General features: G+C 32.5%; 6 protein-coding genes and 1 long non-coding RNA gene across 10 annotated transcripts; 1 reads left to right on the top strand and 6 right to left on the bottom strand.

The window, feature by feature from the left end:
• Nucleotides 1-1,968: 1,968 nt before the first annotated feature.
• LOC144554486 (putative disease resistance RPP8-like protein 4) lies at nucleotides 1,969-25,707 on the bottom strand. Its single transcript, XM_078302802.1, has 4 exons — nucleotides 25,688-25,707; nucleotides 25,122-25,424; nucleotides 23,656-24,444; nucleotides 1,969-3,292 (listed from the first exon to the last, which is right to left on the bottom strand). Exons 1-4 carry the CDS (start codon nucleotides 25,705-25,707, stop codon nucleotides 1,969-1,971), a joined length of 2,436 nt encoding a protein of 811 aa, XP_078158928.1.
• On the bottom strand, nucleotides 13,865-16,629 carry LOC144554348 (uncharacterized). The gene is made up of 3 exons (XM_078302673.1): nucleotides 15,262-16,629; nucleotides 14,013-15,003; nucleotides 13,865-13,870 (listed from the first exon to the last, which is right to left on the bottom strand). Exons 1-3 carry the CDS (start codon nucleotides 16,581-16,583, stop codon nucleotides 13,865-13,867), a joined length of 2,319 nt encoding a protein of 772 aa, XP_078158799.1. The 5' UTR covers nucleotides 16,584-16,629.
• A 10,364-nt stretch (nucleotides 25,708-36,071) lies between the features above and the next one.
• On the bottom strand, nucleotides 36,072-45,467 carry LOC144554855 (putative disease resistance RPP13-like protein 3). 2 transcript variants are annotated; one of them, XM_078303213.1, is made up of 5 exons: nucleotides 45,335-45,467; nucleotides 44,585-45,195; nucleotides 43,181-43,972; nucleotides 36,379-37,695; nucleotides 36,072-36,207 (listed from the first exon to the last, which is right to left on the bottom strand). In XM_078303213.1, exons 2-5 carry the CDS (start codon nucleotides 45,187-45,189, stop codon nucleotides 36,192-36,194), a joined length of 2,730 nt encoding a protein of 909 aa, XP_078159339.1. In that variant the 5' UTR covers nucleotides 45,190-45,195; nucleotides 45,335-45,467; the 3' UTR covers nucleotides 36,072-36,191. The 2 variants fall into 2 exon arrangements, with proteins under 2 accessions (XP_078159339.1, XP_078159337.1); XM_078303211.1 differs by lacking the exon at nucleotides 45,335-45,467 and having other exon boundaries at nucleotides 44,585-45,227.
• On the top strand, nucleotides 39,414-102,702 carry LOC144554858 (uncharacterized). The gene is made up of 2 exons (XR_013511782.1): nucleotides 39,414-40,175; nucleotides 101,472-102,702. It is a non-coding gene; the product is annotated as an uncharacterized LOC144554858 (long non-coding RNA).
• LOC144554854 (putative disease resistance RPP13-like protein 3) lies at nucleotides 49,822-83,386 on the bottom strand. 2 transcript variants are annotated; one of them, XM_078303210.1, is made up of 4 exons: nucleotides 82,696-83,386; nucleotides 81,309-82,097; nucleotides 75,382-76,692; nucleotides 49,822-50,185 (listed from the first exon to the last, which is right to left on the bottom strand). In XM_078303210.1, exons 1-4 carry the CDS (start codon nucleotides 83,298-83,300, stop codon nucleotides 50,167-50,169), a joined length of 2,724 nt encoding a protein of 907 aa, XP_078159336.1. In that variant the 5' UTR covers nucleotides 83,301-83,386; the 3' UTR covers nucleotides 49,822-50,166. The 2 variants fall into 2 exon arrangements, with proteins under 2 accessions (XP_078159336.1, XP_078159335.1); XM_078303209.1 differs by lacking the exon at nucleotides 49,822-50,185 and adding an exon at nucleotides 74,943-75,192.
• LOC144554857 (putative disease resistance RPP13-like protein 3) lies at nucleotides 50,192-61,651 on the bottom strand. The gene is made up of 3 exons (XM_078303215.1): nucleotides 61,026-61,651; nucleotides 59,630-60,412; nucleotides 50,192-51,694 (listed from the first exon to the last, which is right to left on the bottom strand). The coding sequence occupies exons 1-3, from the start codon at nucleotides 61,631-61,633 to the stop codon at nucleotides 50,383-50,385; spliced, it is 2,703 nt and encodes a 900-aa protein (XP_078159341.1). The 5' UTR covers nucleotides 61,634-61,651; the 3' UTR covers nucleotides 50,192-50,382.
• Nucleotides 92,202-104,940, bottom strand: LOC144554851 (putative disease resistance RPP13-like protein 3). 2 transcript variants are annotated; one of them, XM_078303208.1, is made up of 4 exons: nucleotides 104,237-104,935; nucleotides 102,770-103,558; nucleotides 98,619-99,393; nucleotides 92,202-92,919 (listed from the first exon to the last, which is right to left on the bottom strand). In XM_078303208.1, the coding sequence occupies exons 1-4, from the start codon at nucleotides 104,839-104,841 to the stop codon at nucleotides 92,380-92,382; spliced, it is 2,709 nt and encodes a 902-aa protein (XP_078159334.1). In that variant the 5' UTR covers nucleotides 104,842-104,935; the 3' UTR covers nucleotides 92,202-92,379. The 2 variants fall into 2 exon arrangements, with proteins under 2 accessions (XP_078159334.1, XP_078159333.1); XM_078303207.1 differs by lacking the exon at nucleotides 92,202-92,919 and adding an exon at nucleotides 97,684-97,887 and having other exon boundaries at nucleotides 98,080-99,393; nucleotides 104,237-104,940.
• Between the last annotated feature and the right edge of the window lie 12,998 nt (nucleotides 104,941-117,938).

Genomic DNA, 117,938 nt, shown 5'->3' with positions numbered 1-117,938 from the left:
ACCTACTTTCAGCGACCGGAATTCCGGTCGCTGAAAGTATTTTCTGCTGTAGTGAATTGCTTTGAGATTTGTAAATCCGAAAACTGAAATAGAATGCACGTATCTTAAAACAGATCGAACGGTGATCGAACCCATAAAACAAAAATAAATCCAATAAACATATATCGATCGGACCTACGTACTCTTGTTCAATCATCAGACCAAATTCCGATATAAATATAATAAGACACTAAATAATATCAACCGACATCGTAAGCATCCAAAGCATCAGAATTTCAAATAAAAATATTGTTTAGCGTCTCAAAAATTCAATTTAAGTTTTCATTCGACAATAGGCAAACAACAATCGGTATTTTCAAAGTTTTCAAATTCCAAATAGTCGATCTAAATCGTTCAAATTTTACATTTTTTGAAATATTTTTACTATTTGTTAAATATTTAACAAAATCGCTATATTCAGACCATTGAATTTTTGTACCCATCTTAATAAATAGTAAAAAAATTCAAAAAAATGTAAAATTTGATTTGCAAGCACATTTTAACATATCTATCGTGTTAAACTATTTGGATCGACTGTTTGGACTTTGAAAACATAGGGTGTAATTCGATCTGGGGGAAAAGCAAATGTGGAGACCAAATGACCATTTCGGTCTTTGTGGTTTTTGAAAAAAAAAAAGCTAATCATGATGCTTTGCTAAATTTTATTTAATTAATTATTGTTTATAAAAAAATTCTCCTTCTAGTACATTTAATTTTTAAAAGGTTATACCTATTTTGTAATTTTTTTAATATCAATAATTAAATTACATGAAGTATTTGTTTTTTTCAAAAATAGATACAACTTTTTATAAATTAAATGTACTAGAAGGATGATAATATTTTCTGTATTTACCAAGAAGTGACTTTTGAACCAGAATCAATAACTCAGAATCTAAGCATTTTTATTTTTTCTTACAGCCGGGATTAAATGTACTAGAAGGATGATAATATATTAATTTTTTTACAGCCGCGAAAAATCCGGCTTGAAAAATGTTGATACAGATTATTTCTTGCAGTCTTTCTAATAAATCAAATTATATTGTATTTCATTTATTTTAAAAGAAATATATTCAATATTTCTAATATTTCAATACAAAAAAAAAAAAATTCCAAAAATTTATATTTTGTAAAAAAAAAAAAAAAAAACTAAACTTTCCGGTTACTTGGTAACCGAACCTATCCTATTTTTCCGGTTACCAAGTAACCAGTTCAGTTTGCATGAATCCCGGAATTAGGCAACCGGAAAGTTGTTCTAAATCCGGTTATTTAGTAACCGGATTGGACAAAAATCGAATTTCATTCAAAAATTGAGTAGATTTCATAATTTTTTTTTGGGTATTTATAAAAATTTCGGGAACAATTCACTTATTTATTCGTTTAATTTTATTTAATCATCTTCTAAAGTCTGCGATTGCTTTTCATTTTGTCGATCGAGCAGCTTTTCTTCATCTATTTGTTTTTTAATAATTTATTATGCTTTTGTCTAAACTAACAGTAATCATTATGTTTTTTCTAAAATTATAAACTTTTAATTTTTTTTTAAAACAGAGTATTTAATATTACAACCAAAAATATACTCACAACAATGAGAAAAGAAATCATTCATCATGTTACATAAATAAAATAAATAACATCCACCCATGCAAAATAAAAGAGTACAATTAAAATTAAATAAAAATGAAAAAGTACGGACTATAGAAAATTAAACATAACAAACAAGAAAGTAGGAAAATTTGAACCACCTCGGAACAACAAACTGAAAAGGGGAACTTACAATCACGCATGTAGTCTCCTTTTATTGTTTTGCGTCCCAACGCCTGCAATAATTACGAGTAGAACAATTAATTACAATGGAAATAATAGCAAAGTATATGTGAGCAGCAATCAAGTAAAGAAATGTTAATTACAACCAAAGAAGAGCATGAGGTCTCACCTTTCTCTACGCACAAATGGGATATGATTAATTTTGTGTAGATCTTTATCTCCTTGCATAGATTCGCGTAGCTTACGTGAGGGTCTATTTACTACTAACTCTTGAAGAGTCGGCACCTTTTGTAGTTCGGGAAGTGCGTTCAGCAACTGACATCGATCAATTTTGAGGCGACGAAGGATGGGCATAGCTCCCTCTTTTATGTCCCAATGACATAGATCCTGCAGACAAATGAGAGACAGTTTTTCGAGGTTAAGAAACCCTCCGGTTGAACAGATCAACTCTGTTCCCACATATGAGTTATAGGATAAAATAAGTATCCTGAGGCTCGGCAGCTTCTCCAATATGGGCATCGGATCTTCCTTAAGGTAAGACCGTATGAGCTCCAATTTGGTTAGGTTTGGTGGGAACATCTCAACACTTGGAACATCTCTTATATTCCAAAATCCACGAAGACATAGTTTTTGTATCTTCCCATGACAAGGTAAGTCCGTTGTACCATCAAAATATAGCCACATGTCAATATTGAGTTGTAGAATACCGAAGTAGACCAACTGTTCGGTCCCTCTCAGCACAGCCTTGAAGTTTTGCCACATTTGTGGATCCCTTATTTCTCTTTTTAAAAGTTGTGAAACACTTCCTTGATAATCTTTATCCTCTTTAAAGAGAATCATTAATGTATGTAGGTTGATACAACATGCTAATTCCACTATTTGATCTATCTGTATACGCACATGGTCGAGTGTTTGTAGATTTGTATGTTCATTCCATTTTAAACGGAAATCGAAATCCCAGTTACCATATACATGTTTTAGGGTTGGAATTAGGAAATCCAAAACAATAGTGCCTTCCGGAGAATTTGACCCCTTTAAATCAATGGTTTCTAGATTATAGAAGGAAAACTTCTTAAAGAAATCCTTTGGAATCATGCAATCTCTTAAACCCAAATACCTCAAATGTACCAAGCCCTTCGTCCACTGTGTCTCGGTGAATCTGGTCATAGTGATGAATCCGGTCATAGATACACTCTGCAAGGTTAACACTCTGAGTTGACTAATTAAGCCACTATAATTTAATGTGCTAACCCCAAAACAGAGTAAAGAAATAGTGTTTTCTGAATAAACACCATCCCGGTTATATTGCAGTGCCGCACGACGCGGTTTTATAGCAGGCAGCTGGTTAACATCTTCGCCATCTTTTGAGAATACGGTGAAGAAGTCCTCCTCTTTGGCTTTGGTGATAGCCAAATCTCGTAGAAGATCGTGCATATTGCAGTATTTACAGTTACCGTTCCATGATTTTTTAATTACTTGAATCAAGCACCTACAACAATTTTTTTCATACGAATTGACATCAAAGAAGTACGGAAATATTTGTTTATAAATAATTTGGTATTTCTTTAAGTCAAATTAAAATGAAAAATGATGAACGCTTGGCTATATCTTTCGTCCAAAGAAAGTTTTTATAATGATGAATACTCAGAAATATATATATATATCTCCATCTATTATTATGCACGTTGGGTGTCCGATCCGTTAACGGCTACGATTGAGAGATGAAACTTCGGATTTGATCTCAGCTCTCCAATTACATAATTTGTCTTCTTTTGATTAAATGCATCTCTTTTATGTATAGAAGTCTAAATTTAGTTAAAAACATACCCACCACATGTACTGCCACACGATACGTTACAATTTAAAATGAACAAATTATGAAATATAGCTATATATTTATTTGTTTCCTTATTCCTTTATTTCCATATTTTTTTCCTCTTCAATTGAGAAAACTCCACCTTCCATTTATTATTTATTGTTTCCTTACTTCTTCGTTTCTATACAAATCACAATGGAAATCATTTTTTTTAATTTCCTTATTTTTCTTTTTTTGTTTCTATACATATTGGTGTGAGCAATTTAGAATATATTTCCAATATATAATATATCAATGTGTGTATGTGCGTATTCTAAATTGGAAACAAAGAAGAATATAAACTGAAACATGTGTGTGAATATATATTTTTCTTATAATATGTGTGTGTGTGTGTGTATACATCATATATATACAAACGATAACACTTTTTATTTATGTTTTTTGATATCATATTATATGTTGATATTGAATTGTTGTATGATATTTGATATTATATTTGAATCGAGCTATTATTTGATATCATATTATGTTTTGATATTGAATTGTTGTATGATATTTGATATTAGATTCGAATCGAGTTATTATTTGATATCATTGGTACTTAAAAATAAAGAATCATCACATCATCAAATTGTTATCAGAGATCACGATTAAAGTTAATTAAAGATACATAATCATATAAATTTTCTATTAAGATGTGTTTTAATTTTTAGATAATTATTATTTTTATTGATATATTTGTTTCTTATAATATGTTCCCGTTCCAACGCACGGGTATGATACTAGTATATATATATATATATAGAGTTAGGCTGGGGTGCTATGGATAGCATAGTGGCCTCCCGTGCTACGGCTCAATATTCAAGTTTTCAAAATCCAAACGGTCGATCCGAACCGTTCATTGTTTAATCCATATTGAAATGTGCTTGGAGACCAAATTTTTCATTTTTTGGAATTTTTTTACTATTTATTAAGCATTTTTGAAACCGTTGTTTTCCAGTGGTGCAGAATTTTAATAAAAACAGCGATTTTGAAACCATCTTAATAAATAGCAAAAAAATTCCAAAAAATGTAAAATTTGGTCTCCAAGCACATTTCAATATGGATTAAACAATGAACGGTTCGGATCGACCGTTTGGATTTTGAAAACTTGAATATTGAGCCGTAGCATGGGAGGTCACTATGCTATCCATAGCACCCCAGCCTAACTCTATATATATATATATATATATAGAGAGAGAGAGAGAGAGAGAGAGAGAGAGAGAGAGTAAGGCTACGCTACTTCGCGAATTAAACGGGTAGTTTAATTTGTGCTCATATCTTTAGTTTTGAAGTCCAAATAGCCGATCCAAACCGTTAGATGTTTAATCTATATTAAAATGTGCTTGGAGACCAAATTTTATATTTTTTGAAATTTGTTTACTATTTATGAAGATGGTTTGAAAGTCGCTGTTTTTTAATGGTGCAGAATTTTAATAAAAACAGTGATTTTCAAACCATCTTAATAAATAGTAAAAAAATTTCAAAAAAATGTAAAATTTGGTCTCCAAGTACATTTTAATATAGATTAAACATCTAACGGTTTAGATCGGCTATTTGGACTTCGAAACTAGAGATATGAGCGCGAATTAAAACAACATGTTTAATTCTCGAAGTAGCGTTGTCTTACTCTCTCTCTATATATATATATATATATATATATATATATAAGTAGGTATTCCTTACAGAGGTCCCACTAGGATTACCGATATGCAGTGATAGAAATATAAAATATATTTAGGCAACCGCAAATGCTGAAATTATTATTATAAAAATTCTTTCTCAGTTAATATATAAGTTACATATAAATTTGGTTTGAGTTAGATATATTATATTACATTATAAATTTGGTTTCAGTTAGATATGTGTATCACACGTGTGCCGAGGGTTGCAGATATCTACAGCAATATTCTGAACCGTTCAAACTTTTATGCACGAAACTCAAAGCACAATATTCTGAACAGACATCAATAAGAATTTGATCCGGCTTTATATTAACCGAAAGTTTGAGGTATTAAAAAATAAAAATAAAAGTTTGAGGTATGTCAGGTGATATGGACTACGTTGAGAAGAGAAAAAGGTTCAAATACATGAATTCCATATTTTTGGAAACTGATTTATTTTCTAAAAATCAGGCTCCTAGAGAGAGAAAGGTTTAGCTTGTATTCCTTTGTTCTAGCTGGATTCATCTTTTGTATTGTGGTGTATTATATAACTCTTTATTTTCAATATATCTACATGGCAGCTTCTGCCAAGTTATATGAAAATAAAAAATAAATAATAAATAATAAATAAAAAAGTAAAAAATTCTAGTCTCTTAGAATATTTCATTTTTGGGAAAATATTAAAAACATAACAGTTCTGGATTCAAGTTAGCAGGAGGACAAACTCCTGTGCAAATTATCTTGTGGTTATTTTTATTTTTTATTTTTTAAAAAGCAATTGAACATGAAGATTTTTTTTTTTCTAAATTGCATGTTGGTTATTTGATTTATTTATTTATTTTTCAATGGTAAGAAAGAAAATTCGGTTGAATGAGAACTTCACACATGGCTGACTTGCAGAATATTTTTAATCTGATTATATATCTTTTTTCTGGTTTGTTTATCAAGTGTACAAGTATAACTTGCAATAACTTTAGTAAAGTTTGAGGCTTTTGTCAGTAAAGAAGTTTAAAGATGTTTAAGTAAAGCGTTGTTCAAAGCTTGGATTTGGCACCTATATATTAGAAAGACAATCACTACTACAGAATAAGTGATTATACACGGACATAAACAAGCGAGCTACACGGATTTCCCGCCGCGTGGGCTGTCACGGTTTAGAAATCCTTGTATATACACACACGGTTATTTACCGCGTACAATTACTGAATATCTACACGGATTATTACAAACACAGCCGTTTACAAATACTTGACACTGGCGCTCTCCATAACCGAGCTTCACGGATTATTACATAAAAAACCGTGTACAATTATATTTCTACACGGTTATTTATCTAAATATCCGTGTAGCTCTCTTATTTATTAATATTTTTTTAATATTGAATGATCTTTCTACACGGATATAAAATTAAATATCCGTGTAGCTCTCTTATTTTTTAATATTTTTTTAATATTGAATGATCTTTCTACACGGATATAAAATTAAATATCCGTGTAGCTCTCTTATTTTTTAATATTTTTTTAATATTGAATGATCTTTATACACGGATATAAAATTAAATATCCGTGTAGCTCTCTTATTTTTTAATATTTTTTTAATATTGAATGATCTTTCTACACGGATATAAAATTAAATATCCGTGTAGCTCTCTTATTTTTTAATATTTTTTTAATATTGAATGATCTTTCTACACGGATATAAAATTAAATATCCGTGTAGCTCTCTTATTTTTTAATATTTTTTTAATATTGAATGATCTTTCTACACGGATATATAATTAAATATCCGTGTAGCTCTCTTATTTTTTAATATTTTTTTAATATTGAATGATCTTTCTACACGGATATATAATTAAATATCCGTGTAGCTCTCTTATTTTTTAATATTTTTTTAATATTGAATGATCTTTCTACACGGATATATAATTAAATATCCGTGTAGCTCTCTTATTTTTTAATATTTTTTTAATATTGAATGATCTTTCTACACGGATATATAATTAAATATCCGTGTAGCTCTCATATTTTTTAATTTTTTTTTAATATTGAATGATATTTCTACACGGATATAAAATTAAATATCCGTGTAGCTCTCTTATTTTTTAATATTTTTTTAATATATTATTTTATGTATTAATTTTGTTCTTCTTTTTTTAATTGGAAAAACCCTTTCTACACGGATAAATTTTAAAATGTCCGTGTATAATTGAACTACTGTTTTTTTAAAAAAAATTTCTTTTTTTTGGCTAGCCTCCAGTTTTGCCAGCCATTTAAAATCAGATCAATTCCAGAACAGAGAATTTCCAAAATAAAATACCAAAACCCCTAAATTTTCGAAATTTTCAAATTATATAAAAAATTAATACAAAATTCATGTACACTAAATTATACAAAGATCATACAAGTCCATATTCTGGTTTACAAAATTGTTTTATAAAAAAATCTGCCCACATACATCTAAACTGATCTAACTGCTCCTTGGTGTAACTCTTTGACTTTGCTGAATACTACAAAAAAATTCAAAACATGCAAGTTACAAAAATATGGCAACTACATCTCTGTTTTGCTTTATAGAAATAAATTATTGCAATTATAACAATGCAACTAATAAAACAAGTTTAGAGGAAATCAATATTAATTGTATGGACAAGTCAAGGCAAAACATATGAATTACATACCGGATATGTTGGCCATTTGAATTGTATGCTCTCAACAAAGAGAAACATAAAAATCATCGTGTAATAACCGCATTCCCAACCGGCAATCTGTTGCGGGCACTGAAATTTATATTCAGCAACCTATGTCAGAAAATTTTTGAACCCAAAAATATGAAATTATAAAATTATAGTGTGCTCACCTCCATCCACTTCCCATTCATTTTATTTCTGCTCTTACCCGTGCTTTGCACACCACCCTCTTTAACATATTGCAGAAAAGCCCTTACAAAATTGAGTGACTGTAATCAGCAATTCCACAATTATAAAAAAAAAAATCAAACCAAGTGATATTTAGATAACTTACTTAATTATAACAGGCATGACTCTTTTGGACTGCTGAGTGGTGATGGATTTGTCGGGCCGCCTTGAATCCATGACATAAATCGTATTTTCAAGTGGCACAATCACCAACAAACACCAGTGGGAGCTGTGGGCAGAGAAGAATTGTAGTACTTTAGCATAAAATTAGTGACATATATATTTCAGCATGTAATGTTGACACAAGTGTTTGCTACGGTTCAGTGTGTAATTGTTTAACTGACAATATAAACAATTAAGGGTTACAAGTAACCTACCTTTGGTGGTATGGCAGGAGAAGAAATTTCTTTTGATCCCCACGAGCATGATGCATCGCTTTACACAAGTAGTCGACACAATCATCCTGATACCATTCCAACATGTTTCCATTAATTCTGCCGGGGTCCAAAAGTGCACACAAGTTCACCTTACCTTTCGTTGCGGTCTCACGGCATTTATGGGATAGGAACCTGAAAAATCATCATTTTACTTTAGAGTATATATTTGAGTGCTATACACATGATATAAATAATTGATTGGTCACTAACATGAGAAAAACGGTGATGACTCCCACATCGAGCCATTTATCGCTTGACGAGGCGCCCTGTAGAAAGTCGTTGAATTCTGTGAAAGGCAGCACGACCTCCCTGCCATCGTGTACAAACATACCGGGGGGGACAGTGAAGGTAACAGCCGACATGTCCTTGGGTGCCTTGTTTAAGTGGGCGTGGAGGGTCTGCAACTCACCAGGCAAACGGCTAACCTCTTCTGCTGTGAGGCCCGTACGGTCTAGTGGCGCATCCACTGGCGCAGCCACTGGCGCAGCCACTGGCGCAGCCACTTGCGCATCAGGCACTTCTGGCGGAACAGAGACCAAGTATAATTCCATGTCCCGTACCGGTGACAACGCTTCATCCTCATTGATTGTTTGACCTCTTCGTGTCTGTATCAAATTTTGTACATGTCTTTCTCAAGTATTCGAAAAGAATGATTTGAATAAGATATCCTATTGTATTTTGAGTTTACGTACATTGTCCAAAATAATTTGATTTTTTGGCCATTGGACTGTCGAAAAGCGGGCATCATCAAGCACCGCCATTTCATCGGCAGGGACAGGAAGAGGTATTCTCAGAGCCCAATCCTGCGTGATCTTCTCAATCGATACGCGGAGATAGTTGGGCCTCAACTGATCACCGGCTGCAGGAGGATATACAATGCCCTTAGCAATGGTCAGAGGACTAGTACCGAAATATATGACGAGGTCGCATGCTGTGGCCTCCTGCAAGAATTATCAGCAATTAGTTGTCTTTAGAATGAAATAATATTGTCTAGCGAATTAACCGCGAGAATCAACAATACCTTTCGATTATGAACAAGTAGTGGTTACCTTTAGATTGTCCAAGCCGCCTATCACTTCGGTCCCGGATGCCTGACTGCTTCGCCGAATTCCCGGTGAAACGGGAGGTCGGTCCTCGGATGGCTGCCTAATTTGGTACATTTGGTTCACCATCCTTGATTCCAGCTCAGCCAGCTTCTGGTTGTACTCCATTGAAAGCTCCTCGCGTACCTCCTGGCGCACCTGCGCCAACCTTGATTCCATCTCGTCTTTGTTGACCTTGGCACGAGGTCTTCTCTGGTGTTTGGCTCCATTGAATTCCTCCTTCCAGCCCGTGTAGACCCCTCTGCCCCTAACTCGACCGGTGTGTTCTGGATTCGGGAGCGCCAAGGACAAGGAATCTTCTTGTCTTGCGACAGTCCGGGCACCAGAAGTGATCTCCTCCTCCACCTCCAACTGTTAATTAAAAAATTGGTTATAACAAAACTCTAAGTAATGTACACAGAGTTATGATTTTGTTTGAATGACACAGTTATAACAAAAGGCTCTTACCATTTTATGAGCAACGGGCTCCACGTCTTTTGGGAGTACTATCCGCCCCTCAACGGTTACCTCAGATCTTCCCATGAGCCAATCTTGGCCCCTAGGATTTTTGATCTTAACCACGGGTGAGTCAGAATGTTGGTTTTGCAAAAGAACTTTTGCCCATTCTTTCGACTTACCCTCGTAACCACCCGACCCTAATTTGTGCGGGTACTTGTTCATTTTGGCGATATTCCTGCCCTGCTCACTTTTTTTCTTTGAACATCAAAGTAAATCCATTACTTAAGGAAGATGAGTACAGAATGAGAAAGAACAAAAACTAAGAGCATCTCCAATCCAGCAATTGGAATTAATTAATTGCTAAATTAGCAATTAAGAAATTAATTCGAACAATTGCTAAATAATCAATAGCAGTACAACCCAGCAATTACAGAAAATTTACATACCTAATGAGTTACCTAAGAGCATCTCTAATGAGTTACCTAAATTTACATACCTTGAATTCTTCTGTTTTCTTCAAAGCTTGGAACTCCTCCCACACCTCTTGTGTCAGCCAAGGATACACTGGCAACGGATCTTTCCCTTGATCCATGTAATCTCTTTTCAGCCTGCTCTTGAATTGCTTCCAAGCTTCATTCATTATCTTCAAAGACACTCCCTTTATCTTGTCTTTTGGGTCGTCCACGATGTTCCACTGGGCCTGATTGACAACGAAACTACTGCATGTAAGTTCATCCACTCCAAAAAAAAAACAAAGAATTGTTAGGTGCTTTACCTTCACAATGTTCCACCATTGGTCTTTGTCCTTCTTTTGATCAAACTGATCCCAGCGGTCAACCAGGATAGATGCATTTTTCTTCACCGTGGAGGCACAAAAATTTGAGAACTTTGCCCGATTGTCACCCTTCGCACAGCCGTTCTTGTGGAATTCGATTGGCAATATTTCCTTCTTCTCAGTGATCTTCTTGCACATTGTCGGACCTCTTTTCCTTTTTCCAGGCCGAGCCTGCGAGACCTCTTCTTCCATGACAGCTACATTCTCTCCTTCTACATTATCATCACCTGAATGTGTCATCGTTCTTTCTACAGCGAGCGAGAGGAGCTTAGAGGTTCACCAACTAGAGCGAAACACCAACAGTGGCAGCACCAAGAGAGAGGAACCACGGAAAGAGAGAGGAGGAGACGCGTGGGGTTAGGGTTTAGAGGAGACGAAGGGATTTTGAAAAGAAGCCGACCCAGCGCGCATTTTATTTCGCGCAAACCATTTATACACGGATAATTAATTAAACATCCGTGAAGGAAGACATTTCTAAACGGTTATTTCATTAATAATCCGTGTATTATAAATTCTATTTGTTCGCGGAAACAAATTCGCGCCTTGGGAAGTTCGAAATGTAAAGACATATTTTTATGTTTTTTTATATTTTTAAACTGAATTTGCATCTGAACTCAAATATTTATAAATAATTAAATTTCAGAGTTTGAAGCGACGCCGTTCAGACTTCCATTAGATAATTAATTAGAAAGCACATTTTTAGTTTTAATAGCAAAATCTTTTAACTTTCTACACGGATGTTCAAGTAAAAAACCATTTAGAAATGATAGAGAATGTCTCCACTGCTCTGTTAACTTTCTACACGGATCTTTTAACTTTCTACACGGATATTTCATTAAAACATCCGTGTGTAAATATTTCTACACGGATCTTTTAACTTTCTACACGGATATTTCATTAAAACGTCCGTGTGCAAATATTTATTAATTTACAATTCTTAGAAGACGAAACGCTTTTTTTATATTTTTAAACTGAATTTGCATCTGAACTCAAATATTTATAAATAATTAAATTTCAGAGTTTGAAGCGACGCCGTTCCGACTTCCATTAGATAATTAATTAGAAAGCACATTATTTAACTTTCTACACGGATGTTCAAGTAAAAAACCGTTTAGAAATGATAGAGAATGTCTCCCGTCTCCACTGATCTGTTAACTTTCTACACGGATCTTTTAACTTTCTACACGGATATTTCATTAAAACGTCCGTGTGCAAATATTTATTAATTTAAAATTATTAGAAGACGAAACGGCTCTTCCGACTTCTATATAAAACTAGTTCGATCAAGAGAATTTTCTTTGCAAGTAGAAATGGCCGAAGACTCTCCGGCCAGCAGTGCTCATACATCAAATGTGCCGTGGCCATGGCCCTCCGGCTACGTCCCGCCCGAAGAGGTTGATGTTAAGTTCGAACTCCCCCCTGGTTTCGAAGTCCCTCCTGGCTATCTCAGGCCTCCTCCCAACTACAGGAGGACATGGCCGTGGCCGCCTTCAAGGGTGCCACGCCGAAGTCCAAGGGGGCACCCACCACCAAAGCCGTACATAAGGAGGGGCGATCGCTGGATCAGGCCAAAGAGCCCCTGGATTTTGAGGAGGCCGGGGTCGCGCCAGGGCCTTTATGAAGGCTTGTTTTATTAATTTAGCTAGCTTTTTTTGTTTTCTTCTTCTGTATTTTGTTTAATCAGTTTTTTGGTGTTATATGATGTATTAGCCAGGATCCTTTTTGATGTAATATATTTTGTTTAATTTAATGAACACTTTGTTTTCTATAAATTTTTCTTTTTTGTTAAATAAATGATGCTATCTAAATAATTAATAATGTTAATATGTTATAGATATACATTAACGTGTTAAATTAAAGTGAAGATAATAACAAATATTATTTACCAATGCATTTACACAATATGGACTTGTCTGATCTTTGTATAATTTAGTGTACATGAATTTTGTATTAATTTTTTATATAATTTGGAGATTTCGAAAATTTAGGGGTTTTGGTATGCTTATTTTGGAAATTCTCTGTTCTGGAATTGATCTGATGTTAAATGGCTGGCAAAACTGGAGGCTAGACAAAAAAAGAAAAATTTTGACAAAAAACAGTAGTTCAATTATACACGGATAGTTAATTATACATCCGTGTATAAAGGTGTTTCCACAATTTAAAAATAAAAGAAGAAAATTAAAGAAGAAAATTATACCTTTAAAAAAATATTAAAAAATAAGAGAGCTACACGGATATTTCATTATACATCCGTGTAGAAAGATCATTCAATATTAAAAAAATATTACAAGATAAGAGAGCTACACGGATATTTCATTATACATCCGTGTAGAAAGGTGTTTCTACAATAAAAAAATATTACAAAATAACAGAGCTACACGGATATTTAGATAAATAACCGTGTAGAAATATAATTGTACACGGTTTTTTATGTAATAATCCGTGAAGCTCTGTTGTGAAGCTCGTTTATAAAAAAATCTGCCATTTACACAATATTGGTAAATATGTAAACTGAAAAAAAAACACTACATATAAACAATGATACGAAATCATAATATTGAACAACAGATCATACAAAACAATATTAAATAAAAAATAATAACAGAGCTAAACGGGAATAAATAAACAAATTATAAAAGGAATAAATATTATCGGGTTACAGTCATCCAAAGATCTCATCAGTAATGCAAATATGCTTATCTATTCGAGTCATTAATACATATTATACAAATTAATGAGAAACGAAATAATATCCAGCGATAGATTATAGAACTAACCTTAAGTGATCTTATGGTTTGACTCTTCGTTCGGCTATTCATTTCTGAAAAATTATAAAAGAAATAAAATTATAAATTGTTTTTTTTTTTCTGGAATATAAATATGAAATTGTTCACGGTTAAACGAAATAAATATTATACCTTGGTTTTTTTTTTCCTTTTTCTCTTTTTTTCCATTGTTTGAACATTTTCCCATAGTCCTTCACTGTGGTCACATCTCATGTAATTTGCTTCGTCTTGTTCTTCAGTAGTTGTTGCTATCTCAGCTTGCACATCGGCACAAAATGGAGGTATCTCATCGAACTGGTCGTACTCTTCTTCGTCGATTACGTTTTCTATCCCAACAATCCTTCTTTTTCCGGGTAAGACGATGCTCCACCTAGCATCACTCGGGTCAGTGACATAAAAGACTTGGGTTGCTTGCTTGGCGAGTATGAACGGATCATCAACGTACCCAACTTTGTTGAAATCTACCACTGTGAACCCGTCGTTATCAACTTTAACACCACGGTCTTCGACCCATTGACACCGAAACAAGGGAATGCTGAGGTGAGCATTGTAAACGAGCTCCCAAATTTCTTGAATAACACCGTAATATGACTTTGATGCCATTACAGGCCGGGCATCCCCTGATCTACTGAATTCTTGAGTCGTCGCCACCAACGTCACCCCACTATTTTGCATGGTGCTCTTATCACTTTGTAATTTAGTGTAAAATGTATATCCGTTAATCTCGTACCCTTGGAATGTTCTAACAACCATTCGGGGTCCTTGGCCCAGTAATCTAACCGTTTCACTTACGGGCGACATTTCAGAGTGTGACTTCATTCTTTCTTTGAGCCATCCTATGAAACAACGGTTATGCTCGTCAATAATCCACTTCTGACTTCTCGTGTAGTTCTGTTGTCGAAGGATTGCCATGTGCTCATCTATATAGGGAGTGACATCTGCCATGTGCTGTAGTACAATAAAATGTGCCTTTAACAGTTCATCTCTATCAGCAACTATGGCTTTCAACCCAATAGTCCCTACTCCTTGGAGCCTTCCCTCGTATCGAGATTTTGGAACGCCAATAGGACCAACACCGGTCATGTAGTTGGTGCAAAACTCAATCACCTCTTCCGTGGAATATCCTTCTACGATGCTACCTTCGGGCCGATGTCGGTTCCGTACGTAACTTTTCAAAATACCCATGAATCTCTCGAATGGATACATATACCGCAGGAACACGGGGCCACAAATCTTAATTTCCCTCACAATGTGAACAACAAGGTGAACCATAACATCGAAAAAAGATGGCGGAAAATACATCTCAAGATGGCAAAGAGTAACTACAACCTCCTTTTGCAGAGCGTCCAATTTTAGCGGGTCTATCACTTTGGAGTTAATTGCATTGAAGAAAAAACAAAGCTTCGTGATGGCTTGTCGAACGGGCTTTGGTAAAATTCCCCGGATTGCAACAGGAATCATATGTGTCATTAAAACATGACAGTCGTGGGATTTCGGACCAATCAATTTCAGGTCCTTCATCGACACAAGTTTCTTAATATTCGAAGAATACCCTGATGGGACTTTAATACTATGAAGGCATTTACAGAAGCTTGTTTTCTCGGTCTTCGACATTGTGCACATTGCGGGAGGTAGGTATGCCTTTTGCTTCCCTTTATCCTGCGGTGCAAGCTTGGGTCGTATTTTCAGTTCCACCATGTCTTTTCGAGCATTGATACCGTCTTTAGTCTTCCCCGGAATATTCAACAATGTGCCGATCAGACTGTCGCAGACATTTTTCTCAATATGCATGACATCTAGGCAGTGTCTCACTTCTAAATATTCCCAGTACGGTAGCTCCCAAAATATGGACTTCTTTTTCCAAATATTTTTCGGTGGTGCTTTGGCACATTTTCCGAAAACAACTTTAAGATTTTTAACCAGCAGGAAGACACCCTTCCCGTCTAACGGACGACGTGCCACTCCAAGCTCAGTGTTCCCGTTGAATTCTTTCTTCTTCTTACGGTAAGGGTGATTAATAGGAAGAAACCTACGGTGCCCCATGAAAACATTCTTTTTACAATTTTTCAACCTCAGCACCTGCGTGTCATCTTCACAGATAGGGCACGCTTTTGCTCCTTTAGTACTATAGCCCGATAAATTTCCGTACGCGGGGAAATCATTTATGGTGCAAAATACCATGGCCCGCAGCTCAAATTGCTCTTTGCCGTACGCATCCCACACCCGGACGCCATCCCTCCACAATTTTTGGAGGTCCTCAATTAACGGTGCGAGATATACATCTATGTCATTTCCGGGTTGTTTGGGTCCTTGGATTAGTAATGACATCATTATATACCTGCGTTTCATGCACAACCAAGGAGGAAGATTGTAGATGCATATAAGAACTGGCCAAGTACTGTGCCGACTGCTCATGCTTCCAAACGGACTCATTCCGTCTGTGCTCAACCCTAGCCTAAGGTTTCTTGATTCGCCACCAAATTCTGTGAAATCTCTATCAATGTTTCTCCACTGAGGAGAATCAGCTGGGTGTCTTAGTTTACCGTCCCTTTTGCGCTCGTCTTCATGCCAACGCAATAATTTCGCATCTTTGGGATTTGCAAATAACCGTTTGAATCTCGGTATTATCGGAAAATACCACACCGACTTAGCCGGAGCCCGACCCTTGTTTCCTTCATCGTTACCATCGTCAGTGTCCTGGTTCTTACGTCTGTACCGTGAAACACCGCATTTAGGACAAACATGCATGGCCTTGTACTCTCCACGGTACAATACACAGTCATTCGGACAGGCATGTATTTTTTCGACCTTCAAGCCCATTGGACAGATCAACTTCTTCGCCTGATATATTGTACAGGGTAACTCGTTGTTATCTGGGAGCATTTCTCGTAAGAGCTCTAATAAGGACGTGAAACTCTTGTCACTCCAACCATTGTCTGCTTTTAAGTTCAACAATTTCAACACAGCTGACAGTTTTGAAAATTTGGTACACCCGGGATATAACGGCATTTTCGATTCATTAGACATATACTGAAATTTTTTATAATTTTTATCACTAATTTCATCTTCCACATCACGTAACATGTCTTCTAGATTTTCAATAAAATCGTATTCTGCATTTTCGTCAAAATTCACACAATCATCCTCGTTGTAATTAAGTTCAAGTAGATTATCAAAGTTTTCGACATTCTCAAAATCATCGTTGGAATGAAGCTCAAAATTGTCAACAACTTCTACATTAATATCAACATTGTCTTCCAAAACAAAATTTCTATTGGTAGCACTGCATTCCCCAATTTTCTCACCATGCATAAACCAACACGTATATCTATTCTGAAATCCCCGACAAATCAAATGAGCTCTAATTTCTTCCAAGTCCCCAAATCTTTTAAAATTGCTACAATCTCTACAAGGACACAAGATGTCGTTATCCTTTGTCTTCACTCTATAACTCTCGGCACATTTTATGAACTCATCAACGCGAGCCAAATATTCTGCACTATCACGTCGCAATTCATACATCCAACTTCGATCCATCTGTAAATTAAATTCAAATAATGATTCCAATTAGTCATGGTGGTCGAGCAACATATATACATTGTTACAAATTCTTGGCTTACAAACGGGCCGGTTTACAATCGTAACCCACTCCTTGAATATTATGCCTCATATGTGAACACATTAATTAGCGGAATCTAATTAGTGTTTAAGAAAAATTCGACAGCATTTCCCCTTAACTCCCCAAGTATGCGTAAACCACATACTCGTAGGAGCAATAAGGAGAAATGCTGTAGAATTTTTCTCAAACACTAATTAAATCCCGCTAATTAATGTGTTCACATCCTAAATGAGACACAATATTCAAAGAGCAGTCCCAAACGGGGGACTATCCAAAATTAATCCCTATTAGATTAATTTTGAACGGGCATGGACCTAAAAGCATCAATAGGTCGGTTATTGGACCACAATACACTAATTAATTATTTACATTATCTAAACAGATCACGCATGCATGCATTAATAAATAACTGACCTAAATAATTAAGCAATAGTAAGTACTAATTCAATACAGAGAGAAGAAAAGAGGAAGACTAACCTAGCAGGATAGAGTGGAGAAATGCAAATTAACTTCAAAGAGCTCAGCTCCGGTCTGCGCAGAAATCAGACAAATTCAATACAGAGAGAGAGAGAGAGAGAGAGAGTATTAATTGATCAAAACGGCGCTGGAAGCCTGCTCGAAAAAGCTTTTTGTAACCCTAAACCTTTCTACACGGCCATTTAGCTATAAATGTGGGTAGAAAGTCGAGAGAGCTACACGGACTTTTATATAAACAGCCGTGTACAATTGTTTCTCACACTATTAATTAAAACGGAAAACCTCTTTTTATTATAACTTTCTACACGGCGCTTTATTAAACGTCCGTGTAGAATATGTTGTGTGACTTTCTTCCGATTTCGCATCCTCTGAGATATCTCATATTTTGTGTGACTTTTTTGGAAAATCTTAACCGTTCAAAGACGTTCTGCACAATTCGCAAAGCTCAAAACAATACTGGCCCCCGCGCTATCCCCGAATACAAACCAGACACGTAGGTCACGCAAATATGAGATATCTCAGGGGATCCACACTCTTCTCAGGGGACACGTAGGTCACGCAAATATGACATATCTCAGGGGATCCACACTCTTCTCAGGGGACACGTAGGTCACGCAAATTCTTTTCTATACAATTTTTATATAATTTGCTTAGATGAAATTATTACGAATATGATTTTTTTAAAAATCGCATGTCAAAATTTTAATAAAGAAAATATTAATATGTTATGTTTTACATTATAGACATGTCATTTCTATTTATATTACTGTTTTATTTTATTTTCATGAATTTCAACACCGGAAAATCTTATAATCTTGTGTTATAGAGATTCTTTTTTAAAAATATATGATGTGTCCTCTCAGTTAGCTCCCCTACACTTAAAATTGGATTTTGCTCCTGACAAATCCGTGTTTGTCTTTCAAGAAGTGAATACATAATTCAAATAATTGCATATACATTTATTTTATAAAAAAAATTCGCATCTGAAGAAAGTGATCAAAATAATATTTCAATCCCGTTGCAACGCCCTTTATACAAAAATTACAAATTCCTATTGAGCATTAATTACAAAAGTTAAATCCATATAAACTAAAAAATTCTTTTAAGGACTGGAAGCACGGAAATATGAAGAACACTCAGAATCGGATAGAGAGTCGGACGAAATTATCCTCATCGACTCCCCATCCGGCTCTGGTCCATCATCCGACTCTTCATCCGGCTATGAAATTATCCTCCAAAAACACTTTAGCGCAACTCTTCGTCTGACTCTTATTCCCGGATGAAAATACATATTTTAATAAAGAAATAGCTAGCTAAAACCAAAAAGTTGGATGGACCTAGCTTCAAAAAAAAGGAAAAGAGATGGACGAAGAACCTTCAGAGTCGGACTAAGAGTCGTCCGACTCTTCATCCGCTCTGAAGGTCCTTCATCTCACCTCTTCCCCTTTTTTTGAAAATCTTCATCCGACTATTTATTCGATCAGCTTTTTCTTTATTAAAATATGATTTTCATCCGCCTCCGAAAGTCCGAAGTGATCAGATGGGTTCTTTTCTTTTGGAGGATGAAGATACATGTTTTAATAAAAAAAGAGCTAAGGTGAAAATAAAGAGATTGATGAAGGATCGTCGGAAAAAAAGGGAAGAGATGGATGAAGAACCGTCGGAGTCAGAAGAAGAGTCGTCCGACTCTTCATTCGACTCTTCATCCGCTCCGACGGTCATTCATCTCACCTCTTCCTTTTTTTCGAAGATCTTCATCCAACTCTTTATTTGATCAGCTCTTTCTTTATTAAAACATGATTTTCATCCACCTCTGAAATTATCAGATCATAGAGAGAGAGAGAGAGAGAGAGTTGATCAAATCGGCGCTGGAAGAAGGCCTTTTATATAACCAACTTGGTGATGGAAAAGGCGCGCCCTTTACCAAAACCCTAAAATAACCTTTATACACGGCTTTTTTTATTAAACATCCGTGTAGCTCTCTAACAGCTTTCCACACTATTAATTAAACAAAACACCGTGTATAATTGACACCTTTCTACACGGCTTTTTTTGAAACGGCCGTGTAGCTCTCACAAGCTTTCTACACTTTAATTTAAACAAACATCCGTGTCCAATGCCTACCTTTTCTCACGGTTCTTTAATTAAATATCCGTGTAGCTCTCTCAAGGCTTTCTACACTGTTATTTAAATAATAATCCGTGTACATTTCCTAATAAACGTCCGTGTAGCTCTCTCATGGCTTTCTACACTGATTCTTTAGTAAACATCCGTGTAGAGATCCCACACATATTTCGGGCTTCCAAAAAATTAGAATTTCTCCACGGTTTTTAGGTAAATTTATCGAATCCGTGTATAATGTGCAGTGTACAATGACCATTTCTGTAGTAGTGAATCCAACCCAACTCATCCGTTAGAAAGGATTTTTCTTTTATTATTTATAGACCATAATATAAAATAAGAGAGAATTAAAGATCAAGAGTAAGTTTCTTATCTTGTTGATGCAGAGAAGGATGAAATTTTACCGTTTTAGATTGATAAAAAATTCACCGATCTGAAAGTTTTTCATTTTTAGATCATTGGTTTGAGTTACAAACGAGAAGATCTAGTGAATATAATTTTTACTTTTAGAAATTATTATTAAATGATATAGAAAATAGGTGGAATACTTTAGAATTTGAATCTACCAGAAGAATGGGACCAATGATTCAGATCCAATGTTTGGACCGGGAATAATGGCTCGGATCCAGGTTTCTCCTTGCTTCAATATTTCTCCATATAATTAGAATGTGCATGGAGACCAAATTTTACATTTTTTTGGAAATTGTTACTATTTTTTTAGAATTGTTCAAAATAAGGATTTTTCATGGTAAAAATAATTTTAAAAAAATAATAAAAAGTTTTCAAAAACATTGTTTTGAATTTTTTTTTTAAAATAGTAAAAAAATACAAAAATTATGATAAATTTTGGCCTCCAAGCACGTTCTAATATGAAGAACATGTTAAACGCTTCAAATTGATTATTTGGACATTGACAATGCAAAAATGACTTATAAATATATCCCTCATATGCATATATAAGTAGAGTAGCTGACCTCTCTCTCTCTATATATATGTGTGGCTATCTTAGTGCTTCACACTTTTAAAATAAAATTTTGTTGGTTATGGATTTCTAGATCTACTATTATGTCTTATTTAATTGGATGAAGGGTAGAGGAAAAGTGGTAAGTCAAGAGAGAAAATTTCATAAATAGTTTTTATTTGATTGAAAATTTAATAGACAAAGACGTTATGCTTTTGACTTACTGTATTTTTTCCTTTTTTTGCGGAAAATATAGTTTGTTTTTATTTTTTTACTCTTCAAATTACAGTGTAACAGAAGAAGACAAGATCAATCAAATAAGAGAATGAAAAAAAAAATAGTAACTCACTCTTTTCTTTTATTTCTATTTCCTCATATCCTTCACCTCTCTTTTTCGTCACCTCCTGTGAACTAAATAGGCTATTAGTTGCACGGGTGGGTGTTGTCATTGTCAATTTAATAACTTAATTTTGTAAGCCAATTAATCTATGTTAGTATGTGAATAAAATCTTTCCTCGTTATTCATTGAATTTCAATTTAATTGTAGTTTCCAGTTAAATTATGAATATTATTGTAATTTTTCAAAAAAAATATCCCATTAAAAATATTTTTTTATAAAATATGTTGGTTTATAGGAATATTTTTTAAGAAAATATTTTTCAAAAAAATCTCTAGAGAAAATTTTGCCTACCTATAAATAGTCTACAGTTTGAATTGATTTATTCGCAACAGTCCACAACCCTCTAATCATATCAATAAAATCCAGGTACGTCTCTACGTAAGCTTATTGTTTATAGCCTTTGAATTCACTAATTATTGCCATTTGGTGTTTCCCACACACTCGAAAACTGCATTTGTATATCATATATACGTACTCTTGCTAAGGACCAATAAATAACATGTGTACTTGCAACTTGCAAGAGAAAAAAAAAAAAACTGAAAATGGTTTTGTATCGAATTATTTTCCTGTTCAACACGGTCGTCTATTTTGCACACTAATAATTGTATAATATCTAGCTAAATGTTAATAATATCTCACTATGTATTACGAGATACCAACTAATTGCTTAGCACCAACATATGTAACAGAAAGAATATCTTACAAAATTAAGTATTTCTACGAGGTACCTAAAAAAAAAATTTGGTGCCTAAAAGTTTGTAATTGAGTTTCCACCATTTCTTCAACAATTTACGATAATATACGTAGTGTTTTAAAAATTGGTCTATTCGGCCGAATATTCCGAATATTCGTATTTGGTTGGAATCCGAATAGAAAATGAGTATTCGGTCCAATATACGATTTTGAATATTCGGTCGCATATTTGAATATATATTCGGCCGAATTGAGATCAATATATAAATATTTCAGTATTTCATTTATTATAAGACGAGGATCAATATTTTAACATTTCATCAGTACCAGTTTAACATGTACAGTCAATCATAAATATTTTCTTTGTATGCAAATTAATATGAATTTTCATTTTAAAATCCGCATATATAAATCCGAATAAAAATCCGTATATACGGTCACATACCATATATGCGGTATGCGGTCACATACTGTATATGCAATATGCGATGGATTTCCGAATACCGCATAAGAACCAATTATTAAAACACTAGATATACGTATGTTGCGAAAAACCGCTGTTAAAAATATATATAAATTATTGTCTTTTTCTAAAGTTAAACTTCATTTCAATTCCTTTCAGCGAGAACCAGAACAATTTACTTACGGAGCACACTTACGATGCAACAAATATATACATATATAAATAAGCTTCTATTTTTCAAAAAATTCTTACTAAAAAAATAATTGTAATATAATATATTGGTTTAGACAAAGGGAAGCTTATATATGTGCCACCCGTCCTTGACTCTAACATACACCTTACATATGCAAAATTATCTACCGGGTACATCCTTGACCTTTATGCATTAAAAGATACTAAATTTCGTGCAAATAATCTTATGTAAAATAAAATTTACTCGATATTACCATTGAAAAGTATAATTTTTTTACGTGAGGGAGAAAGGTGGAATTAAGGAGGTAAAAAGGAAATCATGTCTGTACCGGGTATTAATTGAATTTAGGGGGTTGTTAGAGAGGAATTTGGAGGAGTTACTAAATCTGCTGTGAATGTGATGAGACTGGGCAGGGCCAAAAACACAACAAGACTTCTTTTATACGTAATAAGTAGTAGCGGAGCTACAGTGCCACAAGGGTAGGCGGCTGCCTACCCGTAGAATTTTTGTTCTTCTTTATTTTGACAAATTATTCGATAGGTCTTGTCTATCTCTGGATTTGATTTTGCCTACCTCTGGATTCAATTCGGAGTACCGATTGTCAGTTCAGATTTCAGAGATAGTTTCTGAGTTGTTTAATCTAATTAGGAAAGAAAGGTATTTTTAAATCTTTGTTCAATTCGGCAATACACATGCAATTTTACAATCGATTCAATAGGCAGAGATGCAATTTGGTAAGTGGGCAGAGGAGGAAAAAGAATTATGGAGGCGATTCGAATTTGAACCCATTTAGAAAAAATATCCAAACCCAACTTTTGTCCACCCCTAACTCAAATCCTGGCTACGCCACTGGTAATAAGTATCATAAAAAATAGAACTGAGAAGAGATGTACCTTTGCACTAACTCTTCAAGGCATCTCTCAACTCTGTACTCTATTGTTCCAGCTCCATCCTTCGGTACGAATTCTTCGGCCATCCACATTCTTGTAACGTGCTCTCCTGAAATATGATAATCTTCGGGAAATGCAGCCAAATAAAGAAAACAATTTTTGAGATATCGAGGCAAGTCTTCATAACTCCTGGCAAGGACCCGCGAGCATTGTATCCCATCTTCGTTGTGCCAATCTATGGACTCGTACAACGTGTTCCAGGCAGTGTAGTTGCGGTCCCTCCTTGTAAGGATACCACCTAGAACAACCAATGCCAAGGGTAGCCCACCACATTTTTTCGTTAATCTTTCAGCGACATCCAAGAGATGAGGGTAATTCTCAGGTTGAACATCATGTTGTTGAAAAGCTTTTCTGAAGAGAAGATCTCGACCCTCAGTGTCACTTAGGTAACGGAGCTTGTACGGTTTTGTGTTGCAATCTGCCGCTTTGGCAACATCAAGCGATCTGGTAGTAATGATCACGCGGCTTGCATTGTACATTTCGGGTAATGCCATTTTCAACTGCCCCCAAAGATTAATGTCCCACACATCATCTAAAATAATTAAGTATCTCTTGCCACTCAAGAAGTAGTTCTTTAGCTTCACTGATAAATCCCTATCTGTTACTCGTGGATTTTTGTTTTTCATTTGAGGTTTAACTTTGTAAAGAATTTCTCTCAAGAGTTCATTTAAATTGTATGTTTGAGAAATGGACTGCCATGCGCGGCAATCAAATTGTCCCTCCAATTTATCACTGTTTTTACAAAAAAAAAAAAAAAAAATGTTACATCAAGGAAAAATAAGGAACAGAACAAGAGAATTCTTTTTTTTTTTTGTGAAGGTTGGTGGCTTGAAAAAGAGAAATTTATTGTTAAGAGAAAACTCTTTCAAGTTTGAACGACGTCTTTGTCCCTAATTTACCATGCTTGGAGCTAAGAATATTTGGAGTCATTATTACCATCTTGTAAATTCTATTAACCAAAATAGAGAGACTAATTTTGACTAAGCTTACAAATTAACGGTGATTATTTATGTCACAAATTATCAGAACTACATATATTGGGTGTGTTTGAGTAACATTTATATTCATGTATGCAAATCATCATAATTTAGTTTCACGATTCACTTAAATTTCTATACGATTCCATTAAATAATCCATTGTCATGAATTTAACTCATATAGTATATACGTTTCGGTTAAATTACTAGGTTTGCTCTAGGTAATTGATTACTAATAATACATAACAATATTTTTCTAAGAATTGAATATAATCACTTCTTGAGAAAGAACAACAATCTAAATATGGACAGTTGAGTTCTTCACAACTAGTTGGTTTGGAATTTAGCAATTTTCTTGTTATAGATTAATTGTTCCACAAAAATTTACCCGCTTTATATATAAATAAATAAAACGTTCAAAAGGACATGCACCTGTTGTATACTTTTTGTGCCAGGGTTGTCTTCCCGAGGCCGCCGGTACCCACGATTGAGAGCACCGTGCGCCTTGAAATACTGCTATCAAGCAGCTGCTCAATAATCTTTGCCTGGTCATCCTCAAGGCCAACAACTTCTGGATCATCAACATCATCACAAGCTTCTGGATCATCAACATCATCAATAGCACCAAGATCCTCAATTCTCAAGTCGGTTCGGCGCTGGTAAAGCCGATTTAGTTCCTCTATGATTTTCTCGAGCTCGTCATGCAGGCCGAGCTTGTACTTTTTATAGTTATTTCTGATTTTTGGTAGGGGGGAGGGTTGTTGAAAGTGAATTTATCTTTTTTTCTTAGGAATGGTTGATAGAGCAGCAGTATGGAGTGGGTATATATAGACTATTGAAAGCTTTGCCGCAGTTTTAAATTTGAGAAACAATTGGTAGATTTTTCATTTTCTATCGGCGGTGCTAATGTTATATCTTCTAAAAATAAAATAAAATTAGTTAATTAATTAAAATTTGTCATCCAGGTCTTCATACACTCGGTTTTAACATGTACGTACAAATAATATAAAGTTGTCATTTATCGAACAACCGTGCATGAAAATAAGTAACAATAAACACATCATGAACATATTATAATTTTATCATAGAATATTAGTTATTAGTGTTACAAAAAATTTCATTGCAATATATTTGCAATCTGCAATTAATTTTGTCCCTGCAATAATTACGACTATTGCAATTATAATTTGATCAAAGCGATGTGATAATAAATTATTATAAGAAAATAAATAATTGTGTTTGTGAATTTAACACAACTAAATAATGATAACACCTAATAATAATAATAATAATAATAATAATGTAATGAAACGGAAATTTATAATTACTAAATTATTTCTTTTTGTAAAGATTGAAAGTTAAGTCATTTAATTATTTAATATCTATAAGGAGTCTTCTATGCATACTTGTAATATTTTACACATAGAATATTTTTTTTTTTTCCAATAGATTAAATGTTGATTCTCCGCTAAATTAAATTGTTGAAACAAGGAGATTATTTTCCGTACAACTTAACTATGTTTGTTAGCCATATCATATTCTTGTTTAGTATACATGATTTGACTGCACCTCGAGATCTGCCAATGATTTGACTAGTGAATTAAATCTTGAAAGAAACCAAGCATTAATTCACGTGGTGTCAATATATAATTCAACGACATAGACAGTCATGCTCGAGGTACATCTAGGGGTGTTCATCGGTTCGGTTCGGTTGAAACTGAATTGAACTTGGCAAATTAAAGTTAGAATTCGGTTTTAAAAATAAAATCGAACCGAACCGAATTAGCATTGCAATCGAACCGAAATTTTATTTCGATTTGTTCAGTTCAAACTGAAATATATTATTTTTTTTATTTAAAACAATTGATTTATAATAAACCGAAGTATATTAAGAAATAAACTAATTTATTTAGAAATAAATCAAGTATTTAAAGCAATTGATTAAGAAATAAACCAAGGTGGTTCAGATCAAATTCATATTATATGAAAGTTCGGTCGGTTCGGTTATTTCAGTTTTGAAAATTTTCAAACCGAACCGAACCGAACCGAAGTTATAATTCGGTTTTGAAAAACCAACCAAACCGATCCAATAAACCGAAATAACCGAACCGTTTAAACCGAACTAATTCAGTTCGATCCAAAACCGATTAAACCGAACCGTTTGAACACCCCTACGTACATCTGAGATGCATGCATTGGCAGCTGCTTATTTGAATATTTAATTCACTAGTCAAATCAATGGCACATCTCGAGGTCTACTTCATTTGTTTAATTTCATTTGTTTAATTTAGTTGATTCGGTCGATTATAGTTTGGCATCTCCGTCAGGCTCGGTTTGTCCCGATTATTGCTCCATATCATCAAATTCTTCAATATATGCAGTAAGACTAAAAAATTATAGCTGTCACCTTTTTCAATTGAGATTTTCCAGTAAAATTCAAGTCAAAATCTTAGAATATTTTCTATATGAAAAGTTGTAAAAATCAATTGGGAGTCAGTTATAACCAATTTTATAATAAACCGAGGCAGATGTAAGACATTCAACACTTTATATTTTTATTTTTTTAGCACCGGGTTTTATTGCTGAAAATATTACATACATATATATAGCTACGGGTGCAAATGGATCAAATCCGATTGTGATAAAACTATATCCATATATATTTTTATTTTTTTGGATAAGGTACAAATTGAATATTAGATAGATGTGAACGAATATTAGATATATACAAATACATATCGGATATTAACCAGATACGAACACAAATATAGATAAAATTCGGATACGTAATTTAAATGTTGTGAAAAATTAATATGTTATTCAATAAATTATTATTTCATTAGAATATAAAATTAAATTAATATACATATATAATTCGTATATTCCATCATTATGGTGAAGAAATAATATTTTTGTTATGTTAAAATTGCTAAGTCATAAAAATTCTACTAAAGTAATATTTACTATCTCGCGAAATGGCACATGGATGCAACAAATTAAGATATACATATAAAACAAGCTTCTGTTTGCATAATTACTTGAATATGAGATACAGACAATAAAGATTAACGTACTGTTAATATTTGTAAGCTATAGTTTCCTATTAATAGTTCTTAGTTTGTCTCAGATCTGAGTGGTAAGCTGTAGTATTAGCAAAAAAAAAAAAATAGTATTAGAATTGGTTATTTGAAATAACTGATTCTAATACTATTTTTTTTTTCAAAGTTGGTTCTTTAAAAAAAAAAAAAGTATCAAGATCGGTTTTTAGCAATAAAACCGATCCAGAGACTATCAGGATCGGTTTTTAGCAATAAAACCGATCCAGATACTATCAGGATCGGTTATTATGTACAGAACTGATCCAGATGCTATTTTCTGATATATTTTAATTTGTTAGATGTATTTTTAAGCTATCTGGATCGGTTATTATGTATAGACCCGATCCAGATGTTATTTTATGATATATTTCAATTAATAAGATTTATTTGAGATATTTCCATTATCAGGATCGGTTTTTTGTTAGAACCGATCCTGATACTATCATGATCGGGTTTTATAAACAACCGACCCTGATAGTTGAATTATTAAGATCGGTTATTTAGAATAACGGATCCTGATAGTATCAGGATCAGTTCTAACAAAAAACCGATCCCGATAGTTCATAAATCAGGATCGGTTGACAATAAAACCCGATCTGAATAGTTTTTAAGATCGGTTTTTTTAAGAAAACCGATTCAAATACCTTTTAGGATCGGTTGGCTCATATAACCGATCCAAATAGGCCGATTCTGATTCCAGTTTTTACACTAGTGCTTCTCTTTCAGACTCCTTCATAACTATATGTTATATTTGGAGATGAGAGAATTTCTAACAAATTATTAATTTCTAGGAGGTATAGTCATTATGCATTAAAAGAGTTATTAAATTTTATTGGGCTGGGCCAAAAATACAACAGGACTTGTTATATACGTGATAAGTATCATAAAAAATAGAACTGATCACAAATCATGACCTCTCTAACTCTGAGGCACCTAGGAAACAATATAAAATTCATGTAGGAATTTTTGTAAATTATGTTTCAACCCCCAAATTTTTTGGATAAATATAATAAAAATTAATGTGTATATATACATTTATTATTTATTAAAATTAATTTATTTATCTCATCAAACCTTTTTTTTTGAGAAAGTTATCTCATCAAACCTAATTATCAAATAAACTTAATTTAACTTAGTTCCACTATTATAACATCATATATATCTCGGAGAGCTTTATCAACTCACGAGGAAAAATTAAAGCAACGGCTTTTATTTCTTTCTAAGAAAACCTTTGTTGTAATTGTAATCCATCAAAAATTTAACATATCTAGTCATTTTTTCATTATTTGCTTCCTGGTTGTTAACCTTGGCTGTAGGTAATATTGATTTAACTTCTATTTTTAATTTTTTTTTTTTGTATTATTGAACGAGTTTTCAAATTGAGATCTTGAAATCACTTTGTATATTTAGATCATTTCATTGGATTCATGGTCTACGAGCAAAAAAAAAAATTTTGAAAAATTATATATGTCCAAACTGATAGAGTTTGCTAAAAATCCAATTTACATGAGCGAAGAGACTATGAATGCATTCTAATTGAAGTTGCATGATGGTTCGAAACTTGGAATCATTTATGGCATGCATGAATACAAGACCCAGTGATACTCCTGCCAACCTCTTACCCCTCAGGATCTTATATATGATCCGAATTTGATCATAAGAGTCATCAATATATATAAGGTGATCTATACTTTATGTGCATTATGCACATGAACATGATCAAATTAACTTAATGCAAGTTAATTTCACTGTTCATAAGCCATTTAAATTTTTACAATACAATATTTAAAGGGATCTAATGGAATATCGAATAACAGTTTTACAATACAACATTTAATGTTCGACATATATATAAGGTTAACAACATTTTTTTTTTGTTTTTTTTATATATTTAAAGTTTTACTTCATTAAGAAAGAATTGTTAAAATTGTGAGTAGATAGATTTTAGTTTTATTTATATTGACATATTGTATGTATAATTGATTTATTGCTCAACTAGCAATTTCTACCTTTAAGTACTTCACATTTCTTGTAGCACATGGAATGCATACGGTTTCATACGTACAGGTAGGATCTAATATTTACTACATCGATCTTTGTTTTATAAATTGTTTACATTAATGGAGAATCTCAAAGCTGTGGGAACAAGATCCACAGTTCACTCCCCGAGATCTTTAATTAGCTGCTAATTGTCGTCTTCTTGCGTGAACTAATAGTGTAAACCCCTACTTTTTACTTCAAATATACTTTTTTGTTTTTGATTTGTTTGCTTTCTGCTTTTGTTAGAAAACAACAACAACAATAATTAATAAAAGTAACTTCATTAACAAAACAATATGACTAGGGCTGCACAAAAAATTTGTAGTTCGTGATGCGATTCGAGTTTGATTTGAAAAAGTTTGTAAAAAATTCGATTCGAAATAATTCAAAATTAATTCAAATCAAATTCAAACTGGACTTGGTTCGTTCGAAATAGGTTCACAAACTATTCTAGTTCGAATCTCAAAGTTCACAAACTATTCTAGTTCGAATCTCAATTTTAAAACTCTAGACGACTTTCACCTCTCGCTTTTGGCGACTACGATCACTCTTCCTTGTTGTAAAAAAGTTCGTAAAAGATTTGAAATTGAGTTCGTAAAAAATTCGATTCGAAATTAATTCAAATCAAACTTAGTTCGAAATTAATTCAAACCGAACTCAAACTAAAATAAGTTCGACTCGGTTCGATTCGTTTGCAGCCCTAAATATGACTCATCAGATATCAGATTTTTCAATAAAAGTAACTTTAGTTCCTCAAACCTACTTCTATAAAACTACAGATTTACCTCAAAATTTTTGAAATCCCCAGTTATTCCCACAGTAATAAATATATTAGTAAGAAAAAAATATTTATAAATTAAACCATAAATTCTATCTTCACATATAACATATATAAAAGTAAATATTTATATTCATATACTCAATTTTAGAATTTAATCTCTATCTTGTTTCATGACTGGATCTGTTTCTTCAACCGCTACTGCACTTCGACAACGACCGCATCTACTCACTGGTGCGCTCCGATTGAGATAAAACTCTATGCTCTGAGCTCCGACGATACCATTCTCAGATCAGATCAGTTTTGGTCCCTTCCCTCTCTCTCATTCTCCTCTCTGTTCAAGGAGGTATAGTACGGAGAGAGGAGAGTGTTGTGTCAAAAATAAGACCTATAAAGAGTAAAACATGTTTATTGACTCTTTTTGAAGCCGAGGTTCAATTTCAGTTTGAATTTGACAAAAGAATCAGATAATGTCTAAGAGAGGTGAATAGAGTGGGGTGAGGTGATCGAGGATGTGGCGGCTGACCTAAATGGCCTAGCCCATATATATAAATTAAGGAGTAGTTTTTACCTTTTGTCAATTTGAAATTAATCCAATATCTTATATTTCGTTAAAAACTGAAGAACTAAAAAGTAATAAAACTAGATAATAAAATTAATACAACTTATGAACTACAAAGTTAAAAAAAAAATTCCAATTTTTATCAACGTTTCGCCAGCATATATATGTATTTATCTTTTTTTTTTTTTTTGAAAACTTGGTAGTAGCTACCAAGTTTCGTGAGGGGAAATCGAACTCTCGACCTTTGGGTATAACAAGTCTAGAACATTTTTCTAGTCAATTGTACTACCTCCCCTTTCTCATATATATATGTATTTATCAAACTGAAGAACTAAAACGTAAAAAATATTGCAATTTTTATGTGTTAGTATGAAACGTGTTTCTACTAAAAAAAAAACTCATGAGTCAAGTTATTTCGCTAAATAATTTATATATTGGTACGTACTACTAATTGCTTATAAAATAATTTAATTTGAGAATGGAAAAGTTTGGTTAAATGCCGAGGAAAATTGACAAATATAGTTCTCAGTCAACTCGATTGGACTCGGCTGATTTTTCAAATCATGGTATTTATTTCCCTCACATCCTAACCGTAATCCTAAAATTACAGCGAAAATTAAAGAAATTCATAGAAATAAAATACCAAGGATTAATTTTTCTCTCCAGTAGCTCCAACTGCAACAATCCTTTTCATGTTATATCCACGCCTTTTCAATTGGGCTGTCTAAAGGCCCATATTGTATTCCTGTTATTTCTCGTGGATGACTCTCTGGCCTAGTTCATATTCATTCCTGTTAATTCTTTTTTGGGGAAAATTTCTAGTGTGCCCATTGAAATGTTTCAAATAGCCAATTTTCCTATGAAAATCTCATAATATCCAATATCCTATGAAAATCTATAAATGCAAGATCTATCTGCAAACTAATGAATTCATCCAACAAGTGCTCAAGATCAGTATAACTAACAACTCTAAATATCAGCCCTTCTCATCAGTTAAGCTTTGCTCTAACAACCATTAATCACAACGGCCCAGGAGTTCGTCACCGGGTCGGAATTTTTTGATATAGCAGACTACTCCGTTGTCGAAAGCTTCAACACCAGGATCAGCATCCTGTTGGAGCGCTTCACAGTGGGAGGCTATGACTGGGTGATAAAATTCTTTCCTCAAGGAAACGACGACTTGGTCTCCGAGTACATATCGGTTTTTCTCAAACTGCTGAATGCAAAGAAAGATGTCCAGGCAATGTATTCCTTCCGTCTGCCGGACTGGACCAACTCCAAATGGTCGAACACATTAAGAGTTGTACGTGTTCTGGGGCTGTACTTGTTCTTCAGGCTGGCCCTTTTTGAGCAGTGCTTTGAGTTGCAAGCCACCTTCAGGCTCTTATTACGTACAGGCCAGACAAGCTCGGTTTGAACTCGCAAGAGACGACACCTCTTTCCAAGATAGACCGGAAATGTACTTGGAGACCAAACTTTACATTTTTTTGATTTTTTTTTTACTATCTTTTTAGATAGATGGAATTATTTGTTCTAAAGATTCGGGATCATCTGAAATTAGTGAATTTCTACCTTTAGAAAACTAGTAGAATAATTCAAAAAATGTAAAATTTGGTCTCCAAATACCTTATTATATGAAGATCATGTTGAACGGTTCTCATCATTGAATTTTGAAAATATAGATAGCCTTGCTCGTCCTCTTTTTTTCTTTTTCCTTTCCTCCAAAATAACACATGTAGAGCTTTTGCGGATTATATCCCCTGTTGGGAGATTTTCACCGATTAATGGTAAGTGTCACAAAATAGCTTTAAAAAATGGACAAGAAAAGGTGTTTATTCTTTACAATTTGGCGAATTATTCTATAACCTGTGCTTGCCATGTGTATGTCGTTATGTATCATATGACCTTAAATCTTTTCGTCATTTTTCCTTTCAGATGCAAATGATGAACCAATACAGACCAGTTGAGGAGTTACCTGACAACCAAAATGGTACTGACGAAGCGGGTCCCACAGAGAATGGGGATCAAGATGATAGCAAAATGGAAGAATAATTATTGTAACTATTTCATTTATTCTTCTGAAATTCGAGCAAAGAAAAGAGGGGGCCGCATAGCATGTGGACCCACAGTAACACATGGTTAAGTGTCTAAACAAAATATCTGACACAAAAAAAAATGTTGAATTTGATTGGGGCGAGACGATAGATCAAGGATTTGTACTTGTATTTAGCTCCGGTTGAGGGGGGGTTTTGAATCTTATTGATTTTGGTTTAACTTTCATAGCTTGTTAGTTGTAACGTATTGTGTACAAATATTTAGCCGTTTTTGTAGCGTATAAATGGATACTACTTTTAATATCAATTGATTGTTTAAAGTACACGTAGGCTAAAAAAAAAAAAGGAAGACTTTTTTTTAACGAGGAAATTTTGGGTTCTTATTTTTAATAGCTCAGTCTATCTACGAGTTAGGAAAATGTTAGTTAATAAAGCTTTCTCAATTGAGTGATTGCCTTTTGTTGCTCGGAATTATTATAATTATAAAGTTGATAATGCAAGTTAAGCATTAGCATGAGGTTACTTATGGATGTCACTAATTTGCATCAAGCAGGTTCAATTATAATACTCTCGGAGACCGATATCTCCATGGAGGACAATAGCTCTTGGGTTTCCAAGGAAAATCCCTATCTTGGGTTAGAGGATTCAGACCTCCTGGATTACCTTAGAGACAGAGATGATTTGGATGCAGCAGATGCAGCCTATTTGCAATCCTCTAACCCAACTGCTTCTTCATCTCATGCCAGCTCTTCTATAGCCAACTAGTTACCTCCCTATTAGTTCTAATATCTAGACTTTGCTAAATGATGAATCTCTTGCTTTATGTAATACTCTAAGTACCTGCTGTGCTGTGATTGCCTAACAACCAGAGTATTATTTTGTTGCTTAGATAATCAGTTTGATTTGATTGGCTGACTAGTAACAGCCCTAAGACACATTTTGTATGATCAATTAGTTTCTAATGAAACTGGTGGTTTTTAAACCACTTTTATCAAAAAAAAAACATTAGCATGAGTATCAGTTGCGAAACATCTTATACAACATCTTATAATGCAAGTTGATAGATTTAGAAGTTCAACTAAGTTGACGATATTATTTATAGAGTGAGGCTACGATTATGTATAGCGCATTTTGGTCTATACTATGAATATATATTTCCACTTTCAAAGTTCAAACATTCAATATGTACCGTTCAACATGATATCTAAATGAAAATGTGCTAATTGGATGCCAAATTTTACGTATTTCTATTTTTTTTTTACTATTTTTCTTAAATATGTACAAAATAACTTAATCTAAAAATTCTGGACCGTTCTTTAGTGATATTCTCCCTATCTAAAAAAATAGTAAAAATAATTGAAAAAATGTAAAATTTGGACTCCAAGTACATATATTTTCATATTGAGATCATGATTAACAGTTCAGATTGATTATTTAGACTTTGAAAGTGAAAATATGAATCTGTAGTACGGAATGAAGTGTGCTATGAATAGTACCATACTACATATTTTATCCATCAGTAATTATCTTCTATTATTCAGATTTTATGAGACCATCGGAAATAACGTGGGCAAACATCGTGGCAAAGGGGTCAAGATCCTCGGAGTTAACTTAAAATTTGAGTTAAAATCAGAATTATGATCCATTCGGCCCGAGATAAAATGTAGTGGGGCGCTTTAATATTCGCACCGAAGCAGATCGGACGTTCAAGAAATCAAGTGCACTAGAGTTTTTTTAATATGTAGATAATAGATAAATGCCAAGTTATGAAATACTAGTTAGACTCTAGTATAAGAAGTTGTGGAATTTCACATTACATTTACCGATTATGCTTTTTTTTTTTTTAATTATAGGGACACATATTTTATTAATAATGAGTATTTGTGCGGCATCGTCAGCAAACATTTTCTTATATTTTGTAACGTAGTATTTTCGTTGTAGGAATGATATTTTATTAGAAGAATTTTACGTACGTGTCTTTGACAGGAAACATAAACAAAGAAACACATTTCATAAAAAAAAAAATTAATGAAGAGTTAGTTACATATAAAAGAAATAATATTTAAATGATAAGTGTAAACAATTGTAAATGCCAAATTAAAAATTATTGTAAAATCCAATAATATAATCAATGAGAACCCGAAACATTATTTAATTCGCTGAAAAAATAATTTCAGTCATTTCAAATTATTCTTGTAAAGCAATAGAAATTGGGAATATTTTCTTATAATTTTTGATAGTTTAGTTCAGCACAAAAATTAAAATAATGATTTAGCAATATAATCAAAACAACAAATTTACAGGGAACTACAAAAATTTAGTATATTTTTGTAATTAAGTTTCGATTATGTAGGAAATAATTAAACCCCATTTGATTAAACAATAAATTTTGCATCTTAAAAATAAGAAATACAAATACTATCCCAAGAAGGCATGCATTAATTTCTGATAATTTCATAATTGGAAAAATAGTGAAAAAGTAGTATAAAAATATTTTAAAAATCCTGTCAACAAATATTACTCGAATTCAAAATGATATACATATAATTTTAGATGATTTCTAAAAATAAACTTAGATTTAATTTATAGAGATGAAATTAAGAAATAATGGAATAAATTATAAAGAAGCTAACAAAAAAATAACCAGATAAAAAAACAGAAAAAATATTCAACATTTATCTTATTTTACATGTAATAACCAGATAAATAATCATAAAAATGAACTCCTTAGCAAAGAGTACAATTACAATTACAATTATAAAAACTGAAAGTACATAACAATATAAAATTGAATCTAGCAACCATGAAAACGGGCAAGTATGAAAAGCTGAACGGCTTGGAAACAACAAACTGAAAAAGGGAACTTAAATATTGTAATGAGACTCAAATCTGACTGTTCGTCTCTAAGCAGGAAGAGAATAATTATTATGTGATGTCTTTTTCTTGCATTTTTCCGTGTAGTCTCTCTTTTTATTGTGTGTAGTCCCTGCTCAACATATTGCATACAATAAAAAAGAGTAGCTAAATAAATTACAACAAACATAATAAAAACAATTGAAAATAAAGTCTTACAGCCATGCAAAGTAATATGAACAGATTGGATACGATGACAATCTGAAACTGTAAAGTAGTACAACAAAGATGCATGAGATTTTACCTTATACGCACAGATGGGATATGCTCAATTTTGTGTACATCTTTTCCTTGCATTTGCATACTTTCCCAGATCTCACGTGAGTAAACTGTTAGTTCTTGAAGAGTTCGCACCTTTTGTAGCTCGGGAAGTACATGTAGCTTTTTACAATAATCAATTTGGAGGTGACGAAGGATGGACATAGCTCCCTCTTTTATGTCCCAATGATGTAGGTTGGGCAGACGAACAATATTTAGTTTTTCGAGGTTAGGAAACCCTCCAGTTGAACAGATCAACTCTGTTCCCACATATGAGTAATCATATAAACAAAGTATCCTGAGGCTCTGCAGCCTCTCCAATATGGGCATTGGATCTTCCTGGAGATGAGAAAATATGAGCTTCAATTTGGTGAGGTTTGTTGGGAACATCTCAACACTTGGAACACATATATTTCTTTCCCATTTTCCCATAAGAACTAGTTTTTGTATCTTCTCATGACAAGGTAAGTCTTTTGTGCCACCAAATGGTAGGAACCACTTTGTTCCAATAGAGAGGTGGACCAACTGGACTGTGTTTTTCAGCACACTCTTGAGGTTTTGCCACTCTTTTATGGCCCTTCTGTTATCTAGATAATTAGCAATGAAAATCCCAAACGTACACAAGTTGATACAAAATCTGAATTCAACAACTGATTCTATGTGTATGTACACATCCATAATTGTTTGTAGATTTGTATGCTTATTCCATTTTAATGGTAAATGGGTCCAATAGAAACCACATTTTAAGTACACATGTCTTAGAGTTGGGATTACGACATCACACAAATCTAGTCTTAGTGATATTCCATCTGCATTACGAACTCTCGATCTATTTAAATCAATGGTCTCTAGATTAGGGAAGGAAACCTTCTTAAATATATCATGTGGAATAAAGCAGTTTCTTAACCCCAAGTACCTCAAGTGTATCAAACTCTTCGGCCACTGTCTCCGAGTAAATGTGGTCATATTGACATGCTCCAAGGTTAAAACTTGAAGTACTCCAAACCCACTATAATTTAGTAGTCCAAAGCCACTATTTTTAGATGACACTAGCCCAAAACCGAAACAGAGTAAAGAATGAGTGTTTTCTGAATAAATGTCATCCTCTGTGGGAGTGCAAAATTGCAGTGCCGCACGGTGTGGGTTGCTAGCAGCTAGGTTGTTAACTTCATCTGCTTTTGAGAATACAGTGAAAAAGTTCTCATCCTTAGCTTTGTGGATAGCTAGGTCCCGTAGAAGATCATGAATACTACAGTATTTGCAGTAGCCATTCCAAGATTTTTTAGTAACTTGAATCAAGCACCTACAACAGTATTTTTTATACAAATTGACATCAAAGAAGAATGAAAATATTTGTTTATGAATAACTAGGTATTTCTGAAGTCAAATTAATATGAAAAATACTAGAACTCTCAAATATATCTTTCATCCAAAGGATGTCCTGTTTATATAGTCCATGGTGCAGTAATAAAAATATAAAATATATTTAGGCACCTCGTTGAAATTAATATTTTTAAAAATTCTTACTAGGCTAATATATTAAGTTGCATAAAATTAAATTAAGCTGCAATATAAATTTTTCTAAATGGATAAAATTAAAAATGTGGTATATATGGAAATTAAGAATATGGTTGTCCTCTTTCATTTAGATCTAAAGACTACATATAATAGTAATACTAATGACAATAATTTGTTATTTAGATAGTAATATATATGAAAACATTTGTCGATATATTCCGTATAATCAATGTAGATATGTAATGTTTATATTAATGGCAATTAATATTTTGGGATGAGAGAAATATTTAAACATATCTGTTTTTGACCTTTTTTAATTGATACCTCATTAGTTGTGAAGAGTCACATGCAGTAAACTTTTTCTTTGATTACGGCTCAACACCGAAAATTGTTTGGAACTTCGTGCTTATTCTTTTTCTCTTTGACATAGTTAGGTTATTCCAAGTTTTCAAGTTCAAACTCAATTAATAAAGATAAATTTAAATTTTTTTTAATCAATTTTATTATCCAAACAGTTTTTCTTAGGCTCAGAATTTCTCTCTTTTTAATTGTGTACGAAAGTTTTATTTGTATTGAAGTTTTGTAGGTAAGTATAATTGAATTTATATGTTTAACAATCTGATCCAATTAAAGTAAAAACAAGTTTTTTTTTTTTATACTATGTTTCAGGGGATAGAATTACATCGACAAAAGCATAATTTGCATCAACAAGAAATTACAACATTAGCTTTGGTTGCAAATCTTAAAATTATATTGAGTGTAATAAATTAACTTATTATTTTTCAACAATATTTTACATTGTTAGAAATTAGTAGATAACTCAATTTTTGAACTGAAATTTTCTCTGCTATCTAATTAATTAGATACATTTTTTTGGGAAAAATAACATTTTTTTGGGAAAAATAACATTTTTCCTTGATGATGGAATTTGTAGCCAATTAACTCAATGAAAATGAAGACTTTAATATGACCATTGAGAATAACAATAAAGTGTCCATAAAACTCTGTTTGAGATTCTATTGTTAAAATAAAATTTCTAGAAGTAATTACTTTTGCTTTTGTAACAGACCCGATATTTTATATATATATTATATATAACAATCATTTAATTAATTAATTAATTAATATATATATATATATATATATATTTACAAATTAAACCTTTTAATGTTTAAATATTAGATATAGATCCAAAATAAATTTAGGAAAATAATTCAATTATTGGATGTTAAAATCATCCCCCTTAAATGGAATATTAATTAATTAAATGAAGGTTATATATAATATATATAAAAATATCAGGTCTGTTACAGCTTTTTATCGTATGGTTTTCACATTATTATTTTTATTTCCTTCTATATTTTATGATTTAAAAGAATATCTACAAAAACATGAATTTTATGTAAGTCACAACTATTCGTGATATTAAGTGTCTAGTTATCATTAAAAGATTTAAATATTTTAAGCGTTATTGAGTAAATTTGTCAAAGATTATATGCTCCATATTTTTCTTTATTAGCTTGTTTTATGAAGCAAAGTGCAGTACAGTGAAAATCAAAATTTTCTCTTACCTCAGTGTTACCCGAAATAAAAAATATATATGTTGTTAAAACATCATGTAATTTTCAATAAACTAATTTGTTGTAGTATACGAAAATTGGCCTTCAATCCATTAGCAAAAAATAGTGATGTGTGAAAAGTTGCAAGTTCAAAATCTGAATAGAAGTATTATTTATGTATATTGACATTTTGAAGATAAAAAGCTAGTTTTAGACACATCACCAGGGCTGTAAATGAACTGAACCGAATCGAATTGGGCCTAGTTTGAATTCGAATTTGAAATTATTTCAAACCGAATCCAGTTCAAAATTGAAATTGTTTTCAAACCTAAAAGGTCAGTTCGAATTTGGTTCGGTATAATTCAAACTAGTTCGATTTGATTCAAAATTAGTTCGATTTGATTCGAAATTAGTTCGAAATTGAGAACAATTTGGTTAAATTGAGAGCAATTCAAATTAGTTCGATTTGAATCAAGGTTTAGGTGGAGATTTTAGTGCAGAACGAGCGAAAGAGAAAGCTTAAAGGGAAAGTTAATTTTGGGATGAAAGAAGAGCGAGGAGATGCGCTAGAAGGTTGCATCGTCTCTGATCGAGAGAAGGAAAACCCTGACCCTAGTCGAGGGGTTGGTAAGAGGAAACAATATTTCTTGGATTGAACTCTCTTGCTCCTCTTACTAAGCTATAAATTTGTATGAACTGCTAAATAGTCGAGATTGTATGGGTTCTTTGCTATTTATTGTTTCTTTTTTTTTTCTTCTTGCTAGAGTCACTTTGAGCTTTCAGCTGTTGCTCGAAACGAGAACGATTGAAAGGTAGAAAGAGACATTGATATCTAAACAACTCTCTGTGTATCGGCTAAAATTTCCACGACTATTAACCTGCTATAGAGACTGGAGGGCACGGTTTAGTAACAAAGGCCCCCACCTTCTCTCTCCTTGACAGCCTGTTCTGAGCCAGTATGCCCGTAAACGAATCGAACCATTCGAGATTCGCTAACCACACGAATCGAATTAGGCTTGGTTCGAAATTGAATTAATTTCGAACCGAATTACTTTCGAATTGAATTTTTTTTGAACTTTTTCGAATCGAACTCGAATCGAATCACAAATCTCGAATTTTTTGTGCACTCCTACATATCACCAAAGCTAATTATTAGCCAGTTCTTATGCACTTGTTTATAGTTTTTTTTTTTTTTAATATCGGGCTATCTTAGTGCTTCACTCTTTCAATTTCTTTTTGTTAGTTATGAATTATTGGTTTAGACACTCATGTCATTGACTCTAACATACACCTTAGATATATATGTCGATATCAAATTTGTAAGCGTGTTCATGGCAATAATGCAACGTTATATCTAGTTCTGTGAAACATTGACAAACAACAAAATATCTATTTTTAAATCTTTTTGTAACAAATAATTTGTTGGCTAAAAGTTTGTAATTGAGTTTCCACCATTTCTTCAATAATGATGATATACGTAAGTTGCGAAAAACCTTTGCTATATATATATATATATATATATATATAGGGTCCGGCAAATTTGTTGCTGGTAGCATTTTAGCCAGAGGTGCTGCCACCCTTTTTTTAATTTTCTGATGTCCAAACAACAAATCCAAACCGTTAGATGTTTAATCTATATTATAATATACTTGGAGACCAAATTTTACATTTTTTGGAATTTTTGTACTATTTATTAAGCTAGTTGGAAAATCGCTGTTTTCAGTAAATTTCTGCAGCATTGAAATCAGCGGTTTTCAAACTAGCTTAATAGATAGTAAAAAAATTCCAAAAAATGTAAAATTTGGTCTCCAAGTAGATTATAACATAGATTAAACATATAACAGTTTGGATTTGTTGTTTGGATATCAGAAAATAAAAAAAGGTGGCAGCACCTCCGGCTAAAATGTTGCCGGCAGCAAATTAGCCGAACCCTATATATATATATATATATAGGAAGGATCCAATTACACCTTTTTTGGTGACACCGAATTACACTCTCAATTTTCAAACTTTTCAAAGTTCAAATAGTCGATCCAAATCGTTCAACATAATGGATATATTAAAATGTGCTTTCAGATCAAATTTTATATTTTTTTGGAATTTATTTACTATTTATTAAGTATTTAACAAAATCGCTATATTCAGACCATTGAATTTTTGTACCCATCTTAATAAAAAATTGCAAAGAAATGTAAATTTTGATCTGCAAGCACATTGTAACATATCTATCATGTTGAACGATTTGGATCGACTGTTTGGACTTTGAAAATATATAATGTAATTAGGTGTCACCAAAAAAGAGTGTAATTGAATCCCTCCTCATATATATATAGAGGTTGGCTAAGCTCAAATCGTTTGTTCCTGGACTCAGGAACAAACGACTCGATTCTCTGATTTCCGAAGTTCAAACGGTCGATCCAAACCATTAGATGTTTAATCTATATTAAAATGTGCTTGGAGACAAAATTTTATATTTTTTAGAATTTTTTTACTATTTATTAAGATGGTTTGAAAATCGCTGTTTTCATTAAAATTCTGCACCATAAAAAAACAGCGACTTTCAAACCATCTTAATAAATAGTAAAAAAATTCCAAAAAATATAAAATTTTGTCTCCAAGCACATTTTAATATAGATTAAACATCTAACAGTTTGGATCGGCCGTTTGAATTTCGAAAATCAGAGAACCGAGTCGTTTGTTCCTGAGTCCAGGAACAAACGATTTGAGCTTAGCCAACCTCTATATATATATATATATATATATATATATAGGCTGTGGCTAATTTGCTGCCGGCAGCATTTCTGCCGGCGGTGCTGCCACTGTTTTTTCTATTTTTTGATGTTCAAACGATAAATCTAAACCGTTAGACGTTTAATCTATATTATAATCTACTTGGAGACCAAATTTTACATTTTTTGGAATTGTTTTACTATATATTAAGCTGGTTTGAAAACCGCTGATTTCAATGCTGCAGAAATTTACTGAAATCAGCGGTTTTCAAACCAGCTTAATATATAGTAAAAAAATTCAAAAAAATGTAAAATTTGGTCTGCAAGTAGATTATAATATAGATTAAACATCTAACGGTTTGGATTTGTTATTTGAACATCACACGGCTAAATATAGCCCCGGCAGCACCTCTGCTGAAATGCTGTCAGCAGCAATTTAGACAGACCCTATATATATATATATATATATATATATATATATATATATATATATATATATATATATATATATATATATATATTGTTGTCTTTTTCTAAAACCTAAACTTAATTTCAATTCCTTTCAGACAGAACTAGAACATCTACATAAAGATGTATATATAAAGAAGCTTCTGTTTGCATAATTACTTGAATTTTTGGAGATGAGAAAATTTCTAACAAATTATTTCTATCAGGTACAATCCTTGACCTTTATGCATTAAAAGATACTAAATTTCGTGCAAATATTCTTATGTAAAATAAAATTTATTTGATATTATCATTGAAAATTACTTTTGGAAGGTAAAAAGGAGGAATGGTTAGAGAGGTATTTAGGAGATCATGTATATGTACTGGGTATATAGGGGGAGTCCCTAGAGAGGAATTTTTGAAGAGTTATTAAATTTGGTGTGAATGTGATGAGACTGGGCTGGGTCAAAAACATAACAGGACTTCTTTTATACGTGATAAGTACCATAAAAAATAGAACTGAGAAGAGATGTACCTTTGCACTAGCTCTTCAAGGCATTTCTCCGCTCTGTCCTCTATTGTTCCACCTCCATCTTTCGGTACAAATCTTTCAGCCATCCACATTCTTGTAACGTGCCATCCCGAAATCTTATAATCCTCGGGAAAACAAGCAAAATAAAGAAAACAATCTTTGAGATATCGAGGCAAGTCTTCATAACTCCTGGCAAGGACCTGCGAGCACTGTATCCCATCTTTGTCGTGCCAATCTGTGGTCTCGTACAACGTGTTCCAGGCAGTGTAGTTGCAGTCCCTCCTTGTGAGGATACCACCTAGAACAACCAATGCCAAGGGTAGCCCACCACATTTTTTCGTTAATCTTTTGGCCACATCCAAGAGATGAGCTGGGTAATTCTCAGGTTGTACCGGCTGTTGAAAAGCGTTTCTGAACAGGAGAGCTAGACCCTTGTCGTCACTTAGGTAACGGAGCTTATATGGTTTTGTGTTGCAATCTGCTGCTTTGGCAACATCAAGCGATCTGGTGGTAATGATCACGCGGCTCGCATTGTACATTTCGGGTAATGCTATTTTCAACTGCCCCCAAAGATTAATGTCCCACACATCATCTGAAATAATTAAGTATCTCTTGCCACTGATCAAGAAGTATTTCTTTAGCTTCACCGGTAAATCCCTATCTGTTACAGGTGGATTTTTGTTTTTCATTTGAGGTTTAACTTTGTAAAGAATTTCTCTCAAGAGTTCATTTAAATTGTACGTTTGAGAAATGGACAGCCATGCGCGACAATCAAATTGTCCTTCCAATTTATCACTGTTTTTACAAAAAAAAAATGTGTTACATCAAGGAAAAATAAGGAACATAACGAGAGACTTTCAAGTTTGACCCACGTCTTTGTGCCTAATTTACCAAACATGGAGCTAAGAACATTTGGAGTCATTATTACCATCTTGTAAATTCTATTAACAAAAATAGAGAGGCAAAATTTGATTAAGCGTACATATTACGGTGATTCTTTATGTCACAAATTATCAGAACTACATATATATATTGGGTGTAGTTGAGTAACATTTATATTCATGTATGCAAATCATCATAATTTAGTTTCACGACTCACATAAATTTGTATGCGATCCCATTAAATAATCCATTGTCAAGAATTTAACTCAGATAGTATATAAGTTTCGGTTAAGTTATCAGGTTTGCTCTAGGTAATTGATTACTAATAATACATAACAATATTTTCTAAGAATTGAATATCATCACTTCTTGAGAAAGAACAACAATCTAAATTTGGACAGTTGTGTTCTTCACAACTAGTTGGTTTGGAATATAGCAATTTTCTTGTTATAGATTAATTGTTCCACAAAAATTTACCCGCTTTATATATAAATAAATAAAACGTTCAAAAGAAAGGACATGCACCTGTTGTATACTTTTTGCGCCAAGGTTGTTTTCCCGAGGCCACCAGTACCCACGATCGAGAGCACCGTGCGCCTTGAAATACTTCTATCTTTGAGCTGCTCGATAATCTTTGCCTGGTCATCCTCAAGCCCAACAACTTCTGGATCATCAACATCATCACAAGCTTCTGGATCATCAACATCATCAATAGCACCAAGATCCTCAATTCTCAAGTCGGTTCGGCGCTGGTAAAGCCGATTTAGTTCCTCTATGATTTTCTCGAGCTCGTCATGCAGGCCGAGCTTGTACTTTTTATAGTTTCTTTTGGCCGTCTTAAATTTACTGACAAGCCAGTTGGAACTTTCTGCACGGTTTTCTTCAATCTTATCCCGGAAGGTATCAATTACAGTAGTTATTTTGTTGGCAATTTCTCTGACCTGGTTCAGCCACTCTGTTACCACATTATTTCTGGTACACTTGGAATCAACATCTCTGAGCAGCGCTTGGATCAAGCGAAGCTCCTTTTGCACCTGTTCGATCTGCCCACGCACAGCCTGCACTTCCCGAACTTTCTCGCGCAATATACCAGCAAGCTTTTCCAGCACAGAGGTTACAGCTTCTGCCATGTATTTCTGATTGTGGGAATAATGAAGATTAGGATCCAATACCAAAAAATAAAATCCCAAAACTGGTACAGATCAAATACAAGTAAAACCGAAAAACATGCCTCAACTTGATTTCTCAAAACTCATAAAGAAATTAAAGGAATACCTTTCCCCAATCTCAGATCCGTTGCTCTACTCTAATCTCCTCGACTTTGCAATAGAAATGACGAGGGGCACGAAGCTCTGGCAATCCCCGTGAGTAACAATCCTAAGCTCGAAGGTACTATCGCTAGTTCGCTACTGGAGTGATGAGAAGAAAGAGAGGTATTTTAATTTGCACTGTGCTGTGCAACGTCTTACGCAACATCCACAACCGATATAAACTCGGATCAAATGAGACAACTCTTACAGCAGCTCACTGTGCTGCTTCAGAAAAATTCTCAAAAGAATTCAGGTATGGCCATAGTGACAAATGAATTATTCGGGTTCGGTTCGGCGAGGTCAAAAATTCGTGATTCGGAAGTCATTCGGACATAATTCGACAAAAAAAAAATTCTGAAAAAATTCGAGAATAATTAGTAAAACTCGAGAAAAATTCGTAAAATTCATGAATTATTTGGGTTTAATTCGTTCAATCGAATAATTCAACGTTCGGTTCGGCATCACAAAAAAAAAAAAACGAATTTTTCGCGAATAATTTGCAAATGTTGTGACTATGGGTATGGCTACCAATCTAATATATAATTTTCAAAAAATTGAATGAATTTTAGATTGTGATGCAACTGATCATATGACTGGAAATATAAGTTTATTAACTCTTTTTAAAAAATACAAAACCAAATGATTTGTTACCATTGTAAATGGTGACAAAATGAAAATCTTTGAAAAGGACTCAATAAATATTTTCTCAAAAATAACTCTTAATGTCTTGTGTATAAATGATTGTGCATCCAATTAATTATCCATTAATAAAATAACAAAAAGGTGATTTTTTTAAGAATGGATAATAAAAAATATGATAGGTAAAGGATATTTAAAACATGGACTCTATTATTTTCGAAATTATTTAGCGCCTATTTGAAATGGAAGGCCAGTTTAATGTGTTTTGAGATTCGTGCAGACAGAATTTGAATGATCCTAATTTTGCACAGAATCACTCAAAGTATGAGTTTGAGGTAACTCATAGGATCCGAATCCAATGCTGTCGGTGAGTGGACACAGCAAGCTGGCATAACAGTAATTTTAATTTTACAAACAAAAATAAACAGTTTAGAACCAACTCCGCAACTTCAATTTACTCTGTAAAGATTCCTTATGGCGGACCCACTTCACAACTTTGCCAAATGTGGGTGGGGATGGATCCTATCCTTCCAGGTACCTGACTCAACACAATTAAAACAGACGGCTCAGATTTACTATCAGCCGGTCGGGATTCGGAATGACGGAGGGAGCTGGATTATTTTGGCTTTGAGAATCGTGGCAAGTTAAATAAAACAATTTTGAGCCATCTGATTGAATTGTACTCAGTCCAGTAACCTGAGGGGATGGGAATTCGGTGGGGACTGGGGACTGGGAACTTGGAAAGTTTGATTTCATCACATGCTTGGTCTGCCAACAGAACAAAAACAATAAATACAACCCACTCCGGAACGAGTGCGTATCCTCTGAGATATCTCAACTTTTGCGTGACCGACGTGTCCGGTGCCTATTCGGGGGTGATGTAGAGGGTCAGTATTTGTGTGCTTGGAGATTCGTGCAGAACGTATTGAAACGGTTGGGATTTTCCATAAAGTCACGCAAAGTTTGAGATATCTCAGAGGATACGAATTCCTCCGGAACTTTGCCCAAGACGATCTTTACATGTTAGTGTGGTCTTTGCCCAAGATATGATATTTACATGTTAGTGTGGTAACTTTTTTTTTTCAAACGGATCCAACAAAATTAGGGGTGCAAACGGATTGGATACGAATCGAATAGTGGTAAAATCATTTTTTTTTTTTTTTAGATACAGATATGGTCAAAAATATTAGACGGATAAATATGGATACAGATCGAATATTGGATATCTGTAGATTTATAAATAATTATTTTCATAATATATATTAAATTATATAGTATAAATTTACTATTTGAATACGGATAATTAAAATTCAAAATCATATACGTATCTGTATTTGTATCCATACGGATATTCAGATATCAGATATCCACATCTAATTTTCAGATACAGATCTGGATACGATCAAGTATTATCCGATCTACTTGCACCCCTAAACAAAATCATGATATGGTCCCCATACTTAGTTTGAAAATATCTTAAAATAATAGACGAACTTTACATGTTAGTGTGGTGACTTCACTTTAAATGTTAGTGTGGTGACTTCTCTTCAGAGTTAAGAGGATCCAATAAAATCTTTTAAGGAGGCAATTCAGTCATTTTATTTCCAAAATAAGTTTTATTATATAAAATTTTATTAGTTATGTCAATGCCATAATCTTCTAGTCCAACATGATTACTATTTTTAAAAACTTTGTTTTTTTAAATAGATACAAAACCAATATTTGAAAGTGTCCAAAATCTTCTTAATATTACTTCTTCTGAACTTAACACAATACATATCACTATTAAAATTAAATAAATTGAATAAGTTTTAAGTTTCTTAATTATAATAGATTCTATGGGAGAGCATAGACGCATGCATGATTATTTAATTTTGTTTCTAATTAGAATGACCCACAACTATTCCAATTTCATGATACAACCCAACATCCAATTCAACAAATTTTCAAAATAAAATCAGTGCATATACCCATGATCTTACTATTCTTGATATTTTAATACATATTGTAATTATTTGTTGATGTTTTTTTGTTTGGTTCAATAGATAAAAAATATAAAAAACATCATTATTATATGGAGAGAATGTATACATTTTAGCAATATTTGTTTACTCAATTTTGGTTATTTCATTCATAAATCATTGAATTTTTACTTTTCTTGATTCGTCTATCAATACACGGACGAAATTATATATATATCTAAAAAAACCCAAAAAAAAATCGGAAAAAAAAAATCGGAAAAAATTTGCCAATAATTTTGTAAAATTCGAGAAAAATTCATGAAATTCGTAAATTATTCGGGTTTAATTCGGTCAAATTTTGGTCAATCGAATAATTTAGTGTTTAGTTTGGCATCACAAAAAAAAAATGAATTATTCGCAAATAATTCGTAAATCTTTTGACTATGGATATGGCCGCCAATCTAATATATAATTCTCAAAAAATTGAATGGATTTTAGATTTTGGTACAATTGACTATATGTCCGAAAATAGAAGTTCATTAACTTTTTTTTTAAAATACAAAACCAAACGATTTGTTACTGTTGCAAATGGTGACAAAAATAGATATCCTCTCCATTAATATTTTCTCAAAAATAATTCTGAATGTCTTGTATATAAATGATTGTGTATCCAATTTATTATCCATTAATAAAATCACAAAAGAATTAAATTGTGAGATCATATTTTCATCAAAAAAGTTGATTTTTCAAGAATGGATAACCAAAAATATGATTGGTGAAGGATATTTCAAAAATGAACTTTATTTTTTTGAAATTTTTATAAATATTCAAAAATAATATTAAATTTTCAAAATCTACATCCCATGCAAAGAAAATTTAAAATTTATCCGAACCGAAAATTAAATTCTGATCGAGACAAATTACCGGAAATTTAAATCTCCTGTTCTAGACAGTCCGAAACCAAAAACTTAATCTCCAATTCTAAATTTCTCTTTTCTTAGTATTCGGCCAAGACAGCAAATTCTGCATTAATTTAGATTTTACTGTATTCCAATTTGTAGGAGTCCATATATTTATAGGAGATATCTCAAACTTTGAGTGGATTTAAACGGTGCCTATTTGAAATGGAGGGACAAGTTTAATGTGTTTTGAGAGTCGTGCAGACAGGATTTGAATGATCCTAATTTTGCAAAGAATCACTCAAAAGTTTGAGATATTTCATTGGATGCCGATTCAATTTGTAGGTACTCAATATTCAACTGTCGGTGAGCGGACACAGCAAGCTGGCGTCGGTGCATACTGCAGAGAGTCACACGGGGCAACAGTAATTTTAATTAAAAGAGAAAAAGATTTAGAACCCAAAAATTTAATCTGCAGTTTCAGACTGTCTAAAATCGGAAAATAAATTTTCGATAATTTGATCTGGAATCGGAAATTAAAATAATGATTTAGCACAAAAATAATAATTTTCGATAAATTAAAATAATTTTCGATAAATTTTCTTCTAATTCTCGGTAGTTCAGTTCAGCACAAAAATTAAAATAATGATTTAGCAATATATTCAAAACAACAAATTTATAACGAACTACACTAATTTAGTTACACAGCTTAAGTTGTTTCTTTAATTACTTCCTACATAATCGAAACTTAATTACAAAATATATTGTAATATTTTTTTTAAACCCTATTTTATTAAACAATAAAATTTTGCATCTTAAAGAGTTAAAAAGTAGTATACAAATATTTTAAAAATCCTGTCAGCAAATATTACTCGAATTCAAAATGATATACATATATTGTTAGATGATTTCTGAAAATATACTTGGATTTATAGATATTGAAATTAAGAAAATAATGGAAGAAATTATAAAGAAGCTAACAAAATATACAAATTAATTATTCAACATTTATCTTATTTTACTTGTAATAAACTAATAATCAGATAAATAGTCATAAAAAAAATGAACTCCTTTGCAATGAGTACAATTACAATTATAAAAACTGAAAGTACATAACAATAGAAAATTAAACCTAGAAACCATGACAACAGGCAAGTATGAAAAGCTAACGGCTCGGGAACAACAAACCAAAAAAAGGGAACTTAAATTTTTTTGATGAGACTCAAATCTGATCGTTCGTCTCTAATCAGAGAAATTATGTGATGTCTTCTTCTTGCATTTTTTCCTGTACTCTCTTTTTATTGATACATGGAGTTCCTGCTCAACATATTCCATATATACAATAATTAAGAGTAGTTGAATAAATAACAACAAAAATAATAAAAAAGTGATGACAATCGAAAATAAAGTGTCGCAGCCATGCAAAGTAATATGAACAAATCTGGATAGGTTATGATGACAATCGAATTAAAACTATAAAAAAATCTTACAACAAATTAAAGATGCATGAGATTTTACCTTATACACACAGATGGGATATGCTTAATTTTGTGTGCATCTTTTCCTTCATTTTGCATACCTTCCCTGAGCTCATGTGAGGGATAACAAACTGTTAATTCTTGAAGAGTCTCCACCTTTTGTAGCTCGGGAAGTACGTGCAGCTTTTCACAATCAGCAATTTGGAGGTGACGAAGGATGGGCATAGCTCCCTCTTTTATGTCCCAATGATGTAGGTAGGGCAGACGCACAAGCTTCAGTTTTTCGAGGTTAGGAAACCCTCCAGTTGAACATATCAACTCTGTTCCCTCATATGAGTATTTATGTAAAGTAAGTATCCTGAGGCTCTTGAGCTTCTCCAATATGGGCATTGGATCTTCCTGGAGTTCAGAACTTACAAGTTTTAATTTGGTGAGGTTTGTTGGAAACATCTCAACACTTGGAACACATATATTTCTTACCCATCTTCCGTTCAGAGCTAGTTTTTGTATCTTCTCACGACAAGGCAAGTCTTTTGTGCCACCAAATGGTAGGGACCACGTTGTTCCAATATAGAGGTAGACCAACTGGACCGTGTTTTTCAGCACACTCTTGAGGTTTTGCCACTCTTTTATGGCCTCTCCATCATCTAGATTATTGTCAATGGAAATCCCAAATGAACGCAAGTTGGTACAAAATCCTAATTCAACAACTGATCCCATGTGTATGACCACATCCATAATTGTTTGTAGTTTTGTATGCTTATTCCATTCTAATGGTAAATGGATTTTAGAGTAACCACCGCCATATACATGTCTTAGAGTTGGGATTACGACATCACACAAATCTAGTCTTTTCTCCTCATTATCTACTGCCGATCCATTTAAATCAATGGTCTCTAGATCAGGGAAGGAAACCTCCTTAAATATATCATGTGGAATAAAGCAGTATCTTAACCCTAAGTACCTCAAGTGTATCAAACCCTTCGGCCACTGTCTCCGAGTAAATGTGGTCATATCGATACTCTCCAAGGTTAACACTTGAAGTACTCCAAACCCACTATAATTTAGTAGTCCAAAGCCATTATTTTTAGGCCCTCGCCCAAAACCGAAACAGAGTAAAGAAAGAGTGTTTTCTGAATAAATGCCATCCTCTGTGGCAGTGCAAAATTGTAGTGCCGCACGGCGTGGGTTGCTAGCAACTAGGTTGTTAACATCATCTTCTTTTGAGAATACAGTGAAAAAGTTCTCATCCTTAGCTTCGCGGATAGCTAGGTCCCGTAGAAGATCGTGCATACTACAATATTTGCAGTAGCCGTTCCAAGATTTCTTAGTAACTTGAATCAAGCACCTACAACAGTATTTTTCATACAAATTTACATCAAAGAACAATGGAAATATTTGTTTATGAATAAGTAGGTATTTCTTAAGTCAAATTAATATGAAAAATACTCTAACGCTCGAATATATCTTTCATCCAAAGGTTGTCCTGTTTATATAGCAGATGGTGCAATAATAGAAATATAAAATATATTTAGGCACCTCGAAATGTTGAAATTAATATTTTTAAAAATTCTTATTAGGCTAATAGAGTAAGTTGCATATAAATTTGTTGAGTCGATAAATTAAGTTGCAACATAAATTTTTCTAAATGGATAAAATTAAAAATGTGGTATATATGGAAATTAGGAATATGGTTGTCCTCTTTCATTTAGATCTAAAGACTACATATAATAGTAATACTAATGACAATAATTTGTTGTTTAGATAATAATATATATGAAAATATTTGTCGATAGATTCCGTATAATATGTAGATACGTAATGTTTAATTATAATAATGGCAATTAATATTTTGGGATGAGAGAAATATTTGAACATATCTGTTTTTGACCTTTTTTAATTGATACCTCATTAGTGTTGAAGAGTCACATGCAGTAAACTTTTTCTTTGATTACGGCTCAACACCAAAAATTGTTTGGAACTTCGTGCTTATTTTTTTCTCTTTGACATAGTTAGGTTATTACAAGTTTTCAAGTTCAAACTCAATTAATAAGATAAATTAAAATTTTTTAATCAGTTTTCTTATTCAAACTGTTTTTCTTAGCGTCAGAATTTCTCTCTTTTTAATTGTGTACGAAAGTTTTATTTGTATTGAAGTTTTGTAGGTAAGTATAATTGAATTTATATGTTTAACAATCTGATCCAATCAAAGAAAAAACAAGTTTTTTTTATACTATGTTTCAGACGATAGAATTACATCGACAAAAGCATAATTTGCAACAACAAGAAATTACAAAATTAGCTTTGGTTGCAAATAAATATTTTAAACGTCTTTCTTAAAATTATATTGAGTGTAATAAATTAACTTATTATTTTTCAACAATATTTTACATTGTTAGAAATTAGTAGAAAACTCAATTTTTGAACTGAAATTTTCTCTGCTATCTAATTAATTATATACATTTTTTGGGAAAAATAACATTTTGCCTTGATGATGAAATTTGTAGCCAATCAACTCAATGAAAATGAAGACTTTAATATGACCATTGAGAATAACAATAAAGTGTCTATAAAACTCTGTTTGATATTCTATTGTTAAAATAAAAATTTTAGAAGTAATTACTTTTGCTTTTGTAACAGACCCGATATTTTTATATATATTATATTTAACAATCATTTAATTAATTAATATATATATATATTGTTAGATATGTGTTCTAAAAGTTATCTTATGTTGATCACTTTTATATATTATGTTTATGAATTGGATGCTACATGCATTTTGTTCCATGAAATTTATGTTTATCTTTAGAAGTGTTAAAAAAGATGCTCTTGGTCTTGAACCATACACCTCTATATGATGACAAACATAAATCTCTAAAATGTTCACAAACTTGGTTATTAGCATGGAACACTAATATACCATGATAAGTTTGTCATCTTGATTAAAGTACATTGTAGTTCTATAAATGTTGATAAAGACTTATCGTTTAATAACATGAGTATACGAAAGGTTTCATATATTGAACAGACCTAACGAATGAAAATATTATATGGGTTATGTTAGTGTCATTAATATTTTCATTGTGTCTCAGAATTCTAAGATATGAGATGTATTTCTTTTTCACATAAGAAATATATAATGTAATTAGTATTAAAAGCTGCTTATCATAAGTGATGATAAAAATATTAGTTCTTTGTATATAACTTGTGCGGGAGAAAGTTATATGTCAATAGTATCATTGCCCTTCATTTATAATGAGTGATGATATTTTATGGGCCCCTTGGTAAAGTAGAATTATAATGCATGCAATATAACTGAAGTGTAGTTTTATATTTATAATTTACTTAAGAGACCAAGAAACGAATATAATACAAAGATGACACGGTTCGACTTTGTATATTATTCATAATATCATGTGGCAAAAAATGGACACAAGTAATGTTATTCGTAACGTTACTTTAAAGGATCATGTATTGTAAAAATGATACTTTACATTTATGTTATTTGGGTAACTATAATGTATAGGTAGAATACCGCTTATCGTTTATGGTAATAAAATATTTTATGCCATTGCCAACATAACACAGATCCTCCATATAGGTCACACCAACTGAACGAGAAACAAGAAAGATATTTTATTTATATGATGTATATTGTTTCATATGACATGAAATAATATACTTGTGATAAATAAATATCATGACTGCTTAGAACGAAGATAAATTTATGAGAAGTGTGCATATATATTATTTGGTATAATATGGTGCATATTATATAGTATAATATACATGACACATAATTAATAATGTGCAAAACATTGTTATAACATAAGTTTATTAAAACCAAAATGAATATGAGTTGAGGCAGTTACTGTAGCGCGCACTGTAGCAGTTACTGTATCGCTTACTGTAGCAGCGGCTAGGGTTGTCTCTTTTAATAAAGAGAATTATACTAGGAAGGTTACACAATGAAAACCCTAATATATTTGTATATAAGGAGAAGTAGAGAAGGTATTCAATAAGCGAGAAGCAAGAAATTTTCTGAAAATTTATTTCCTTCTCTTCCTCTCCGTCCTAGCCGCCATCTCTCTTCCTCTCCGTCCTAGCCGCCATCTCTCTTCCTCTCATATTATTGGTTTCTCTAGTGAGAAATTATTAGAAGAACAAAAAGGGTTATTAACTAGGTTCTAAGCTTATATTAGATTAAGATCTCTAGCAAGGTTTTTCTAATCCTTGTTTAGTTCAAGGTGAACACTAGGAGGCCGTCTCGACAAACGAATGTATCCAAGAGATCTAAAAGAGAATTCAGCTTCTCTCTATTTACCAAATTGACATTTGGTTGAGGTATATCCAAATCACCTTTAGTAAATAGATTTGTGATGAATGAATGAGTAGATATCTATTTGCATACATTTGAATTGCTTTAATAGAATTAGCATAATAAAGTAGATCCGTAGATGCTTGTAAGAAGGTTAAAATTTTTTAATTTATTTCCTTGCCGCATCATGAAATCCCTTCATATATATATATATATATAGAGGTAGTCTACGGTGAGTTGCGAAGTAAAACGTGTTTCTACTTCACGCTGTATTTTTATTTTGAAAGTCCAAATTACCGATCCGAACCGTTAGATATTTAATCCATATTGAAATGTGCTTGGAGACCAAATTTTACATTTTTTGGAATTTTTTTACAATTTATTAAGCATTTTTAAAAATTGCTGTTTTGCTGTGAACAGTAAAAAACAGTAAAATTTTCTGGACCATCAGATCAGCGACTTTCAAAATTGCTTAATAAATAGTAAAAAAATTCCAAAAAATGTAAAATTTGGTCTCCAAGCACATTTCAATATGAAGAAGAAGATGAACGGTTCGGATCGACATTTTGAACTTTAAAATCACAAAATATGAACGTGAAGTAAAATAGTCGCTTTACTTCGCAACTCACCGTAGCCTAGCTCTATATATATATATATTTACAAATTAAACCTTTTAATGTTTAAATATTAGATATAGATCCAAAATAAATTAAGAAAAATAATTAAATTATCGGATGTTACAGTCATCTCCCCTTAAAAAGAATATTAATTAATTAAATGAAGGTTCTATATAATATATATAAAAATATCGGGTCTGTTACAGCTTTTTATCGTATGGTTTTCACATTTTGCGGATGATACATTACTTTTTTTGAAAGCTGATAGGAAAATGATTATCGTGCTTAGGTGGTTACTGTTAGGTTTCGAGAATTTATCAGGTTTGAAAATAAACTTTGATAAAAGTGAGATGGTACCTTTGAATATTGGTGAGGAACAGGGTCAAGCCCTTGCTAGCCTATTAGGATGTAAACTAGTTAAATTACCTATTATGTACTTAGGTGTTCCTTTACATTGGAAAAAACTAAGTGAGAGTGAATGGTTGCCTTTGATTGAGAAAATTGAAAAGCGGTTACAAACATGGAAAGGCAAATTGATGTCAATGGGAGGGAAGGTAACTTTATTAAATTCTGTGGTTTCAGCTATCCCCTTATATTGGCTTTCATTATATAAAATGCCAAGTAAGGTTAGATATAAAATTGATAGGATTAGACGTAAATTTTTATGGTTTGGTGGGAACACAGTTCGGAAAAAACCATCACTAATTGCTTGGGATAAGGTTTGTAAGAGCAAGTGTCAAGGGGGACTTGGGGTATTAGATCTTCATAGAATGAATACTTCTCTTTTGGCAAAATGGCTATTTCGATTTTATGATAATAAGGAAGTAGGCACTTGGAAAGATATCATTATTGAGAAATATTCTTATACAGGAGATAAAAGAGTGAAGTCTCCTTTATGGAATAATATTGTAAAATTACGTAGTATTGTGCAAGGAAATACTTCATGGAAGGTTGGGAATGGGGAATCAGTGCGGTTCTGGTTAGATAGATGGTGTGGTGAATCTTTGTTGTGTGTTGAATTTCCTAATTTATTTGACATTGCTTATGACAAGGATATATCTCTAGCTGTTGCTTTTCATAATAGTAGATTAAATATTCAATTAGCTAGACAATTGACAGGTACTTACCTTACGGAATGGGTAGCCTTGGTTAGTTTATTAACTTCTGTCAGGTTAAGCCATATGGTAGATCAATTAGTATGGAGATGGACTCCACATGGTAACTTCACCGTAAATTCCCTTTACAAATTTTTAGAATCTGGTGGAATCAAGGATATAACCTACAATAGTATTTGGAATGCTAGAATACCTTTAAAAGTTAAAATTTTTTTATGGTTAGTTAGACAGAAGCGGGTTTTAACCAAAGATAGATTAAGTAAACGAGGTTGGACAGGTGATACTCAGTGTGTTTATTGTTCATACGAGGAAACAATTGATCATTTATTTGTGAATTGTCATTTTGCTAGATCAATTTGGAATTGGATTGCTCAACATAATAATTTCTATTTTGTGTATGATAATATAGAATCTTTGTGGGAAATGGATTATTGCATTCCTTTGAAAGAACCAAATATTGTTGAAATTATTAGGGGTTCAGTTTTGTGGAGTCTGTGGTTGGATCGAAACAGAATTATTTTTCAAGGAGGACAGGTACAAGCGGTCCATGTTTTAGGGTCTAAAATCTTAACGATAGCTAGATTTTGGGCTTTAAATCAAAAAACAGATCTTTCTTGTAAATTGAATCTAATTTTCCCTTGTGATTTGAAGGATTTGATAGGGCCTACGGTGGCCATTTCCATGGGGGCGCCGCAGGGCTCAATCCCTATGCTTGGAATAGAGAGCAGTTCCAATGGTGATGAGGACTCATTTAGTGAGGATTCTGATGGGTGTTGCAGCTCCTTACAATCTGTGGCAATTTCTTAAAATTCTAGGGTCTTTTATGCTTATTTTCTAGAATTGTCATATAACTAGATAAGAAAACTGATTTTTGCTTTACATATGGATTGTCATATTTTGATTTAGATAGATGTATTAGTTTTTTGTGATTGTCTTTTGAGATTATAGTGGTATTGATCAATACCAGTAGATGAACTCTTGTATCCGGTACTAGTTTATTGGTACCGATAAACACTGTATGAGGTTTTCATTTTATTGGAAATCGGTGGATATTTCCACTTCTTTCAAAAAAAAAATGTTTTATGATTTAAAAGAATATCTACAAAAACATGAATTTTATGTAAGTCACAACTATTCGTGATATTAAGCGTCTACTTATCATTAAAAGATTTAAATATTTTAAAGCGTTATTGAGTAAATTTGTCAAAGAGAATACGCTCCATATTTTTCTTTGTTAGCTTGTTTTATGAAGCAAAGCGCAGTACAGTGAAAATCAAAATTTTCTCTTACCTCAGTGTTACCCAAAATAAAAAATATATATATTGTTAAAACATCATGTAATTTTCAGTAAATTAACTTGTAGTATACGAAAATTGGCCTTCAATCCATTAGCAAAAAATAGTGATGTGTGAAAAGTTGCAAGTTCAAAATCCGAATAGAAATATTATTTATGTATATTGACATTTTGAAGATAAAAAGCTAGCTTTAGACATATCACCAGGGCTGCAAATGAACCAAACCGAATCGAATTGGGCCTATTTTGAATTCGAATTCGAAATTATTTCGAACCGAATCTAGTTCGAAATTGAAATAGATTTCAAACCTAAAAGGCCAGTTCGAATTTGGTTCGGTATAATTCAAAATAGTTGGATTTGATTCAAAATTAGTTCGATTTGATTCGAAATTAGTTTGAGAACAATTCGGTTATATTGAGAGCAATTCGAATTAGTTTGATTTGAATCAAGGTTTAGGCGGAGATTTTAGTGCAGAACGAGCGAAAGAGAAAGCTTAAAGGGAAAGCTAATTTTGGGATGAAAGAAGAGCGAGGAGATGCGCTAGAAGGTTGCATCATCTCTGATCGAGAGAAGGAAAACAATATTTCTTGGATTGAACTCTCTGGCTCCTCTTACTAAGCTATAAATTTGTATGAATTGCTAAATAGTCGAGATTGTATGGGTTCTTTGCTATTTATTGTTTCTTTTTTTTTTCTTCTTGCAAGAGTCACTTTGAGCTTTCAGCTGTTGCTCGAAACGAGAACGATTGAAAGGTAGGAAGAGAAGAAGAAAGAGACATGGATCTACAGAGACCGGAGGGCACGGTTTAGTATCCGCTAAAATTTCCATGACTATTAACCCCTTACAGAGACTGGAGGGCACGGTTTAGTAACAAAGGCCCCCACCTTCTCTCTCCTTGACAGCCTGTTCCGAGCCACTACGCTCCTAAACGAATCGAACCATTCGAGATTCCCGAACCACTATTTCTTCAATAATTAACGATGATATACGTAAGTTGCGAAAAACCTCTGCTATATATATATATATATATATAGGATTTGGCTAATATGCTATGGGTAGCTAAGAGACCTCCTGTGCTACGGCTCAATATTCGACTTTTCAAAATCCTAACGGTCGATCCGAACTGTTCATCTTGTTCTCCATATTAATATGTGTTTGGAGACCAAATTTTACATTTTTTGGAAATTTTGTACTATTTTTTTAGATTTATTGAATATCGCTGTTTTTTATGGTCCAGATTTGTCTGAAAAACAGCGATTTTCAATAAATCTAAAAAAATAGTAAATTTTTTTCAAAAAATGTAAAATTTGGTCTCCAAGCACATATTAATATGGAGAACAAGATGAACGGTTCGGATCGACCGTTAGAATTTTGAAAAGTCAAATATTGAGCCGTAGCACGGGAGGCCTCTTAGCTACCCATAGCACCATAGCCAAGTCCTATATATATATATATATTGTTGTCTTTTTCTAAAACCTTAACTTAATTTCAATTCCTTTCAGACAGAACCAGAACATTCTAGATAAAGATGTATATATATAAAGAAGCTTCTGTTTGCATAATTACTTGAATTTTTGGAGATGAGAGAATCGAATTTCTAACAAATTATTTCTATCAGGTACAATCCTTGACCTTTATGCATTAAAAGATACTAAATTTCGTGCATATATTCTTATGTACAATAAAATTTATTTGATATTATAATTGAAAATTACTTTTGGTAGGTAAAAAGGAGGAATGGTTAGAGAGGTAAAAAGGAGATCATGTATATGTACCGGGTATTGATTGAATATAGGGGGAGTCCCTAGAGAGGAATTTTTGAAGAGTTATTAAATCTGGTGTGAATGTGATGAGATTGGGCTGGGCCAAAAACATAACATGGCTTCTTTTATACGTGATAAGTACCATAAAAAATAGAACTGAGAAGAGATGTACCTTTGCACTAGCTCTTCAAGGCATTTCTCCGCTCTGTACTCTATTGTTCCAGCTCCATCTTTCGGTATGAATCCTTCAGCCATCCACATTCTTGTAACGTGCACTCCTGAAATCTCATAATCTTCGGGGAATGCAGAAAAATAAAGAAAACAATCTTTGAGATATTGAGGCAAGTCTTTATAACTCCTGGCAAGGACCTGCGAGCACTGTTTCCCATCTTCATCTTGCCAATCTATGGACTCGTACAACGTGTTCCAGGCATTGTAATTGCAGTCCCTCCTTGTGAGGATACCACCTAGAACAACCAATGCCAAAGGTAGCCCACCACATTTTTTCGTTAATCTTCCGGCGACATCCAATAGATGAGGGTAATTCTCAGGTTGAACATCATGTTGTTGAAAAGCGTTTCTGAAGAGAAGATCTCGACCCTCAGTGTCACTTAGGTAACGGAGCTTGTATGGTTTTGTTTTGCAATCTGCTGCTTTGGCAACATCAAGCGATCTGGTGGTAATGATCACGCGGCTTGCATTGTACATTTCGGGTAATACCATTTTCAACTGCCTCCAAAGATTAATGTCCCACACATCATCTAAAATAATTAAGTATCTCTTGCTGTTCAAGAAGTAGTTCTTTAGCTTCACCCGTAAATCCCTATCGGGTGGATTTTTTTTTTTAATTTGAGGTTTAACTTTGTAAAGAATTTCTCTCAAGAGTTCATTTAAATTGTACGTTTGAGAAATGGACAGCCATGCGCGACAATCGAATTGTCCTTCCAATTTATCCCTGTTTTTACAAAAAAAAAAAAAAATGTGTTACATCAAGGAAAAATAAGGAACAGAACGAGAGAAATTTATTGTTAAGAGGAGACTCTTTCAAGTTTGAACGACATCTTTGTGCACGGAGGTAAGGACATTTGGAGTCATTATTACCATCTTGTAAATTTTGTTAACCAAAATAGAGAGGCTAATTTTGATTAAGCATACATATTATGGTGATTATTTATGGAACAAATTATCAGAACTACATATATTTGGTGTCGTTGAGTAACATTTATATTCATGTATGCAAATCATCATAATTTAACTCATACATCAGGCTGGATTATGTTCATCAATAAAGATAAACGTGAAGGTTTGCTCTAGGTAAGAATTACATGCAAAGTAATTGATTACTAATAATTCATAACAATATCTTTCTTTTCGTTGCCTGATTAGATCAAAGAATTGAATATCATCACTTCTTGAGAATGGACAACAATCTAAATTTGGACAGTTGAGTTCTTCACAACTAGTTGGTTTGGAATTTAGCAATTTTCTTGTTATAGATTAATTGTTCCACAAAAATTTACCCGCTTTATATATAAATAAATAAAACGTTCAAAAGAAAGGACATGCACCTGTTGTATACTTTTTGTGCCAAGGTTGTCTTTCCGAGGCCGCCAGTACCCACGATCGAGAGCACCGTGCGCCTTGAAATACTTCTATCTTTGAGCTGCTCGATAATCTTTGCCTGGTCATCCTCAAGGCCAACAACTTCTGGATCATCAACATCATCACAAGCTTCTGGATCATCAACATCATCAATAGCACCAAGATCCTCAATTCTCAAGTCGGTTCGGCGCTGGTAAAGCCGATTTAGTTCCTCTATGATTTTCTCGAGCTCGTCATGCAGGCCGAGCATGTACGTTTTATAGTTTCTTTTGGCCGTCTTAAATTGCCTGACAAGCCAGTTGGAACTGTCTGCACGGTTTTTTTCTTCAATCTTGACCCGGAAGGTATCAATTACAATAGCTATTCTGTTGGCAATTTCTCCGACCTGGTTCAGCCACTCTGTTACCACATTATTTCTGGTACACTTGGAATCAACATCTCTGAGCAGCGCTTGGATCAAGCGAAGCTCCTTTTGCACTTGTTCGATCTGCCCACGCACAGCCTGCACTTCCCGAACTTTCTCGAACAAGACAGCAGCAAGCTTTTCCAGCACAGAGGTCACAGCTTCTGCCATGTATTTCTGATTGTGGGAATGTTGACAATAATGAAAATTAGGATCCAATACAAAAAAAAAAAAAAATTCCAAAACTGGTACAGATCAAATACAAGTAAAACCGAAAAACATGCCTCAACTTGATTTCTCAAAACTCATAAAGAAATTAAAGGAATACCTTTCCCCAATCTCAGATCCGTTGCTCTACTCTAATCTCCTTTACTTTGCAATAGTAATGACGAGGGGCACGAAGCTCTGGCAAGCCCCGTGAGTAACAATCCTAAGCTCGAAGGTACTATCGCTAGTTTGCTACTGGAGTGATGAGAAGAAAGAGAGGTATTTTAATTTGCACTGTGCTGTGCAACGTCTTACGCAACATCCACAACCGATATAAACTCGGATCAAATGAGACAACTCTTACAGCAGTTCACTGTGCTGCTTCAAAAAAATATCAAAAGAATTCAGGTATGGCCATAGTGACAAATGAATTATTCGGGTTGGGTTCGGCGAGATCAAAAGTTCGTGATTTGGAAGTCATTCGGGCATAATTCGAGAAAAAAAATTCTGAAAAGTTTCTAGAATAATTAGTAAAATTCGAGAAAAATTCGTAAAATTCGCGAATTATTTGGGTTTAATTCGGTCAATCGAATAATTCAACGTTCGGTTCGGAATCACAAAAAAAAATGAATTATTCGCGAATGATTTCCAAATGTTGTGACTATGGGTATGGCTACCATCTAATATATAATTCTCAAAAAATTGAATGAATTTTAGATTCTTATGCAACTGATCATATGATTGGAAATATAAGTTTATTAACTCTTTTTAAAAAATACAAAATCAAATGATTTGTTACCATTGCAAATAGTGACAAAATGAAAATCTTTGAAAAGGGCTCAATAAATATTTTCTCAAAAATAACTCTTAATGTCTTGTGTATAAATGATTGTGCATCCAATTTATTATCCATTAATAAAATAACAAAAGAATTAAATTGTGAGTTCATATTTTAATAAAAAAAGGTGATTTTTTAAGAATGGATAATAAAAAATATGATAGGTACAGGATATTTGAAAAATGGACTCTATTTTTTTCGAAATTATTCAGCGCTTATTTGAAATGGAGGGCCAGTTTAATGTGTTTTGAAATTCGTGCAGACAGAATTTGAATGATCCTAATTTTGCACAGAATCACTCAAAGTTTGAGTTTGAGGTCACTCATAGGATTCGAATTCAATGCTGTCGGTGAGCGGACACAGCATAACAGTAATTTTAATTTTACAAAAAAAAAAAAAAAAAGGTTTAGAACCCACTCCGCAACTTCAATTTACTCTGTAAAGATTCCTTATGGGTTGGGACGGATCCGTATCCTTCCAGGTACCTGACTCAACACAATTGAAACGGACGGCTCAGATTTACTACCAGCCGGTCGGGATTTGGAATGACAGAGGGAGCTGGATTATTTTGGCTTTGAGAATCGTGCCAAGTTAAATAAAACAATTTTGAGCCATCTGATTGAATTGTACTCAGTCCGGTAACCTGAGGGGATGGGAATTCGGTGGGGACTGGGGACTTGGAAAGTTTGATTTCATCACATGCTTGGTCTGCCAACAGAACAAAAATAAATAAATAGAACCCACTCCGGAACTTTGCCCAAGATATGATCTTTACATGTTAGTGTGGTAACTTTTTTTTTCAAACGGATCCAACAAAATTAGGGGTGCAAACGGATCGGATACGAATCAGATAGTGGTAAAATCTTTTTTTTTTTTTTTTTTTTTGAAACAGATACGATTGAATATTAGACATATAAATATGGATACAGATTGAATATCGGATATCTGTAGATTTATACATAACTATTTTCATAGTATATATTAAATTATATAGTATATATTTACTATTCGGATACGGGTAATTAAAATTCAAAACCATATCAGTATCCGTATCCACATGAATATTCAGATATCGGATATCCATATCTAATTTTCAAATACATATTTGGATACAGTCAGGTACTATTAGATCCGTTTGCACCCCTAAACAAAATCATGATATGGTCCCCATTACTCAGTTTGAAAATATCTTAAAATAATAGACGAACTTTACATGTTAGTGTGGTGACTTCTCTTCAGAGTTCAGATGATCCAATAAAATCTTTCAAGAAGACAATTCAGTCATTTTATTTCCAAAATAACTTTTATTATATAAATTTTTATTAGTTATGTCAATGCCGTAATCTCCTAGTCCAACATGATTACTATTTTTAATTTTAATTTTAATTTTTTTTTTGTAAATTGATACAAAACCAATGTTTTGAAAGTGTCCAAAATCTTCTTAATATTACTTCTTCCGAACCTATTCAATTTATTTAATTTAAATATTAATTATAGTGATATGTATTGTGTTAACTTTTAAGTTTCTTAATTATAATAGATTCTATGGGAGAGCATAGACGCATGCATGATTATTTAATTTTTCTTTCTAATTAGAATTAGAATGACCCACAACTATTTGAATTCCGTGATACAACCCAACATTCAATTCAACACATTTTCAGAATAATATCAGTGCATATACCCATGATCTTAGTATTCTTGATATTTTAATACATATTGTAATTATTTGTTGATGTTTTTTTGTTTGGTTGAGTAGACAAAAAATATAAAAAAATAAATCATTATACATTTTAGCAATATTTGTATACTCAACTTTGGTTTGCTTAAAAGTGAATTTATCTTTTTAGGAATGGTTGATAGAGCGGACATATGATTGAGTAACTATAGAAAGCTTTGCTGGAGTTTTAAATTTGAGAAACAATTGGTAGATTTTTCATTTTCTATGGGCGGTACTAATGTTATATCTTCTAAAAGTAAAATAAAATTAGTTAATTAATTAGTAAGTCATGCACATCATGTGGAATAATCTATTCCACATGATTACTTAGTTTATAGTCTTTATTTAAATATAATTTAACTATGGGTTGGACTACAAAATTAATAATAAAAGAGTCAAAAAAGAAAAATTTACCAGCCAAGGTGTGTGTTGAATTGTTTTGACAGAATCAAATAACAGGTTTTCTATTTATTCAGTTTATTGGTATTATATGTTATGCAATCTATAAACATTAGTTATTGTTTTCCTTCTGTTGCCAGAGCAACCATGTGATTAAATCAGACTTTCAAAGTCCCCACCCACATGGCTATTTATAGTTTTGTACTAATTTATAGCTGCACATTCAGAGAGCTCTGCCATAAGGAATCTTTACAGGTAAATGATATAATTTTGTTGTTGACTTGAAGTCTTACCTAGGGCTCCGACATAAGTAAGTCTTTTTATAAACTCATTATTAAATTAAAAAAATGTGTAAGATGTGAAATAAAGTCATGCAAAACTAGGGTTGCAAAGGAATCGAATCAAATCAAACTTATTTCAATTTAAGTTTGAGTTTGAGTAAGATTCGAGCCGAATAGGTTTGATTTGTTTCATAACAAATTTCAATCGACCGAATTAATTGTGAACTATGAAATTTTTCAAATTGAAATCAATTGTATAAGAAACTACAAACTTTTTTTTGTAGTCCTAGTTTTATCAGTAGTTTATGCAGCCTAAGTCGTTACGGCTAACAAAAATAAAATGTTTATAAGGACTAGAGGTAGTCACAACCCTTCTTTTTTATTTCTTTAATTTTTGTTTCTTGTTTTTTATTTATATCATTATATATATGAAGATATTCATTTTTTTTATATGTATGGAGATTTGAACAGTACATGTTAATTTGGGATTCGAATCTAAATAGTTTACGAACCAATTTCGAACGAATTATACCTAGTTTGAATTTTAATTTAAATAAGATTCAAACCGAACTAGTTTGATTTGTTTCAGAACAAACTAATTTCGAATTAAATTAATTACAATTTTTTCTGAATCAAACTCAAATCGAATCACGAACTACAAAATTTTTGTGTAGCCACATACAAAACTACCATTTTTAAATAAAATAGCATCATACCATTGGAATATGTATATTTTTACATAGCAAATAGATGCAGCATGTAGTGAGTAGAACTAGGGTGTTTCTAAGTTAACCAAGTTTCTTTGTAAATTCAATTCTAAAATTTATTGGATTGACTATAAATGATGAATTTGAACTGTTGAAACCCGTCTACGTTACAAGTGATGCATCTATCTACACAAATTTTAAATTTTTGAATCAATTTTGTATAGAGTCAAGTGGTCAAAAAACGTTCAAGCAATAAATGTATTAAAATTAATTTATGAACCTTCTAATTTTGACTACTTGACTTTATACTAAATTAATTTGAAAGTTTAAAATTTTTACATATAGATCCATCTATATGAGTTTCAATGATTTGAATTCGTCATTTGAAGTCAATCCGGTAGATTTTAAAGTTTGAGTTTACAAATAGACTTAATGAACTTGGGAACATCTGAGTTCTACTTGGATTTGAAACTGCTGTAATCTGAGATGCATGAACAGTACCTCTGAAATATGAATTCAACCGTTGAATTGTTTTGAAATGGATGCACAGAAAAATCAGCTGTTTCGAGATGCATTCTTATAAGAACAAGTTACACTACTAAATTTGGATTTTAAGAATTTTAGAATTATTGTTCATGCATTTCGGAACCGCAGATGATTTATTTTCAGTTCTACTCATATGTAATTATGTCATTTACTTTGTAAAGATTCCTTATGGCGGAGCTAGAGTTTGAATAAAACCCTTAACGGGTATACCCGCCCGTACCCGCCCGCTAGGGTACCCGTGCCCGAGCTCGGGTATGGGTCGGGTACTCGGGTACGCGGGTACGGGCAAAAACCGGACCGGACCCGTTATTTTAGACCAATACCCGACCATACCCTACCCGAGTTTACCCGTACCCGACTACCCGAGTTACTGTTCATCACAGTTCAAAATTCAAAAATTTTGATTTTTCCCCCCAAAAAAATAAGAAAAAAATAAGAAAAAACCAGAAAAAACCAGAAAAAAACCAGAAAAAACCAAAAAAAAAACAAAACCATAAAAAAAACAGCAAAAAAAAAAAAAAAAAATGCGAAAAAAAAAAAATAAAAAAAAATACCCGTACCCGTACCCGCCCTACCCGTCAAGGGTACACGGGTACGGGTATAGGACGGGTAGGGTATGGTTTTTGAAAACTATACCCGTCATACCCGTACCCGAATACCCTTCTACCCGAGTATATCCGTACCCGAGTCGTACCCGTACCCGAGTCGGGTATACCCGGGGTACCCGTACCCGCCCTAGTTGCAAACCACTAGGCGGAGCTCTCTGGATGTGCAGCTATAAATTAATACAGATAGCCATGTGCGTGGGGACTTGGAAGTCTGATTTCATGACATGGTTGGTCTAGCAACACAACAAAAACAATAAATAGTCATATGATATGGGTAGGGACACCCACTCTGCAACTATATATTAAACTATGTTATAGTCATATGATATGCTAGGAAAAGCTACTTGAGGCCAAAGGACCTCTATGTTGCAACTATATATTAAACTATGTATTAAACTATATATTAAACTATGTTATACATAAATATTTTCAACACCAAAGAACCTCTATGTAGGGCTACAAACGAATCGACTTATCTCAATTTGAGCTTGAATAAGATTCGAACCTAATTGATTTGATTTGTTTCATAACGAACTAATTTTGAATTTAATTAATTGTAAACTACAAATTTTTTGAATCGAAGTCAATCGAATTACGAACTACAATTTTGTTTTGATAGCCCTAGTTATATCGGTAGTTTATGCATTAGTTTTTTTTCCGCAGAACAAAATTCACACGGTTTCCATTTACATTTCACGATTCACACTGATAGATTATGGGCCAGCTCAAGATTCCCATAGCTTTTACGTTGCTAGATTGATTAAAATCACGACATGGATCTAGTCAATAGAACTTATTCCATTGTTAATTTGTTACGTGGCCGAAACATTTTTCTATTATAAGTTACTATTATATTAACAAATTTGAGCTTTGATATAAGTCTAGTTCCTACATTATTAAAGATTAATGTTGAATCCATTAGTTGCATTATTTGAGGTTGAACCTAAATAGTTTGATAATCAATTTCGAACAAATTATACCTAATTTGAGTTTGATTTGAATAAGATTAGAACCAAATAGTTTGATTTGTTTAAGAACTAACTAATTTCGAATCAAACTCAAATCGAATCACGAACTTTTTGTGCAGCCCTACCTCTATGTTATACATAAATATTTTCATTATATAGTTAGAAGTTAAAACTACACAGATTTAGAATTTAGTTGTTTGCAGATAGAGGTTTAAATCTTTGCGAGTAGTATTTTAAAATGATATAAACAAAACTTTAAAAACTTGAATATTAGCACTGGAAATGAAAGTTAGACAAAATTGAAAGATTTTTTCTGTTAAATTAGTTGGGGGATGCATTCGAGTATAATGGTTTGGGAGACCAGAATATTTCTCGACATATTAAACTAATGGTATATATCTACTATTCAGATATAGATAATTAAAATTCAAAACCATATTCGGATATCGAATATCCATATCTAATTTTTGGATAGGGATCTGGATATGATCGGATTTTATTTGATCCATTTGACCCCAAAACAAAATCACGATATGGTCCTTATTACTCAGTATGAAAATATCTTAAAATAATAGTAGGACTTTACATGTTAGTGTGGTGACTTCTCTTCAGAGGAATTCACATCCTCTCTGATATGATACTGTACAAGGAAATCTTTTACAATTAATGGATATGAACCGTTCTTTTTAACTTTGCATAAATCTCAAAGCCCAATAATACTTCCCCCCTATGCTAGCTTGAATCCCATAATAATGAGATTTCATCTCAAACCGTAAAATAAGACACATCTTCTACAATATTGGAGAGGACTTGAATCCTCTTCAGAGTTCAGAGGATCCAATAAAATTTTTTAAGAAGGCAATTCAGTTATTTTATTTCCAAAATTACTTTTATTATATAAAATTTTATTAGTTATGTCAATGTCGTTAATCTTCTAGTCCAACATGATTACTATTTTTAAAAATATTATTATTATTATTATTATTATTATTATTATTATTATTATTATTATTATTATTATTATTATTTTTGAATAGATACAAAATTATTTTTAGAAAGTGTCCAAAATCTCCTTAATATTAATTCTTCCGAACTTATTCAATTTATTTAATTTTAATATTAATTATAGTGATATGCATTGTGTTAAGTTTTAAATTTCTTAATTATAATAGATTCTCTGAGAGAGCATAGACGCATGCATGATTATTTAATTTTCTTTCTAATCAGAATGACCCACAAGGCTAGGGCTGTCAAAAAAGCTCGCGGCTCGTGGCTCGCCTCTAGCTCGCTCGCTAACAGCTCGCTCGGTAGTGAACCGAGCTGTTAACGAGCCAGCTCAGCTCAGGCTCGGGCCAAAATAAACGAGCTGAGCCAGAGGTCAGCTCGGACCGGGCCAGCTCGGCTCGTTAAGTTACTGTAGATTTAGGGTTTAGCCCTGTATAATTTTAAGTCCAGTCCCATTTTCAAAGGCGCAATTATGCAAAATTGATGTATTTTTGGTCTGAGAAGAAATGATATGGGCTTCAGTTGCTTGAAGATGTGCCTGCTAAACGATTTCTTAAATTTTTTGAATGAGCTTTCTTATTTTTATATTTTTGAATTTGTATAATAGCAGCCTAATAAAGCCTAGCGAGCCAATTCGGACTGGCTTGTCACGAGCGAGCCAGGTGTTTTTGGCTCGGATGACCTAGGTCCATCTCGCTCGGTCCAGACTCGGGCCAAAATAAACGAGCTGAGCTAAGGCCCAGCTCGGTCCGAGCCAGCTCGTTTACACCCCTACACAAGGCCACAACTATCAACACATTTTCATAGGATGCGAATTCAATTTGTAGGTACTCAATACTCACCTGTCGGTGAGCGGACACAGCAAGCTGGCATAACAGTAATTTTAATTGGCAGCTTCTGCCTACCCCTCAAAAACAGTAATTTTAATTGAAAAAAATATGTTTAGAACCGGAACCGAAAATTTACTTTGTAAAGATTCCTTACAGCGGACCCACTCCGCAACTTTGCTAAAGAAAGAAGTCAAAAGTTGTAGTAAAGTAGTGGTTTGCTAACGGGTTAACCGTGACTCGTTCCGGGTAACCCGTTAGGGATAACGGGTAGGGCGGGTAGACGGGTAGGATGGGTACGGGTACAACCCGCAACGGGTAGACGGGTACCCTATCCGTTTATTACCCGTATCCGTTGCGGGTTGACGGGTACGGGCGGGTTTTTTTTTTCTGTTTTTTCTGAATTTTTATGCTTTGAGATTCGTGCCAAGTTAAAGGACATATTCCGGAGTCCGTTTAGATATAGGGGTATGTTTTGAGATTCATGCCAAATTAAAATTGACGACTCAGATCTCATTCTACTCAGTCAGGTATTGCACTGGATGTCTGGATATGAATTCTATAGGTGTGCCGCCAAAAAAATTTTGAAATTCAAATTTTGTAACGGGTCAGGTATGGGTACGGGTATGCGGGTAGACGGGTACGGGTAGGCGGGTACGGGTTGGCGGGTAGACGGGTACGGGTACAACGGGTTTTTTTCAAAATTATGTTGTCCGGTCCGTTTATTACCCGTACCCGTCTACCCGTCTACCCGTTTGTACCCGGGCAACGGGTACGGATACCACGGGTAACGGGTACAGGCCGGGCAAAACGGGTTCAACCCCTAACGGGTTTAGCAAACCTCTATAGTAAAGCAAGCAGTAAGTGGAGACTGTAAAGATCACATGTTGGTCTGCCAATAGAACAAAAACAATTAATAGAACCCACTCCGAAACTTTGCCCAAGGTATATGGTCTTGTTAGTGCGGTGATTTTTTTTCAGAGGATCCAAACGGATCGGATAGTGGTAAAATCATAGTGGTAAAATCATATTTTGTTCGGATATAGATACGGATTGAATATTAGACGGATACATACAAATACGGATTAGATGTTAGATATCTGTAAATTTATACATAAATATTTTCATAATATATATTAATTTATATAGTATATATTTAATATTCGGATACGGATAATTAAAATTCAAAATCATATCTCTCACAGATATTCAGATATTCATATTTAATTTTTGGATACGGATACAGATACAGTTCGATATTATCCGATCCGTTTGCGCCTCTAAACAAAATCAAGATATGGTCATCATTACTCAGTTTAAAACATCTTAAAATAATAGACGGACTTGACATGTTAGCGTGGTGACTTCTCTTCAGAGTTCAGAGGATCCAATAAAATCATTTAAGAAGGCGATTCAGTCATTTTACTTCAAAAATAACTTTTATTATATAAGATTTTATTAGTTATGTCAATGCCGTAATTTTCTAGTCCAATATGATCATTATTTTTAAAAACTTTTTTATTATTTTTTTTAGATAGATACAAAATCATTATTTTAAAAATGTCCAAAATCTTCTTAATATTAATTCTTCCGAACTTATTCAATTTATTTAATTTTAATATTAATTATAGTGATATTTATTGTGTTAAGTTTCAAGTTTCTTAATTATAATAGATTCTATGGGAGAGCATAGACACAAGCATGATTATTTAATTTTCTTTCTAATTAAAATAACCCATAACTATTCCAATTCCATGATACAACCCAACATCCATATCAACACATTTTCAAAATAATATCAGTGCATATACCCATTATCTTAGTATTCTTGATATTTGAATACATATTGTAAGTATTTGTTGATGTTTTTTTGTTTGGTTGAGTAGATAAAAAATATAAAAAACATCATTATTATATGGAGAGAATGTATACATTTTAGCAATTATTGTATACTTAACTTTGGTTATTTCATTCATAAATCATTGAATTTTTTACTTTTCTTGACCCGTCTATCATTGCACGGATGAAATTATATATATATATATATATATATATCTACAAAAAACTCATTATATTTTATTCGTATATTTGATGAAAAAAATGATTAAGTGATGAAATTTATTGGCCTCTAGAATAAAATGCAATCCTTATCTCTCTTTCCTTTCTCCGAAATAATTCCTCAAATCTCGCTGAATTTGTTTCTAGAATCTCTTGCGGAAATAACTATAAGCGAACATCGCTGTAGCGAGTAAACTAGCTACTAAAGATGGGTGGAATGTGATCCATTTAACTTTTCAGGTAAATAAATACATCAGCTGATGCCTGATTGGACAAAAGGAGAGAAGAAAGAGTGTGTGCCCCCCCCCCCCCCCCCCACAACATTGCGGGCCCGGACCCACCAATTTTACCCAATAAGAGCGCGACACGCTATATAAATTGTTTCTGAACATTACCATGTTAGAAATCTTTAAAGGTGAAAAACTGACTGCTACACAGGATAGTTACACGAAAGATGTTGCAGAGCCAACTTTCTAATCGTTGAATAACATTATTCATTCGGAAATTTACGTCTTGGCTCCTGTAAAGTATCTATATTTCAGAAAATTTGTAGAAGTACCTTAAATGAATTTGTGCTGAAATTCTAATATTGTGATTTTTTTTGTGCTTTCAGGTACAAAACAAATTAATACTTCATAATGGAACCAACTTTCGTCCATATAGTTGAATATGTTTTCTACAAGTTCATAATGGAGGGTTCAAATGTAAATTAACTCTATTCTATATACTGTGAACAAGCTGTTAAGAATTTAAAAATTTAAGACATTTATACCCAGTGTACAAATTTATGATGTGGTTTTTTTTATTTTTCTAAACTAACATGTGGATTAACTTTCTTCTATATACTGTGAAAAAGCTGTTAAGAATTTATTCTTATTTTTGCTTTAAAATTTATGTAATACAAAGATGCATTTTTTCTTGCCTGGCAAAAAAATGTACACACAGAGAAGTTACCTTCTACAAAAATCCTATGTTGCTCCAAAACTTCACTAATAATTATGCCACACTTAATAATAAATAAATAAATTGTAATTAATAAAATTAAATATTATAACTGACAAAAGCAACGCAGAACTTCACACATAATTCTACAAATCTAGGTAGTAAATTAAAATGGATTTTTAGGGCTTTAGGCCCATGGGCTGCCTTGACAGATTGAACTAAAGATACCAACAAAAATAAAACGAAAAAGATGGAGGAACTAAAGATACCAGCAAAATTTATTGTAACATGTTTGAATTTTTACAGCTTTGCTTATTCTTTCCATTTCAGAGAGGAAGGTACAATCATATACCCTGCTTATTCATAATAAAAAAAAATGCAAATTTACACAAAATTCGTTCAAAACAAATTTACAAAATTTCACGGACCACCATATTAAACTGTACACTACAATTTTCTGGTGGAGAACAAAGCTTTCACTGGTAACTCTAATTGATTCATTCGTTAAAAAAAATTAAATAATTTCAACAATATATATACATTTATTATGTACAAAAAACTCACCAAGCTATTTCTACATTACAAGTTAGCTTAAGAATTTACAAGCAAGCACAACACTTAAAAATATTCACCAAATCCGATCCTTGTTAACTGACAGATATCCAACCATAACCTTGCTGATGTTTTTTTTTTGTGAACTAAATGTTGCGGGAACATGAAAAATTATTTATTTTTGACAGATTGTTGCACCTCTACGTATATAGATGGGACATTATCATTGTATTGTGAACTTAAATATAGGTAAATAATTCATTAGTCGGATTGAGTTCTCCAATTGGACCTCTTCACACATGTGCAAAACTCTTCACACCATATATATGAATATTCACATCCTAACCATGCTAAATAAATCTATTTGACTAAGTTAATTTTATAATTAATCTGAAGAAATTATTTGTTAATCGAATTTGAGCAACAACATGCTCATCTCAACAATATTTTGAAACTAATTCGACTGGGGCGAGACGATAGATCAAGGATTTGTGCTTGTATTTAGCTCCAGTTGTGGGGATTTTTGAATCTTTTATAGCTTGTTAGTTGTAACGTTAGGCATTGCTGAGATACCGTGCACAAATATTTAGCCATTTTTGTAGCGTATAAATGGATACTGTTTTTTAATTATCAATTGATTGTTTAAAGTACACGCAGGCCCAAAAAAAAGGAAGAATTTTTCTTAACCATGAAATTTGATTTTTCTTATTTTCTAATAGCTCATTCTATCTACGAGTTGAGAAAATGTTAGTTAAAAAAGCTTTCTGAATTGAGTGATTCCTTGGTGTTACTCAGAATTATGATAATTGAAATTTTGAATCAATCAGAGCCTTTATAATTATAAAGTTTGGATTGATTATTTAGATTTTGAAAATAAAAATATAAATTCATAGTATGGAGTATGGAGTATGTACTGAAGTGCACTACACATTGTATTTTACTCCATATTTTATCCATCAGTAATTATCTTTATTATTCTGATTTTATGAGACCATCCAAAACAACATGTTTTATCCATCAGTAATTAAATTTTGAGTTAAGATCTGAATCATGACCAATTCGATCGGAGGTGAAATGCAGGGAGCCCTTTAATATTCATATCAAAGCAGATCAGACGTTCCAGATTTAAGTAAGAGGATATAAATTCGTGGCAAGTACTGTAATTTCTTGCTACAATTGGTGCTGACATCAACACATATTATAGGCATGAAAACGGATATGTATCCTCTATAATACCTCACGGTGGGAGACATGAGAACCCGAAACATTATTCTAACTAATTAAAAATTATTGTAAAAACCTATACTATTAAAATAATGATTATTTAATTCACTGAAAAATTAATTTCAGTAATTTCAAATTATTCTTATAAAACAATAGAAATTGGGAATATTTCTCCATAGTTCTGTTCAGCACAAAAATTAAAATAATGATTTTGCAATATAATCAGAACAACAAATTTATAACGAATTACACTAATTTAGTATATTTTTGTAATTAAGTTTCGATTATGTGGGAAGTAATTAAACCCCATTTGATTTACAATAAATTTTGCATCTTAAAAATAAGAAATACAAATTCTGACGCAAGAGGCATGCATTAATTTCTGATAACTTCATAATTGAAAAAAAATAGTGAAAAAGCGGTATCCAAATATTTTAAAAATCCTATCAACAAATATTACTCGAATTCAAAATGATATACATATAATTTTAGATGATTTCTGAAAATACCAGGATTTATAGAGATTGAAATTAAGAAAGTAATATATGCAAGACATTGTTCAACACATTTGTCTTATTTTACTTGTAATAATCAGATAAATAATTATAAAAAAATTAACTTCCTTTGCAATAAGTACAATTACAATTATAAAAACTGAAAGTACATAACAATAAAAAAATTAAACCTAGCAACAATGACAACAGACAAGTATGAAAAGCTGAACTGCTCGGAAACAACAAACTGAAAATAGGGATAAAATAAAATTAAAAGTAGACTCAAATCTGACTGTCCGTCTCTAAGTAGAGAGAGATTATCTGAAGTCTTCTCCTTGTGGGACATAGCCCTTGCTGAACATATTGGATACAATAATTAAGAGTAGTTAATTAAATCAGAAAAAAAATAATAAAAAAAGTTATGATAATCGAAAATAAAGTCTTGAAGCCATCCAAAGTAATATGAACAGATGGGTTATGATGACAATCGAATTAAAACTGTAAAAAAATCTTACAAAAAATTAAAGATGCATGAGATTTTACCTTATACGCACAGATGGGATATGCTTAATTTTGTGTACATCTTTTCCTTGCATTTGCATACCTTCCCAGAGCTCACGTGAGGGACCAACTACTGTTAGTTCTTGAAGAGTCTGCACCTTTTGCAGCTCAGGAAGTACGTGCAGCAGAAAACAACAATGAATTTCAAGGTGACGAAGGATGGGCATAGCTCCCTCTTTTATGTCCCAATGATGTAGGTTGTCCAGGTCATAAAGCTTCAGTTTTTCGAGGTTAGGAAACCCTCCAGTTGAACAGATCAACACTGTTCCCACATATGAGCCATCATTTAAATGAAGTATTCTGAGGCTCTGCAGCCTCTCTAATATGGGCATTGGATCTTCCTGGAGTCCAGATCTTATGAGCTGCAATTTGGTGAGGTTTGTTGGGAACATCTCAACACTTGGAACACATATATTTCTTTCCCATTTTCCATCGAGGTTTAGTTTTTGTATCTTCTCATGACAAGGTAATTCTTTTGTGCCACCAAATGGTAGGAACCCCTTTGTTGTAATAGAGAGGTAGACCAACTGGACTGTATTTTTCAGCACACTCTTGAGGTTTTGCCACTCTTTTATGGCCCTTCCATTATCTAGCTTATCAACAATGATAATCCCAAATTTACGCAAGTTGATACAAAATCCTAATTCAACAACTGATTTTATGTATATTGCCACATCCATAATTGTTTGTAGATTTGTATGCTTATCCCATTCTAATGGTAAATGGATTTCAGAGTAACTATTGGCATATACATGTCTTAGAGTTGGGATTACGACATCACACAAATTTAGTCTTTCCTCCTCATTATCTACTTCCGATCCATATAAATCAATGGTTTCTAGATTAGGGAAGGAAAACTGCTTAAATATATCATGTGGAACAAAGCAGTCTCTTAACCCCAAGTACCTCAAGTGTATCAAGCCTTTCGACCAGTGTCTTCGAGTAAATGTGGTCATATCGACTCTCTCCAAGGTTAACACTTGAAGTAGTCCAGACCCACTATAATTTAGTAGTCCAAAGCCACTATTATCAGATGAAAATTGCCCAAAACCAAAACATAGTAAAGAATTTGTGTTTTCTGAATAAATGCCATCCTCTGTGGGAGTGCAAAATTGAAGTGCCGCACGGCATGACTCGCTAGCAGCTAGGTTGTTAACATCATCTTCTTTTGAGAATACAGTGAGAAAGTTCTCATCCTTAGCTTTGCAAATAGCTAGGTCCCGTAGAAGATCATGAATACTACAGTATTTGCAGTAGCCATTCCAAGATTTTTTAGTAACTTGAATCAAGCACCTACAACAGTATTTTTTATACAAATTGACATCAAAGAAGAATGAAAATATTTGTTCATGAATAACTAGGTATTTCTTAAGTCAAATTAATATGAAAAATACTAGAACGCTCAAATATATCTTTCATCCAAAGAATGTCCTGTATATATAGTCCATGGTGCAGTAATAAAAATATAAAATATATTAAGCACCTCGAAATGTTGAAATTAATATTTTTAAAAATTCTTACTAGGCTAATATATTAAGTTGCATATAAATTTGTTGAGTCGATAAATTAAGTTGCAATATAAATTTTTCTAAATGGATAAAATTAAAAATATGGTATATTTGGAAATTAAGAAAATGGCTGTCATCTTTCATTTAGATCTAAAGACTACATATAATAGTAATACTAATGACAATAATTTGTTATTTAGATAGTAATATATATGAAAATATTTGTCGATAGCTAGATACGGAATGTTTATATTAAATGGCAATTAATATTTTGGGATGAGAGAAATATTTAAACATATATGTTTTTGACCTTTTTTAATGGATACCTCATTAGTTGTGAAGAGTCACATGCAGTAAATTTTTTCTTTGATTACGGCTCAACACCGAAAATTGTTTGGAACTTCGTGCTTATTTTTTTTCTCTTTGACATAGTTAGGTTATTACAAGTTTTCAAGTTCAAACTCAATTAATAAAGATAAATTAATTTTTTTTAATCAGTTTTATTATTCAAACTGTTTTTCTTAGCGTCATAATTTCTCTCTTTTTAATTGTGTACGAAAGTTTTATTTGTATTGAAGTTTTGTAGGTAAGTATGATTGAATTTATATGTTTAACAATCTGATCCAATCAAAGCAAAAATAAGTTTTTTTTATACTATGTTTCAGAGGATAGAATTACATCGACAAAAGCATAATTTGCAACAACAAGAAATTACAACATTAGTTTTGGTTGCAAATAAATACTTTAATCGTCTTTCTTAAAATTATATTGAGTGTAATAAATTAACTTATTATTTTTCAATAATATTTTATATTGTTAGAAATTAGTAGATAACTCAATTTTTGAACTGAAATTTTCTCTGCTATCTAATTAATTAGATACATTTTTTGGGAAAAATAACATTTTGCCTTGATGATGAAATTTGTAGCCAATCAACTCAATGAAAATGAAGACTTTAATATGACCATTGAGAATAACAATAAAGTGTCCATAAAATTCTGTTTGAGAAAATAAAATTTCTAGAAGTAATTACTTTTGCTTTTGTAACAGACCCGATATTTTTATATATATTATATATAACAATTATTTAATTAATTAATTAATATATATATATATATATATAGAGAGAGAGAGAGAGAGAGTTGGGCTATAGTGCATTGTAATGTATAACCTCTTTTGTACATTGGACTATAAATCACCGGATTTAAAGTCCAAATAACCGATCTAAACCGTTCATCTTGTTCTCCATATTAATATGTGTTTGGAGACAAAATTTTATATTTTTTGGAAATATTTTACTATTTTTTTAGATTTATTGAAAATTGCTGTTTTCAGACAAATCTGAACCATAAAAAACAGCGATTTTCAATAAATCTAAAAAAATAGTAAAAATTTTCCAAAAAATGTAAAATTGGGTCTCCAAATACATATTAATATGAAGAACAAGATTAACATTTTGGATCGGTTTTTTGGACTTTGAATCCGGTGATTTATAGTCCAATGTACAAAAGAGGGTATACATTGCAATGCACCATAGCCCAACTCTCTATATATATATTTACAAATTAAACCTTTTAATGTTTAAATATTAGATATAGATCCAAAATAATTTAGAAAAATAATTAAATTATCGGATGTTACAATCATCTCCCCTTAAAAAGAATATTAATTAATTAAATGAAGGTTATATATAATATATATAAAAATATCGGGTCTGTTACAACTTTTTTATCATATGGTTTTCACATTATTTTTTTATTTCCTTCTATGTTTTATGATTTAAAAGAATATCTACAAAAACATGAATTTTATGTAAGTCACAACTATTCGTGATATTAAACGTATAGTTATCATTAAAAGATTTAAATATTTTAAAGCGTTAATTGAGTAAATTTGTCAAAGAGAATATGCTCCATATTTTTCTTTGTTAGCTTGTTTTATGAAGCAAAGCGCAGTACAGTGAAAATCAAAATTTTTTCTTATCTCAGTGTTACCCGAAATAAAAATATATATATGTTGTTAAAACATCATGTAATTTTCAGTAAACTAATTTGTTGTAGTATATGAAAATTGGCCTTCAATCCATTAGCAAAAAATAGTGATGTGTGAAAAGTTGCAAGTTCAAAATCCAAATAGAAGTATTATTTATGTATATTGACATTTTGAAGATAAAAAGCTAGCTTTAGACATATCACCAGGGCTGCAAATGAACCGAACCGAATCGAATTGGGCCTAGTTTGAATTCGAATTCGAAATTATTTCGAACCGAATCTAGATCGAAATTGAAATATATTTCAAACCTAAAAGGCCAGTTCAAATTTGGTTCAGTATAATTCAAATTAGTTGGATTTGATTCAAAATTAGTTCAATTTGATTCGAAATTTGTTTGAGAACAATTCGGTTATATTGAGAGCAATTCGAATTAGTTCGATTTGAATCAAGGTTTAGGCAGAGATTTTAGTGCAGAACGAGCGAAAGAGAAAGCTTAAAGGGAAAGCTAATTTTGGGATGAAAGAAGAGCGAGGAGATGCGCTAGAAGGTTGAATCGTCTCTGGCTCCTCTTACTAAGCTATAAATTTGTATGAGCTACTAAATAGTCGAGATTGTATGGGTTCTTTGCTATTTATTGTTTCTTTTTTTTTTCTTCTTGCAAGAGTCTCTTTGAGCTTTCAGCTGTTGCTCGAAACGAGAACGATTGAAATGTAGGAAGAGAAGAAAGAAAGAGACATGGATCTACTGTTTTGATATCTAAACAACTCTCTGTGTATCGGCTAAAATTTCCACGACTATTAACCCGCTACAAAGACTAGAGGGCACGGTTTAATAACAAAGGCCCCCACCTTCTCTCTCCTTGACAGCCTGTTCCGAGCCACTACGCTCCTAAATGAATCGAACCATTCGAGATTCACGAACCACACGAATCGAATTGAACCTGGTTCGAAGTTGAATTTATTTCGAATCCAACTGATTTGAATTAATTTCGAACCGAATTATTTTCGAATTGAATTTTTTTTTTTAACTTTTTTGAATCGAATCACGAATCTCAAATTTTTTGTACACCCCTACATATCACCAAAGCTAATTATTAGCCAGTTCTTATGCACTTGTTTATAGTTTTAGTTTTATTTTTATTTTTTAAATATCGGGCTATCTTAGTGATTCACTCTTTCAATTTCTTTTTGTCAGTTATGAATTATTGGTTTAGACACTCATGTCCTTCTCTAACATACACCTTAGATATATATGTCCATATAAAATTTGTAAGCATGTTCATGGCAATAATGCAACGTTATATCTAGTTCTGTGAAATATTGACAAACAACAAAATATCTATTTTTAAATCTTTTTGTAACAAATAATTTGTTGCCTAAATGTTTGTAATTGATTTTCCACCATTTCTTCAATAATTAACGATGATATACGTAAGTTGCGAAAAACCTCTGCTATATATATATATATAGAGAGAGAGAGAGAGAGAGATGGGCTACGGTGAGTTGCGAAGTAAAACACGTTTCTACTTCACACCGTATATTTATTTTGAAAGTTCCAACGACTGATCCGAACCATTAGATATTTAATCCATATTGAAATGTGTTTGGAGACCAAATTTTACATTTTTTTGAATTTTTTTACTATTTATTAAGTATTTTTGAAAATTGCTGTTTTGCTGTGAACAGTAAAAACAGTAAAATTTTCTGGACCATCAGATCAGCGACTTTCAAAATTACTTAATAAATAGTAAAAAAATTCCAATAAATGTAAAATTTGGTCTCCAAGCACATTTCAATATGGAGAACAAGATGAATGGTTCGGATCAACGTTTTGAACTTTAAAATCACAAAATATGAGCGTGAAGTAAAATAGTCCCTTTACTTCGCAACTCACCGTAGCCCATCTCTCTCTCTCTCTCTCTCTCTCTATATATATATATATATTGTTGTCTTTTTCTAAAACCTAAACTTAATTTCAATTCCTTTCAGACAGAACCAGAACGTTATAGATAAAGATGTATATATATAAAGAAGCTTCTGTTTGCATAATAACTTGAATTTTTGGAGATGAGAGAATCGAATTTCTAACAAATCATTTCTATCAGGTACAATCCTTGACCTTTATGCATTAAAAGATACTAAATTTCGTGCATATATTCTTATGTAAAATAAAATTTATTTGATATTATAATTGAAAATTACTTTTGGAAGGTAAAAAGGAGGAATGCTTAGAGAGGTAAAAAGGAGATCATGTATTTGTACCGGGTATATAGGGGGAATCCCTAGAGGAATTTTTGAAGAGTTATTAAATCTGGTGTGAATGTGATGAGACTGGGCTGGGCCAAAAACACAACAGGACTTCTTTTATACGTGTTAAGTACCATAAAAATAGAACTGAGAAGAGATGTACCTTTGCACTAGCTCTTCAAGGCATTTCTCCGCTCTGTACTCTATTGTTCCAGCTCCATCTTTCGGTACGAATCCTTCAGCCATCCACATTCTTGTAATGTGCACTCCTGAAATCTTATAATCTTCGGGGAATGCAGAAAAATAAAGAAAACAATCTTTGAGATATCGAGGCAAGTCTTCATAACTACTGGCAAGGATCTGCGAGCACTGTATCCCATCCTTGTCATGCCAATCTATGGTCTCGTACAACGTGTTCCAGTCAGGATAGGTGCGCTCCCTCCTTGTGAGGATACCACCTAGAACAATCAATGCCAAGGGTAGCCCACCACATCTTTTCGTTAATCTTTTGGCCACATCCAAGAGATGAGCTGGGTATTTCTCAGGTTGTACCTGTTGTTGAAAAGCATTTATGAACAGGAGAGCTAGACCCTCGTTGTCACTTAGGTAACGGAGCTTATATGGTTTTGTGTTGCAATCTGCTACTTTGGCAACATCAAGCGATCTGGTGGTAATGATCACGCGGCTCGCATTGTACATATCGGGTAATGCCTTTTTTAACTGCCCCCAAAGATTAATGTCCCACACATCATCTAAAATAATTAAGTATCTCTTGCCTTTCAAGAAGTACTTCTTTAGCTTCACCGGTAAATCCCTATCTGTTACGGGTGGAACTTTTTTTTTCATGTCAGGTTTAACTTTGTAAAGAATTTCTTTCAAGAGTTCATTTAAATTGTACGTTTGAGAAATGGACAGCCATGCGTGACAATCGAATTGTCCCTCCAATTTATCACTGTTTAAAAAAAAAAAACAAAAAAAATGTGTTACATCAAGGAATAAGGAACAGAACGAGAGAAATTTATTGTTAAGAGAAGACTCTTTCAAGTTAGAACCAAGTCTTTGTGCCTAAGCACATTTGGAGTCATTATTGCCATCTTGTAAATTCTATTAACCAAAATAGAGAGGCTAATTTTGATCAAGCGTACATACTACGGTGATTATTTATGGAACAAATTATCAGAACTACTTATATTGGCTATAGTTGAGTAACAGTTATATTCATGTATGCAAATCATCATAATTTAAATTGCTATACGATCCCATTAAATAATCCATTGTCATGAATTTAACTCATATAGTATATAAGTTTCGGTTAAGTTATCAGGTTTGCTCTAGGTAATTGATTACTAATAATACATAACAATATTTTTCGAAGAATTGAATATCATCACTTCTTGAGAAAGAACAACAATCTAAATTTGGACAGTTGAGTTCATCACAACTAGTTGGTTTGGAATTTAGCAATTTTCTTGTTATAGATTAATTGTTCCACAAAAATTTACCCACTTTATATATAAATAAATAAAACGTTCAAAAGAAAGGACATGCACCTGTTGTATACTTTTTGTGCCAAGGTTGTCTTCCCGAGGCCGCCAGTACCCACGATCGAGAGCACCATGCGCCTTGAAATACTTCTATCTTTGAGCTGCTCGATAATCTTTGCCTGGTCATCCTCAAGCCCAACAACTTCTGGATCATCAACATCATCACAAGCTTCTGGATCATCAACATCATCAATAGCACCAAGATCCTCAATTCTCAAGTCGGTTCGGCGCTGGTAAAGCCGATTGAGTTCCTCTATAATATTTTCGAGCTCGTCATGCAGGCCGAGCTTGTACTTTTTATAGTTTCTTTTGACTGCCTTGGTAATTTTTCTGACCCAGTTGGAACTTTCTGCACGGTTTTCTTCAATCTTATCCCGGAAGGTATCAATTACAGTAGCTATTCTGTTGGCAATTTCACTGACCTGGTTCAGCCACTCTGTTACCACATTATTTCTGTGACACTTGGAATCAACATCTCTGAGCAGCGCTTGGATCAAGCGAAGCTCCTTTTGCACCTGTTCAATCTGCCCACGCACAGCCTGCACTTCCCCAACTTTCTCGCGCAAGATATCAGCAAGCTTTACCAGCACAGAGGTCACAGCTTCTGCCATGTATTCGGATTGTTGGTCTTTGTTTTTCTTTTTATCAATTGCGGTGGGTTATCTTTTTGCTTAGGAATGGTTGATCGTAGAGAAGCAGTATGAATGGGTATATATAGACTATAGCAAGCTTTAATGTGCTGGAGTATGAGTGGGTATATATAGACTATAACTCAAAATTTGAGACATAAATGTCAAAATAAAATCATTAGATGTGATCCATGTTGTTATTTTATCTATGTACTCATAAAATATTGTTATATTTCGATTTTGTTTTTATGTGAATCAATAAGTTGAAAAATCAACATCTATAAATTACACACATTAATACATTTTTACAAGCTTTTGATGACAACCAAAACAAATTTAATATGTCATATTCTTTTGCACGTGTACAGATAAAATGACGTAGATCATATCCAATGGTTTTATTTTGATTTCTTAAGTTTTAAATTTGAATTATTAATTTTTATGAAAAATAGAAGCACAATGAAAGAATAAAAAATGGAGACATTTGGATCCTCATGAATTTATGACATGTTAGAGATGCAAATTCTAGGTACATTTAGCAAAGCCAATGCAACTTTTACCAATAGAAAACACATAGAAAACAGAGTGTAACGGCTCTTTGAGTAGCTTTTATTACGGTTCTTTGAGCCTGGGATTCATTAAAAATAGAACTTACAAATGTATTGTAAAATCAAGATCAATTAATCAATAATATAGTTTTTCTTTTCAATTATTCTAAAAATCCAACATCAGAGGAGAAACTTTGTTTTTGTTACTATAAACATTTGTTCTACTAATTAACATTAATATTTATCTTTTACAGCACTCAATTATTTTGGATCTTCATATATTATAATCAACTTTATTGGAAAAAAAGTTAAATTTTTTGTCATCTTCGTTTAAATGATGTTATATTTACCCTGAGCTTCCTTTAATTCATTTTGATTACCTACCTGGTTACCTACAAGTTTATTTTATAAACAATAAACGAGGATGAATTATTTGACCATGATTATTTTAACATTTTGATCATGGTTTCTGAAATTTCTTCAAGGAATTCCGGAGACATATGTTAAAAGTATATCAAATTAATAAACAATAAAACATGTTATGTGTATACTATTTGGAGATTTTCAGCGATCCATTTTCTTTCAGGACCACCAAAAATTTAAGCGGTATTGAAAAAAAATGGACAGCCGAGAAACATGATGGTTCTGTTATAATATGTTTTTTTCTTTTTTATTTGACATCATACAGGAGATGAACAACAATTAATTATTTTGATTTGACCTCACACCGGAGCCGAAATTTATGATTTATGATTTTTTTTATTTTAATCAAATAGAACATGTTATAATGTTTTTATTTCTTCTATTGAAATATTATATATATATTTATATTTCTTTGAAAATGGATGGAATACTATAGGACTAAATTTACACGAAAGACTATGTCAAATAATCTGAATTGCTATTTTTCAGTGAGGATTTTTTGCGGCAGTAAAAAAAATTGAAATATTTCTTTGTGTGTTACTAGAAAAAAATAAAAATATTTTGGATGTGAGTTATTGACTCCGGTTCAAAAATCACTTCTAGGTAAATAAATAAATTATCATGGTCCGTTTAGTAAATTGATTTATTGCCCAAAAAGCTATTTTATATTTTTAATATTTTAATATTTTCTAAAATCACTTCTAGAAAAATTGATGAAGTACCTTTGAATTTGAATGTACTAAAATGACCATGATAATTTCTTTATTTACACAGAAGTTACTTTTGAATATGAATCAATAACTTAGATTCAAAATATTTTTTATTTTTTCAGTAACACACAAATAAATATTTTAATTTTTCTTACAATTACAAAATTTTCCGACTGAAAAATATTGATATAGGTTATTTGTCAGTCTTCTAATGAAGTGTGTGAATGGCTATGGATGGAAAATTGAGTACCAACTAATCAAGTATGTAAATGTAGAGTGAACCCAAACATAGCTAGGGATTGAACCTCCCTCTCCTTCCTCTTCCTCTTCCTCTTCCTCTTCCTCTTCCTCCCTACCAGTTGTTATCACCTTTGTTAAAGGATTGGAATAAAGTGAAAGGATTGGAATAAAGTAAATTAATTGGAATAAAGTGATTTTCAGGACAAAGTAACTGAAGAAATAAGTGTTCCACCAAAAAAGAAAAAAGTGATTCTCCCAAAATCTATACAGCATTTACTGACAGTGTGGCGGGTCACTGACGTTTCAACTTTGCCTTTCTTTACCAAATAATTGTTTTGTATTCCTATCCTGCAGGGACTGTAACTCTGTGAATGCCCCATAGAATCTGTCATTCTACAATTAATAATGCAAAAAGACTTGAGATTTTGTATCAATCTCTGTTCAATCTCTATTCAATCCCCAGCTATCTCTTTTACTGCATTCAATCTCTATTCATCTCGTCTCTTTTATTTGCAACTAGATTCAATCTATCTTGCAATCTCTGTTTCCGACTCAAAGGCTGTTGTTGAGGAACTCGTCATCTTTGATCCAATCTTTTCAGTTAAAGCAAAGCTAAAGCTAGTGTGTTGTCAACATCCCACTAGAACACAATACACAGTACACAATTGTTCCATGGCTAAGATTAAAACCTTATGCCTTACGATGCAATTAATATCGCAAGGAATATTTTCAAGAAATAATATCGCAGGGAACAACAATGATTTTTCCAGCATCTTTTAGGATGACATGTTTATTCTCATTTCTTTATCTTATTTTCCAATTCGGTTCAAAACTCATTTGATAGAAAATAAATTGTTAACTCAGACTCAGACTTCATTGTTGTTAACTCATTCTCTCCTCTCTCTCATCATTCCATTGACTTTATTTTTGTTTTAATTAATTATCTAATTTATAACAAAGCTGTTGGAAAATTTTATAACTGTCAGTTTAATCATATATTTTGGAAATAATAACAACTTTAGCTAACATATTAATTAATAACTATTCTAGCTAACAAATATTGAATCTCCAATTATAACCTAAGAATTTAAAAAAAAAAAAAAAATCTAATTTCTGACGTAACTTTGACATCAACTTTGATAAAATTTGTGTTGCTTCTAGCTGGTAATGGTGTACAATAAAATAAATATACATATCTTTAAAATAAATTAAGATTGTCTATAACTATTCCCGTACGCTTGAAAAAACAAATGTGCCAATAAATTTGGCTAGGATCTGGCTCCAAAAATTAAACCTATATTTCCATTGGTACTTTGAGAAGAACAACTCGTTTATTTTCCAACAAGTGGAACGAAACATGGTTCTCTTCTCAATAAGTGGGCCCCTTTGCAAGGGTGTAGTAGTAATTTTCCCCCGAGATAGTAATTAAATCAGACTCCACATTAGGGTTTCACAGACAAAACCACAACTGCTCATAAAGATGTGAAACACTGACACTTTTTTTCCTACCATTTGTGTGGTGCACCTTAATTATAAGAGAAGATTAAGATTTATTTGCAGTAACAAAAAGAGAAGGAAAAAGGAATTTACTTACCTACCACTACCGTGTTTTACTCGTACAAGTACCAATTAATTAATTACTAACAAGTGAGAAATGAAATGAATCTTAATTATTAAATGAAAGAAACGGATGGAGATGAAAGAAAAGCCTGCTTCAGTTCGGGCTGGGCTGCTTGGGCCTTCTCTCTCACGTGTTATATCATCAATCCTCATTTGGGCCTTGAGCTTCCCCTCAATAAGGAGTTAATACGGTGTTAGATGAATGAAATATCAAATCAATTATCCTTTACAGTAATATTTACACCTACAGGACACTGGTGACCACCTGGACATGTAGAGCTGGAAATATGTGCCGTGCTGTACTGTGCAATTGAAAACCAGTAAATTAAGAGAATAATATTTCAAAGAAGGAGAAGTTAGTTGTTGAGGCTTACATTCCAGCTGATCCAGGGCCGTATCCTCAAGATAAGCTAAAGCAAAATGCAGTTAGGTTTACATCAACACAGGTATTTTATTTACCAGTTCTCTCTTTCTCTTTCTATTTTAATTTGAATGGTGTAGTTTATATCACCTAATCACCAAATTTGCCTGTTTGAAGGTAGATTGGTTGTACTAATAGGAAGTCATAATTTCACAGGTAGGACCATCATTTCAGGGATTCAGCCTGGTTTAACTGTGGTTGTGGGGCCACCAGGTACTGGTAGAACTGACACAGCGGTGCAGATATTGAACGTTCTCTACCATAATTGCCCGTCTCAGAGGACACTGATCATCATGGTTTGGAAAATCGGGCGAGTCCGAGTTTACTCGGCCGATTCAGAATGGTATTGGTCGGGTCCAAGCCAATATTCAGCCAATTTTCACGCCCGTGCGATTTTTCATTGGTTCATTGGTTCATGAGGGAATCAGATTTGTTGTATTTTGTTTAAAAGAAAAGTATGATCATACGAGAACCAATCTTTGATATAGTGGCAAAGACAATGCTCTCTATTTTGAAGGTCACATGTCCGAAATCCATAAGGAGCAATTATTTTACTTAATCACCAACTTTATTCCAAAAAAGAAAAACATAATCATTCTCTCTCATCATTTCTCTCTTCTCTATCCTCAAAGAAAGAGGAGAATATATACGATTCTGTTTTTCTCTGAAAAAACTGCGAGTCTGTTCATGAGTCTGATTTCTTTTTCTTATCATTTTTAAAAAACAATAAATAAAATTAACAAGGTTTTTTTGTTTTAAATTATACTTTTATGGGAAACGCAGATTAAATATGCGCTGCCTATAAAATCAGCGTCCCTGCTAACTTTAAAATTTTAAGAAAAAAACTGTTAACTTTATTTATTAATTCTTAGAAGATGGTAAAAAAAAAATCGGTTCATGAGGTGGTGTGAGAAGACAATTTGGATTTTATTTCATACATATTCTATTCCTTATGGAGTATGGACAAAAGCAGCAACCAATTGCGGGTCCCTTTCTTTGCACCGCACGGATCATGATGCAATAGAAAATCGTTGAGAGTTGCGCTTCTGGATGGAAGAGTCAAATTGGGAATTTAGTTATTCTAACCTCCAAGCCAGTTAATTTTTTTCGAATACAAATGTCACATATTTCGGCCCAATGCAATTGGTTCAATGCAACCTTTTAGCAACAAAATAAAATATTAGATGATCTCTGCTAGCAGATAGATAAAATAAAGAGCAAAGTAATGCTATGAAAATGGGCCTGGGTTGAGATATGAGATGTGTTATTTTTCCAAGTATATATGGGTCTATAAATAAGTGGGCCAAGAGTTGAGACAATGATGGGTCTTGGGACCAATCAAATAAAATAATTGATTAGTAAGAAAAAATAAGAAAAGATTAAATTTCTTATTATAGAATGTTTCTTTACAATAGTCTCCAAGCAATGCCAAATTAGGAGTACACATTGTGATCTCCAAATGAAAATGTACTTGGACACTAAATTTTACATTTTTTTAATTTTCTTTTAACTATCTTGTTAAATAGATAGAAAATTATTTGTTCTAAAGATTCGGCAATGTCTGATTTAGTGAATTTCTACCTAGAGAAAAATAGTAGAAAGTTATAAAAAATGTAAAATTTGATCTCCAAATACCTTTTTATATGGAGATCATGTTGAATGGTTCAAATTGATTGTTTTGATTTTGAAAACATAGTTCTATTCCTCCAAAATAATATATGTCAAGCTTTTTTGTGGATTATAGCCTCTGACCGTAGGGTGACTATGTTCAATTAATGGTGAGTGTCACAAAATAGCTTGAAAAATTTAACAAGAAATGGTGCTTGCCATGTGTATGTACAATATGACCTTAGCAGGTGGGACCCACAGTAATACATGGTCTAGCTCCGGTTGAGGGATTTTTAATCTCATTGTTTCGGTTTCCATAGCTTGTTAGTTGTAACATTAGGCATTGCTCAGATACTGTGCGCAAATATTTAGACGTTTTCGTAGCGTATAAATGGATACTGTTTTTAATTATCAATTAATTGTTTAAAGTAGACACAGGCCCAAATAAAAAGGTAGAACTTTTCTTAACCAGGAAATTTTATGTTCTTATTTTTTTATAGTTCATTCTATCAACGAGTGAGAAAAATGGTAGTTAATAAAGCTTTCTGAATTGAGTGAGATTTGTGCTGCTCAGAATTATCATAACTGAAATTTTGAATCAATCAGAGCCTTTATAATTATAAAGTTGATAATGAAAGTTAAGCATTAGCATGAGTATCAGTTGCACAACAGCTTATACAACAAGCTGGCCCTTATTATTTTGGGCTTGTGCGGTTTATGGTCCCGGCCCATTAGATTACTTTTAAATTTGATTTCTTCATTACTTTATTCCCAAGTTCAACTAAGTTGATGATATCATTTAGGGCTGGGCAAAAAAACTCGAACTCGTAACTCGCTCGTAACTCGCTCATTTACAGCTCGTTTAACTCGGCTCATTTACAGCTCAGCTCATTTACAACTCGAGTTGGCCAGCTCGTTTAATAAATGAGCCGAGTTCGAGTTGGCCCCAACTCGCTCATTTATAACTCGAGTTGCAAATTATTGGTCACAATAAATTCCAAAATAATCAAACCCGAATCTCTAGACTGTTATTTGTGCTTTGAGATTCGTGCAAAATATGTTTGAACTTGTGTTGTAATACTATCACTGGTTAAACGAGTTATAAACGAGTTGTGAGCCAACTTGAGTTGATAACGAGCTGAGTTTGAACTTGTGTTGTAATACTATCACTGGTTAAACGAGTTATAAACGAGTTGTGAGCCAACTCGAGTTGATAACGAGCCGAGTTCGAGTTGGCTCTACAACTCGTTATTACCATCTCAACTCGAGTTGGCTCGCTCGTTTATTAAACGAGCCGAGTTCGAGTTGGGGGTAACTCGCTCAAACTCGGCTCATTTACAGCCCTAATATCATTTATTGGGTGAGCCTACGGTATCATGTATAGCGCACTTTGGTCCATATTATAGATGTATATTTTCATTTTTAAAGTTCAAACATTTGATCCGTACTGTCCAATATAATATCTAAATTAAAATATGCTTGGATGCCAAATTTTAATTTTTTAATTTTTTTACTATTTTTTTTAAATATGTACAAAAATCAATTGATCTAAAGATTCAGGACCATCTGAAAGTAGTGATTCTCTCCCAATCTAAAAAAATAGTAAAAAAATTGAAAAATATAAAATTTGGACTCCAAGTACATTTCAAATGGAGATCATGATTATTAGCGGTTCGTATTGACTATTTAGACTTTGAAAATAAAAATATAAATCAGTAGTATGGACCGAAGTACGCTATATATGCATAGTATTGTACTTCACATTTTATCCATCAGTAATAATCTTATATTGTTCCGATTTTATGAGACCGTCTAAAACAACGTGGCAAAGGGATCAGGATATCCTTGACTTGACTTATATTTTGAGTTAAAATCAGAATCCTGACCAATTCGAGATCAGGTAACATAGCCTCATAAACAAAGAAAATCGGACGTTGCAGACCTAAAATAAAAATTTGAGTTAATTAACTCAGAGGATATGAAGCATCAGGTAACATAGCCTCATAGTCATAATGGATACATGTACAACATCTATAACAGTATCACTGCCACATAGATTGGAAAGCTAGTACACAACTTAAAAACAATTCTTCATTTATGAAATTTCGCATTACATGTACACAGATTATACAATTGTTTCGTTAATTATAGTGGCACACAATTTTATTATAATGAGTATTTGTGCGGCATCGTCGGCAAACATTTTCTTATATTTTGTAATGTAGTATTTTCGTTGTAGGAATGATATTTTATTAGAATAATTATGTACGTCCTTGTCTTTGACAAAAAACATAAACAAATAAAAAATTTCATAAAAACAAAATAATCAATGAAAAGTGTAACAATATTTAAATGATAAGTGTAACAATTGTAACTAATTAAAAATTATTGTAAAAACCTATATTATAATCAATGAGAATCCAAAACATTATTTAATTCATTGAAAAATTAATTTCTGTAATTTCAAATTATTCTTGCAAAGTAATAGATATTGAGAATATTGTCTTATAATTCTCGATAGTTCAGTTCAGCACAAAAATTAATATAATGATTTAGCAATATATTCAAAACAAAAATTTTAAACTACACTAATTTAGTATATTTTTGTAATTAAGTTTCGATGTAGGAAGTAAAATTAAACAAACAACTTAAGCTATATGTACATAGTTTAAAAAATAAAAATATTATTAATATTTTTTTAATCCCCATTTGATTAAATAATAAATTTTGCAACTTAAAAATAAGAAATACAAATTCTGTCCCAAGAGGCATGCATTAATTTCTGATAACTTCATAATTGGAAAAATAGTAAAAATGTAGTATGCAAATATTTTAAAAATCCTATCAACAAATTATATTATTCGAATTCAAAATGATATACATATAATTTTTAGATGATTTTTAAAAATATACATAGATTTTATAGAGATTAAAATTAAGAAAATAATGGTGGAAATTATAAAAGAAGCTAACAAAATATGCAAATTAATTATTCAACATTTATCTAATTTACTTGTAGTAATCAGATAAATAATCATAAAAAATTAACTCCTTTGCAATGATTACATGCAATTACAATTATAAAAACTGAAAGTACATAACAATAGAAAATTAAACCTAGCAACCATGACAACAGGCAAGTATATATGAAAAGTTGAACTGCCCGAGAACAACAAACTGAAAAAAGGAAACTTAAAAAATTATAATGAGACTCAAGTCTAATTGTTCGTCTCTAATCAAAGAGATTATGTGATGTCTTCTTCTTGCATTTTTTTCCTGTACTCCCTTTCTATTAATACTTGGAGGCCCTGCTCCATATATACAATAATTAAGAGTAGTTGAATAAATTACAACAAAAATAATAAAAAAAGTGATGACAATCGAAAACGAAGTCTCGCAGCCATGCAAAGTAATATGAACAGATGGGTTATGACGACAATCGAATTAAAACTGTAAAAAAATCTTACAACAAATTAAAGATGCATGAGATTTTACCTTATACGCACAGATGGGATATGCTTAATTTTGTGTACATCTTTTCCTTGCATTTGCATACCTTCCCTGAGCTCATCTGAGGGCTTATAAACTGTTAGTTCTTGAAGAGTCCGCACCTTTTGTAGCTCGAGAAGTACGTGCAGCTTTTCACAATAACCAATTTCGAGGTGTCGAAGGATGGGCATAGCTCCCTCTTTTATGTCCCAATGATGTAGGTTGGGCAGGTATATAAGCTTCAGTTTTTCAAGGTTAGAAAACCCTCCAGCTGAACAGATGAACTCTGTTCCCACATATGAGTTAAAATCTAAACAAAGTATTCTGAGGCTCTGCAGCCTCTCCAATATGGGCATTGGATCTTCCTGAAGTCTAGAACGTACGATTTTCAATTTGGTGAGGTTTGTTGGGAACATCTCAACACTTGGAACACATATATTTCTTTCCCATTTTCCCTGCAGAACTAGTTTTTGTATCTTCTCATGACAAGGTAAGTCTTTTGTGCCACCAAATGGTAGGGACCCCTCTGTTCCAATAGAGAGGTAGACCAACTGAACTGTGCTTTTCAGCACACTCTGAGGTTTTGCCACTCTTTTATGGCCCTTCCATTATCTAGCTCATCAGCAATGAAAATCCCAAATGTACACAAGTTGATACAAAATCCTAATTCAACAACTGATTCTATGTGTATGTCCACATCCTTAATTATTTGTAGATTTGTATGCTTATTCCATTTTAATGGTAAATGGATTTCACAGTAAGCACTACCATATACATATCTTAGAGTTGGGATTACGACGTCACACAAATCTAGTCTTTTTTCCTCATTATCTAATTGCGATCCATTTAAATCAATGGTTTCTAGATTAGGGAAGGAAAACATCTTCAATATATCATGTGGAATTTTGCACTTTCTTAATCCCAAGTATCTCAAGTGTATCAAGCCCTTCGACCACTGTCTCCTAGTAAATGTGGTCATATCAACACTCTCCAAGGTTAACACTCTAAGTAATCTAAATCCACTATAATTTAGTAGGCCAAAGCCACTATTATTAGATGAGATTCTTCCAAAACTGAAACAAAGTAACGAATGAGTGTTTTCTGAATAAATGCCATCCTCTGTGGGAGTGCAAAATTGCAGTGCCACACAGCGTGGCTTGCTAGTAGCTAGGTTGTCAAAATCTTCTTTTGAGAATACAGTGAAAAAGTTCTCATCCTTAGCTTTGCGGATAGCTAGGTCCCGTAGAAGATCATCCATACTACAATATTTGCAGTAGCCGTTTCAAGATTTTTCAGTAACTTGAATCAAACACCTACAATAGTATTTTTCATACAAATTGAAATCAATGAAGAATTGAAATATTTGTTTATAAATAGGTAGGTATTTCTCAAGTCAAATTAATATAAAAAATAACAAATGCTCGAATATAACTTTCATCCAAAGGAAGTTTATATAAATGATGAACGCTAATTGGCTATTCCTTAAGGATGTCCCGCTTATATAGCCGATGGTGTAGTGATAAAAATATAAAATATATTTCGGCACCTCGAAATGCTGAAATTATTATTTTTAAAAATTCTTACTCGGCTAATATATTATGGTGCATATAAATTTGTTTTGAGTCAATCTATTAAGTTGCATTATAAATTTTTCTATATGTGATCGTCGTAGACGCAAGCGGTTCTTTTATGGACGTGATCGTAGGTGCAAGTGGTCCTTTCACGAACGTGATTTTAGGCGGAAGTGGTCCTATCACGCCAAGACCTAGCGGCATATGAATTCACCGTCTAGTGAGGCAAACGAACAAGATTAATGGATTTTTCTATAAATAAATGAAAGTAGTAAGTAATGATAGAATATGCATTGCATTAGAATATGCATTTTATTTGCTTATCATATTTGTGAATGTAAGTAAAGGTTTTATAAGCTCTGAGTTGGAATTAAATCCCGCACTGAGAGAAGGTTTGATCTCTCACCCGTTCCACTTTTATGTGGGTTCCAGGTAATGAAGATGAATGATTCGAGTAAGGACAAGAGTGAGGCTGAGTGGAAAGACTTGTGATTGATAAATTGTCACATGTTGTTTAGTTTTGTTTTCCATAATTCAATAATTGATACATTGAGCAGACATGGTAGTACTTGTGTTACTAGCCATGTCCCCCATGATCGTTTGTTTAACTCGTTTGATATTGAAATAAATGTGGCTTTATTTATATTTTTATTAATAATGTATGTGATGTGCATACGCCTTACGTAGAAATACGTGACGGATTGTCCCGGAGTGTGACACTGACAACCAAAACGGTACTGACAAAGAGGGTCCCACAGAGAATGGGGTTGAAGATGTAGAGATGCCCCTTGCTTCCAGTGGGGAACCTGAACCCGAATTCGAACATGAACCTAAACCCGAACCCAATTCTGGTAATGCTGCACAAGAAGACGATGCTTCTACTGTTGATAGCAAAATGGAAGAATGAATTTTGTAACTATTTTATTTATCCTTCTGTAATTCGAGCAGAGAAAATAGGTAGCCGCAAAGCAGGTGGGACCCACAGTAATACATTTTTAAGTATCTAAACAAAATATCTCATGACACAAAAAATTGAATTTGATTGGGGCAAGACAATAGATCAAGGATTTGTGCTCCGGTTCAGGGGATTTTTGAATCTTGTTGATTTCGGTTTAACTTTTTTGTAGCGTATTAATGGATAATGTTTTTAATTATCAATTGATTGTTTAAAGTACACATAATGTGCACAAGAAAAAGGTTGAACTTTTCTTGACCACGAAATTTTATGTTCTTATTTTTAATAGCTCATTCTATCTACTAGTTAAGAAAATGTTAGTTAATAAAGATTTCTGAATTGAGTGATTGCGTTGTGTTGCTCAGAATTATCAAAATTGGAATTTTGAATCAATCGATCTTTCTATAAAGTTGATTAAGTTAAGCGTTAGCATGAGTATCAGTTGCACATCTTATACAACAGGATGGCCCTTATTATTTTGGACCCTGATAACAATCCCCGCAGGTCTATCCCCGCAAAAAACCCCGCACAAACTGCCAAAAATATCATGGGGGGGACCGCCCAGTCATTAATGCTCCGCAAAAACTGTTAGTATTTAACTTGAAGCATCAAAGTATTTATCTTGAATTCGCAAAGTATTAATCCCTATACAATGATCTCTATTTAGGAAAGAATAAATCAACCCATGAGTTGTCCCCGCACAAAATTTTCTTTTTTTTTGAATCGTCCCCGCACAACTGGGGACCATTAAATAAGCAATCCCCTCATAAATACTTGCCATTTATCCCCGCACAAATTTTCCTTTTTTTTCTGGATTGTCCCCGCAAAAATGGGGACCATTAAATAAACAATCCCCTCACCCAATGATAAATACTTCTCGTATATAAGGATAAATACTTTATGATACATTGATAAATACTATATGTTACATGGATAAATACTTATCAGACATAATTGCAACTTTCAGTACAATATCAATGATAAATACTTCTCAGACATAAGGATAAATACTTTATGATACATGGATAAATACTATATGTTACATGGATAAATACTTCTCAGACATAATTGGAACTTTCAGTAAAATATCAATTATAAATATTTCTCAGACATAATGATAAATACTTTATGTTACATGAATAAATACTTCTCAGACATAATTGCAACTTACGGTAAAACATCTGTGACAATGATAAATACTTCCCATATATAATCGTAAATACTTGTCAGAACAACGATAAATATTTTCTTGAACTTTGTTCTTGAACTTGTCAATAAATAATGTTTAATCAAATCAAAGTGTTATCATGTCAGGGACAATGATAAATACTTCTCAGACATAAGGATAAATACTTGTCAGAACAATGATAAATACTTTCTTGAACATCAATAAACAGATAAATATTTATTAGCGGGAATTGTTATTAAATGATAGTATAATTAATGCGGGGATTGTTATTAGAGGACAGTATAATTAATGTGGGGATGTTAATTAATGCGGAGATTGTTATTAAAGGGCAGTAATTAATGCGGGGATAAATGGAAATTCTTAGAAGAATTAATGCGGGGATAAAAGGCAATTAAGGGGGTTAATTTGGAGAGAGAGAGTGCGGGGTTAAATGGGGGGACAGAGGTGAGGGGATTGTTATAATTATTCTATTATTTTGGGCTTGTGCGGTTTGTGGGCTCAGCCCATTAGATTACTTCTAAATTTGAATTCTGACATTATTTTATTCTCAAGTTCAACTAAGTTGATAATATTATTTATAGAGTGAGGCTATGGTATCATGTATAGTACACTTTGGTCTGTATTATAGATGCATATTTTCATTTTAAAGTTCAAATATTCGATCCGTACTATTCAACATAATATCTAAATTAAAATATGCTTGAATGCCAAAATTTTCATTTTTTTTTTCATTTTTTTTTACTCTTTGATTTTAAATATGTACAAAATCACTTGATCTAAAGATTTTGGACTATCCGAAAGTAGTGGTTTTCTCTCTATTTAAAAAAATGGTAAAAGAAATTAAAAAAAAAATGGATTCCCAAGTACATTTTCAAATGAAGATCATGATTAACAGATCATAATAACTATTTAGACTTTGAAAATGAAAATATGAATCTGTTGTATGGACTGAAGTGGGCTATGCATAGTACCGTACTTCATATTTTATCCATATGTAATTATCTTATATTATTCCGATTTTATGAGACCATCTGAAATAACGTGGGCAAACATCGTGGCAAAGTGTCAGTATACTTAAATTTTGAGTTAAGATGAGAATCTTGACCAATTCGATCCGTGGAAAATGGCAAGAAACTTTAATATTCGTACCAAATCAGATTTTAAATCAAAATTTGAGTTAATTAACTCAGAGGATATGAATATATTCGTGGAAAGTACTGTAATTTCTTCTTACAATTAGTGCTGACATCAACACAAGTTATAGGCATGACAGCAGCACGTACTGGCAAATGGTTTGAATAAAATTATTGACATTGGCGTTCTAGAAAGATCGTTCAAGAAATCAAATTTTGCATCTTAAAAATAAGAAATACAAATTCTGACCCAAGAGGCATGCATAAATATATGATAACTTCATAGTTGGAAAAATAGTGAAAAAGTAGTATACGAATATTGTAAAAATCCTGTGAACAAATATTACTCGAATTCAAAATGATATACATATACTTTTAGATGATTTCTAAAAAAAATATTTGGATTTATAGAGATTGAAATTAAGAAAATAATGGAAAAAATTATAAAGAAGCTAACAAAAAATACAAATTAATTATTTAAGATTTATCTTATTCTACTTGTAATAATCATAAAAAAATTAACTCCTTTACAATTACAATTATAAAAACTGAAAGTACATAACAATAGAAAATTAATTCTAGAAAATAGGGATAAAAAAAAAGTAGATTCAAATCTGACCGTTTGTCAGTCCCATTCGTCTTCTTGTTGTGGGTCATAGTCCCTGCTCAACATATTGGATACAAAAATTAAGAGTAGTTAATTAAATTACAACAAAAATAATAAAAAAAGTTATGACAATCGAAAATAAAGTCTTGAAGCCATCCAAAGTAATATGAACAGATGAGTTATGATGACAATCAAATTAAAATTTTAAAAATATCTTACAACAAATTAAAGATGCATGAGATTTTACCTTATACGCACATATGGGATATGCTTAATTTTGTGTACATCTTTTCCTTGCATTTGCATACCTTCCCAGAGCTCACGTGAGGGATCGTCAACTGTTAGTTCTTGAAGAGTCTGCACCTTTTGTAGATCAGGAAGTACGTGCAGCTTTTTGCAATAATAAATTTTGATGTAATGAAGGATGGGCATAGCTCCCTCTTTTATGTCCCAATGATGTAGTTCGTGCAGGGCATAAAGCTTCAGTTTTTCGAGGTTAGGAAACCCTCCAGTTGAACAGATCAACTTTGTTCCAACATATGAGCCATCATTTAAATGAAGTATTCTGAGGCTCTGCAGCCTCTCTAATATGGGCATTGGATCTTCCTGGAGTCCAGAATAGTTGAGCTGCAATTTGGTGAGGTTTGTTGGGAACATCTCAACACTTGGAACACATATATTTCTTTCCCATTTTCCCTTGAGATTTAGTTTTTGTATCTTCTCATGACAAGGTAATTCTTTTGTGCCACCAAATGGTAGGAACCCCCTTCTTGTTTTAATAGAGAGGTAGACCAACTGGACTGTGTTTTTCAGCACACTCTTCAGGTTTTGCCACTCTTTTATGGCCCTTCCATTATCTAGCTTATCAACAATGATAATCCCAAATTTACGCAAGTTGATACAAAATCCTAATTCAACAACTGATTCTATGTGTATTGCCACATCCATAATTGTTTGTAGATTTGTATGCTTATCCCATTCTAATGGTAAATGGATTTCAGAGTAATTATTGGCATATACATGTCTTAGAGTTGGGATTACGACATCACACAAATCTAGTGTGTTTTCGGCACTATCTACTTTCGACCTATATAAATCAATGGTTTCTAGATTAGGGAAGGAAAACTGCTTAAATATATCATGTGGAATAAAGCAGTCTCTTAACCCCAAGTACCTCAAGTGTATCAAGCCTTTCAACCACTGTCTCCGAGTAAATGTGGTCATATTGACTCTTTCCAAGGTTAAAACTTGAAGTAGTCCAAACCCACTATAATTTAGCAGTCCAAAGCCACTATTATTAAATGAAATTCGTCCAAAACCAAAACATAGTAAAGAACGAGTGTTTTCTGAATAAATGCCATCCTCCGTGGGAGTGCAAAATTGTAGAGCCGCACGGCATGGCTTGCTAGCAGCTAGGTTGTTAACATCATTTTCTTTTAAAAATACAGTGAAAAAGTTCTCATCCTTAGCTTTGCGGATAGCTAGGTCCCGTAGAAGATCATGAATACTACAGTATCTGCAGTAGCCGTTCCAAGATTTTTTAGTAACTTGAATCAAGCACCTACAACAGTATTTTTTATACAAATTGACATCAAAGAAGAATGAAAATATTTGTTTATGAATAACTAGGTATTTCTGAAGACAAATTAATATGAAAAATACTAGAACACTCAAATATATCTTTCATCCAAAGGATGTCCTGTTTATATAGTCCATGGTGCAGTAATAAAAACATAAAATATATTTAGGCACCTCGAAATGTTGAAATTAATATTTTTAAAAATTCTTACTAGGCTAATATATTAAGTTGCATATAAATTTGTTGAGTCGATAAATTAAGTTGCAATATAAATTTTTCTAAATGGATAAAATTAAAATATGGTATATATGGAAATTAAGAATATGGCTGTCCTCTTTCATTTAGATCTAAAGACTACATATAATAGTAATCCTAATGACAATAATTTGTTGTTTAGATAGATATGAAAATATTTGTCGATAGCTAGATACGAAATGTTTATATTAATGGCAATTAATATTTTGGGATGAGAGAAATATTTAAACATATCTGTTTTTGACCTTTTTTAATGGATACCTCATTAGTTGTGAAAACAAGTTATTTTTTATACTATGTTCCAGAGGATAGAATTACATCGACAAAAGCATAATTTGCAACAACAAGAAATTACAAAATTAGCTTTGGTTGCAAATAAATATTTTAATCGTCTTTCTTAAAATTATATTGAGTGTAATAAATTAACTTATTATTTTTCAACAATATTTTACATTGTTAGAAATTAGTAGAAAACTCAATTTTTGAACTGAAATTTTCTCTGCTATCTAATTAATTATATACATTTTTTGGGAAAAATAACATTTTGTCTTGATGATGAAATTTGTAGCCAATCAACTCAATGAAATGAAGACTTTAATATGACCATTGAGAATAACAATAAAGTGTCCATAAAACTCTGTTTGATATTCTATTGTTAAAATAAAAATTTTAGAAGTAATTACTTTTGCCTTTGTAACAGACCCGATATTTTTATATATATTATATTTAACAATCATTTAATTAATTAATTAATGTATATATATATATATTTACAAATTAAACCTTTTAATGTTTAAATATTAGATATAGATCCAAAATAAATTTAGAAAAATAATTAAATTATCGGATGTTACTGTCATTTCCCCTTAAAAAGAATATTAATTAATTAAATGAAGGTTATATATAATATATATAAAAATATCGGGTCTGTTACAGCTTTTTTATCGTATGGTTTTCACATTATTTTTTTATTTCCTTCTATGTTTTATGATTTAAAAGAATATATACAAAAACATGAATTTTATGTAAGTCACAACTATTGGTGAAATTAAGTGTCTAGTTATCGTTAAAAGATTTAAATATTTTAAAGCGTTATTGAGTAAATTTGTCAAAGAGAATATGCTCCATATTTTTCTTTGTTAGCTTGTTTTATGAAGCAAAGCGCATTACAGTGAAAATCAAAATTTTCTCTTACCTCAGTGTTACCCGAAATAAAAAAATATATATGTTGTTAAAACATCATGTAATTTTCAATAAACTAATTTGTTATAGTATATGAAAATTAGCCTTCAATCCATTAGCAAAAAATAGTGATGTGTGAAAAGTTGCAAGTTCATAATCCGAATAGAAATATTATTTATGTATATTGACATTTTGAAGATAAAAAAGCTAGCTTTAGACATATCACCAGGGCTGCAAATGAACCGAACCAAATCAAATTGGGCCTAGTTTGAATTCGAATTCGAAATTATTTCAAACCGAATCTAGTTCGAAATTGAAATAGATTTCAAACCTAAAAGGCCAGTTTGAATTTGGTTCGGTATAATTCAAATTAGTTGAATTTGATTCGAAATTAGTTTGAGAACAATTCGGTTATATTGAGAGCAATTTGAATTAGTTCGATTTGAATCAAGGTTTAGGCGGAGATTTTAGTGCAGAACGAGCGAAAGAGAAAGCTTAAAGGGAAAGCTAATTTTGGGATGAAAGAAGAGTGAGGAGATGCGCTAGAAGGAAAACAATATTTCTTGGATTGAACTCTCTGGCTCCTCTTACTAAGCTATAAATTTGTATGAACTGCTAAATAGTCGAGATTGTATGGGTTTTTTGCTATTTATTGTTTCTTTTTTTTTTCTTCTTGCAAGAGTCTCTTTGAGCTTTCAGCTGTTGCTCGAAACGAGAACGATTGAAAGGTAGGAAGAGAAGAAAGAAAGAGACATGGATCTACTGTTTCATATCTAAACAACTCTCTGTGTATCGGCTAAAATTTCCACGACTATTAACCCGCTACAGAGACTGGAGGGCACGGTTTAGTAACAAAGGCCTCCACCTTCTCTCTCCTTGACAGCCTGTTCTGAGCCACTACGCTCCTAAACAAATCGAACCATTCGAGATTCGCGAACCACACGAATCGAATTGGACCTGGTTCGAAATTGAATTAATTTCGAACCAAATTACTTTCGAATTGAATTTTTTTTGAACTTTTTCGAATCGAACTCGAATCGAATCACGAATCTCGAATTTTTTGTGTACCCCTACATATCACCAAAGCTAATTATTAGCCAGTTCTTATGCACTTGTTTATAGTTTTATTTTTATTTTTTAAATATCGGGCTATCTTAGTGCTTCACTCTTTCAATTTCTTTTTGTCAGTTCTGAATTATTGGTTTAGACACTCATGTCCTTCTCTAACATACACCTTAGATATATATGTCGATATCAAATTTGTAAGCATGTTCATGGCAATAATCCAACGTTATATCTAGTTCTGTGAAATATTGACAAACAACAAAATATCTATTTTTAAATCTTTTTGTAACAAATAATTTGTTGCCAAAAAGTTTGTAATTGAGTTGCCACCATTTCTTCAATAATTAATTAACGATGATATACGCAAGTTGTGAAAAACCTCTGCTAAATATATATATTGTTGTCTTTTTCTAAAACCTAAACTTAATTTCAATTCCTTTCAGACAGAACCAGAACATTCTACATAAAGATGTATATATATAAAGAAGCTTCTATTTGCATAATTACTTGAATTTTTGGAGATGAGAGAATCGAATTTCTAACAAATTATTTCTATCAGGTACAATCTGTGACCTCTATGCATTAAGAGATACTAAATTTCGTGCAAATATTCTTATGTAAAATAAAATTTATTTGATATTATAATTGAAAATTACCTTTGGAAGGTAAAAAGGAGGAATGGTTAGAGAGGTATTTAGGAGATCATGTATATGTACCGGGTATATAGGGGGAGTCCCTAGAGAGGAATTTTTGAAGAGTTATTAAATCTGGTGTGAATGTGATGAGACTGGGCTGGGCCAAAAACTTCTTTTATACGTGTTAAGTACCATAAAAATAGAACTGAGAAGAGATGTACCTTTGCACTAGCTCTTCAAGGCATTTCTCCGCTCTGTCCTCTATTGTTCCAGCTCCATTTTTCGGTACGAATCCTTCAGCCATCCACATTCTTGTAACGTGCACTCCTGAAATCTCATAATCTTCGGGGAATGCAGCAAAATAAAGAAAACAATCTTTGAGATGCTGAGGCAAGTCTTCATAACTCCTGGCAAGGACCTGCGAGCAGTGTATCCCATCTTTGTCATGCCAATCTATGGTCTCGTACAATGTGTTCCAGGCAGTGTAGTTGCGGTCCCTCCTTGTGAGGATGCCACCAAGAACAATCAATGCCAAGGGTAGCCCGCCACATTTTTTCGTTAATCTTTTGGCCAGATCCAAGAGATGAGTTGGGTATTTCTCAGGTTGTACATGTTGTTGAAAAGCTTTTTTGAATAGGAGAGCTAGACCCTCGTCGTCACTTAGGTAACGGAGCTGATATGGTTTTGTGTTGCAATCTGCTGCTTTCGCAACATCAAGCATTCTGGTGGTAATGATCACGCGGCTCGCATTGTACATATCGGGTAATGCCCTTTTCATCTCCTCCCAAAGATCAATGTCCCACACATCATCTAAAATAATTAAGTATCTCTTGCCACTCAAGAAGTATTTCTTTAGCTTCACCGATAAATCCCTATCTGTTACGGGTGGATTTTTGTTTTTCATTTGAGGTTTAACTTTGTAAAGGATTTCTCTCAAGAGTTCATTTAAATTGTACGTTTGAGAAATGGACTGCCATGCGCGACAATCGAATTGTCCCTCCAATTTATCACTGTTTTTACAAAACAAAAAAAATGTGTTACATCAAGGAAAAATAAGGAACAAAACAAGAGAATTTTTTTTTTTTTTTTTGTGAAGGTTGGTGGCTTGAACAAGAGAAATTTATTGTTAAGAGAAGACTCTTTCAAGTTTGACCCACGTCTTTGTGCCTAATTTACCAAACATGGAGCTAAGAACATTTGGAGTCCTTATACCATCTTGTAAATTCTATTAACAAAAATAGAGAGGCAAAATTTGATTAAGCGTACATATTACGGTGATTATTTATGTCACAAATTATCAGAACTACATATATTGGGTGTAGTTGAGTAACATTTATATTCATGTATGCAAATCATCATAATTTAGTTTCACGACTCACATAAATTTGTATACGATCCCATTAAATAATCCATTGTCATGAATTGAACTCATATAGTATATAAGTTTCGGTTAAGTTATCAGGTTTGCTCTAGGTAATTGATTACTAATAATACATAACAATATTTTTCTAAGAATTGAATATCATCACTTCTTGAGAAAGAACAACAATCTAAATTTGGACAGTTGAGTTCTTCACAAATAGTTGGTTTGGAATTTAGCAATTTTCTTGTTATAGATTAATTGTTCCACAAAAATTTACCCACTTTATATATAAATAAATAAAACGTTCAAAAGAAAGGACATGCACCTGTTGTATACTTTTTGTGCCAAGGTTGTCTTCCCGAGGCCGCCAGTACCCACGATCGAGAGCACCGTGCACCTTGAAATACTTCTATCTTTGAGCTGCTCGATAATCTTTGCCTGGTCATCCTCAAGCCCAACAACTTCTGGATCATCAACATCATCACAAGCTTCTGGATCATCAACATCATCAATAGCACCAAGATCCTCAATTCTCAAGTCGGTTCGGCGCTGGTAAAGCCGATTGAGTTCCTCTATAATATTTTCGAGCTCGTCATGCAGGCCGAGCTTGTACTTTTTATAGTTTCTTTTGACTGCCTTGGTAATTTTTCTGACCCAGTTGGAACTTTCTGCACGGTTTTCTTCAATCTTATCCTGGAAGGTATCAATTACAGTAGCTATTCTGTTGGCAATTTCACTGACCTGGTTCAGCCACTCTGTTACCACATTATTTCTGTTACACTTGGAATCAACATCTCTGAGCAGCGCTTGGATCAAGCGAACCTCCTTTTGCACCTGTTCGATCTGCCCACGCACAGCCTGCACTTCCTGAACTTTCTCGAGCAAGACAACAGCAAGCTTTTCCAGCACAGAGGCCACCGCTTCTGCCATGTATTTCTGATTGTGGGTCTTTGTTTTTCTTTTTTTCAATTGCCGGGGGTTATCTTTTTGCTTAGGAATGGTTGATAGTAGAGCAGCAGTATGAATGGGTATATATAGACTATAGCAAGCTTTGCTGCAGTATGAGTGGGTATATATAGACTATAACTCAAAATTTAAGACAGAACTGTAAAAATAAAATCGTTCGATGTGATTCATGTTATTTTATCTATGTACTCATAAAAAATCATTATATGTCAATTTTGTTTTTATGTAAATCAATAAGTTAAAAAATCAAGATCTATAAATTATTCACATTAATACATTTTTACAAGCTCTTGATGACAACCAAAACAAATTTAATATGTCATATTCTTTTGCACGTGTACAGATAAAATGACGTAGATCATATCCAATAGTTTTATTTTGATTTGTTAAGTTTTAAATTTGAATTATTAATTTTTATGAAAAATAGAAGCACAGTGAAAGAACAAAAAATGGAGACATTTGGATCCTCATGAATTTATGACATGCTAGAGATGCAAATTCTAGGTACATTTAGCAAAGCCAATGCAACTTTTACCAATAGAAAACACATAGAAAACAGAGTGTAACGCACTACAACAATGTAGATACTTTTTGCGAGAGAAAAAACAAATTTATGACGGTACTCCCTCGCGAAAAGTACCGTCGCAAAAAGAAAAAGCTGAAGAATGAGAGTAGTCCGTCGCAAAAAGTCACTTTTTTATCCTCGCGAAAGGTGTCTCATTCTTGTTGTGACGGCTCTTTGAGTAGCTTTTATTACGGTTCTTTGAGCCTGGGATTCATTAAAAATAGAACTTACAAATGTATTGTAAAATCAAGATCAATTAATCAATAATATAGTTTTTCTTTTCAATTATTCTAAAAATCCAACATCAGAGGAGAAACTTTGTTTTTGTTACTATAAAGATTTGTTCTACTAATTAACATTAATATTTATCTTTTACATTACTCAATTATTTTGGATCTTCATATATTATAATTAACTTTATTGGAAAAAAAGTTAAATTTTTTGTCATCTTCGTTTAAATGATGTTATATTTACCCTGAGCTTCCTTTAATTCATTTTGATTACCTACCTGGTTACCTACAAGTTTATTTTATAAACAATAAACGAGGATGAATTATTTGACCATGATTATTTTAACATTTTGATCATGGTTTCTGAAATTTATTCAAGTAATTCCGGAGACATATGTTAAAGTATATCAAATTAATAAACAATAAAACATGTTATGTGTATACTATTTGGAGATTTTCAGCGATCCATTTTCTTTCAGGACCACCAAAAATTTAAGCGGTATTGAAAAAAAATGGACAGCCGAGAAACATGATGGTTCTGTTATAATATGTTTTTTTTTTTTAATTTGACATCATACGGGAGCCGAACAACAATTAATTATTTTGATTTGACCTCACACGGGAGCCGAAATTTATGATTTATGATTTATTTATATTTTAATCAAATAGAACATGTTATAATATTTTTATTTCTTCTATTGAAATATTATAAATATTTTTATATTTCTTTGAAAATAGATGGAATACTATAGGACTGAATTTACATGAAAGACTATGTCAAATAATCTGAATCACTATTTTTCAGTCAGGATTTTTTGCGGCAGTTAAAAAAATTGAAATATTTTGGATGTGAGTTATTGGCTCCGGTTCAAAAATCACTTGTAGGTAAATAAATAAATTATCATGGTCCTTTTAGTAAATTGATTTATTGCCCAAAAAGCTATTTTATATTTTTAATATTTTAATATTTTTCTAAAATCACTTCTAGAAAAATTGATGAAGTACCTTAGAATTTGAATGTACTAAAATGACCATGATAATTTCTTTATTTACACAGAAGTTACTTTTGAATATGGATCAATAACTTAGATTCAAAATATTTTTTATTTTTTCAGTAACAGACAAATAAATATTTTAATTTTTCTTACAATTACGAAATTTTCCGACTGAAAAATATTGATGTAGGTTATTTGTCAGTCTTCTAATGAAGTGTGTGAATGGCTATGGATGGAAAATTGAGTACCAACTAATCAAGTATGTAAATGTAGAGTGAACCCAAACTATGCAACTATAAGGATTTGGAATCCTTCAATGACCAAGCATAGCTAGGGATTGAACCTCCCTCTCCCTCCTCTTCCTCTTCCTCTTCCTCTTCCTCTTCCTCTTTCTCCGTACCTGTTGTTATCACCTTTGTTAAAGGATTGGAATAAAGTAAAAGGATTGGAATAAAGTAAAATAATTGGAATAAAGTGCTTTTCAGGACAAAGTAACTGAAGAAATAAGTGTTCCACCAAAAAAGAAAAAAGTGATTCTCCCAAAATCTATACAGCATTTACTGACAGTGTGGCGGGTCACTGACGTTTCAACTTTGCCTTTCTTTACCAAATAATTGTTTTGTATTCCTATCCCGCAGGGACTGTAACTCTGTGAATGCCACATAGAATCTGTCATTCTACAATTAATAATGCAAAAAGACTTGAGATTTTGTAGTCAAGCTCTGTTCAATCTCTATTCAATCCCCAGCTATCTCTTTTACTGCATTCAATCTCTATTCATTTCGTCTCTTTTATTTGCAACTAGACTCAATCTATCTTGCAATCTCTGTTTCCGACTCATGAAAGGCTGTTGTTGAGGATCTCGTCATCTTTCATCCAACCTTTTCAGTTAACGCAAAGCTAAAGCTAGTGTGTTGTCAACATCCCACTAGAACACAATACACAGTACACAATTGTTCCATGGCTAATATTAAAACCTTATGCCTTACGATGCAATTAATATCGCAAGGAATATTTTCAAGAAATAATATCGCAGGGAATAATATCGCAGGGAACAACAATGATTTTTCCAGCATCTTTTAGGATGACATGTTTATTCTCATTTCTTTATCTTATTTTCCAATTCGGTTCAAAACTCATTTGATAGAAAATAAATTGTTAACTCAGATTCAGACTTCATTGTTGTTTTCTCAAGTCGATGATTTTTCTTTTTTTTATGTACTCTCTCTCCTCTCTCTCATCACTCCATTGACTTTATTTTTGTTTGTGGGACTAAATGATCCGGCCGGATCCTAACACTTTTTGTTTTAATTAATTATCTAATTTATAACAAAGCTATTGGAAAAATTATAATTGTCAGTTTAATCATATATTTTGGAAATAATAACAACTTTAGCTAACATATTAATTAATTACTATTCTCGCTAACAAATATTGAATCTCCAATTATAACCTAATAATTTAAAAAAAAAAAATCTAATTTCTGACATAACTTTGACATCAACTTTGATAAAATTTGTGTTGCTTCTAGCTGGTAATGGTGTACAATAAAATAAATATACATATCTTTAAAATAAATTAAGATTGTCTATAACTATTCCCGTACCTTGAAAAAACAAATGTGCCAATAAATTTGGCTAGGATCTGGCTCCAAAAATTAAACTTATATTTCCATTGGTACTTTGAGAAGAACAGCTCGTTTAATTCCCAACAAGTGGAACGAAACATGGTTCTCAACAAGTGGGCCCCTTTGCAAGGGTGCAGTAGTAATTTTCCCCCGAGCTAATAATTAAATCAGACTCCACATCAGGGTTTGACAGACAAAACCACAACTGCTCATAAAGATGTCAAACACTGACACTTTTGTCCCAACCATTAAGGAGTTAATACTGTGTTAGATGAATGAAAGATCAAATTAATTATCCTTTACAGTAATATTTACACCTAGAGGGTACCTGTGACCACCTGGACATGTAGAGCTGGAAATACGTGCCGTGCTGTGCTGTGCAATTCAAAACCAGTAAATGAAGAGAATAATATTTCAAAGAAGGAGAAGTTAGTTGTCGGGGCTTACATTCCAGCTGACCCAGGGCCCTCTCCTCAAGATAAGCTGAAGCAAAATGCAGTTAGGTTTACATCAACACAGGTATTTTATTTACCAGTATTCTCTTTCTCTTTCTATTTTAATTTGAATGGTGTAGTTCATATCACCTAATCACCAAATTTGTCTGTTTGAAGGCAGATTGGTTGTACTAATAGGAAGTCATAATTTCACAGGTAGGGGCTATCATTTCAGGGATTCAATCTGGTTTAACCATGGTTGTGGGGTCTCCAGGTACTGGAAAGACAGAAACAGCAGTGCATATATTGAACATTCTCTACCATAATTGCCCCTCTCAGAGGACACTGATCATCATGGTTTGGAAAATCGGGCGAGTCCGAGTTGACTCGGCCGAGTCAGAACGGTATTGGTCGGGTCCAAGCCGATATTCAGCCAATTTTCACGCCCGTGCGATTTTTCATTGGTTCATTGGTTCATGAGGGAATTAGATTTGTTGTATTTTGTTTAAAAGAAAAGTATGATCATACGAGAACCAATCTTTGATATAGTGGCAAAGACAATGCTCTCTATTTTGAAGGTCACATGTCCGAAATCCATAAAGAGCAATTATTTTACTTAATCACCAACTTTAATTTATTCCAAAAAAGAAAAGCATAATCATTCTCTCTTCTCTATCCTCAAAGAAAGAGGAGAATATATACGATTCTGTTTTTCTCTGAAAAAACAGCGAGTCCGTTCATGAGTCTGATTTCTTTTTCTTATCATTTTTAAAAAGCAATAAATAAAATTAACAAGGTTTTTTTTGTTTTAAATTATACTTTTATGGGAAACGCAGATTAAATATGCGCTGCCTATAAAATCAGCGTCCCTGCTAACTTTAAAATTTTAAGAAAAAAACTGTTAACTTTATTTATTAATTCTTAGAAGATGGTAAAAAAACATTCGGTTCATGAGGTGGTGTGAGAAGACAATTTGGATTTTATTTCATACATATTCTATTCCTCATGGAGTATGGACAAAAGCAGCAACCAATTGCGGGTCCCTTTCTTTGCACCGCACGGATCATGATGCAATAGAAAATCGTTGAGAGTTGCGCTTCTGGATGGAAGAGTCAAATTGGAATTTAATTAGTTCTTCTAACCTCCAAGCCAGTTTATTTTTTTCGAATACAAATGTCACATATTTCGGCCCAATGCAATTGGTTCAATGCAACCTTTTAGCAACAAAATAAAATATTAGATGATCTCTGCTAGCAGATAGATAAAATAAAGAGCAAAGTAATGCTATGAAAATGGGCCTGGGTTGAGATATGAGATGTGTTATTTTTCCAAGTATATATGGGTCTATAAATAAGTGGGCTAAGAGTTGAGACAATGATGGGTCTTGGGACCAATCAAATAAAATAATTGATTAGTAAGAAAAAATAAGAAAAGATTAAATTTCTTATTATAGAATGTTTCTTTACAATAGTCTCCAAGCAATGCCAAATTAGGAGTACACATTGTGATCTCCAAATGAAAATGTACTTGGACACTAAATTTTACATTTTTTTAATTTTCTTTTAACTATCTTGTTAAATAGATAGAAAATTATTTGTTCTAAAGATTCGGCAATGTTTGATTTAGTGAATTTCTACCTAGAGAAAAATAGTAGAAAGTTATAAAAAATGTAAAATTTGATCTCCAAATACCTTTTTATATGGAGATCATGTTGAATGGTTCAAATTGATTGTTTTGATTTTGAAAACATAGTTCTATTCCTCCAAAATAATATATGTCAAGCTTTTTTGTGGATTATAGCCTCTGACCGTAGGGTGACTATGTTCAATTAATGGTGAGTGTCACAAAATAGCTTGAAAAATTTAACAAGAAATGGTGCTTGCCATGTGTATGTACAATATGACCTTAGCAGGTGGGACCCACAGTAATACATGGTCTAGCTCCGGTTGAGGGATTTTTAATCTCATTGTTTCGGTTTCCATAGCTTGTTAGTTGTAACATTAGGCATTGCTCAGATACTGTGCGCAAATATTTAGACGTTTTCGTAGCGTATAAATGGATACTGTTTTTAATTATCAATTAATTGTTTAAAGTAGACACAGGCCCAAATAAAAAGGTAGAACTTTTCTTAACCAGGAAATTTTATGTTCTTATTTTTTTATAGTTCATTCTATCAACGAGTGAGAAAAATGGTAGTTAATAAAACTTTCTGAATTGAGTGAGATTTGTGCTGCTCAGAATTATCATAACTGAAATTTTGAATCAATCAGAGCCTTTATAATTATAAAGTTGATAATGAAAGTTAAGCATTAGCATGAGTATCAGTTGCACAACAGCTTATACAACAAGCTGGCCCTTATTATTTTGGGCTTGTGCGGTTTATGGTCCCGGCCCATTAGATTACTTTTAAATTTGATTTCTTCATTACTTTATTCCCAAGTTCAACTAAGTTGATGATATCATTTAGGGCTGGGCAAAAAAACTCGAACTCGTAACTCGCTCATTTACAGCTTGTTTAACTCGGCTCATTTACAGCTCAGCTCATTTACAACTCGAGTTGGCCAGCTCGTTTAATAAATGAGCCGAGTTCGAGTTGGCCCCAACTCGCTCATTTATAACTCGAGTTGCAAATTATTGGTCACAATAAATTCCAAAATAATCAAACCCGAATCTCTAGACTGTTATTTGTGCTTTGAGATTCGTGCAAAATATGTTTGAACTTGTGTTGTAATACTATCACTGGTTAAACGAGTTATAAACGAGTTGTGAGCCAACTTGAGTTGATAACGAGCTGAGTTTGAACTTGTGTTGTAATACTATCACTGGTTAAACGAGTTATAAACGAGTTGTGAGCCAACTCGAGTTGATAACGAGCCGAGTTCGAGTTGGCTCTACAACTCGTTATTACCATCTCAACTCGAGTTGGCTCGCTCGTTTATTAAACGAGCCGAGTTCGAGTTGGGGGTAACTCGCTCAAACTCGGCTCATTTACAGCCCTAATATCATTTATTGGGTGAGGCTACGATGTCATGTATAGCACACTCTGGTTCATATTATGGATGCATATTTTCATTTTTAAAGTTCAAATATTTGATTCGTACTGTTCAACATATTATCTAAATTAAAATATACTTGGATGCCAAATTTTAATTTTTTTAATTTTTACTATTTTTTTAAATATGTACAAAAATCAATTGATCTAAAGATTCAAGACCATCTGAAAGTAGTGATTCTCTCCCAATCTAAAAAAATAGTAAAAAAATTGAAAAATATAAAATTTGGACTCCAAGTACATTTCAAATGGAGATCATGATTATTAGCGGTTCGTATTGACTATTTAGACTTTGAAAATAAAAATATAAATCAGTAGTATGGACCGAAGTACGCTATATATGCATAGTATTGTACTTCACATTTTATCCATCAGTAATAATCTTATATTGTTCCGATTTTATGAGACCGTCTAAAACAACGTGGCAAAGGGGTCAGGATATCCTTGACTTGACTTATATTTTGAGTTAAAATCAGAATCCTGACCAATTCGAGATCAGGTAACATAGCCTCATAAACAAAGAAAATCGGACGTTGCAGACCTAAAATAAAAATTTGAGTTAATTAACTCAGAGGATATGAAGCATCAGGTAACATAGCCTCATAGTCATAATGGATACATGTACAACATCTATAACAGTATCACTGCCACATAGATTGGAAAGCTAGTACACAACTTAAAAACAATTCTTCATTTATGAAATTTCGCATTACATGTACACAGATTATACAATTGTTTCGTTAATTATAGTGGCACACAATTTTATTATAATGAGTATTTGTGCGGCATCGTCGGCAAACATTTTCTTATATTTTGTAATGTAGTATTTTCGTTGTAGGAATGATATTTTATTAGAATAATTATGTACGTCCTTGTCTTTGACAAAAAACATAAACAAATAAAAAATTTCATAAAAACAAAATAATCAATGAAAAGTGTAACAATATTTAAATGATAAGTGTAACAATTGTAACTAATTAAAAATTATTGTAAAAACCTATATTATAATCAATGAGAATCCAAAACATTATTTAATTCATTGAAAAATTAATTTCTGTAATTTCAAATTATTCTTGCAAAGTAATAGATATTGAGAATATTGTCTTATAATTCTCGATAGTTCAGTTCAGCACAAAAATTAATATAATGATTTAGCAATATATTCAAAACAACAATTTTAAACTACACTAATTTAGTATATTTTTGTAATTAAGTTTCGATGTAGGAAGTAAAATTAAACAAACAACTTAAGCTATATGTACATAGTTTAAAAAATAAAAATATTATTAATATTTTTTTAATCCCCATTTGATTAAATAATAAATTTTGCAACTTAAAAATAAGAAATACAAATTGTGTCCCAAGAGGCGTGCATTAATTTCTGATAACTTCATAATTGGAAAAATAGTAAAAATGTAGTATGCAAATATTTTAAAAATCCTATCAACAAATTATATTATTCGAATTCAAAATGATATACATATAATTTTTAGATGATTTTTAAAAATATACATAGATTTTATAGAGATTAAAATTAAGAAAATAATGGTGGAAATTATAAAAGAAGCTAACAAAATATGCAAATTAATTATTCAACATTTATCTAATTTACTTGTAGTAATCAGATAAATAATCATAAAAAATTAACTCCTTTGCAATGATTACATGCAATTACAATTATAAAAACTGAAAGTACATAACAATAGAAAATTAAACCTAGCAACCATGACAACAGGCAAGTATATATGAAAAGTTGAACTGCCCGAGAACAACAAACTGAAAAAAGGAAACTTAAAAAATTATAATGAGACTCAAGTCTAATTGTTCGTCTCTAATCAAAGAGATTATGTGATGTCTTCTTCTTGCATTTTTTTCCTGTACTCCCTTTCTATTAATACTTGGAGGCCCTGCTCCATATATACAATAATTAAGAGTAGTTGAATAAATTACAACAAAGATAATAAAAAAAGTGATGACAATCGAAAACGAAGTCTCGCAGCCATTCAAAGTAATATGAACAGATGGGTTATGACGACAATCGAATTAAAACTGTAAAAAAATCTTACAACAAATTAAAGATGCATGAGATTTTACCTTATACGCACAGATGGGATATGCTTAATTTTGTGTACATCTTTTCCTTGCATTTGCATACCTTCCCTGAGCTCATCTGAGGGCTTATAAACTGTTAGTTCTTGAAGAGTCCGCACCTTTTGTAGCTCGAGAAGTACGTGCAGCTTTTCACAATAACCAATTTCAAGGTGTCGAAGGATGGGCATAGCTCCCTCTTTTATGTCCCAATGATGTAGGTTGGGCAGGTATATAAGCTTCAGTTTTTCAAGGTTAGAAAACCCTCCAGCTGAACAGATGAACTCTGTTCCCACATATGAGTTAAAAATCTAAACAAAGTATTCTGAGGCTCTGCAGCCTCTCCAATATGGGCATTGGATCTTCCTGAAGTCTAGAACGTACGATTTTCAATTTGGTGAGGTTTGTTGGGAACATCTCAACACTTGGAACACATATATTTCTTTCCCATTTTCCCTGCAGAACTAGTTTTTGTATCTTCTCATGACAAGGTAAGTCTTTTGTGCCACCAAATGGTAGGGACCCCTCTGTTCCAATAGAGAGGTAGACCAACTGAACTGTGCTTTTCAGCACACTCTGAGGTTTTGCCACTCTTTTATGGCCCTTCCATTATCTAGCTCATCAGCAATGAAAATCCCAAATGTACACAAGTTGATACAAAATCCTAATTCAACAACTGATTCTATGTGTATGTCCACATCCTTAATTATTTGTAGATTTGTATGCTTATTCCATTTTAATGGTAAATGGATTTCACAGTAAGCACTACCATATACATATCTTAGAGTTGGGATTACGACGTCACACAAATCTAGTCTTTTTTCCTCATTATCTAATTGCGATCCATTTAAATCAATGGTTTCTAGATTAGGGAAGGAAAACATCTTCAATATATCATGTGGAATTTTGCACTTTCTTAATCCCAAGTATCTCAAGTGTATCAAGCCCTTCGACCACTGTCTCCTAGTAAATGTGGTCATATCAACACTCTCCAAGGTTAACACTCTAAGTAATCTAAATCCACTATAATTTAGTAGGCCAAAGCCACTATTATTAGATGAGATTCTTCCAAAACTGAAACAAAGTAACGAATGAGTGTTTTCTGAATAAATGCCATCCTCTGTGGGAGTGCAAAATTGCAGTGCCACACAGCGTGGCTTGCTAGTAGCTAGGTTGTCAAAATCTTCTTTTGAGAATACAGTGAAAAAGTTCTCATCCTTAGCTTTGCGGATAGCTAGGTCCCGTAGAAGATCATCCATACTACAATATTTGCAGTAGCCGTTTCAAGATTTTTCAGTAACTTGAATCAAACACCTACAATAGTATTTTTCATACAAATTGAAATCAAGGAAGAATTGAAATATTTGTTTATAAATAGGTAGGTATTTCTCAAGTCAAATTAATATAAAAAATAACAAACGCTCGAATATAACTTTCATCCAAAGGAAGTTTATATAAATGATGAACGCTAATTGGCTATTCCTTAAGGATGTCCCGCTTATATAGCCGATGGTGTAGTGATAAAAATATAAAATATATTTCGTCACCTCGAAATGCTGAAATTATTATTTTTAAAAATTCTTACTCGGCTAATATATTATGGTGCATATAAATTTGTTTTGAGTCAATCTATTAAGTTGCATTATAAATTTTTCTATATGTGATCGTCGTAGACGCAAGCGGTTCTTTTATGGACGTGATCGTAGGCGCAAGTGGTCCTTTCACGAACGTGATTTTAGGCGGAAGTGGTCCTATCACGCCAAGACCTAGCGGCATATGAATTCACCGTCTAGTGAGGCAAACAAACAAGATTAATGGATTTTTCTATAAATAAATGAAAGTAGTAAGTAATGATAGAATATGCATTGCATTAGAATACGCATTTTATTTGCTTATCATATTGGTGAATGTAAGTAAAGGTTTTATAAGCTCTGAGTTGGAATTAAATCCCGCACTGAGAGAAGGTTTGATCTCTCACCCGTTCCACTTTTATGTGGGTTCCAGGTAATGAAGAGGAATGATTCGAGTAAGGACAAGAGTGAGGCTGAGTGGAAAGACTTGTGATTGATAAATTGCCACATGTTGTTTAGTTTTGTTTTCCATAATTCAATAATTGATACATTGAGCAGACATGGTAGTACTTGTGTTACTAGCCATGTCCCCCATGATCGTTTGTTTAACTCGTTTGATATTGAAATAAATGTGGCTTTATTTATATTTTTATTAATAATGTATGTGATGTGCATACGCCTTACGTAGAAATACGTGACGGATTGTCCCGGAGTGTGACACTGACAACCAAAACGGTACTGACAAAGAGGGTCCCACAGAGAATGGGGTTGAAGATGTAGAGATGCCCCTTGCTTCCAGTGGGGAACCTGAACCCGAATTCGAACATGAACCTAAACCCGAACCCGATTCTGGTAATGCTGCACAAGAAGACGATGCTTCTACTGTTGATAGCAAAATGGAAGAATGAATTTTGTAACTATTTTATTTATCCTTATGTAATTCGAGCAGAGAAAATAGGTAGCCGCAAAGCAGGTGGGACCCACAGTAATACATTTTTAAGTATCTAAACAAAATATCTCATGACACAAAAAAATGAATTTGATTGGGGCAAGACAATAGATCAAGGATTTGTGCTCCGGTTCAGGGGATTTTTGAATCTTGTTGATTTCGGTTTAACTTTTTTGTAGCGTATTAATGGATAATGTTTTTAATTATCAATTGATTGTTTAAAGTACACATAATGTGCACAAGAAAAAGGTTGAACTTTTCTTGACCACGAAATTTTATGTTCTTATTTTTAATAGCTCATTCTATCTACTAGTTAAGAAAATGTTAGTTAATAAAGATTTCTGAATTGAGTGATTGCGTTGTGTTGCTCAGAATTATCAAAATTGGAATTTTGAATCAATCGATCTTTCTATAAAGTTGATTAAGTTAAGCGTTAGCATGAGTATCAGTTGCACATCTTATACAACAGGATGGCCCTTATTATTTTGGGCTTGTGCGGTTTGTGGGCTCAGCCCATTAGATTACTTCTAAATTTGAATTCTGACATTACTTTATTCTCAAGTTCAACCAAGTTGATAATATTATTTATAGAGTGAGGCTACGGTATCATGTATAGTACACATTGGTCTGTATTATAGATGCATATTTTCATTTTAAAGTTCAAATATTCAATCCGTACTATTCAACATAATATCTAAATTAAAATACGCTTGAATGCCAAATTTTATATTTTTTTTACTCTTTGGTTTTAAATATGTACAAAATCACTTGATCTAAAGATTTTGGATCATCCGAAAGTAGTGATTTTCTCCATTTAAAAAAATGGTAAAAAAAATTGAAAAAGAATATAAAATTTGAATTCCCAAGTACATTTTCAAATGAATCGTGATTAGCAATTCGGAATTACTATTTAGACTTTAAAAATAAAAATATGAATTTGTAGTATGAACTGAAGTGCGCTATACATAGTACCATACTTCATATTTTATCCATCAGTAATAATCTTATATTATTCCGATTTTATGAGACCATCTGAAATAACGTGGGCAAACATCGTGGCAAAGGGTCAGGATCCTTAAATTTTGGGTTAAGATGAGAATCTTGATCGCCAATTCAATCCGTGGCAAATGGCAAGAAACTTCAATATTCGTACCAAATCAGACTTTTAAATCAAAATTTTGAGTTAATTAACCCAAGAGGATACGAATTCATGGCAAGTACTGTAATTTCTTCTTACAATTAGTGCTAACATCAACACAAGTTATAGGCATGACAGCAGCACTGGCAAATGGTTTGAATAAAATTATTCACATTGGCGTTCTAGAAAGATCGTTCAAGAAATCAAATTTTGCATCTTAAAAATAAGAAATACAAATTCTGTCCCAAGAGGCATGCATAAATATCTGATAACTTCATAATTAGAAAAATAGTGAAAAAGTAGTCTACGAATATTGTAAAAATCCTGTGAACAAATATTACTCGAATTCAAAATGATATACATATATTTTTAGATGATTTGATGAAATTATATATAGAAGCTAACAAAATAT

The sequence above is a fragment of the Carex rostrata genome, chromosome 5 (genome assembly GCF_964058835.1).
Source record: "Carex rostrata chromosome 5, lpCarRost1.2, whole genome shotgun sequence".
NCBI lineage: Eukaryota > Viridiplantae > Streptophyta > Magnoliopsida > Poales > Cyperaceae > Carex > Carex rostrata.
Note: the sequence above shows the minus strand (reverse complement) of the source record. Positions and strands in the feature narration are given on the sequence as shown.

Excerpts from the sequence above, each read along its gene's own strand:
- LOC144554348 (XM_078302673.1), bottom strand. The coding sequence starts at position 16,583 with ATGCATGTTTGTCCTAAATGCGGTGTTTCACGGTACAGACGTAAGAAC. Across the intron at positions 15,004-15,261 it reads ATCCGGGGAATTTTACCAAA|TTACGTACGGAACCGACATC; the intron begins GCCCGTTCGACA and ends TATTTTGAAAAG.
- LOC144554486 (XM_078302802.1), bottom strand. The coding sequence starts at position 25,707 with ATGACAACTTTATATTATTT. Across the intron at positions 25,425-25,687 it reads ATGACAACTTTATATTATTT|AAATAACTATAAAAAGTACA; the intron begins GTACGTACATGT and ends ACCAAAAATCAG. Across the intron at positions 3,293-23,655 it reads CTTGAAGAGTTAGTGCAAAG|GTGCTTGATTCAAGTAATTA; the intron begins GTACATCTCTTC and ends AAATTGTTGTAG.
- LOC144554855 (XM_078303213.1), bottom strand. The coding sequence starts at position 45,189 with ATGGCAGAAGCTGTAACCTCTGTGCTGGAAAAGCTTGCTGGTATATTG. Across the intron at positions 43,973-44,584 it reads GCGCAAAAAGTATACAACAG|TGATAAATTGGAAGGACAAT; the intron begins GTGCATGTCCTT and ends TTGTAAAAACAG. Across the intron at positions 37,696-43,180 it reads CTTGAAGAGCTAGTGCAAAG|GTGCTTGATTCAAGTTACTA; the intron begins GTACATCTCTTC and ends ATACTGTTGTAG.
- LOC144554857 (XM_078303215.1), bottom strand. The coding sequence starts at position 61,633 with ATGGCAGAAGCTGTGACCTCTGTGCTGGAAAAGCTTGCTGCTGTCTTG. Across the intron at positions 60,413-61,025 it reads GCACAAAAAGTATACAACAG|GGATAAATTGGAAGGACAAT; the intron begins GTGCATGTCCTT and ends TTGTAAAAACAG. Across the intron at positions 51,695-59,629 it reads CTTGAAGAGCTAGTGCAAAG|GTGCTTGATTCAAGTTACTA; the intron begins GTACATCTCTTC and ends ATACTGTTGTAG.
- LOC144554854 (XM_078303209.1), bottom strand. The coding sequence starts at position 83,300 with ATGGCAGAAGCTGTGACCTCTGTGCTGGTAAAGCTTGCTGATATCTTG. Across the intron at positions 76,693-81,308 it reads CTTGAAGAGCTAGTGCAAAG|GTGCTTGATTCAAGTTACTA; the intron begins GTACATCTCTTC and ends ATACTGTTGTAG. Across the intron at positions 75,193-75,381 it reads ATCCCATCTGTGCGTATAAG|CAAGGGCTATGTCCCACAAG; the intron begins GTAAAATCTCAT and ends CAATATGTTCAG.
- LOC144554851 (XM_078303207.1), bottom strand. The coding sequence starts at position 104,841 with ATGGCAGAAGCGGTGGCCTCTGTGCTGGAAAAGCTTGCTGTTGTCTTG. Across the intron at positions 103,559-104,236 it reads GCACAAAAAGTATACAACAG|TGATAAATTGGAGGGACAAT; the intron begins GTGCATGTCCTT and ends TTGTAAAAACAG. Across the intron at positions 97,888-98,079 it reads ATCCCATATGTGCGTATAAG|GGACTATGACCCACAACAAG; the intron begins GTAAAATCTCAT and ends TATGTTGAGCAG.